This window comes from Pteronotus mesoamericanus, unplaced genomic scaffold (genome assembly GCF_021234165.1).
Source record: "Pteronotus mesoamericanus isolate MK-2021 breed Mesoamerican mustached bat unplaced genomic scaffold, CSHL_Meso_final contig_347, whole genome shotgun sequence".
In the NCBI taxonomy this organism is placed as follows: Eukaryota; Metazoa; Chordata; class Mammalia; order Chiroptera; family Mormoopidae; genus Pteronotus; species Pteronotus mesoamericanus.
Genome location: NW_026555137.1, coordinates 16,709,165 through 16,822,500, shown reverse-complemented (window position 1 = coordinate 16,822,500; position 113,336 = coordinate 16,709,165). Strand labels below are relative to the sequence as shown.

At 52.0% G+C, this 113,336-nt stretch overlaps 1 protein-coding gene across 1 annotated transcript; it reads left to right on the top strand.

The window, feature by feature from the left end:
* The first annotated feature begins 42,059 nt into the window (after nucleotides 1–42,059).
* PGBD5 (piggyBac transposable element derived 5) lies at nucleotides 42,060–112,861 on the top strand. The gene is made up of 8 exons (XM_054576475.1): nucleotides 42,060–42,396; nucleotides 88,830–89,257; nucleotides 94,196–94,330; nucleotides 105,992–106,172; nucleotides 107,738–107,935; nucleotides 109,417–109,522; nucleotides 110,817–111,030; nucleotides 111,510–112,861. The coding sequence occupies exons 1-7, from the start codon at nucleotides 42,060–42,062 to the stop codon at nucleotides 111,010–111,012; spliced, it is 1,581 nt and encodes a 526-aa protein (XP_054432450.1). The 3' UTR covers nucleotides 111,013–111,030; nucleotides 111,510–112,861.
* Nucleotides 112,862–113,336: the final 475 nt, after the last annotated feature.

The following is a 113,336-nucleotide window of genomic DNA, read 5'->3' as shown; positions in this document are numbered from 1 at the left end:
TTCTATGGCCAGAGGAAGTCGAACCCACCTGAGTTGGTAAGTCAGCCCCCCACCCCCCGACCTGAGCCTTGGGTAGTGCACACTACCTTTGAAACAACTTTCTCCACTTCCTGGGGGTCGATGCACTGGGCGACTAACATTCACCTGACTGTGCACAGCCCTTTACAAATCCGCAGACTTCTCCTCTCATCGCATCCACGGGAACGACTGGAAAACAGTCCCACAGCAACGCAAAATGGTAGTAGATTATTCTACGATAAGAGAGTTTTCCAGATGAGTTGGCAAAAAATGAGAACTAAAAAGTCTTTCAATTAGTTTTTAAATACCAGTTAATTCATAATACAAAGGTGGTTTTCCTTCTATGCACCCCAGGGCTTTCTCCTGATCAAAAGAGTAGTGGGTTCTTTGTATAATAAGGATTACTCTTCCTTTTTATTTGCATAATGATCATAGTGTACCAAGTATTCTAAATACGGTCTCTTCTTTAATTCTCACAAAACTAAGGCAAGAGTCATGCTTTATCCCCATTTTATGAATGAGCAAACTGAGGCTCAGAGAATTTAAAGTGGTTATCATTCTCAGTTGAGCATTCATTTTCAGATTAATTAAAGTAGCTACCCCATTAAAAAGTGTTGAAATGAGTCTTCACCAGGTGGCTCACTTGGTTGGAGCATCATTCCCCTGCACCAAAAGGTTGTGGGTTCGATCGATCCCCGCTCAGGACACGTGCCTAGGCGGTGGGTGTGTGATTCCGGTTGGGGCATCTATAGGAGGCAACCAATCAATGCTTCTCTCTTTCTCTCTCAAATCAATGAACATGTCCTTGGGTGAAGATAAAAAATTATAAATAAAAACCAAATAAAATAGTGTGCAAAACTGCGATTTTAAAAGAAAAAGAGCGTTGAAATGAAAAACAAGCTCACTTATGACTTCGTTACAAAGTTCCACGTGAGCTTCCTTTTTTCATTACCCTCTGACTCTGGAAAATTCTGTCCAGGACCATTGCCCCCCCCACAATGGGCCACGCACAACGTGGACATATGTCTGAGAAGATGGGGAACCACCCACGGGGAATGGGTAGGAGGAGTGGCGTGCAGAGAAACCCCAACCCCGGACCGGTGGGGATGAGGCTCCGGCAGCAGGGGTACCATCTGCAAAGTCTATAAAATGTTTGCTCACTGAAACACATACCTTTGGGGAAAACCAACAGGGTAAATACACAAAAGAAACCCCGCTTAGCGATAAAGCTGGGTGAGAAAAGAAGTGTCGTCTCACTCCGTGTGGATATTTTTAGAGTATTACCTTGTTATTCTAGGTCAAGCCTTGTATACAGAGTGACTCCACTGTTTGTTCACTTAATCATTCGCCCATTCATTTGGTGAACACAGTCTCATACTGAGGATACACAGTGAATACCTCCTCCCCGCCCAAGGTCACGGTGACCCCTGGGAGGGTAGATGCCCGCCCGGGTTGGCTGTGCCTCCTGAGCCCTGAAGGGGGTGACCCACAAGGACAGGGGCCGAGGGAAGGGGTCGGGGCTGCAGTCATTTCCTGGTGGTCCATCGCGTTTTCTTCCCAGAATTGCCTCAGGTTCAGTTTTGGGAAAGATTTTGTGTCTTAGCCTCTTTTAGCGGACAATTCCATTACATGTTGAGTCCATTTGAGAGGTAGGTGGGCATTTAGGTTTGTTCTGTCCACACCGCAGGGCAGGTCTATTTCCCTCCGCCCCTGTGGCCGCCCAGGACCCCGGGGGCAGAGAGGGACTGAGCCCAGGCTGAAGGAGCGGGTAAACATTCTCCTTTCCCCTGGGTGAAGGGGACTTTGCAGGGCTGATTTCCTGCACCGCACACAGCCTCCACCGCACCGTGCCCGTGCGCGGAGGGAGGAGCAGAGCAAGTAGCGCTGGAAGCATTTGTTCCCCCTCCCGCCCGCTCCTCCAGCGCAAGGCGGGCAGCTGAGCCTGGGGAAGAGCAACGCCCTAGATAGAGATGGAATTTCACACAAGTGCTCTGCAGATTTTCAAAGAAGGAACAATGAAGTGCTTGTGATAACAAGTAGCCTTCCTTGTATTATTTTTCAATGCCTGTTGGATTTAACTCCCCGCGGCTTCTGGGCCGCTCAAGTAAACGCAGAAACAGTAGTAACGCGACGTCAATGCCTTCAGAGGCTATTGACCGTCCTTTGCAGTAACAATGCTCCACTTACTCAAGTGGAGAACTGAAGCAATTCCCCATCCGCTTTAAATGTAAACAATCATACCGGCCGCATTAGGTCGGACAGCCACAGCGGGCCACCGCGGGCTGGGGGGCTTACACGACAGAATTTTATTGTCTCCCAATCCTGGAGGCCAGGAGTCCAAGATCAATGTGTTGGTTCCTCCCGAAGCCTTTGTCCTTGGTGTGCCGATGGCCATTTCTCCCTGAGTCCTTACATGGTTGCTCCTCTGTGTGTGTCTGTGTCTGATCTCTGTAGAGTTCTGCGTCCAACAGCCGGGACCAGCCCAAAGGGGTGGGGATGGATTCTGAAGCTTATGCTCCCTCCCCCAGGGCAGGTGAGGGGGTGTCACTGGGACGCAGCTCTGCCCTGCCTGCTCCTGGCAGTGCTGCCCAGCGGGTGCCACACCCAGGAAAAGTGTTAAAAACCACCTGGGAAAATACATTTTCCTTTATTACATGGGTGCCACATGAAATACATATTAAGAGCAAAGTAGATTTTATTATTTGATTTGAACTTTGTATTTCCTCAGTGTGTATCATACTGTCAAACCCAAGATTCTAAAATGCCATTCTGGCTGACTTTTTCTGAGATGGGAATTCCAGAAAGTTGTCCTGACGTGTTTCCTGCCTGAGACAGCACTTAGGCACTTACTGTCTGTACCGCTAACGTGACAAGTATAACAATTGTAAGTATTCTCATATGTCAGCTAGTTCTTCCGATAGGAGGTTTGGTGGGGGGGAATCAAGCACTATGACTTATATGGCTTTTCACTCCCCTTTTCCTTCTCTCTCAGTAATTCCAACTACCCTCTCCCCACACCGTTACCGTCTTATTTACAGAGATAGACGTACGTGTAGGATGCTGCTGCAGGCGTCGCCCTCCTCTCGCGGGCTGTCTCCCCGGCCACTCTGTTCCTCCTCTCCTGCCACCTGAGGCTTTCCCAGCCCTGCCTCCTCCTGCACCCCCGGGTCTCAGGACGCAAGTGCTGGCCGCCCAGTGCCAGGGCCTGGGCTCTCCCCAGCCCTGCACTCAGGCGAGGAAGTGTGTTTACATGCCGACCCAGGGCTTCCCTCGCCGCGCCGGCCACTTCTGCTTGCACAAGATAACACCGTCAAACGTCTTTTTGGCACAATCCCAACACAATCACCATAATTCCTCCAGCTCCCAATATGGATCACCATAGCTTGATTAAACATATCCATTTAAAGTAAAAGCCTCATTAATATCCGGGGTTGTAAGCCCATTTCTCATGGTTAACTGCGTGCCTTACTATTTTATTTGATTTATTCCTCTGCCCAGTTCCCATCATAAAGTCTCCTCTCCACTTAATTTAGCATCTAAACTAAATGTCTGTCTCATCAGACGCACACAGACTCGAAAAGCAGCGAGTCTGGAGGGTTCCCCAGGCTGCACTCTTTCTACCCGGGATATTTTAACCCTGGGCAAAGGAGGAAAACAACGCAGAACACAGATGAACACATAAAGGCTGGTTTTCTCTATGGGCCTTGGGGGAAAATGTCCTAAATGCGTCAAACTCAAGCTCAATGTTCAGTCCTACGCTGGGCCAGCCCTCTCCCAGGCCCTCCACCGACACCCTCCTGGGAACGTTGGGACGATCTTCCCACGCAGAGCGGCGGCAGTGACGGGGAGAGTGGCGCTGGGGGTGAGGATGGTGGCGATAAGGATTCGCATATTCTAGTCCCCTGCATACTGTTGAAATCTTCTCTACAAGGTGACAAATAACATGTGTCATCTTGGTCAGAGTACAGTGCTCTTCTACCTCCCTCTGCATGTCTAGGGGTCTTGAACTTCTTTGGAAGACAGCCCTGGCCTGGGAGCGGTCCTGCTTGATCTTCTCCACGCAATTCTAGATTTCAGTTTTCCAGATAAAGACACAGTTAAAAAAAAAGTCACCTCCGTGCGGCTCCCCTGTTTGTCCCTAGAGCAGTGACTCTCAAAATCATGGGTTGTTGGATACAGAGTGCTGTCTCTAGTTAAATGCAATGCCCTGACCCCCACCTTCCTGCTAGAAGGTTCTGGTTCTCTTCCCCTGGGGGCATCTCCATCCCCTCCGATCTAAAAAGGATGGCCGAGAGCGACACTGGTGCAGGGAGCCCTAGGGATGACCTTCAGGTGTGCTGAGAGCACTTGGGAGGGCTCTGCAGGTGGTGAGGTGGCCAGGTGCACGTGTGGGAATGGCCTGTCTTTGCCCTTGGCCTTGTACTCTCTGCGACACGTTGGGAAAAATGCATAGGAAATTAACGTCCACACGGCTCAGTGCTTCTGATGCAGATGTTGAGACGGGCACCAAGAGTCACCATTCTCCAGGAAGGGCGGGGCAAGCACTAAACCTTCTTCTCCCCACAACTCAATGCCACACAGTTGGAGGTAAACTGCGTGTCTCTCCTCCGTGTCATTGAGCTGTGGCAAGTTGACATGGCATGGCCTGGGGACAGAATAGCCAACTGGGTGACTCAAAGGAGCAGGGATAGCGAGTGGGTTTCAGGGGGGGATGGGAGCTGCTAAAAATGAACCGATTATCATTCTGGCAGCAGGATTTAGGGGTGATTGAATATTGCAAAATGAGTTAACTTGGGATTACTGCAAGATAAGTTCACATGCACTTCAAAATACTTCATGAGTGGGAGGGACGGGGCAGGGTGGCAAGGGGCGCCCTGCAACGCCCCCCCCCCATGCCCAGGTGACAGTGCCTCCCTGCGGTGGCCAAGACCATGCTGATGAATATGCATCGCTGCAGACCTTATTTCCTCACACAGTGTTTTTGCTGTTCCATCAAAATCGAAGTGCCTCCGTTGAATCCTGTCACGCGTGCGGGTTTCATCCATCATGTGTGATGTGGCAGGAAATAATGGTGAGACGCGCTGTTCTGGAGAATTTCTGAAGGCTCCCTCCTGGCCTGCGACGGGGGGGAGGGGCACTAAGCTGTGTCTCCACAGCCCTTCGCGAAGGATTTACGTCAATGGTCCATGCTGCTCAATGGAGATAGGCACTGATGGAGATTTGGGAGACTCTGGAGCCCCAAATCTACCTTTAGTTGCTCCACTAATTGAAAGTCTCCAAAGCGAGCGGGTACCCTGAAATGTCTTTCATCTGATGGACATGCACTTCAAGTTTACTGTGCCCAAGAAACGACACTAACCCGAGTGCTGAGGGGGTGAGGGACTTCGCCCAGTAGTAACGTGACTTTGATGAAGGGCGGAAATCCTCTGTTCCCCCCAGATTGCCCTCTGCCCACAGCCTCTCCGCCCCACGCCCTGGCCCCTCCAGCGGCTGCCAGTGTATCGCCGCCCCCCCCACCCCGTTCCAGCACCCGCCTGCAGTCCTGAATGGGCTTCCTGGACTGGCCTCCACCACACAACCAGCAGGAGGCCTCCATCAGTGACCCGGCACCGGCCAGCATTGTTGTTACTATGGCGACAGTCACCCATGAATACATTAAGTGAAAAATAGCCACGTTTTAGCAGGTTTACAGTCCTAGCCTCCTATACCAGTACTGGTTTATGAAGTTTTCTACTTTTCCCCAAGACTTTTAAAATTAGGAACCCATATGTAGCCGCTAAGAACACAATTTCCCTGGCAACCAGAGAATGCTATTTCCTCTGGCTGGGGAGGCTAAAAATAACACTGCATGTGCTACTGTAACCAATAGGACCTTTAAGTGATCTTCTGTAACATCTGTCTGGTTATTGCAGACGCATAACTCCCTAAATCTCATATAGAGGTAACCTTCCTAAGGCACAAAAGTAATTGCTTTCATAGAATCTTTCAGGCCTCCTTTTTGACTACAGTGGGGAGAATTCATAGCCAGCCTGGTCTATATGAGCAGGGGCAAGACTCACTTCGTACCCCTTCCCTGCACAACCCAATGTTCTAGACGTAGGCAGTTACTCCAGAGTCTCTGACCAAACCATGTGCCTGCCTGCCTCTCTCCCTTCCTCCCTCCCTCCCTTTGGATACAATAACATGCAATAAAATACAAAGACCTTAAGTAATCAGTTCAATTAGTTTTGATAATTGTATATATGCAGGCAAAATATAGAACATTTCCCCCTCTGTAGAAGGTTCTCTCATGCATCTTTGCAATCAATCTATCATCCCCCAGCTCATTTTCTGACACCTATCGATTAGTTTTGTCTCTTCTGGAACTTCATAAATGGTATCATAGAATGTATTACTTTGTGCATTTCACTGTGTGAATATGTCACAGTTTTTATGTCTTTCCGTTGACAGACATTTGAGCTGCTTTCAGTCTGAGATTATCATGAATAAGGCTCTTAAGAATACGTTTATGTTAGTCTTCTTGTGAATGATTGTTGCTTATTTCTCTTGGGAAAATATCTAGGAGTAGGATTGCTTGGCCACGGGGTAGCTGTACGTCTAACTTTACTAGATACTGTCAGACAGTTTTCCAAGCTGGGTGGTAACTTTTGGACTCTACCATCATCATATATAAGAGTTCCAGTTGCTTCAGATCCTCACTAGCATTTGGTATTGTCCTTTTCCCCCCCCCTTATTTTACTATTCTAGTGGGCATGTAATAGTATCTCATCATGGTTTTAATTTGCATTTTTTGACAACTAATAATATGAGCATATTTTCATGTACTTAATGGTCACAGGTATATCATCTTTTATGAAGTGCTTGTCAGTTTTTGTCCATTTAAAAATCGGGCTGTTGTCCTGGCCGGCGTGGCTCCATTGGTTGGAGCATCATCTTGTAAATCGAATGGTCACAGGTTCAATTCCCAGTCAAGGCATATGCTGAGGTTTCTGGTTCAGTCCTGGGTAGGCACATGTACAAAAGACAGTCCATCAATGTTGCTCTCTCACATTGATGTTTCTTTTCCTCTCTCTCAGATCAATGAGTGTATCTTTGAGTGATGATTCTAAAAAATTGGGTTATTTATCTTTTTATTAAATAATTTATTAATAATATATCCTGAATACAAGTATTTTATCAGATACATGCTCTACAAATAGTTTTTTTCTACCTTTGGTTTGTCTGTTCACTTTCTTTTTTCAATTGCCATGAAGTCCAATTTATCAGCCAAATTTTTATTTTACAGTTAGTCCTTTTGTGTCTTGTCTTAAAAATCTATATCTAACTGAGGGTTGCAAAGAATTTCTCTTATATTTTCTTCTAGAAGATTTATGGTTCTGGTTTTTTAAATGTCGACTTTTGATTCATCTCAAATTATTTTTTGTGTGTCCAGCTGAGGTATTTCTAGCATTATTTGTTAAAAAGATTTTCCTTTCACCATTGACTTATTTTGGTGCCCTTGCCAAAAATAAGCTGGCTGTAAAAGTGTGTTTCTGCACTTTTTTCTTCTGTTCCAGTGGCCTATGTGTCTAACCTTACACAATACCTCACTGTCTTGACTATTGTACTTTTTCAACATAGTTTTGGCACTTCTAAGTCTTCAGAATTTCCATAAACACTTTAGAACTAGCGCTTCTCTTTCTTCTCAAAAAGCCTGCTGGGACTCTGGTTCACACGTTACTGGAGCTATAGAGCAATTCAGAGCAAATGAACATCTTAACATATTGAGCCTTTTAATCCATGAATATGGTATATCTCTCCATTTATTTGTGTCTTCTTTAATTCCTTTCAATAATGCTTATGGCTTTCAGGGTAAAAATCTTGCATATCTCTAATTAGATTTACTCCTAAATATCTAATGATTTAAAAATGCTATCGCAGAGTACTTTTTTTTTAATGGGATACAGTTATTTATTACTGTATACTTTTGCCTGTGCAGTTCCTGACATGGGGAACGCCTTTCTCCTTGTCTGCCTACCTGCCTGCTACCCCTCCCGAGTACCGCCCTCTGTAGGAAGCCCCTCTCTGTTTTCCTAGCCTGAGTAATCTCGTCTCTGTATTGCAATGAGGATCTGCATGGGTCCATGTCAGCGCAAAGATCCTGCCACATGTAACTGTTTATTGTCTGTCTCTTAGCTAGACCTTGAGCTCTTTGAGGGCAGCGGCTACATTTCTGTTCACAGTTACTGTTAAATGAACAGGTCAACAGACGGACCCAAAGCCAAACAGGGACCTCTTGGAGTCGTAAGGAATCTCAGACGCCATCAAGTTCAATTCTCTGTGTGAAACTCCATTGTATCGTTGCATGTCCAGGACGCCATGACCCTGCCCAGTCGTGCCTATGGCCTGCCTGCTGCTGCTTGCGTCCTTCAGCCCTGACCCGGCTGAAGAGGCTTCCTGTGGAACTAAGAAACATTCTGCATTCCCTTCTCGAGTTGTAAGGATCCAGAGGCAAATCTACTTGGCTAATATTTTCTTCCTTTGCTGTTTAGTTTTAGGCACAGTTAAAACATTCTAATTCCTTAGCTATAAACCATGTCCAATGGGCACTATTTCATGCTTTAGAATATTTTATCTTCACATGTCCCTAATTCATAAGAGTTACATGGTTTTTGATATCCATACAAGCCCTAGGCAGCATTACACAGCGACAAGCTGCAGCTGTGTGAAACGTTTTGTCCCGCTGCCCAGGAGGTGTATGCTTTTGTCTCTTCATTCACAAGGAGACACACACGACCATGCTTATTGTGCAAATCCCACGTTTTCAGCAACTCACCTTTTAATATCACACACCCTACATACTCAAACTTGCAATCTTTAAGAGCATCGTAAAAAAGTGATTAGCAAAACCAGACACCGTGAGCAAGGAGTTAACACAATGGACACTCAGTCTGAGTGCCAAGGAAGAGCCAAGGTCAGGGAGCAGTTTCCTTGAAGACACAATTCTGTGAAAGACAACATGCGAATAGAGGCAATTCTGAATGGTCAAGGTTGATGCACCATTCTGGACCTGCAGTGGCTTTCACGGCCTGCCAGCAGCCTTGGGTACGCGAGAGGCTTCCATTGTCCCCTTCCCCTCCTTTCCCAAGCTGTGAGCCACCTCCTGTCATTGTTTCTGCTGCTCCTGCCTAACAGTGGTCTTTTCTTGGGCTGTCACATTCAGAAGCCCTGGGAGAGAATATAATCGGCTCAGTTAGACACCATCATCCTACGTGGATTGAGTTGTCCAAGACACCTGACCTCATAGGTCACAGGTGAACCTATATGTTACCTGGCTTTGGAAAAAGCACTTACCACAGTCCAAGTACCTGTGACCAGGTGCTGGGGTCACATGTACCATACACTGAGGCATAAAAGCTGGGGCTCCCTGACTCTCAGAGGGGGCATAGTGATTAAACAGGCTAGTTCAGGCTTTTCTTGGGCAAAGTTGGCCTGAAGTTTTCCCCAATGGCAACCTCTCCCCTTCATTATTTCTGCTAACGAATAACCCCTCTCCCCACATGCTGACATTTATCTTTTAATTCTCACCCAAGGACATGCTTATTAATTTTAGAGAGAGGGGAAGGGAGAGAGAAAAAAGGGAGAGAAACATCGATGTGAGAGAGAAACACCAGTTGATTTCCTGTGGCACAAGCTCTGACCAGGGATTGAACCTGCAACCCAGGCATGTGCCCTGATTGTTTCCCACAAAGAGATGTGGCAAGGCCACAAAACCAAATGATATTTTCCATGGATTGAAGCTAGTTTTGTACCCCTACGAATCCTTCAGAAATATTCACTAGCTTTTTCTGTCTTTTAAACAAGACTCTGCCCACAGGACAATTAACATAGCCCATCTCCACCTGTGGTCATGAGGAACTGTAATTTCCCAGGGTCTGAAGCAAGATATTTATCTAAGGGAGAAAACACTTGATGTTAGCCAAGTTTGTCCCTGGCCTGGTTTCCCCCCTTTTCTTTGTGTGTATTTGAAAACCCTTGGGACAAAATATTTTGTGGCTGTCCTAGCCCAGATCTTTCTAACCTCTACTTCTTGGCATGTGTTTCACAGAAAAAAGTCACAGGGCAATTGTAATTAGAGTGCAGCTTCATCTGCATTGCAAATGAGCCCAATCCATTTTGGTTCTCATAATATTAGGTGATGGATAAATCATGCTCTTCAAGTTGTGAATGGCTGCAACGCTGAGTCCCAAGAGAGAGGGTGACTGTAGGACTCAAATGCTCTGAGCTATTCTTGGGGGCTGAGGTGTTGCTGTATGGACTCATTATACACCTGGAATTATCATCTTTGGAACATTTTGAAATGGCCCCCAAAAGTTCACCACTGAGTTGGAAGAGTTGTGTCAGGTAATCTTAACCCTCACCCATGAGCAACCCTCCTTTCCCTTGAGAAAAGCTCTTAGAAAAATATATCCTTTACTTGCAACAAGCAACACACCAGAAATGCCACCGTTTGTAATTTATTATTAATTGGTAACGGTTGCTTTTGTTGTCACCTCAGAGGCCTGTCACGGAGGAGTGGTGGAGAGTGAGCACCTTCTTCTGAGTCATTGCAGAGTTTCCATCAAAACCAAAAGCCGAACTCCTGTGTCTGGCAGTAGGACAGAGCGGGCTCCCGGTCCCACCCTTCTGACTGATGTGACTACGTCCCTGAACAACTGTTCCCTTTGAAATGCACTGATGGAAGGCACCAAAGTAAGAACCCCACAGAGTCTCAAAACAAAGCAAAATCTTGGACCTTAGGAGTTAAGCGAGTGCAAAGCTAGCTTTCATTTTGAAGGTTTCTGTTGAAAACTGGGTGAGTACATAGGTGTGAAAGGCCGAGTTAAAATCCTAGGCCGCCCCTAGTTGAGGAATCTGATGCAAATTACCTGCATAAGACTGGGACCCCGATGGGCTATAATTTTTAGTGTGAGAGTGAACCTGAAATAAACCCTAATATGCAGAAGGTAAAGCAAGGAAACTTACCTGTCTAGACTTAGTGCTAGGGAAAAGAAAACACATTCCCCTGAGAATAGATAACTATGTGGTCACAGGTTGGTAGTACCTTCAGGCTACTGAAAAGAAAGTAGATGTAAACCCTCTTAACATCAGCCCAGGACTCAAAGAATTTCCAGACATAATAGTCCAAGAAAATAAGCTGCTCATAGCGCATGTCACAAAATCCACAAGGAAACAGGTACCATGTGTGAGAACCAGCAGAACCAACAGACAAAAGAAACGAATTCCTCCCCGCCCCCCCCACCAAAAAAAACCAACTGAAAACATGAGCTAGGAGCAACAGATCACATACAATGATTATGAAGATATTTTTTAAAGAACAATTAAAATTAAACAGCAATAAATAAAATGAAAACTCAATGGATGGATTAACTAGCAATTAAGATATAGTTGAAAAGAATTTTAGTAAACTTGGAGAGAGGTCAAAAACATTTTCCAGATTGCAGCTTAGAGAGACAAAGAGAAACAAAACGTGAAAGAGGAAATAAAGAACAGGCAGGCTACAATGACAGTGTATGACATATGCCTTAGCTAAGTAAGTATCACCATGAGACAGGGAGAATAAACCATATTTTAAAAGATTATGGATGAAAAATTTTCCACAATTGTGGAAGAACACCAACTTCAGATCCAAGGCACCTGGGGAATCCCACAATGATAGCAGATGGAAGACCTGTTATATAAGAAAGAATAGTAAGCAAAGAAGTTGATGACTATGTAGGTAAATCTAATGTACATTTGCAAAAGTGTACAAAATAATATTTGATTTATAGCTTGAAGTCTGGTGCTAAAATTTTGGACATAAAATGTCAGTTGGAAGGGTATTAGTCATTATTAAAGTTTTTGAAAGTCCTTGTATTGTACAAAAGGAGGTTAAAGATACTGTTTAATTTTAGTTTTTATAAGCTACTTACATGTATTTGAAGATCCAGAGCAGCTGTCCTAAGACTAGAAACCACTCTGAAAAATAGAAATGGTAAATGGCTATTTACTGCAATACTATGTATAAGAGCAAAAGACTGAAAACAACCATATGCTAAACAGTAAGTGACTGGTTGAATAAGCTGTGATATACCTTTGTAGTGAAGCTCTATAAAAAAGGAAGGAAATATAATTCTGAAACCGAGTTTACAGAAAAAAATGAAATGAGGGGGTAGGAAACCATTACTCAACCTAAAAGAAGGCATAAAGGAGGAGGAAAATATAAGCATGTGATAAAATTATAATAATGACTCCAAATCCAGCATAACAGTAATTATCATAAATATGAATGACAACCCTATAGTTAGGAAGAGCAAGTATAAGACTGAGCTAATGGAATCCATGGATATGCTGATTACAAGAATTACACCTAAAACATAAGACTCTTAAATGGTTGAAAGTCAGTGAATGGAAAAGTATGTACCAGGTGAATGTCAACCCCCCCAAAAGTTGACAAATAAGCTCTAAAGAAAATAAGTTTTGCTATGAATTTGCTAGAGATAAAGATAATGATGGAAGTCTTAATGGATAAGAACAAATTTATAAGAAACTATTGTAATATTTAACTTCCAAATACCTAAATCAAAAATTGACTTATCTGAAAGAGGAAATATAAACATTCATCTTATGGTGGGAGATTTAAATAGTATCTTTATTGGTAATTGCAGCTGACAAAATAGAGTTGATAAGTCAAGTAACTGAATTATTAATAAGTACGTGGATTAAAATTAGAGGGAACACATCCTTTTCTGGCACATGATGAAAGCTGTCCATCTTCTTGGTTATAAAGCTACGTGCACTAAATTTACTGGATTGCCATCCTATTGTAAATGATCACAATACAGCTATGCTAGAGAACATTAGCAACAACAGCAACGACAAAAACATGGAGAAAATTACACATTTCAACATTAAAAATAAACTTCTACCTCACTCGTTGGTCCCAGAAGAATTATAATGGAAATGGAAAAATATTTAGACATAAAAAGTAATAACAGTATTAGATAACAGACTTGCAGGTGGTGAAAACAGTAGTCTATTAGCTTAGGTATTAACCTTAGAAAAAAATGACCATCTGCAAAATAATGAGGTAAGCATCCAGTTGAACTTGAAGAACGCAGTCGCGTTAATCCAGGGACGGCCGAAGGAATGGCAAAAGCAGACAGTAACAGTAAAGTAAACAAACTTGCCTTCGAAAGGATCAAAAAAGCCAAAGGCGGTCCTTTGAAAAGGTTAACTGAAGAGAAAACCTTTGCTGAGATTTATTAAGAAAAAGAGGGAACAAAGGCCCCAGTGAATTATGTTGGGAAAGAATTGGGGAACACAGACTGCTGAGGTAAAATAGATAAAAAAGTATGATGAACACCTTTGTGCCAATATATTTCAAAAATCAATGGATTGGAAAAATTCCTTTAAAAAGTAGTTCATTGAGAAGAAATAGAAAAAGGTGAACTGGCCTCAAATGATTAAGGCGTTTGAATCAGTGGTTTAAAAATATTCTCTCAGAGAAAACACCAATCCCAGCTCGCTTCATTACCAGTTTTAGCAAACATTTAGGAAGGGATAATTACCCTGATTTTTCAAGTAAGATAAAATTTTAAAAGTCCCCAATCCCAATTCATTCCGTGAGGCTGGCATGACGCTGGTGCCAAAAACCTGATAAAAAGAATATGAGAAAGTAACATGGTAGGTCTCTGCCTCATTTGTCAGCGTAAATGAAAATCCCTCGGCAGAACTGACGTGATCCCGCGATGCACAAAACGGTGAGTGCATCATGACCAAGAAGGTCTCATCCTGGGATTAAAAAGTTTGTTTAATATTAGAAAAGTAATTAATGAAATTCCCAGAATAAAACATTAAGGGATTAAGAACCATTAAAAACCAAATCAATAGCTGCAGAAAAAATTTTTGATAAAATTTCATTTATAATTATGAAATCTCTAAGGAAGAAGCTTCCCCAACCTAATGAAGAGCATTTGAAAAACTTTACAACAAGCATCATATGTAATGGCAAAATTTCAAAAGCATTTTCTTCAACATTGAGAACAACAGTAGTTGGCTTTCAACAATTCCGTTCAACATTTACTGGATGTGCTGGAACAGTGGTCCTCAGCCTTTTTGGCACCAGGGACTGGTTTCGTGGAAGACCATTTTTCCATGGACCGGAGTCGGGGATGTCTTTATAGCCTGCCACCAGATGCAGCTTAATTGTCACTTGCCACTCACTGATAGGGTTTGATACGAGTCTGCAAGCAATTGGTTTATTATGGTCTCTGTGCAGTCAAACCTCTCTGCTAATGATAATCTGTATTTGCAGCTGCTCCCCAGCTCTAACATCACCACCTCAGCTCCGCGGGCGTTAGAGTCTCATGAGGGGCCTGCATCCCAGATCCCTCGCAGGCGCAGTTCGCAGTAGGGTTCGCACTCCTATGAGAATCTAATGCTGCCGCTGATCTAGCAGGAGGCGGAGGGTCAGGCAGTAATGCGAGCAATGGGGAGCGGCTGTAAACACAGATGAAGCTTCATTCCCCACCTGCCGCTCACCTCCTGCTGTGCCACCCCATTCCTAACAGGTGACAGATTGCTACCGTCCAGTTCCCGGCCTGGGGGAGGGGGTTGGGGACCCCAGTGTTAGAATGAGCAGCAGGCAAGAAAAACAAAAGATATAAATACATTAAAGAAGAAGTGAAAGCTGTCATTATTTGCTGATGACAAGATTGTTTAAGTAGAAAATTTTTAAAAAGCCACTGATAAGTTATTTTAATTAATAAGATAATTTAACAAGATTGCTGTATAAAAATCAATACATAAAATTCCTCAGTGGAGGGGGGTTTAACAAAACATAAAACAAATATGCACTTACCCTTTGATAATGCAATCCTGTTTCTATGGATATATCTCAAAGATAACATGAAAAGAAGTATGGACAACAGTATGCATTGAAGCACTCTTTGTAATAGCAAAAGAATGGAAATAAGCCAATTGTTCGTGAGCAAGAAGCTGGTTGAATAAAATGATTGTGTATGATATAGCTGCACAGCTGAGTACCCTGCAGTTAAAAAAGGAGTGAGGGAGGCCTCCATATCCTGTTATGGAGTATGTCTCTGTACTCGGCTGAAAGCAAGAAGGAATAAAGTGTGTGTGTATAGTATGTTAACATCGGTTATATATGAATATACCATTATGTCAGTTTATATAAAAAATAGAACAAGAAAGGATAACTTAAAAAAATTAAGTAGGATGATTGCCTCTAAGGGGAAGAAAGGAAGAGGGTAAAAAAGGAAAAGATAAAAGCGCAGTCTCTCTGAATACGAGTGGTTTTGTAGAGTTAAATTTAAAAATATGTAGATGTTTTACATAATTATGAAGCAAAATTACATATTAATCCCTAAACATCAAAAGCAAAATAAAACCAACTAACTCTATATTAAGTTGTTGGCATCACCCCATAGAGAAAATTATTCTAATTAACTTTAAAACATAGTAATTTGATGATGCATTTCTAGGGAAATATATTCTAAGAACTGTAAAATATGTAATCACATTGCTAGTAATAATGTTGCTATTGGTATCCTGAAACTAATATAGATAGGAGGGAGTGTGGAGAAGCAGCAAATAAATAATTATGTCAATGTAGTTACGAAGTAGGATTTCAATGTCAAATATAAAATCAAAGAAGTTTATAAACTCATCATGTACTTAATATTTCATATTTTCAAAATGCACATTTCTTAGCTCTGTCCCTTGAAGAGCCTTGAGCCAATGATGCTCCCACTAGTTCCAGATTAAGGACCTTAAATGCCGTTTCCTATTAACAGGAACCAGGGCTTCTTGGAGAAATGACTGAATCCAGGAGGGATACAAGATGCCACCATACCAGTCAGCAAGGAAACTGCCAGGCTGCTCGGTTGTCTAAAACGGACTCAGAAGCCTGATGGCGAGCCTCCCAGGGCCGAAGGTGGGACAGATGGAACATCACTAAAAATAATGACAGCTATGGATTTGTACACATCACATGTACGTAAGTCCAGGAATTACTGATGGTAAAAACAAGCAAACATGTTAAAAGATCTCTTCATTGGTCACCTTTCAGGGAACCAGAAAAATAACCCCATACTTTGAAAAGTGATGACTAAATGCAAAGAATCAAGAGTTGATATTGTTTTTTTTTTATATGAACTGTTCCTCAAAGCAAACAAATAATTGATGAGAAAAAAATTTCTCTTTATTACTGCTTTTAAATGAAGGAATAATCAAATTAGAAGATCGTGTCTTTTGGACCCTTAATGATCATCAGTGGTTGCTAACCTCACGCACAGACAGATGACTAGATGCTACGTGTCTCAGGATGGAAGCCTGTGCCGCCATCTGTGACGTTACCCCCACCTTCCACCCCCAACAAATCACACTTGAATCAGAGCAGGCCTTTAGAGCTTTCAGTTTATAGGTTACAGGGAGAGAGGAGCATATTGATAGCACAGATGCAATTTGCAAAATCCACACTATAGCCAGTCATAAAGGACAAATGACACAGTTTCTTCAACAAATAAAACTTCAAGAAAAAGAGAGGTAGATAAAAGAGAGAATGAGGGAGCAGCGGCCCCACAATTTAGGCAACATTCCACATTCCTTTGATCTCTCTGGTCCGCTCTCCTGAGTGTACCTGCCAAGCCTCCAGATACTGTATCCACATCCAGAGAGGAAGAGAGGGAAAGAGCCAGTCTTGAGAGCCTTTCTTAGATTCAGGAAGGGCAGCCCCGTTCAGGGTCTTCCAGCCATGACGAAGCAGAATTAGGTCTCCTGGAACCCGTAGCTACAAAAGAGTTAAGGGAGATGCCTGTGTTTAATCGAGCACTTCGTCGCAAATAAACTTGGGGTCAGGTTAGTTAGGAAGAAGAGGAGCGTGGATACTACAGGGCAGGCGGCCCTGGTCTCTGGCACAGATGGGTGTCTCATGTCCTAGAGACAAAGAGGTTGCCAGGGTCCGGATCACAGCTCACAGCTTGGACAGTGGATCACAGTTCACAGCTTGGACAGTGGGACCTTTCTGACTTGTCAGGAAATCTGAGGCCACGTCCTCCTTAGTACAATATCCAACCAAGGCAGCTAACCAGCTAGTTTACCACGTGACAGTGTACACAGTCGCAAACCAGGCTCTTCTCTTCCTCTAACCCCAACTTCTTTGCCTTGATGCCATTAAGGAATTGTCTTAAAAACTACAACTTTAACTTGCTGCCTTGTAGACATTGATATCCGCTATAGCCTAGAAATGAAAGCCTTTTCATTTTTTAGAGATGTCATATAAGAGAAGAATGAGATCCCTTATTTTATTACTTATTTTCTATTTCAACAGAAGACTTAGAATCTATACCTATGACTAGTCAAATATCTATGTCAGAAAACTAAGCCAAAGTCAAGAAAGTTATTTCTTTATGTCTCTCTTTATCTTCCTTCTATCCATGTAAGGAAAGAGGATTTTAAAAAAATGAAACATTTTTTTTTTTAGAGCATATTATGATTTGAATTTTATCTCCAAAAAAGATATGTGGAAGTCCCTGGTACCTGTGGATGCGACTGCATTTTGATAAGGTGCCTATCTTTGTAGATGATCAAGTTAAGATGAGGGCATTAGGGCGGGCCTTAATCTAACATGACTGGCGTTCCTATAAAAAGGGGAAATTTGGACTCAGACACAAATGTGCACAGATGATGATGGGAAAATGGCCGTGTGCTGACGGAGGCAGAGATGGGGCTGATGGAGCTGTAAGCCAAGAGCAGCAAAGGCTGCCGGCTACCCCAGCAGCAGAGAAGAAGCAAGGAAGAACTCTATCCAGGGTCTCAGAGGCTGGGTGGCCCTGCCTATACCTTCATTTCAAACTTCTAGCCCCCAGAACCATGAGACAGTACATTTTTGTTGTTTGAAGCTACCCAGTGTGTGGTACTTGGTGACAACAGACCTAGAAAATAATACAGAGTAATGTTAGGCTTATAGAAAAGCAGACCAGGAAGTAGAGGGTTCCCATATATTACCTCACACACTGCATACCCAGCCCCAACAGGTTCCCGTATCATTAACCTCCTGCATTAGTGTGGTATGTATGTTAAAACAGATGCGCCAATATTAATACATTATTAACTAAAGTCCATTGATGACATTAGGGTACACTCCTTGTGTAGTACATTCTATAGTTTTTGTGTGGACGTAAGTTTCCAGCTTACTGGGTAAATACCAAGGAGGCGGTTGGTGGATCACATGGTAGGGGTATGTTTAGTTTTGTAAGAAACTGTGAAACTATCTTCTAAAGCGGCTGCACCATTCCTACCAGCAATGAATGAGAGATTACGAGTTAGTCCACAGTCTCGACAGCACTTGGCATTGGAATTGTGGAGTGGTATCTCGCTGCTGTTTTTGTTTTGTTTCATTTTGTGTATTTAAAGATTGTATTTATTTATTTTTTTAGACAGAGGGGAAGGGAGGGAGAAAGAGGAGGAGGGAAACATCAATCTGTGGTTGCTTCTCCCATACCCCTACTGGGGACCTGGCCCGCAACCCAGGCATATGCCCTGACTGGGAATTGAACTAGTGACCTTTTAGTTTGCAGGCCGGTACTCAATCCACTGAGCCACACCAGCCAGGGCTCTTACTCTTGTTTTAATTTGCATTTACTAATGACTCACAATGTTGAGCATCTTTTCATAAGCTTCCTTGCCATCGGTATATCTTTTTTGATGAAATGTCTGTTCAGATCTTTTGCTTATTTTTAGGTTGAGTTGTTTGGTTTCTTATTATTGAGTGTATATATTTTAAATGCCATTCCTTTTCAGATGCGTGCTTTATAAATATTTTTTCCCACTCTGTGGCTTGTCTTCCATTTGCTTAACAGTACCTTTCACAGAGCAGGAGTTTTAATTTTGATAAAGTACAACTTACCGATTTTTTTCTTTTATGGGGCTTTCGATCTAAAAAGCTATTGCCAAACCTGAGGTCTAGTAGATTTCACCCTGTTAGCTTCTGTGAGTTTTATAGTTTTGTGTCTCACACTTAGACCTATCATCCATCTTGAGTTAATTTTGTGAGAGGTGTAATTCTGTGTCTAAATTCATTTGTTTGCACATACATGTTCAGCAGCAGCAGCAGCACCATTGGTTAAAAAGATTATCCTTTCTCCACTGAATTGACTGTGTTCCTTTGTCAAAGAGCAGTTGGCTATCATTGTATATATCTATTTCTGGGCTCTTTATTCTTTTCCATTGATCTATTCGTGTATTCTTTTTCCAGTAGCACACCATCCTGATTATTGTAGCTAATAGTAAGCCTTGAAGTCAAATAGTGTCTGTCCTCCAACTTTTTTCAAATTGTCTTGACTATCCTGGGTCTTTGCTTTTCTTATAAACTTTACACTTTTAAATCAGTTTGTCAATATCCACAAAAATGTTGGGATTTTGATTGGGATTGCATTGAATCTACAGATCAGTTTGAAAAAAAAACAACCCAAAATTGACACCTAGACATTTGAGACTTTCTATCCACATCCATGGAATCTCCCTTTATTTATTTAGTTATTTAATTTCTTTCATCAGAACTGTAGTTTTCCTCCTATATATCATGTATCTGTTTTGTTAGATTTATGCCTGTTTTGGTTTTTCTTTTTTGGTGCTAGGATTTTTAAAAGGTATTTTAAAAAATGAAATTAGCCCTGGCTGGTGTGGCTCAGTGGACTGAGTACCGGCCTGTGAACCAAAGGTCACTGGTTCGATTCCCAGTCAGGACACATGCCAGGGTTGTGGCCCAGGTCCCCACTAGGGGCGCGCGAGAGGCAACCACACATTGATGCTTCTCTCCCTCTCTTTCTCCCTCCCTCCCTGTCTAAGAATAAATAAATTTTAAAAAAAAATAAAAAATAAAGTAAAATAAAATTAGAAAGCTTGGCAATTACAGAGAAGTAAAAGAAAAACGCTTCAGCTGCAATCCAAGGCACGCTTCCAACTGCAGAACACCGAAGAACAGAACGTCCTTTGCTAAAGGCATAAAGAAAACCCCGAAGTTTTCCTTAGTGAGCTGAGCACGAGACAACAAGCTGAGATTCACCGGGAGAGCCCAAAGCACAGTTCAGGGAGGAGCCAGCTCTCTGCAGAGCTGAGTGGCCGGCAGGTGTCCCTCTGAACCCCCCACCCCCTGCGCCCCTGCCCCTGCTCAGGCCAGGCAAGGAGAGGAGGGAGGCAGAGACAGGCATCCACAGGGCTCCCCACAAACCCAAATCTCTCTTCCTCTGGTCGGAAAGCCAAGTCGAGGATCTGAAACCTCATCTCCTGTGAGAAAGCGCAGGCTCTCGGACAGACCCCGAGGAAATGCAGTACGCTGTCCAAGGCTGGACGTCTCACTCACACAGGAGGCTAGCTGGGACAAGACGTATCGCTTGCCAAATGCTGTTGATCAAGCCCTGGCACTGTGAAACCTTCTCTGGAGAGGGAAGAGTCTTTGTGGATAAGCTGACTGCTGGCCTAGGTCAGATCCTGAGAGCAGGGGTTTCAAGGAAACAAGGAAACAGATGAGACAAGCTGCTCCCGGGAGAGAGGAAGGGGAATCTGGGGGTGGGAAGAATGCTGAGAGCAGACGGAGGAGAGGGAGAGAGGAAGGCCGGAGTATGACTGAGCAGCGCGGCGTGGGGTCAGAGGACTCGTTTCTGAGGTGTTGTGCCCGATTCCATGGTGTTTGGGGGCCACTGCTGGGCCTTTTGGGTGCTAACTCAGACATCGGCCGCTTCCTCACCTTCCCAGACCACCGGTTATGTCTGCCGCACCTAACTGCTGTGTGTGACATCAAGTCTTGGCGTGGAAATCCAAGAAAGGAGCTGAACTCCACAGCAGGGTCGGCTCCTTTCCCTGCTGTGGAAAAGGTTTGCGATCCAACCTCGGATCTCAAACGGGTCCTGAAGAAGCAGCAAGCCACCAGCTGATGGGACCAGGAGAACAGAAATTTCAGGGACTGTGCAGACATCGTGGAGAAAACGTAGGCTCTGAAGGTCCAATGCTGAACTAGGTCATGTAAGAGACCAAAAGAGCCTCCTTCTTAAAAATGTTTCTTTCTTCACATCAAGCAATGTGCAAGCATCATCTCCTTTGACCCTAAAACTCCATAAGGTTAGGATCTTACCATTACTTTCATTTGCAAATAGGAAAATTAAGAACTAGAGCCGGTTAGAACTAGCCCAAGGGCACTCAGTAAGTGACCAAGCCAGGTTCTGAGGCCAGACTGCCCGGCTCCAGAGCCCAAAGCTCACCCACAGTTGTTTTCTGCTCCCCTTTTTTTTCATCCACTGGCAAGAATGACTCACAGCTAAGGAAAGAGATCTTATGCATCACTGAAACTCTTTTTGTTGAAATCACCAAACCATCTCCCCTTTGCGAAAAACAATGAGCTGACTTCTGGGTCACAAAAGAAGCAAAACCCCAATTTCTTTCTTTTTTTTTTTTTTAAACACAAGAGCTAGTGTTAATTGTGCATAAGATAGGTGTTTGCTCCCCTTCTTCGGAACTTCACTTTTCTCCACAGTACTTACCCCCTTTTGATATTTTATATGTAACTTGTTTATTTGTCCATTGCGTTGTCATCCACAGCAGAGATTCCTGTTCTATGGTATTTACCGCTCTCACTCCATTCCTCGGAACGGCATCCAGAAAATGACAGTGCAGACAATGTTTATTGAATGAGCCTTAATATTAACCAAGAGCGCAATGATTTGGAGACATGTTGATAGTTCTTTACAAAGTTAAATAGGCATGGACGACTCTATGAGCCAGCAATTCCAATTCTAGGTATTTACTTAAAAGAAATGAAAACATATGTCCAAAAACAAGGAGTCCTGTACAAGAGTGTCTGTAACAACCTTATTCCTAATAGCTCAAAACTGGAAACAACCCAAATGCTTGTCAACAGGAACATGAGTAAATAAATTACAGTATATCCCTTAAATGGAATAGTACTCAGCAATGAAAAGGAACAAAGTACCAGCTGATACAAAAAGCAGTATACATGAATCTAAAAAGCTTGAAAGAGGCCAGGCACAAAAAGAAAGGTAATAGGTGCTGTGAAATCATTTTACGTGACTTTAAAGAACAGGCAAAACGATCCTATGCTGACAGAACAGAGCAGTACTTACTGGGGGTACAGTAGCCGTGACTGGTGGCAGGTGGCCAGAGCGAGGACTTCCTGGGGTTCTGGACGTGTGCTCTCTCTCTAGTTTTGAGTGGTGGTTACAGAAATCTAAAACAAGTGCCAAAAATTATCAAATGCATCATTTAAACTATACGTATTTTGGCATGTAGATTATACCTCAATTTTAAAAAAAACAAACAAACTGTTTTTTAAATATTAGCCAAAAAGAGTTTGGAGAATTGTTCTTTTCCCTTGGGAAGCAGTGGTATCTAGTGAAACAGAATGCCATTTACTGGCTGGGAGGCCCCAAGTAGCAGGGCGAATGCTTGCCTGATAGAATTTTTGTCAGGATTTAGTAAGATAAGGAATTTGATATGCTCAGCAACTTAGTATCTGGCACAAAATAGTGTTTCAAAAAATGTTAATTCTCTGTCTTGCTATTAAAAATAAAAGACAATTCATCCTGATTGCATTGATCCAGTTAATTCAAGGCTTGGGCTATCTTTTCTGCCCATGGGCAATTTTTCTGAGCATGCCGCTATGCTTTAGAAATGGAAAAATTCAGTTGGTAAGACCATAAGAGCTTTTGACCTTGACACAAAGCAAACTGGGTCAAACTGAATCAGTTTAGATAATGGCAAGGCTAAAGGTCACTTCTGAAGTCTGTTCCCTAAACCTCAAAGGTGTCTTTTTTGTTTTTAAACAGTGAGCGATAGAACTGCTTGTTGACAAAAGCCTTTAATGATCTTCACTTTGATTCTTAAAGTAAACGTCTGCTCAGGGCTATGAATTTGGTTGGCGCTGCCATTTGAGCACCTTAGAAAATGAGGGCGGTTACTGGTTAATTTGCACTACTGACCTGCACAAAGACAAAGCTCGGAAGCTGGAGCTGAGTTTGCTCCAGGGACTGATTCTGTGGGATCATCAATCTTTGGTGCGGCTCCTTTAACCCATTTCCCTGAAGCAGCGCTGTGAGAATGAGCCCCCTCCCCCGCGGCCCCTGCAACCCCCCCAGGAACCACAAAGACAGCGGAGCCTTAGAAGCCTGGGGGTGGCAGGCACACGTCTGCCAGAGGTGGAGGGGACCAGTGACAATTCAGAATCTGATTGCCCAGGATGACCAGAGGTGGCCTAATAACGTGGCTTCGGAGGGCACACGGTGACAGACAAACCCAGCTCCGCCCTCAGAGAGTCTGACCACGGATCTCGGCAGGTCTGCTTGGCAAGTCCCTGCTCAAATCTCTGAGGGTGACCGTCCACCTGGGACAGCCCAATGTCTCCTTTACTTTAAGTAACCAGACTGGGAGCTTCTGGAAACGAGAAGTAGCTAACATTAAATTTCCCTTCCCTACCCTAGTTTTGATGGCTAGCGTCCCCTTCGACATACCTCAGTAGGCCTGGGAAATGTGGCCAGCCACATCTGCAAGATCTGCCTCTACTTTCAGGCTTGCCTGGTGGTCTGGCATCTTGGGATCTTATTGGAATTAAAGAACAGCAATGCGGGACCCTACTTTGTCTCCATCCCATCAGTGCTACACGGGGGGATAGCTTCCTCTTCTGTGTAGTGGGGGTGATAATACTGACCTCATAGGGTGTCCTGGGGATTGAAAGAAGGAACGGATATAATTCCTGGCTCATTGCCTTCAGAGTAAGTGCTTAATAAATGGTAACTATTGCTGTGTGCAACTATTTTTATAACAGCATTGCACAACCATACTCTTTCCTACTGAGGGTCCCAGTTAGTACCTTGTCCAGACTTCACTGTGTTGTTGGGTGTCTCAGTCACATTGGTCCTCCCAGGGCATGGTGCCCAGACTCTTCTGAACCCGCCATATCAGAGAATCTCACCTTTTCTTAGGTCTCATCTCCCTTCAAAAGAGAGGAAAGGAAGGGAACCAATAAGACATGACGCTTGGAGAATTCTTCGGAGATCCTGAAAAGGCCTGCTCCTCTGATTCAGTTTCCCCGGATAAGTAACAAACACAGAACCTTGCTGATCTATCAGGTGGGCAGAGATATGGCAACTTATATGTTGACGTTAGTAAAATCTTTTGAGGTCATCTCACAAAGATGTTCCAAGACATGCAAGGCGTTTCGTGGTTTTCCACTTTGGCAGGTTGGTTTATTATTCCTCGTGCAGGACAAAAGCAACAGAATGATGACCTCTTATTGCTGGAAGGGTCCACGGAGACTGCCTGGTCTCTGGCGCCCAGACTGAGGTCCAAGGAAAACATGCAAGCAGAGGCTGGGACCTTCTGAAACTGTGCTTGATTTTTTATGTACATGAGTGTTTTTTGAGAGAGGGCTACCGCTCTCATAGATTTGGTGCCCCAGTCCCCTGATTTTATACCTGAAGAGGCTAAGGCCTAAAAAGAACCAAGTATTGCTTTTCCAAACTAATTTAAACCCAGTTCTACCTAAAAGATATTGTTAAGAGGAGTTGTGGGACAACTGCTTCATTGGGTCGCTGTCCCTGTTCAGCCCCTCTTTCAAGCAGGCCCTCTCAGAATCCAGCGGGTTTACCAAGAATTTCCAAAGCCTGCCTTCCACCCATACCTAATACTCTGTCTTGGAGCCAGGGTGGCCCAATTTACAAACAACAGCAGCAGTAAACAAATCAACAAACGCCACCACCACCAACAGTATGCTTACTTACATTGAACAGAAACAACAAATAATTCTTTAGTGCATACATATGGCCCATACCTGAAGTCTATGTTTTACCAGGCAATTCTCTACGGAGATAACAAAGATGAATAGGCTATAGCTCTGGCCTGTGGAACATTTAAGGGATATTCTTGTCTAATTGCTAAGAATAGAGTCTTCTGGGAACAGAGACCGGGGCCTCCATCTTGGTCTACGAGCCATGGAGAACCCCAAGAGAAGCACATAAATCCATGGCTCAAGGGTCGAGTAATAATTTTCTAGGTTATATTGGGTGAGAGAAACCTCTCCAATCTGAAAACAACTGAAACTAGGGGTCAAAATACAGTCTCCTCTGGACGTAGAAGCAGTGAGGGCTCCCCCCGCCGACCCACCGTCCTGTGAAGGTCAGAATATCTAGGAGCTGGCAGTTGTCACACAGGCCACAAGGCTGCTGTGGGCCTGCATGACACCTCACAGGGAATTAGAAGTGACTCTCCCAAGTAAAACTCTGTAATTACTAAATTATTTGTTTCTCAATAATAATAATTACCAAAATAAAGTGGATCTGCATAGATTTTGCAAATTTAATTAGTATTGAATATAAAATTATAGAAGATGAAAAATTTACAAATAATTGGAAACTTAAGGTCGCCAGACTACAAAGTAATTACACTCAACAACTTGCTTTCATGGTGACATTGCTGATTTCATCGCTTATTTGCCCCAATATCTTGTTTTCTACAGAAATCATTGCTAGGTTTGACTACTTTTCTTGTGACATTTTAGGTCTTAAGTCTTGAAAAATAAGTACTGTTACCATGAAAGGAAGCTGGTGAGTGTAATTATTTTTTAAGTCTGGTAACCTTGACTTGCTAATTATTTTATGTTCAATAACTCTATTCATGTTTTGCCAATTGTCCCGATAGCTCGTGGTGGAAAGTATGTAGCTGTTGGCCTCTTACTCTCTTAAGTGGGGTCTGAGGAAGAAACTGTAAAATGTATCTGTGTAGATGTACTGATTTTGACGCTTAGGTTGTGCTAATGTGGGGGAATATTCTCATTTGTAAAAAATACATACTAAAGTATTCATGATCATCCAGGTTACAAATGAACTCTCAAATGGTTTAGATAAAAATTTCCTCATTAGCTGTGTTTCTGATTGTTTCAAAATAAAAATTAATATTGTACAGAAGAAGGAATGTAGAATGTCCCCTAATAGGTTTTAACTATCTTCCTTTAATCTACTGTGTTTTCTATACATGTTTACAGCATAGTTGTGTTCCCAGCTTGTTATTTTTTCACGAGATTCAGCCTTTGTGTTTTGTAGTATTTTAACTTAGAATTTGTAAAATTTTAAAACAATGTTACCAACAAAATTTCCATATCATTAATTGGTGGATCATTTTGTCATCATTTCTAACTCAGTTCTGGAGTACTTTGTGGCTTTTTAATGATAAATTAATATTAGGTATTAAAATGATTTGGGTTACAATGAAAGTACTTAGAGATTTAAATTGGCAATTCAAAATACCATTGTTTTTGGCAAACAAATTTGAGAAGATAGAAGCAACAAATCAGCTTCAAAAGACGTGAGAGAGAGACATCAACGGGTTGCCTCTAATCCGCCCCCTGACAGCCCCACAGCCCAGGCATAGGCCCTGACTTGAAATCAAACCAGTGACCTTTCGTGTTGCGGATGATGCCCAACCAGCTGAGCCACACCAGTCAGGGCTCCAAGGTGCGTTACTTTAATTTTAAGGTGCAGTCAGTATGTTAGTCAGAAAAGCAGTTTATCTTTATCTATGAGCAGTTTATTTCAGAAATTGGGCAAAAATGGTCTTTATCCACCGTGTTTTTATTTCATAATCAATGTAGAACAGTGCACAAACATCTCCCACTTAACCTGAGTCGGTTCCTTCTTGAATCTCAGATATTCTGAACAGCAGAAAGTAGTCTTTTCCCTATTATTTTCAATGGGAAAATTTATTATATATTACATGACAACAGAAAATCCCTAACCAACTTACTAAGACATTACAACACAGTGAAAAGCCTATGTGTAAGAAACTCACAAAGGGATATAAAATGCTTCAAACATCGCTTCCTGCTCACCCAGCAATTAATATGCTGTTAAGCAACACTCACTCTGTATGCTACAACACGTAGAGTTTGCACATAATACTGCATTTACAATATAACACAGCAAATAACACAGCAATAAATGGAGCTACTGGAGAAACTGCAGACAGACGTTTTCAATAAATTAAGGCAATTTCCTGCAATTATACTCACCGAAAGAGGTAGATGCATGGAGCTGACAAAACTTGAGAATCTGCTGCTGTAGACGCTTCTGGTTCCTGATAAATCTTCTGAGGAGGTGGATGAAACCCTTCGGTAAATAGGCTGCCCAGGGGTGCTCTGCTTGTGCTCTTGGGGTTTATGTGTGTCATTTTCCTTGCAGGATGCGACGGGACCATTGTTAAAAGCAAGGCCTTCTGCCCTGGCGGGGTGGTTCAGTAGGTTGCAGTGTTGTCGCATACACCAAAGGCTGCAAATTCGATCCCTGGTGAAGGCACAAACCGAGGCTGTGGGTTTGATCCCCCGTCCCCCAATTGGGGTGTGTTCAACTGATCAATGTTTCTTTCTCACATCTATGTTTCTCTTTCTCTCTCTCCCTAAAATCAATAAACATATCCTTAGGTCAGAATTTTTTTTTTTTTATTTAAGAGCAAGACTTTCTACCGGACAGTGTCATGTTAAGAACAGGATAGCACTGTTTATGTGATTTTAAACAAGGGATTTAACCTGATGCTCTCCTGTCTTCACCGTAGTCTTCCTCAAGTTCAGTGGTCCATAGTCCCGCTTGAGGGGGTTTCAGGGACTCTCCAACACTTTGTCCCTTATCTCTTCCAAGCCAGCTGCCTCCACAAGAGTCATGACTTGACCTGTAGAGCCTTAGAAACCAGCCCCAAATTGCAGGGTTAATTTAATTTCTTCCTTAACCACACATTGGTTGTAGAAAAACTCTTTGTTACGCCTTGTCAATGATAGCAAAGGTTTTGTGAGCAACCTGGTTCAGGTTTGGGAGTGGTTTCCCTCTGAACATTGGTAAAGTCTTTGTATTGGAAAATATGTATATCCTACAAACGTTGGGCTCCATTGCAAAACCAATATATAAAGTGTGCTATGGATTGACGCTGCTGAAGGAGGCACATTACTTTCATGTTTTGGAAAATTCTTATAACATGTCCTGGCTGGGTGGCTTAGTTGGTTGGAATGTCATCCCGCACACCAAGTCTGCGAGTTCAATCCCTGGTCGGAGCACGTACGGGAGGCAACTGATTGGTGTTTCCCTCTCTTCTCTCTTTCTCTCTCTCTCTTTGCCTCTCCCTTCCCTTCTCTCTAAAATAATAAACATAGCCTCAGGTGAGAATTTAAAAAAGAAAGAAAATTGTTATAGCATACTAGTCTTAATAAAAAAGACATTTTAATGATCTAAAAATAAAATTAAAAAAAAAGAAAATCCACCACCACCAACAAAGGCATTTTATGCCAACCACCAAAAATTGTCATAATAAGCAACAAATTGTCCATCCTGGGGTCAACAAATTTTATAAATATATATATTTCTAATTTTGAAAATAATAAAGATGCCTGTGCTGTTAAGGGCACCCCGCTGGCCGTGGGCGCATGTGCAGTCTGAACAGGGCAGCCGGGGGTCACATTCGTACATCAGCGCATTTGCACCCCATCAGCGGAGCGCCTCGCATGGGAGACGCCGCCGGGATGGCAGGAGGGCGACTTGGAAGCCCCGTCCCTGACTTTTCCGGGTGTGCAGACATCTGTGTAGCCTCCCTCTTTAGCTCATTGCCAGGCTTACAGGAGGATAAGGGCACTTTCTCTTCCTCTCTGTGTCGTCTGCACCCCATTCCCACGGGATCCAGGCCCCGCGCTCGCTCTCCTCTCCGCCGGGGAGTTGCTGGGTCACATTCTAGACAGTTCTGGGTCATGACATCTGTTTGTTTTTCTCTCTACCCAAAGCTCTGTGTGTGATCAACGGCTCTCAAAAACGCATCTTGTTATAAACTGGGATTCTGCTTCCTCCCAACAAAGTCACGTGGTTTCCTCGTAAGGGCTGGTTTATCGGCTTTGTTTTGTTAACCTGGAAGGAGCCTGCAAACATCTGCTTTGAATTTTTGGAGCTCTAATGGCTAAGAGCATTTTGTGAGGGTATTGATTTAAGTGAAATCTGATTTTAAAGTCCTGGGCTGGGGAGCCTGCGCCGAGAGGTCTGGTCCGGGAGCCGCAGCTTCAGGCTCGGAGGGTTACTGCGTGGAGTCCGCAGACCAGGAACTGACTGGCTCAGTCTTCTCGAATTGTCCGGGCTTTCCTTCAAGATCCATCTCCATTTCCCGCTGTGAACTTAATCCTGGGAGTTAAGGGCTGGAAATCAGAGTGCCCTATCTTTCTTTTCAAAGAAAATATTTGAGGTTTAATTTCTATTAGATTTTCCAGTCACCTTTTAAATGTCTATTTTGGATGTCATTTATGATGAACATAATACTATATTTTGCCGTAAATGATGCACACTCATGTTTTTGGCCCAAACTTTCATGAAAAAAGTCTTTCTTTCTTTTTAATTTTTTAACTCAATGTTTTATTTATTTATATTTAGATTTTTTTTGTATTATAAAGGAATATTAGCATTTATTTTTGAACATATTATGGTACAAGAAATTTTATGTAACAAATACAAAACACAAGAACAGATACAAGGTATTTCAGGTACTACCCATGTATAATATATGCATCCTTATTTTTTTCCGCAAAAATTTGGGCAAAAAGGTGCATTATACACAGCAAAATAAGGTAACTTAGTGCCGTATACAAGTCGATGTTTATAAATAAATACGTACACATAAACAAACATGCTCACATGGTGGTATATTCTCAAAACTTTTTTTTCCCTTTGGACAGAGAGGTACAAATGACGAATGTTTGGAGGTCACTCTTCAAAAGGCCCAGCTATTTCCCCAGGTCCCATTTGCTGCTGCCCATTCTGTGAGCATCGGATCCCCTGTGTCCCCCATCTGCTCTCTGAAATGCACCCTACACAGCGGACCCCGTCCCTAACCCAGGCCACGGCTGCAGGCTCCGCTGGGATTACCTTAGGGGAACGGGGGGCAAACACAGGCTCTGGAATCAAAGTGGGTGTGGACACCAGCTGGCCCCCCAGTAGCAATGTGGCCTTGGGAGAGTGGCCTTGGGAGAGTTGTGTGACTTTGCAGGAAGACTTAGTGGTCATCCGTAATATGGGGATAAAAAGAATGTCACCCTCGGTGGGCTGTGGTGTGGATCATGAGATAGCAAGGCCCAGGTGCTCAGCAGTACCTGGCACACAGTAGGTCCTCTGTGAATAAAGGTGTTCTAGTGATATTACAGTATTGTTACTCATAAAAACAAGGCTCATAATTTGAGATGGCTTTAAAGCCAAGTTGCTTTGCCTGGATATCCAAGATTAAGCTGTTACAGAATGAAATCTGCTTTACTATGAGGAGAATGACTCAGGCAGCTGCCAGTGGCTTTCTTCTGCATCCTTTCTGAAGTTCCCAGGATCCTTCCTGCAGGAAAGTTCCCAAGGAAGACAAAGTAGAGAAATACTCCTTTCCAAAGAATGTGGGGAAATGGTTAATTGTGCCAATGAGCAGTGCCTTGGACATAGAAGATGCTCAATGAAACCTGCTATAGACTGTATCCTCCCCAAATTTGTATGTTGAAACCTAATGCCTGAGCTGACACTATGAGGAGGTGGAGCCTTTGAAAGGTGATTCGATCATGAGGGTGGAGCCCTTATGCAGGGGAGTAGTGACTTTGGAAGAGACCCTGGAGAGGTCCTTTGTCCCTTCAGCCATGGAAGGATGAAGATGGCCCGTCGGGAACCAGAAGGCAGGCTGACAAACAGACATGGTATCTCCCAGGACCTTGACCTTAGATTCCCAGCTTCCAGAACTGGGAGAAATAGATGTTTGTTTTTCATGCCACACAGTCTACGGTATTTTTGACAGCAGCCTGAGCTGACTGTGATAAAGTTTGTCTCTCATAAAATAACACTAATAATAATAATAAAAATAGCAGCACATGGAGGCCCATGGCATGTAATTAACATATCTCTCCTCTATGAAGAGCTTCATTAGGTTTGGACAACTGGGTAGAGTACGATTAAAAACAAACACCAGCAAGATGTCTAAATGCTCAACTCTCCTTCCTGTTAATTTTTTTCTAGAACAAAAGAAAAGTCCTAGGCAGGTTTTTGGATGGCCAAATCCCAAATTAGGAAGCTTGGGGTTTGTTTTGATTGTGACGTGTGGAATTATATATACACAAGCTCTGCTTGTTCTTCCAAAGGATGCTTTACTGTCAGGTTGCAAATACATCTCAGTCCATCAATGAAGGTGCACAAAAATGTCATTTGAGTTTCCTTAAATGTGTCTAAACTTGTTTCAAATTTAATTTTTGCCTGTTGTTATGGGCTCTGTTGTATACACTCAAAACCCATATGTTGAGGTCCTGCCTCCAGTACTTCAGAACGTCACTGTGCTTGGAGATAAAGAGGTCAAGTAAAATGGAGTCATTAGGGTGGCCCTAATCCAACATGACTGGTGTCCTCAGAAGGAAAGGAGATCAGGACACAGACAACACAGGCTGAAGGACAACCATGGGCACACACAGGGAGAAGACGCCATCTGTGAGCCAAGGAGCAAGGCCTCAGTAGGAACCACCCCTGCTGACTCCTTGACCTTGGACGTCCAGGCTCTGGAACTGTGAGAAATAAATGCCTGCTGTCTAAGCCACCAGCCGGTGGTGCCTTGTTATGGCAGCCCAGCAGGCCTGTACGCCATGTTTCAGAAACGGCCCCTTTCAACGTGAGGATCTCCCATTTACCTAAGGTTTCAGTTTGCGGGGCTTGTGCAATGCTGCTGTGTCAAGCGGGGAGGTTCGTAACATTTGACACTGCGACACTGCACGTTTGCTCCCAGGGCCGGCAACATAATTTGCAAGGCCAGTGCAAAATGGAAATACGGGGCCCTTTGTTCAAAAAGCATGAAAAAACCATTGTTAAAGGTACCAAACTACAAAGCTCATTTCTTTTTTCTAGGGTCTCTCTCTCTTGACTTGTCAGGGGTGGTGTTTTTTATTTGCTGTTTAATGTCATCCTATGTTTTAAAAAAACCAACTTTTAAGTTTAATTATTAGCATGGATTTTACCGTTCATCTTTATATTGCACAATGCTAGTTTAAACTAATATGTATGTAGACTCACCAAAATCAGACAGTTCATATTTCACTGCTGGTATGAACATATGTATTTTGTTCTCACCAGAACAGTGGCAACCCTGCACAAAACTAGCTCATCTGTTTTTATTCTACCTTTTGATACATACACATTCTACCAGCCCTCCAACCTGCGGCTTTCTGATGAAGAAGGACTAATTCCAAGGGTGACCCTCTGTTTCCCTCTCCTCCTACATCACCGTGTTCAGCATGAGGGGCTGGCTTGCCCAGGGAGGTCACATGAGCATAGAAGGATAGGGCAAGGTTCTTGGTTGTTTGCAAAAGACCATTGCTCTCTCTTTGTGTTCAAGGCAAGTTCGGGTTTGCAGGGAAAATGGGCTCTTGTTCGCTTAGTCATAGATGTAAAATGCTTCCCTTGAGTCTCGCTGCGCCTCATGCATGGTGTGCCCACTTTAATGCTGTGCCCACCAGGCAGGGTGAACACTACATGAAAACGGAAGGCAAGGAATGGTGCACACGCATATTGGAACTGTCCCCTCTGCTCAGGCACACGCTCCACTGTCCCACCCACTTCAGTCACAAAACACAAGTTCAAAAATAAAATTGCTCAGAACTTCAAGACAGGGACAGCAGAACATTAAATTTAGCAATGGGATCTTCTGCGGGCGGGGCCTTCTGGGGGTGGAGCCTTCTGGGGTGGGTGGGACCTGTAAGCAACGGCAAGGGTTTCCCACCTTGAAGCTTACCTTGCCTGTCCCTCCGTTCCCTCTCCCAAGGACCTCATGCTCTGGGGACTAGAGTCAAAACTGAAGGAATACGTCCAATTGCTTTAGAGCAGGGGTGCAGTGGTGTTTCTTCAATATTGACTGTTTTTTCTCATTTTTTTTAAACCCCTTTCTAATCCCACGCTTTCCCTTCTACATCAGGACGAGGCTGGCTTTTTTCCACTGGGTTGGGCAGTTCGGTGAGTCTGCAAAAACTCACTGCTCTGGAGGTCGGTGCTGCCTGTTGAGATAAATACAAGTCTGCATCAACTGTATTTACATGTTATATTTACATGTATACAATCTTCTCTGTATTTACATGTAGAAATAAAAAACGTAAGCATTATTTGAAATATGATTTGCATGCAACAGGTTTTCCTCAGCTCCATGATAACAATGAAACATTCTCTTAATTAATGCTCACACCATTCACACCTTTTGGATGTTACAAATAAGGTTCGATGACGCCCAATCACTTACCCAAGGTTATACACGGGCCTGTGACCTGTTGCCTGAGGCTTGCCGCCCAAATGTAGGGATGGGCTGAGTCTCTTTGGCCAGGGAGACAAAACCAGAAGTTGAAAGAATGAGAAGCCTCGAGTGGTCTCTCTTCTTGGGCTAAACAAAGGGCTCTGGAAAGAGTCCCGTAGCTCCAAGGAGGAGACAGCCATTCGGATGTGGCGGGGCAGGGTTCTGGGAGCAGAGTCTCCAAGCCGTGGAGGGGCGTGGGCACCCCTGAGAAATCCCCGGCCTCCAGCGGACACTGGCTTCTCCTTTCTACAAACGTGCCGGCTCCCCCCCATAATAACCCCCTGCCCACTGCCACTCTTCCCCTTAGAATGACATTCTCAGGAAAGGGCCTAATAAATACATCCAAACTGAGGAATTCTAGCTCATGGGGTGATATGTTGACCTATTCTGGGAACTTCTGATTATTACAAAAGGCCAAGTAATCTTTCGAGATCCCATAGAATGACTATAAGGGTAACATAGAGCTGGTGGTCGTTATTGGTCCAGAAATATTTTGAGGAGTCCCTGTTGGCGTCCTGCTCTCTTCATTCCCTCTTGTCTCCGAGTGAATGCTCTCTGGGTTTTCTGAAAGAAATATGGATGACACAATAAACGCGTGCAACCTCCGGGGCTTAACTCCTTCACACTTAACAACACGGATGGTTTGAAGGATGGATGCTTTCCTGCGCAGGGGAAAGAGCTGAAGGAGCCAGCGCCTCCACCCTGGAAGTTCGTCATTACTGCCAGCATTCACCCCGCAGCACAGCCCTGTGGTTTGGGCGCTGCTGACTGTCCCTAAATGGGAGTGGTGTGGGCAGCCGGTGACCGTCAAAAACCTACAGGTGGCCGCCATTAAGAGTTCTGCCTGGGGCAAGGCTGCCTGAGTTCTAATTCCAAGCATCCATTTTATCACCTATATAATGAGGATAATGGGGATACTGACCTCACAGTGTTTGTTGTCAGGATTAAATTCGATGCTCCAGGTAGACCATTTAGCACAGTTCCTGGACAGAGAAGCCATCATCCATAAAAGGTGATTACCGTTTTTAGTGACCAAATGGTAGCTCTGAAAAATAGCAGCTACTTGGGATGTGATGGGGAAGCGATATCTGCACTGACCTAGTTAGGATGAAGTGGACAATCCTTTTTGTATCAGCCTTGTTGAAATTTTTCTAACCTGTTAGCTCTTCTGCTCAAAAAATTCGGAGAAATGGTAGAGGCCAGTGTTTTGCTGATTGAGCTGCTCGTTGTAACCATGGCTGTTATCAATCCCAACATTAGTGCTTATTTAAAAAAAGTACTGCAAATGACGATAGAGGAATAGTCAGGAGGTTACAGTAAATTCGATGAGAGTCTGGTAAGAGTGTTTCCTTCTGTGATCCTCCCCTCTGTCTCCCACAATGAGAGCGCAGGTTACGTTCTGCTTAGGTGGCTGTTCAGCTGTGCTGCGTGGGTCCTTCGGTGACTAGCCTTTCACACCGTCCCCGGGTCGTTCTCACTGTAAGAAACCGGAGGGACAGATGTGGTTTTTACCGTAAATCTGCAACAATGTATCAGTTCAATAATCTAGATAGAATTTGACCCAGGAACTCCAATTTGTACTTTAGGGTATGGCAGCTACAGGTCTGTAAGTTTAGCAACGCCGGAAAAGCCTCCTGTCCAGCAGAGAGCATCTCTCCCTGCTTCTTAGAATACCTGAGTTCCTACCACTGAGCACTTTGTTATTTTGTGTTAAACACCAACCTCCCCCTGCAGTTTCTCTTTTAAAGGAAAAGTGAACTTGACAGGTGGTGGTACTCACATCAGATCCTTCCTTTTTTTTTTTTTTTTTTTTTTTTTTTGGTGGTTTTTGTTTTTGTTTTTGTTTTTTTTGGTTGGAGGACAAGCGGTTGGAGGTCGGGTGTGCTTACAGGCGACAGGGAAAGGATACGCGACAGACGTACACAGTTGTGGGAAGGCCTTGGAACCAGCCCTAACTCCATCAACAGTCCCACTTTCTTAGAAAGTTAAAAGTCAAGTTCCGATATGTATTTTTTTTTCTTCTTCACTCTAAATGTCGCAAAATGTTCACTTGTTGAAAGAAAATTGATTTCACACCCTGGGAATAAAAGGCAGGTTGCAACACTAATCAGAGCTGTCAGTGCTGCTTTGCAGGGTTCTAGCTGCACCAAATTATTTCATGGAAAAATTAATGATCCAAACGACTCAGAAGGGAAAAGAAATTCTGTGATAAGAAGCCATTTACCTACCCCCTTCTAGTGTCTCTTAATCCTTTCCCCAAATTCTCGTCTGCTTCCTTAGCCGGCGCAGGCTCCTGGTCTGTCACTAGAACCACCTCATCTTCCTTCATACACACCTGGCAAAATCCCACTCGCGTAAGTCCAGCCTCTGTGGACTCCGCGTCGGCCCCCGGCGATGAACTTGACTGGAGGAAAATATAACCCTGTCTGCCGATTGCACGTTAAGTGCTTGACCATGAATCCAAGTGTTTCTTCGGTGGGCTGAGTCTCTCCCTCCTAGAGAACTGTTTTGACTATTTCACACTTTCTTTCCTCAAACCCTTAAGCCAGGGATCCTGAACTCTGGCCGCACCATTGAATTACCTGATAACCTTTAAAACACACCCATGCCCAGGCCCCACTTAAAGAGAGTCCGATTTAATTTGTGTGAAACAGGGTCTGGGTATGAGCCTCCTTCTAGGATTTGCCAGGTGAGTCTGGCCTAACAGCCGGGGCTGAGAACCTAACTTCAGATGCAGCGGACGGCCTTTCCGATGACTTCTCTGGGAAAGTCGGATGAACAGGGAGCGAAAACCCAGAGTCTCCCACGAAGTGGGGCCTCTGCTCCACCCACTTGTGAGCGAGAGCGCAACGTTCCGCTGTGCATTCCAGCTCGTCACCGTTTAGGCAGCCAAGGTCCTTGTTTTAGTAACGTTCCCTCTCCCCAGCATCTCTCCCATATTCTTTCCCCAAATCTTTCCCACAACCATGCAAACGTCTCCTGATGTTAAACATCTCTTGCCCAACCCCAAAACCAGATCAAGCATCCACTGCTCTTTTCTTTCCTCCCTTTGCCAGAAAAACTCTTCAAAATTCACCTTTACTCAACACCCTCAATTCTTCTCCATTCTCTGAAATCCACTCCAATCGGAGCTTCGTCTGCTCTTCGCCAAACCCAGCGGCTAATTCTCAGCCCTCATTTTCCCAGATCTCTCAGCAGCATTTGACACAGTTATTCCCGCTGTTAAATACTTTCTTAGCCTCTATAACTCTACTTCGTCTCCGTTCTCCAACCTGCTCAATCTCCTTGGGTGGTTTCTTCCCATTTTCCTGACCTCTTAAAAATATGAGCATGCCCCAGAACTCGTCCTCAGACCTCACCCCATCTGTACTCAATCCTTGGGTGATTTCCTCTGTTATCTACCTGCTGAGGAGTCCAACAATATTAACTCAGAACAGGCCCGTCTTTGAACCCCGGGTTCCTCTCTCTCCAGCTGCCTCCTTTCTGAATCCACTCAGATGTGTTAAACCCATGTTCAACACCAAACATTTATTCTTCCCTTCTAACCCCAAAGTGCTTGCAGTAGCCTGAGCAAAAAACTATGGAGTCATTCTTGACTCATCTCTGCCTCTCACAGCCCACATTTAATTCTTCAGTAAAATATATTCTAAATCTGCCCAGTTCTCGTCACCTCCATCACTACCACCCTGGCCCACCCACCCTCCTCTATGGCTTGGACAGTTGCAGGAGTACCCTAACTTGTCTTCCGGACTACCATCTGCGCTCGGCTCCAGTTTATTTCCCACTCAGTAGCTCAATGGAGCCACTTAAAGTATAGGGCAGATCTGGTTACTTCTCAGCTCCAAGCTGTCCAGTGACTCGCCATTTCACTCAAAATAAAGCCTGGTCTTAGAAGCTTTAACTCTCAACTCCTTGGATTTCACCTCCTACCACTTCACTCAGCTCTCTCAGCCTCAGCAACACCAGCTGGTGTTTGAGCACAGCCGGTCAGCGTGCGCCTGCCTCGGGCATGTGGCACATGCGTCCTGCTCCTGAAGGCTCTGAGCTTAGTCCAGTCCAGGATCTGCCCAAATGTCTTCTCATCAGAGGGACTTCCCCCAACTCCACACACACACACACACACACACACACACACACACACACACACACGTGCACGCACACACACACCATAGTCTCTGACCCTCTACTTTTACCCCTTATCAATAACTGACATATTACACTTACTTGATTGTTTATCTTTTCTACCCCTCTCCCGTTGAATGTAAGTGCTATAAAAACAGAATCTTTTCCCTCCCATTTATTCTCATTGCTGGAGAGAGCTTGGCACATAATAGGTACTCAATATGTATTTGTTGAATTAGTGAATAAATGAATGAATAAATCAATCAGCCAATCAATGGAAATGTCAAAGCATCTCAATCCCAACAAAAGGGATTTTTCCCCCCGCAAGAGCTTCCCATTGCTTTGCCCTATTTCTTTTCTCTCTGCCTCTCTGGGTTGGCTCCAAGATAAACTCATCATATAAAATCATTTTGAGCAAGGTGAATCCTTAGGCCCCTATGGCAGATATAACCCCAAATGCCATACCGTTCCCTGTACGTTTGTTTCCAACCTCCTTCCCCACATGTTGGCCATGAGGAAGCAGCTGTGGTGCTTTCTTCTCCCCTCCCCTTTTCATTTCCAGGAATGTCTCCTTGGCTCTCGCCCCCATCTTTCGGAAGATGGAGGCAATGTGGGGAGAATCAGCAGCTGCCTACCTCCACCTCTGCCTCCTCCATCCAAAGTCACCCATCAACATACGGACTTCCCCAGCCTGACCTGGCCCTTGCACTCCAGGACTGGCCAGGTCTACCTGTACCACATTAGGATTTTTGTTCACTGCACAGCAAAAGCAGAGATTATAAAAGTATGGACAGGAAGAAATATACCTTATTTTGTTGATTCTAAGATGCCCCTGCCTGCTCCCCGCCCCATTTTACATCTCTAACATCAGGAATTGTCTTTTGTTGGTGTTGAGCTGGTTGAAGTCCCTAAGAAGTTACTATACCCCAGGCCTGCGCCAACTTAGTTTCTTTACCATTCCTAGGGCATGCCTGGTCATCTATGTCCCTCAGCATTCCAGGCCATAGGCCTTTGAAGACCATTTGAAGATGGACATAAACCTGGCCATTGTGTAAAAATCTTGGGTAAGCTACACATAAACAAAACCCAGCAGCATCGAGCCAGGCAGAATGGAAGAGCAGCAACGTGGATGACCTCGGGGCACTTCTGTGAGAAGTGTGACGCGACAGAGGCCCTGGGTGGCTCGGAAGAGCGTATTGTGGGAAAACCTTGGCATCCAAAACTCTCAGTAAGAAAGTACATAAGGCCCTGGCCAGGTGGCTCTGTTGGTTGGAGGACCGCCTCAGACATGAAAGGTGTCACATTGGATCCCTGGAGGCAACCAATCAATGTTTCTCTCTCCCGTTGATGTTTCTCTCTCTCTCTCCCTTCCCCACCCCCTTTCTCTCTCTCTAAAATCGGTGAACATATCCTCTGGTGAGGATTTTTTTTTAAAAAGTACATAAGAATAGTACATAAAATCTTTAGCTGATTAGCATTGTGTGTGTGTGCATGTGTGTGTGTGCATGTGTGTGTAGTGGAAACCAGTGTTTTTCTCCTGTGACATCACATTCTGAATGTGATGTTCTAGGAAAACATTAATCAATTATTTCAACTTGTATTTTTATGTATGCCTAAGAGTGATACATGATAAAAATCTAAGTAATTATCAACGAACTTTTGCAAGAAATTTATATTAAAATTATTAGGGAAAAGAAAACACTATATCATAAAGTTTAAATGGCAGCATTTTTCTTTCTTAGTGACATATAAAACAGCGGAGTGCAAGAGCATGAAAGGAGGCCCAGGAGAAATGAACTATGGCTCTTAGCCCCAGCTACATAAAAGCAGGAACCCCTGGTTTAACAAACCTAAGAAATCTAACTACGCAAATGGATTGCTTATACTACCTGGAGCTCTTTGGGAAGACTATAAACAAAAAAATCTCAATGTTAACTGAAAATTATTCAATTATATTACAAAATTATATTACTTGGAAGATGTTTTCAAATGGCTCAAAATTAAAGGATGTCAGTGTAATACTGGCTCCATAATTATCTTCACAGATAATGTTACTTCTAAAAGTTAATGATGTAGACTCATACTGGTAACCTTAAGTAGGAGGTTGCCAGGCAGATGGAAAGTTTTCAGCTTTGTTTTCTCCCTTTTCCTTTTCTCCTTCCACAATGAGAAGTAGCCACCTGTCTGCTGGAATATATTTGGATGGAATATTTTTACTTTTCTTGGTTAGAAACACTTGCTTAAACAAAGTAACATGTAAAAGACTTGATTCTATGCTAACGTAATCACCTAATTTTAAGTTTTGGAGTAACCATTTGATTGATTTCCTAGTCTGTTTCTTTTGTGACCATATAATCCCTTTCTCAATGCTGCATGCAGTGTGAGCTACAAGCACTCCTGAGCTCAGGAAGCACAAAGGCCCCACTTTACACAAATGTGAATTAGGGACAAAGGAAGATTGTGTCCATTCTTGCAACTGTTATTGCTGTTTTGTGCTTCCTATGGGTAGCAAAGCAATCCCTTATTTTAAAAACACGCACTCACCCTAGCTGCTGTCTTTTCCATTGGCTACTTGGAGAAGACAAGAAGGAATTCTTTCCCTTAGATTCTATCTCTTTGGGATCACTCCACTATTTGTAATAGAAACATGAAGTATTATAAGAGTCTAATTTCTAATTGCAGAATTTGTACTTGAACTCTGCAGTCTTATTTTGCTCTTGGTACCTTCAATCTATCCTTTGTGGTTAATCCGAGGACCTCTATGTACTCTCTTTAAAATCTTTAGCTGATTAGCATTGTGTGTGTGTGTGCATGTGTGTGTAGTGGAAACCAGTTTTTTTCTCCTGTGACATAATTTTTTCAAGAAAGTTGAAGTGCTTTGCAAACAGTTTCTCATTTATCAGCCAATCTATATAGTGAGCAATGTTAAGTGAATCCCTTCCCTTTTTATCTATTGTCTTTCAGTGATTGTCATGAACTCATGTCCGCACAGAGTCCCTGGTTTGGGGTGGAGGAGACCCAGGGAGTGGGGAGGAGAGGTGAAGAGCAGAAGCTGCCTGCCTGACCACAGAATAGAATTGACTTCTGGGGCAGATTGGTCTCAACACCTTCATTCTTTATGAGCTCCTAGAAAAAGCAACATGCCTTTCTGATTTGTGGAATTATTTAGTTAGTACCCAGTAGAATTTATAAGCCCTTCAGATCTCTGTGGATTTATTTCAGAGTGAACGTGTCACTTTATGGCCCAATTTCCATCCGTGTGACATATTGAACTATTTGGCGGAGGGAGAGGGGAGCAAGAAGACAAGACAGACTGATCATATGTACTGCCACCAACAGGATGACCGCCACACACTCCTGACCAAGGAATGGGCTGAGGCGACCTTTTGGTTTTATTGCTTATCAGAACCCTGAAGCCTGGGTGATTATCATGTATTTTAATAGAAGAGTTTGTCAAATATATGAGTGAAAGAGATATTGAAATAGTGGTGTTAACAGTAATCTGTATTTTGTAAGTAATAAGTATTTTGAATTTAAAAGATGTCAAATGTCAAAGACGATGAGGAATAACCATGTGCCTGATTCCAAATGCTGCCACCCTCAAATTACAGGGGCACTAAAGCGAGACTGAGTTAAGCATCTGGCCCCAGAAATGGACCGGCCAGGCCGGGTCCTCATTAGAGCCCTGTGTTTATAGGAGCACGGTGCGCAGCCGGCCGAGACTCCCGGGAAGCAGCAGCAGCAGCCGCGGGGCCCCCGCCTACCGGGAGCGTTTCGGCAGCGCCTGTTTCAGAACCACTGGGGAGGACAGCTCCCCGGTTCCTCCCAGACGCGGGGCGCGCACTGCGGAGGGGGCCCTGAGCGCGGAGAGTCAGAGCAGGCCCGCGGGTTCGGGCGGCTGGAAGAACTCGCTGCGTCCCTTACACACCCATCCTAAGGGGCAGCACAGGGCTTGCGTCCCGGGCGACACGTCCCTGCAGGCGAAGGGACTGGCCGAAGCAGTGGCGGCCCTCCCCCTCCTGCTGGCCCTGCCGCTTGCCCCGCCCAGCCCGGGTGAGGAGGGAGGGGCGCCCCGCCGCAGGGCCCGCCCACCCCGCACGGCCTGGCTCCCCATTGGCCGGAGGGCTGGAGGTGCGAGGGGGCGGGGCCCGCCCCTGGTGTCTCGCGCCCGGGAAGGTCGGCCGGCGATCGGCGGGTGCTGCGGGGAGGGTGTTGGGACGCGGCGGGCGCCGAAGAGACGCAGCGGCCGCAGGAGCGGCGGCGCCGGGTCCCAGTCGCAAACCCAGCTTCCTGCCGCGGCCCGCAGCCGGCGGCGCCCGAGCTCTGAGAGCGCTTCCCCGGGCGCGAGGCCCGAGGCGGCCAAGACGGCGGGCCGGCCGGGCGCGGGGCGGCGGGCGCTGTGCTGCGGGCTGCGCTGGTGGGGGGCGGCGGGCCGCGGCGCGGGCCCCGGGCCCGGCGCGTGCGGCTGGGAGGCGCTGTGGGGGACGGGCGCGCGGGCGGCGGCCGGGGCCATGGCCGAGGGCGGCGGGGGCGCGCGGAGGAGGGCCCCGGCGCTGCTCGAGGCGGCCCGCGCGCGCTACGAGAGCCTGCACATCTCGGACGACGTGTTCGGCGAGTCGGGTCCCGACAGTAGCGGGAACCCCTTCTACAGCACCTCGGCCGCCTCGCGTTCCTCCTCGGCCGCCTCCTCGGACGACGAGCACGAGCGCCCCGAGCCTCCGCGGGGCCCCGGCGTCCCGCCGCCGCCCTGTGTCCCCGCCGCGCAGGAGCCGGAGGAGGACGAGACTGGCGCGGGCTGGAGCAACGCGCTGCGGGACCGCCCGCCCCCGCGCTTCGAGGACACCGGCGGTAAGGCGCGGCCGGCGGGGGGGGCGGGGGTCGTCCGGTACCCCAGCCGGGGAAGCGTGATTGCTGGGACGGGAGAATTCCAGATGTTCCTTGGGCCGGCTGGCCGAAGGCAGCTGTGCGTTTTAGGAAACAAATGAGGCTGTGGGAGCTGGGATTTAAAGTGTGAGAATCAATCTGACTGCGTGTGTGCACGCGCGGCGGAGGGGGGGGCGCTGCGACTTCCTCGTGGGTGGAGGGGCCGAGGCAGAGGCCGGGGCCAGCATTTTGCAATGGCTGTGGGTGGGGAGTGTCTCCGTGTCCTACATCAGAAGCCAGTCACACCTGTGGGCTTGCATCTCAGGGATGAGTTAGAGGTCGGCTTGCCTAGTTGAGGGGACTCTGAAAACCTGACACGGCTTGGGGAGGGGGCAGTCATTTTGTATTGATTGCTTCGGGCAAGCCCTGCCCAGGTACCAGGGGTCGGGCCGGTAGCCTTTGGAGCGAGGCCCAGCGGCACCTGAAGGAGCATCTACCCATGGTGCCTTCCCTAGGCTTTAGTTTTCTCCAGTTAATCTGAGAAACTTTCGATGTCCGTGCCATTAAGGATCTCTTGCTAAGAACACGAAAGAGTGAAAGGACCCGTTTAGCTGGGCTAAGGTATATGCTCCTACAGCAGAAGGCACTGTCACGGGTGTTCTGCCCACCACCTTGGCCGTAGACTGGTGCCTGACACCCGGAGGAGGTCGCAGGGGTGCTGGCAGATAGGTGACTTCTTGAGGGCCTTTTCACTGCCTGCTTTTGCGGGAGCTGAGCTTTTAAATATCACTACTTACCCACCAGAGGCTCAGCAGCCTCTCTCTGAGAGGTGCCCTTTCCAGCTGGCCTCCGACGCTCTGTTCCTAGCTCTGTGACCTGCTGTGGCAGGCCCTTGATTCTGCACACCCTTGTCATGGGTGGAAGTGTGTGCAACCGGTGTTGCTGAGGGCAGGGAGTGGCCGCGCGGAGCTCGATGGTGCTGATCATGATGTGGCTTTTCTATGGCTCTCCCTATTGTTCAGTCAGGCAGGAATCCAGCACATAGGACGCAGGCCCAGGGGACCCCTGGCTGGTGCTGGCCTGGGATCTGGACATCAGGCTGAAGCCTGCTGGCAGGCTGGTGGAGTTGGCTGGACTCTCTCAGCAGGGAGTGGTCTGCAAACCTCGGGCAGGCAGGCTGCACTGTCGATGTGCTGAGCTGCATTTGAGCTCATAAAGTCCAGTTTAGCTGGGCAGTGCGTGGGGGTGGCTAAATTTAAAAGCATGTTCTCATCTGGGCTTTAGCTGAGTTTTGGAATTTTCAAAGCACATCACTCTGTATACTGCTTTTACATCCCTTACAGTTTTTAGAATGTCCTTATGTCTTCCAGCCCTGGGAGGCTGTTTTTTCCGTATTGGCTCTTTAAGAATTGTACCTACCCAGAACCCTGGTTTGGCAGGCTCGGTGCTAGGAGTATCTGTGATCGTGACCCAGCTTTTGATCTTGGAACACTTGGGACACGTGTCCACCGGAGAGGGAACGCAGCAATCTCCTTACATCTCAGGGGAGAAAAGTGGGCTTGTGTGAGGTTAAGCCCATTTAGGAATAACACTTAGCGTGCTGGTGTAAGAGGATGAACACAGTGGAATACATTTTAAGCAATATTATGTTTCTTAGTACCCTATAAATGGAAGAAATTCTGCAGCAGAGCAATTTAACCCAGCCAGCACAGCACTTACATGGTCACAAAGGGCAGTATTATGTGTCATTTGGCATTAGGTTCAAATTCTGCTTCCTTCAGGGCAGTCCACAGAGTCCACACCTGAACCTGAGAATCACAGTGAGGCACTTTAACCGAAGACATTAGTGGTTATTTGATGGCATTTATCCCCAATTTTGCTTTCCTGTTGTGTGTGGGAATTTACTTTTAAAATCCACCTCTCATGAAGAATTTCCTTTCCTCCGTGTAATAACACCCTTGTCCCTACAGAAAATTTGGGGTGGAAGGATGAGGTTGATGGCTTATTAAGCAGGAATTCAGATTCTCTGAAACAATGCAATATGATTTATGGGGGGGCTGAAAATAGATGCAGAGGTCCGTGGCTGCTCAGAGAAGATCCTTGTGCCTAGTGGCATGGAGAGAGATGGATGTTTTTATTCAGAGGCTGTGAGCTGCATGCTGGCTGCTCCGAGAGCAAAGAGGTTTATCAAAGTACAGTGTCTAAGATGTGCTGAGAGAGTGTGCGCCCCCTTTCAGGGAAGGCATACTGGATCTTTCTCCCACCTTTGTTCCCCAGTTTATTAACAGATCTCACTCGGCTCGTAGAGTGGGATACGGAGCAAGAAGAGGGTGGCATTTTGATCTGTAATCAACCTGCATCCTAGAAAACGTGTATAAGAAATGATCTGGCTGATAGGATCAGAGGAGGAAAGCAAAGGATTCTGGTCTATGGAACAGGCTTCCCGCCTGCCTTCTGTTGTACATACACGTGTACATGTATGTGTGTCCCTGCGTTTTATGTGTAACTGCACTGCTTGTGCTGGTTTGGGCTGAGTAGGGTTTCTTCTATCAGGAGGAGGTTGTAACTGCTGTTTGGGAGCCTTCTGACAACCTAGAACCTTTTCCAGAGAATCCCTGGACATGAGGAGGGGGTAGGCGCTGGGTAACCATCTTGCCTTTGACCTGCATTCGGAAAGTGGGGAGGACACTTGGTGCCCAGCTGAGAGGGGAGGGGAGGGGAAGGAAGAGGTAATCATCTCTGTGGTTAAGGTTGAGACTCCTAACTGCTCTCCAGGCGGTTCCAGCCGTCCCAGACTCTTCCTTCTTTTTCTTCTTGTTTGTTTGTTTCCCAGTGTATCAGGCTCCCCAGAGGTGCAGCCAACAGTTACGGGCGGAGAGGGCTCTCTCCCTCACCCTTCTCCCTCATCCCCAGGTTTTGGCTCTGCCTGGAGGTGTGGGACCCTCGGGGATGCTTTAAATACAAAGACTGTGCCTACGGGGCTGGCAGACAGGCTTTTAACCCCTGCGTAGATGGAGGGTCAGCCAGGGAGCTGAAGCTGCCGCGTGGGAGTTCGGCCCAGATCCTCTTCCCACCAGACTTTGCAGCAGATCCCCCTCAAGTAACCCCTGCAGGCTGCCGGCTACCCTGCGCACTCTGCAAATAACCAACACGGCATGCAAGCTCAGTCTTTGAAAACTGCGTGAGATTTGGGCCTGGCTGCTTTCTGGGCTCCTGCCCTTTTGGTTTTTTACTCTGAGCAGCCTTGTGATTTGTTCTCTCAGAGGAGGCAGAGGAGCAGGCAGACGCGCCGACGCTCGGGGCTGCTGTCTGCTCTGCGTCGCCAGTGCTCAGTCGCGCTGGCTGGGATCTGAGCTGTTTGCTCCTTCTATTAGAAGTTCGACTTCACAGGGGTTTGATTTCCTATGTTCCGTGTTAGCAGCCCTCTCTAATCATTCACTGAGGGGGTATGACCTTGAGAAGCTGGAGAGGAACATATGGCTTTGAAAATTAACACTGTTAAATGTTTCATCTTCAGAGTTCTTGTTGGTTCATTTGGTTTAAAGCCTTTTTGACTAAAAAGTAAGAAGAGGAAAATCTTACAACCAGAATTTACCAAGACCCTCTACTGTATTGGGATTTCTGAGCAAAGCTACCTGGCTCCGGTGTAGGGTGTTAGGTGTATCCTGCCTTTAGCTCTGCGGCTCCAGGAACGTGAATCTTAAATCTCGATAGCTACAAGAGCAATCTTATGCAGTGCTCTGCAATAATGAAGCACGTGCCAGGCCACAGAAACCAAAGGGAGCTTCCTGGGGGAGACGTTTTGCTCTTTCCCGGGAGTCTGCTCACGTGCGAGGGGAAACCTGAGCTGAGAACCCCCGTTTGCGTCTGGACCTTGCTTTCCCAGCCCCTGCGGGAGGGAAGTTGCCTCTGCCTTACAGAGAACGACAGATGGGTCTTCTCAGGCAGAGTCCGGATGCTGATGAGACAGCTGGGGTAACAGTCACCATCCAGCTAGTCAGACTTGATCATTCAGGAGAGGTGCTCCCCCCTTGTAACACTTAGAACTTTTGCCAGTCCAAAGTAGTAATTTTCATATTTATACATGTAATTACTTTTCACTTTTTTGGGGGGTGGCGTACAGTTCTGTGAGGCTTAGCATGTGTGTGGATTTGTGTAAGTGGTCCCTCCCAGCACCCAGATGTGGAACAACAGACAAGGTGTGCTGCAGCCCCGACTCAGCCGCTGCTCCCCTGAGCTGAGACGGCAGGGTGGGAGGTCAGAGCCTCCTCCCTGCAGGGCAAGGCTGTGGATGCACTGGCATTCTGGGTGTTGCATGAAGGCTCCTACTCAGTTTTAAAGCCTAAAGCTCACCTAATTGTATATGTTTTCTCTTATTAACAAGTAACATATGTTCATTTTAGAAAACAACAGTAAGTAAAATGGTAAAATGTTAAGAATTCCCATAACCTCCTGTTACCCAGAGGTGATCGCTATTAACATACTGAGTGCATCCTACCCGTAGCTTAGATTACATATTGGTGGGTGGCCTGCTTTTTAATTCTAATTAATACATTGTAAACATTTTCCACATAAATGTTAACATCGTTTTAATGAATCCATAATACTGTACAGTTCCCTTTGGGTGGACATGGAGTTTACAGCCCTGCCCCCATCTATTTACATATATTTACTTATTTATGTTTATTTTGCCATGGTAAATGTTCTTGAAGCTTAAGGGTATGTGCACATCCTTAACATATTCCTTAGCATACAATGATCAAAACAACTGAGTGGAGGATTTTGCACATTTTAAGGTTGCTGACGTGGTTGTGAGGCAGCCTTCCGGAAACGCACCACGCACAGCGCCGCCAGCAGCGCACCGGAAGGTCCGTTAGAAACCCTGCCTATGGGGCGGCGCACCCAATGCGGGACTTCCGCTCGTGCGGTGGCTCGGAGAGGGGTGCCACCGACCAGCACGTATCGCGGCGTGATACTCCGACAGGGCCCGCCCCTCAGCGCACAGCACGCGGCCTGTAATGCCACCCAGATCCACATCAAGAGCGTGCCCAGCGCCCTGATGATCCCTTCTGGCCCCTTCCCAGTCGCTGCCTCCCGCCCCCACTGTCTGGATTTCCGGCACCTGGTCCTTTTGTTCATCATCCCATCTGTGAGATGCATTCATATTATTGCATGTCGCAGTCTTTATTTTTATTTTTTATTTATTATTGTTTTTTTAATCCTCACCCAAGAACATGGTCACTGATTTACAGAGAGAGGAAAGGGGAGAGAAAGAGGCAAAGATGGATGTGAAAGAGAAACATCCGTTGGCTGCCTCCTGTACGTACCCTGACTGGGGATGAAACCCACTACTTAGGTGTGTGCCCTGACCGGGAATGGAACCCGCAACCCTTCGGTGAACAGGACAACGCTCCAACCCACTGAGCCACCTGGCCAGGGCTATTTTTATATTGCTGTGCAAATGCTCCATTACCCTGTCATTGGGCTTTTGGATTGCTTCCAGATCAAGGCTTTTATGAATAAAGCTGCTACACACATTCTCGTGTGTTTCTGAGGGACACACACATCATTTCCCTTGGGCATACATGCCTAGCCTATGGTTGCTGGGTCAAAATGTCTGCTTCAGCCTGGGCACCCTAAGGCCCTGGATAACTCTTTGTGGCGGGCTGTCTTGCATGCGACACATCAAGGACGCTGAGGTGCGCTCCTGGCTCTGCCTGGTGAATGCCGGGAGCGCCCCTTCCTCTGGTTGTGGCGGTCACACGTATCGCCGGGCCTTGCTCCTGCCCGATAGGTACCCGCCAGCAACTAGGAGGCGCGCCCTGTGTTGTCTGCAAGCATGTTGAACCCTGCTGGGATACAACGTAAGTAAGACATGGCCCCTGGGGTCCAGCCGGAGACACCAAGTGAGGGGATGAGATAAGGCTGCCCGGTGAATGCTGTGATCAGGGAAGACAGGGATTTAGATGGGATTCCTGAGGGGCGTCGCCTAACCAGCTGTGCTGGGGAAGAGCCGCTGGCAGAGCTGGCCCCTCGACCGCATCCAAAGAACAGATAACCGGACAAAGAGGAAGGAAAAGGGCCCCTCAGACCAGGGAGCAACCTGGGTAAGGCCAGGAGCGGCGGGGCGGGGGTTGGGGTTGCCACCGTGGCCTGTGGGCAGCCCCTCTCGCCCCTGCACTGAGGGGCTCACCTGAGGCTTCCTTAATGCAAATGCAAATATCCTGAAATTTGACATTTGTCATTGTTACCATTTCAAGTAACTGTAGCTGGGACAGGAGCTCCAAGTTCAGGCATGGGATTAACCTAGCAGAGGCTCTATCCCAAGGGGGGGCGGGGGAACTGGGCAGGTTTGGTGAGAAATAAGAGCTTCCATAGGGTAGAATCCGCAGAGAAGCCCCGGGGTCTTTCCTTTAAGGAGGGAAGAGGGGAAATGACAACCTGTAAGTTAATGCGGTAAAGCCTTTTGTGGCCAAAGGAAGTACAGAGCTTTCATGCCTGTACTTGAATAATAATAGAATAGAATACCGAAAACACCCCAAAATGTAACAGGAGGCTCTGCCTGGACTGGCGCACGAATACAAAGAGCCCCTTCCCGCTCGCTTGTGAATTCTAGGGAAAGTTATTACAGGGGCATGACTATCTGGCCACATTTAGGTGTATGTTTAATAATCACTTGATTAATAAGTTTAAAACCACAGATCCTTCCACTTCTTGTAACATGCTGTTGCCACCAACTTGAGCATGCTGGCGCCACCCCTTGGCTGGCAGTTGGAACCTTCTTTGCCTTGGATTCCCAGCCTCCGGGCTTGTCGGTTCTTCGACCCCCGCCCCACCCCGACCCCGTCTCTCTAACCATTTGCTGTGGAAGAGTATCTTCTTACAAATAAAAGCTCATCCACCGACTTCTCCGCTCAGACGTTTCAATGGCTCCCAATTCAAATCAGAGGGAATTCCGGAGTCCTTCTCGAGGCCTCCAAGCCCACAGATCATCCCAGCCTTCCTCTCCGGTGTCGCCTCTGGTCACCTGTCCTACTGTCAGCACTCCTTTAGCGACAAGATCGATCTCAGAGTCTTTGCGCCTGGTTGGCCTTCACCTGGAATGTTCCTGATACCTGAATGACAGCCCTTGCTCTTTGGTCTTAGTTCACATATCACTGTCTCCAAGGACCTAAAATCACCAGCTTCCCTCTGGTCCCTTTTTACAACTGTATGCGTTAACCCACTGCTCAGGTGGGCTGAAGCCGCGGGCGTCTTGGTCACGGTTAGAACGTGGCAAGTCCCCAAGTTTTCTTGAAGGACTGGAGGAACAGAGCAATGGATGAACACAGATGGGGTGTTTGGGCTGGAATTGGCGTCCCTGGAGAAATGTGTGCGAGGAGCTGAGCATTTCTAACATCCAAAGTAATGGGAGAGTGGGTGGTGTGTCTCATATAAGGGAGTGGGTTCCGTGCCAGGAAGGCACTGGGCACTTCTGGGCACGTTTCACGGGGATTTGCGCCCTGGGTGGGAGACTGAGTCCGTTGGCTCTGGGGAACTCGCCACATCTTGGGCGTCTGTAGCCTGCCTGCTGGCTGAAAGCTGCAGACCGCAAGGCCGGGTCTGTTAGGAATTTGCAGGGGGGCCAGCTCCTTGGACCCGTTATTTAACAACAACAACAACAGTAAAATACATATCACATACTATGTGCCAGATAGTTTTCTAAGAACTTTCTAACCTGTGCAATCCTTGTAACGATCTTAAGAGGTAAGTACTAACATTATTCTTATTATAAAAAAATGTTTTTTTATCCTCATTCAAGGATACTTTTTCATTCCTTTTTTTGGGGGAGGGGGAGAGAAAGAGAGACAGACAGACAGACATCGACGTGAGAGAGAAACATTGGCTGCCTTCTCATATGCGTCCCAACCAGGGTATGCGCCCCGGTTGGGGATCAAACCTGCAACCTGTATGTGTGCCCTGACCAGAGGTCAAATGATACTCCAACCAACTGAGCCACACTGGCCAGGGCTGCTATTCCCGTTTCTAACATGAGGAAACAAAGTCATCAAGGGGTTAAGTGACATAGAGAAAAGTGGTCCCTTTGATTAGGGGACAAGGAAGCAGCCATCATACTTAGAGCATGAGTATGGGGCATGGTATATTCCGGTCAGATCAACTAATTAATAATAGGCCTTGTGCAAGGGGCTCCACTGTCATTCTCCAAATCCACTCACTGGCTGCCTGTCACCCAGGCGGTGGCTGCAGCCATGTCCTGGCGCCCTCGCAGGAGATGGGGCCGCCGCCTGGGTTCTGCGCAGTGAAGTGAACAGAAGCGTGGAGCCCTCTCCCGGGCCTGGCCCTGAGGGAGGCGGCTCTGAGCCATCGGGGTGTGGGGGGTGTTAGGGCCACCAGATGAAAGGATCTTGTGCCCGAATCCCCATTAGGAGCACAGCCACTGGTGAATCAGGCCTGTTTGCCACGGACTGAATTATGTGGGCAAGAAATGAACTTCGCTCCTGTTTGCTCCGTCGCCCGACCGCTTGGGGCCATTGTTAGGGCTGCCTGCAGCGTCCTCACCCGCGCGGGCCCTGGGGAAAAGGAGAAGCGAGGCGGGTGGGGGAGCAAACGCAAGTCAGTGGGCCATTTGCTGACTCACTGGGCGAGGAGTCGTGAGGGGAGGTGACAGAGAAGAGCGCCTAGGGACTAAGAATGCACAGTTTGCTTCCCCTCAGTGAAACTGCTCCCCTCCCTTGGGAAGTGGGCAGGTGAGATGACGCAGGTGAGCCAAGGGCAGAGGATGACGGTTCAGTTGCACACAGATGTTAGGAAGCCGTAGGTGTTTAAAGGGGTGGCGGGTAGTTTGTGGCTGGGGCGTGGGTGGGCCCAGCTGTGGGCTTGCCAGGGGCGCCTGGGCCGGTGGCTCGCGGCGCTGTCACCTGTGTGGTGAGCGCCGACCTTCCCGGAGCTGTGAGAGTCCGTGAAGACGTGTGGGGAAGCACGGTGCTAGTGCTTCGTCCCAGGGGCCCGTGGTTGTTTCCTTTACATGACTTTTTCCTATGTTGCCAAAGGGGCCATGATAGATATTGTGCTGTTTAGCAAATTTTTAAAAACTTTTCAGCAACAAGGAACGCTTGAGAGGATGAACCCAGGATACATACCCACCAACGGAAACCAGGTGGCTCTCTCTGAATCCTCGGTGGGAGGCCCCCAAACCTACCCTCTTGGTCGGCCCCCCTCACCCCACGCCCCGGCTCTTGGTTCCTGGGGCACCGCGACCCTGCCATTCTCCCATCTGCCAAGGGCCTTCAGCTGGGACCCAGGTCAGAGGGGAGAGGCTCCTGGGCAGGTGACGGAGACCTCACTGAGAAACCATCGCCGCCCTCACTTGCGTTTGGTCCCACCCTCCGAAGGTGACGAGGAAACCATGGGTGAGTGCACTTCTGATATTTCAAAGCCTCTGAAAAGCTCCCATGGTGGAAGCAATTAAAAATAGAGTTAGTGTAGAAGTAACCAGAGCCGGAGGAGACCAGCTTTCTCGAGTTCAGGAGACGGACTTACAAAGAGAATATGTGGGGCCTGGTAAAGCATGATTTTTCTCAAAAACGACGCATAGGTGCATCCTTCCGGAGAGAGGTGGCGAGCGTCTTGCCGCTTTGAGCGCCTTCTGGGTTTGGGGTGGCGGAGAGTTAGTCACATCTTCGGTGAGTTTTCCTGGGAGCCTGGGGCGCAGCTGCTGGGGGCTCTGCTCTGCGTGGGCGTGTGGGTGGCTCTGCCCGAGAGCTGACGGGCAGCCGGTGCCCTGCGTCCCGTTTCCGTGCGGGGGCACCACTCACGTCTCCAAACTTAGAGCACAGCGCCCCACCCTCAAACCCGGGCCTGGGAAAGCCAGCCATCGCTGTGTGGTTAAAAGCAAAAGGAGTCCTTTTTTCTTGGTGATTTTAGTTACAGGCGTTCATGTCATACATGGTTTTTAACTGCGCCCCTTTTTTACCCCGTCCTCGCCGCCTGCCTCGGGCTGTACAATCCACACTGACAACATGGTGCTTGTATGCAGACAGTCTGTATATACACGTACATGTATAGGGGTGTTTGGTCCTTGTTTCACAAACAGAGGCTCGTTTTTGTACCTGCCCAGCCCCTCACTCACTAATCCTTCACGTGGAACGTCCTGTTCCCATCTCACTGAATCTTATTAAGGCAGGGCTGCTGAACTCTTAGCAAATGCCTTTACTTTTATCAAAATGCTTTCATTGCTGTGGCCTTCTAGTTGTTTTCACATTTATTTTAAGGACAGAGGAAATTTTCTTGAGTTCCCGGTATTGCGCTCCCCTTCCATTCCTAGAATGAGTCCAGGTTGGTCTCCGTACCTGTGATCCATGGCTGACTTCCGTTGTTTGCTATCGTCAGTTCAGACTTTTCTGTAACTGAGCCATCGTAACCCAGATTGGTTAATAGTTTTTCCCTCATCTCATCTCTCAGGATTGGGTATGAAAATTATGCTCGGTTTCCTAAAATGAACTGGCTTATTATTTTTAAATTACCCTTTGCCATTTAACAGGGGCGTTATGGGTTAGATAGACACAGCTTAGCTGCAGACCTGGCGGGTCTTGGTTCTTTTTCTGAATGTTCCATTTCTTGACTCATTTGGATGATTTATGTTTCCTAGGAAATCATCTAGTTCTAGGTTTTCAAATTTGTTAACAGAAAATTCCATGCAGTGTTTAAGAATGATTCTTTTATTGGCTTTTTCATCTCTGCTTTCAATCCTAATCCTCTGTCCTCTGCTTCTCCCATAACACCCCCTGCCCCTCGTTTCTCCCACCTTCTCTCTCTCATCCTTAATTGGGCGTGTGAAGGGTTCTTTTATTTTATTAGTGTCTTTTGATTTATTGAGCTGTCTTACTAATTGGTTGAGAAGAATACAACGTTTCTGTTTATTTAAAAAAAAAATCTTTAATAGTGAAGGCATTTGACAGTAAAGTCTCCTTAGAGTATAACATCTGGCACATTGTACATTTTGGTATGAAATGTTCTCTTTTCCATTGCTTTCAAGATTTCCTTCAGTCCTCCTTTTGATTTCTTCTTTGATCTGAGAGTATATGTAAATTTCTAACTGGTTAAGATTTCTTTGCTTACCTGACTATTTAATTCTGATTTTATGGATTGTAATCAAAGAACTGTCTTTTAAATCTTTAATTTGAGAGGTTTGTAAAGGTTTTCATTGTTGCCAAATATGGAATTAATTTTTATAAATGTGGCATAAATAGGTGTAAGAAAAAAATGTATGTTCTTTGTGTGGGGGAGGTAAGGGTGTCTGTCTATCTTCTCTATTTTCTCTCCCTTTCTTGTAGACATTCACATGGCCCCTTTGAAGAGCCAACTTTTTACCACGTTCTTGCGTTTTTAAGAACACAGCTGCCGTGTTGGTTGGCATACGTGCTTACGCCTTTTATATCTCCCCCAAACTGGGCTTTTAGTATTGTTCCTTTTCATCTGGCTTACAGCTTCAAATAGTCGCTTGCCTGGTGCGTTATTTTACATCTGTATTTGCCATTTAGTATGTTTCTTGAAGAGCATATAGATGGATATATTTTTTTAACACATCTCCATAGGCGCTTTAGTTCAGTTGGAGAAATCAATCTGTATACATTTAAAGTGATGGCAAACAGGCATGGTTTTATTACTTCCATCTTATTATATTTGGCTTTTTTTTCTTTCTCTTTTCTCCATTTTGATGTTTTGACCTAGTCGTTCATTCTTTTTCTACTTGATAGATATGGAAGTTCTTTCCATTTCAGGGGTAACAGCTTTATTTAGACATGATTCACATGCTATACAATTCACCCATTTAATATGTACGGTTTAGTGGCTTTTAGTATGTTCACAGTTTGTGCAATCATCTGCAAAATCAATTGTAGAAATTTTCATCATCCCAAAAAGAAACCTTTAGCCATCGTCCCTAGTCCTAGGCAATTCACTCGTCCAATTTCTGCCTCTATGGATTTGCCTCTTCTGAAAATTTCATATAAATGACATATAATACGTGGTCTTTTGTGACTGGCTTCTTTCAGTTAGAATAGTTTTTTAAGGTTCATCTGTGTGGTTGTATGTGTCAAAATTTCATTCCTTTTTAAGGCTGAATATTATTCCATTAAGTGGATAGACCACTTTTTTGCTTCTGTCCGGAAGTGGGTGGCCTCTGATCCCCTCCTTATCTTTGTTCTCTTGTCTTAGGAGGTGGCCTTCGAGTCTCATTCCTTGTCCTTCAGGGTTCCCGTCTCTTCCTGCTCTGCTCTCTGCTTAGCCATTTCCTGGGCTTGATCTTCTGGGTCAGTGGCTCAGGAATCACACAGGACCACGTCACCTTCTCTTTGTCTGAAGAGTTTCGTAGTTGGGAAATCATGTATTTTAGTTACAGGGAATCTTTTTTTCCTCGTGTGTGTTGCAGTCGAGTCTCTCTGAATGCTGCTATTATTTTAATTAAAATTCAAATTGTGTCTGTACCTCGCAGCAGCTCTGTCTTCCTGGGTGTGAGTTCTGTTTCTTCTGACCCATCCTGCTGGGCTGTGAGACCCTCAGCGGGGGGGCGGGGTTTGCTTTGCGGGCTCACGGGGCCCGGGCCTGAGGGAGCACCCGAGGGGCTGGCTGGCCTGTGTGTGGAGAAGAGGCAGCTCTGACACCTCGTCTCAGGCTCAGGGGCAGCTTCTCCACCCCCGGAGCCTGGGAGCCTCGTCAGAGCTCACGGGCCGGTGCTGGGGACCCTCTCAGGGCCCTCAGGTGCCTCCCGGTCCTGGGCTCCCAGGCCCGTCCCTCCAGCCTGAGGCAGAAAAGCCCGTGGCATCTGCTGTAAGCCACCGCGTGTGCACCCAGCCCCCACCTGGGGCTCTCTGACTGGAGAGGCAGAGTGCGGACAGAAGCAGGGGGAGGGCAACACTGAGGTCGCACCCCCTTCTTTCAAAGAGAAACGTGACAGACTTTATCTCAGGGAAAAGAATAAAGTTTTAGGGAGCAGCACTTACTAAAATTATCTTATTTCACTCTTAGGTAAGTATTGTCACAGCAGTGTACAGAAGACCCAGGCTTTGGGAGATGAAGTGAGTTAGCCCATCAGAAATTGCGGTGGCACCGAGGTGGACCAGCTGTGCCCTGGTCTGCCTTCTCGGCTCCCGGGTCTCCTTCTGGGAGAAGAGGCCTGGACTTGGGCCTGGCGCGCGTTGAGCACTTGCGTGTTAGCCAGTCTTGCCCTGCGTCCTTCCCCTCACAAAGCTGTGGGTGCTTCGGGGAGAATGGTGGAGGGGCAGCTTGCTCTCCCTGTGAGACTGATGGGCCGAGAGAGCATTTTTAAACTTCCTAACAAAGACGTGGTCTGGTAATCGCCTGGATGGCGACAGGAAGCCATTAAGGGCGGACATCTCTCTGAAGAACCTCCTTCAGGAATACCAGGTTCAATGACCATGTACACAGTTGCTCGAAGCCGCCATTGGCAGGGAGTTACCTTCGCTCTGCTAGGCTAAATGTTACAAAACTGGGACATAATGGTATTAAAATGTTGCTATTGCTATCATAAGAGGCTTTTAGGTTCGGTCTTACAGGATAGCTTAAAATTGTTTTGACCTATTTTCCTCTCTTTCTACCTGGAGCTTAAAAAGCCAGGTCCTCAGAGCCAAGAGGTGGCCACAGTTTCCTGGTCTTGGCTCGGCAGGGTCCCGTGACCTCCCCCAGCCCGGGCATCAGCTTGTTAGGCACCGGATCCAAGGGAGTCTGGGCAGTTTCAGGTGTAATGTTGGGTTAAATTTGAGAGTGTGAAGACTGTGGACTTTTGAGTAAACTTCTGGAGTCTGCTTCGAGATCAGCCACATCTTCGAATTTTCAAACTTCCCAGCCTCAGCAGTTCACTTGGCAAAGAGACTTAACCGGAGCCTCGGCTTTCTAATCTGTAACGTGACATACTAGATGCCTCACAGCCTTGAGGGGAGGGATCACACGTGTGTGAAGAGTCCATAACGCCTAGCCCTTAGCAAACCCTCCGTAACTGTTAGTCCCTTTCCCTCCTCTCTGCTTTCTGTCCCCCTACTCTCCCTGGACCTTTCCTGAGGGTAAAGAGGAGAGACATCGGGCCACACGGGCTGTTTGTACAGGGCTTGTTACCGAGCGAGCGCCCCGGCTCGCTGCCTTTGGGCTGATCCCTCGTGAATGCATGTGGATGTCCGTGTCATTTGGAATCAGTCCGCGCGGAATCTGTTGCTCACAAGAAGTTTGGTTATAGAATAAGCATAATGATGTTTGGCACGATCATTTTTTTCTCCCCAGGAAAGACTGGGAAAATCTGAGAACCCAAAGGTTTGGCTGGCCCCACGCCTCCGTCGGCCGTCACTGCCGGCGGGGCTCCGGCGGCGGGAGTCCTGCCGCCTCCAGGGCAGGGGGGTCTGGGAGCCCTTGGAGCCCTGCCCCAGCCCCTCATTCATCGCGTTTCTGTCCAGGCCGCCTCTCCCGTTCTCTTTGGAGTTGGCCAGTGTCAGTGCCACTTGCTGCCTGGTCACTGTCGGGCGTGCGGGGTGGGCGGGGGGAGGAGAAGCTTTGCGCGCAGGACCAGTGCACAGATGAGCCCACACATGGGGCAGGGGTCAGATGCCACTGACCTGAGGGCAAGAGGTGTGGCCAGAGGCCAGAGGCCTCGCGTTCAGGAGGTACCAGGCAGCAGAAACCCTAGGTTAGAAGGTGAGGAAGTGGGAAACCTGGCTACTTCCTAACCACGATATGTTTTCAGTGTTGCTTTAATGCTCCGGAAGTCAGAGGGGAGCGAAAGTGTCATACAGAGTTTTCTCCTTCTGGGTCTGGCCGCCACCTCCAGCTTCAGCAGGAGGAACCCTCTGCTGGAGCCGAGGACTCATTGATCTTGACGCCCCGGGCAGCCAGCCCCCTGCTTGGCCGTGGCAGGGCCTGCCGGCAGCACCTCAGCCCCGCTGCGCCCTTCGGGCTTGGCGCGTGGCCAGGGCTTTCTCTAAGCGCTCCTCAGTGCCCTTTGCGGTCCACCTTTCTCCGTTGCCCCAAGCGATGGGCAGTTGGTCCTGAGGTCCTCCAGGTGACAGGTCGGGGGTTCCCTGGGAGAAGAGCCATTTCACTGGCTCTTAGCAAGCAGTGACGGAGCTCTCGCTGCATGTCGAGGACTGTTCTACATGTTCACATACCCGCGCCGGCTGTGCGCTTTGCCCATGTCTAGCATGCATGGTGTGTACCCTCTGTGAACCACACAGATCCTTGCCGGCATCAGGTGTCCATCCTAGAGCGGGGGACAGACAGACAGCCGGCGAGAAAGGAAGCAGAAGTAGGAAACAGCAGGCAGGATTAGGGGCCTTGGGAGTCGTGGTTGAGGGGAAAGGGATCAACCTTAGAATTAAATCGGACAGACAGGACTGGCCTTGTTGAGAAGATGAGATCTGAGCTCCGGCTTACAAGAGGGGAGGAGTTGGCCAAGTGGATATCTGGGGGGCAGATAGCCCTCCCCGCAGGTGGGGAGCGGCCAGGTGGGCCCGTGGAAGGGCCTCTGGGGAGCCCGTGCCAGCAGGAGCGAGCGAGGGGCAGGGGGAAGGCGGTCCCGGGAGAGGCAGATTGAAGAGGCCATTGTGAGGATGGGGTTTTTACTTTGAGGGCCACAGGGAGCCCTTGGGGGGGGTTTGGCCAAGGGTAACGTGGCCCAGTGGGGCTCCGAAAGAGAGGCTCTGGGCGCTGGCCTGAGCACAGACCATGGGAGGGTGTGGCCCTCGCCTTAATCTAGCAAGGGGTGGAGGGGCGGAGGCCAGGAGCTGTTCAGTTCGAGGTGTGTTTTGAAACTAGCACCAGCCATGCGCCCTGATGGACCGAAGGACGCAACCTGGGACCTGAGGGCTGGAGGGACCCCCAGCGGTGATGACAGAAGAAATATGCATCCTTTTGCCAAAAGTGTGATCTGATGTTAAGAGATGCCATCAGCAGGACCTTCCTGACATCTTACCCTCCGTCTCCCGCCTGTCATTGCCGATTATGGTTATTGCTGGCGATGGCGGCAGCCGCACTGGTAACAGCTAAATGAGGACCAGGCTAGAAGGCCTGGTGGGTGTCACCTTTTGTGGCTGAGTTCCTAGTGTCAAAGGTGGGCTTTTCGCCACAAGATGCCCACATGCCAAGCTCACCGGTCCAGCGTATGGGGTGGGGGGCTCTGGCAGAGGGGCCGGGTGAAGGGCTAACTCACTGATGGGCCGCCCCTCTCCCCGGGGGTCCCTGGGCAGGACCTGCTGCTGTCGGAGTAGTTGGCTCCCTGAGAAGGTTCCAAGTGGGCGTGAGCAATGCCGGGAGGATTGTTCTTTCCGAGGAACGTTTTTAGAATGGAGGACGGCCGTTCAGTGGGAATTTCAGATAAACAATTTTTTAGTGTAAGTTTACCCCCAACATTGCATGGGACATAACATGAAAGAATTAGTTGTCATTTGTCTGAAATTCAGTCGAATGAGGCAGCCTGGGTTTTCATTTGCTAACTCTGGCTACCCGTCATGGTGTGTTCTTGCTAACGGACGCGCGGCCCCTGAGACTGAGCCTGCACCTCAGAACCTGTCAGACTGTCTCAGGTTCAAGTCAAGTAACAGGGCTTGATTTTGAAAGAGCCATGTGATTTTGTGGCAAAGGTTTGGCCGAGCTCCTGGGCCATCGCTCTCCCATCGTTGGAGCTGAGAGTCGGGGCCTAGCTCTAACCAGAGCACCCTCTGCACCCTGCCCTTCCCCTTCTGTTTCTCCCGCGTGCGTTGCTCCACGGGACTAAAAGCTGGCTAATTGCTGGGATGTGAGTCCTGCTGGATGAGGCAGTGCGGGCCCCAGGGGCTGGTTGCTAAGAACTGAGCCTCAAGGTCTCGGAAACCCAGTGCTAGGAGCTGCGGGGTGGAGTCTCGGCAGGAGCTCTGAGGCCTGGCTGCGGCTGGCCCTGCCCTCTGAGGCCTTACGGCCGGTCCTGCTGGGGAGACCTTGCCTCTGGTCCCGTCCTGAGCATCTGCCCTGCTAGGTAATTACCTCCCACCTGCTACGGGCTAGCATTTTCCCCAAAGTGCATACGTTGAAGTCCCAGTCCCTTACGATGTGACTGTATTTGGAGAGGAGGTCTTTAAAAAGGTGAGTTAACATGAGGTTATTGTGTTGGGTCCTAATCCAACATGACTGGTGTCCTTATAACAGGTGAGGACACAGATAGATACCGAGGGATGATTGTGTGAAGACATGGAGAGAAGACAGCCCCCCACAAGGCAAGGAGACAGGCGCGGGAGAAACCACCCCTGCTGACACTTTGGGCTTGGATGTTCAGCCTCCAGAACCAAGAGAAAGTCAATTCTTGCTGCTGAAAGTCAAGTCTCCCAGGCGTGCTGCTTTGTAACCACAGCTCCGCACACTGGCAGACCGTTCTACCAGAGAAAGGCCGAGGAAAAAGCCAGGCAGGGAGGCTGCACTCCCGGGCTGAGATGAGGTGGCCCCCGCTGTGTGTGCCACCCAGCCCTTTGCCCGCTGGGATTGTGTCACGGCCTGTGGGCGTCCCTGGGACCAGACGCGCCATTTGAGATGTGCAGGTAATCGGTGGGAGGTGAAGGACCTCTTCTGGAGCGTGCGGTCCCTGGCCTGGGAGGGGCTCTTGGGCAGTGGCCGTTCCCCACTAGGGCTGCCTGGTGCCCGTGCTGGAGGCGCTGCCAGCCCTGCGCTGTCACGTGCTCCCGGCTTCAGAGCTGGATCCTTCCCAGCAGCACTAAGCTCTACAGACGGCAAGTCCCAGAGGAGAATGTCACCTGGCGCAGAAGCTGTGAGACCATTGATCTTCCTTGAGGAGGTCTGACTTCCATACGCCCATGACACACCTACAGAAGGACGCGCAGTCTTAAGTCACGGCCCAATGGGTTTTTGCACATGTGTGTGTACTCATGTGTTCCTGGAGGAGGTTTTGGAAAACTGTCTTATTCTAGAGCTATTTTTACGGCAGTGGCATCTTTGGGTAATTAAAATTATTTTTATATCATTGTTCTGAGCAACGAATTGATAAATATTCTTAAATCCCTTGTGTTGCTTGGTTTAGTTTGCCATTTAAAGATTCGTCTTCCTTCAGAACAATGTCACCTCCAAGCCCTGGCCGAGTAGCTCATTTGGTTAGAGCTTCATCCTGATACGCCAGGGTTGCGAGGGGTTTGATCCCTGGGCAGGGCACATGTAAGAAGCAGCCAATGAATGCATAAAGAGGTGGAACAACAAATCTATGTTTCTCTCTCCAAGACTGATTTAAAAAAAATCACCTCCAGTGCCACGTGGGCCCCAGGGAGACTCCCCTTTTCTGAGCTCCATGCCCCTCCCGCAGTGCACTCTGGGATTGGGCTGGAGCTGCTGGGAGCCGAGACGAGCCGTAGTGGGAATTTGCAGAAGGGTTGATTTGAGGGAGTAAGAGCAAAACTTGATTGCAGAGAATTCACTTTGTTATGCTTTAGTACTTCCAGTTATAAAGTTTTTACTTTTTCAGCCTGAATGCTACTGGGCATTTTTGCTTTAGATTCCTGGACTTAACCCAGAGAAGGCAGCTGGAGGGGCCAGCAAAGCCCCATGGCAGCCCTTCGTGTATCAGTGCAGCTCAAAGCCTGGGCTTCCGCCCTCCCGGGTTCCTGAGCCGGGGCGACGCAGGGCCAGCTCATCTGCGGTGGCCAGGCCGAAGGTTCCGTGCGAGCGTGCAGGTGTGCGTGTGCGCATGGGAGCGCCTGGTGACCTGTCCCGCAGCCTCCTCCCCTGGAAGCGCTGAGCCACCCAGCTGTCTCTCGCCCTGACCCTTGCTGCTGCCACTGCTGCAGACCCTGGCTGGGCCCTGTGGGACCTGGTGCCTGTCCCCAGCCCCCCTGTCTGCCTCGCCGTGGGGCTTGCATTATGGAGTGGACGATCAGGGCTTTGTCGGGGGTTCCCATGGATGAGAGCCCAAGCAGGGGTGTGGTCAAGGGACAGAAGCTGTCAAGGAGCCATCAGGCCCCAGGGACACGCAGGTCACCTGGGCACGTGGGCTGTACGGACCCAGGGGGAGCTGAGGGCCACGGGGGCCGTGGAGCAAAGGTTCGGTGGCAGGCAGCCCAGGCCGTTAGGCTGCCGAAGGCGGGTCCGCAAGGAGCTCCGAGGGAGGGTGGACGGGACAAAAGGGTGGAGCAGATGCAGCTCTGAAGGGGGCTGCCCCGTGCCCCTGGGCTCCTGTGAGCGAGAGAGAAGATGACAAGCCCTGGATGCTTTGTAACTGAACTTTGGAAGGGGACGAGCTGCCTGGAATTAAATATTTGAAGCTTTAGTTTAAAACGGGCTCAGATGGTGGCCGTCCTCAAAGCCTTCTGCTTCCTCAGCTGGCTCTGGGCTCCTACCTGGTGGGACAGTCCAGAGTCACCCCAGCCAGAGGGCTCAGCCCTGGGGGCGGCAGGCCACAGACACCCTGGACCCTGGGAGGGCTTCCGCCTGGGGCTGGCCCCCCAGTGACACCTGGTCCTCTCCGCCCAGCCCCGTGTGGAACGGGCCCCAGGAGGCACTGAGGCCAATGGGAACGGGTGCCCAAGACCGAACCCAAGGCTCATCTCTCCTCTCTGTCGCGACGCTTTCCACCTTGCCGCCGTCAGCAGATGCCACAGCTGCAGGCTTCTTGGGGAGGCCTTGGGCCCTTCGGCAGAGGGTCCTTGCAGGAACGTGAGGGCAACTGCCTTCTCTCTGCTCGAGCTTTCGCATTCCAAGGGCGTGTGGGGGCGGCAGGATGCAGATGCAGAAGCTGTGTTTGACGCTGACGCTGACACAGGCCCCTCTTATGCTGAAGGGCCGTCTGCTGGTTGACCGCACCTAGAGACCCCGTGCAGTGGGGAACACGCCCGATGTGGGTACCGCAGGGGGAGGGGAGCTTTCAGTTGCATGCTGGGCTTGGAAAGGAGTGTCCAGCGTTCATTGTATCAGAGAGGGAGGGGTCCACCTCGTTGTGCAGCCAAGGGAGTGGAGGCTCAGAAGGATGACACTTTCGGTGCAGAGCTGGGGCTGCGCCCGCAGCACCTGCAGGCCAGCAAAGGAGGTGGCGGAGGCGGGGCGGATCTGTTGCTTACTCTAGGCTTTCCCGGGTGTCAGCTTCCAAACCACTGCTGGTCCACAGTGATGTTACTGTTGGTCCATGGTAAAAAGAGGAAAAATAAGGACCCTGGGACGATAGCTTCTCAAAGATAAATGTGTCCTTTACTGAGATCCTGTCCTTTCTACATCTTTTTATATTAAAATGACTAAAATCGCGGTTGAGGGTTTTTTTTGGAGGGGACTGATGGCAAAATAAACTTTAGGACCCTATGAATTCCTTTTTCTTTTTAAAATTGTTATTTATGTTCCCTGGCTCATATGGGGGTTGATGAGGGTGGCTCAGATGGTTGGAGCATCGTCTGCTACACCTAAAGGCTGTGGGTTCGATCCCCGGTCAGCGCATGTAGCTAGGTTGTAGGTTCAATCCCTAGTTGGGGCACATATGGGAGGCAACTGGTCAATGTTTCTCTCTCTGTCTTTCTCTCTAAAAGATTAGTAAACGTATCCTCAGGTGAGGATTTTTTAAAAATGTTACTGATGTGTGCCATTGAAAAGACTGTGAACACGGACACCTTTAGCAGCCTCCTTCGTCCTGCCAATCGAGGAGGATCCCCACTGGCCCAAACTCCAGTACATGCTCACCCACCAGCTCCTGCTGCCCCAGCCCCTCCTGGTCCCAACCCGGGGGCGCCGCACTGCAGCCTGCGGCAGGCCAGCTGTTCTGGGATCAGCACTGTGGAGGCTCGGGAATGCACTTTGATAAAATTCAAAGGAAGGAAGATTTTCATTTGGGTTTGAGGTCTTGCTAGTGAAGCTTCACAGTCCCGGTAAGCACCCATCCGGCCTCTTCCTATAAAAAGTTCATTTCATCTTTTGCTCCTTTGTAACCACATTACTAAACGAGCAGAGGCCCAGCAGGACGCCTGCATCGGCCTGCCTCTGGCCCCCTTCCCTGGAGCAGCCTCGGCCTCTGCTGGGCAAGGAAGAAAGGCGTGCGGCTTACGGCTTCATTTATGTCTAATGGTGCAGCGGAGATGCGTTTGGGGCCTCTTAATAATTGTAAAGCCCATTTTATTTACTGACTATTAGAAATGATGAGGACGAGGTTTATTTCTGCTGGAAATAGCACATTCTCTTAATTGCACTAAAAATACTGCAGGAACTGTGTGTTATGGATGACCAAATGCCACCCTCTGTTCCCACTGCTTCCAGTCTGGTGCTGAGCTAGTACAAGAAGCAAAGCATGCTCGGCGTGGCCCCTCCGTGCTGACAGGGAGGTCAGGGGTCTGACGTTACCTTTGTGTCGTCGCGTGTTACACTCCCGCTGATACAGGGTCACACGCGAGCTGCACCCCAGTAGTATGCGCCTTTCTGTGATGTGCGAAGTTCTCTGTCTGTAAAACCTCTGTCACACTCCTGGCAAAGGAGCGAGCAAACGTTTTTCTCTAGGGGAGGAGACGAGGGGGCGGAATTGGAAAATGGCTGAGCTGCAGTACCGTTAGCAGCCTCTGAATCCTTCCCCAGTGCGTTGGTAACTGAGTCAGAGAGCGATTCAGGACCCTGTCTGGGAGCTCACTCGTTGTATGGAGCCCCTGTGTGCCCTATTCCATCGAGGTGGCCGCTGTCAGCGGCTGTGACAGGCTGGCCGCCCCGCACCGCCCCACCCCACCTCACACGCTCAGGCAAACCTTGTCCCTGGCGATGTGCCCTGGTGCTTTCCTGGAGGCTGAGACCAGCTCGTGTGAAATGGAGGTGGAGCAGGTGGCACTGGGCTCCCGCTGACACCGCACGTGCCCGTGAGCCAGCCCCCACTGACTCCAGGCAGGGGGGCGGCTGGGCTCCCAGGCTGCGCCAGTGGGGGTGGCTGGGGTTTGAACCGGCTTCCCCGCTCTGACTCGGTTTGCCCTTGCCCTTGTCCAAGCCCACCAGGGAGAGAGCCAGGGACACACCTTTGTCACATAAACGTGGGCTATTTCGTTGGCTGCGGCGAGAGAGGACGCACAGCAGGCTGGGTGGCTGGTGAGGGGGGCCGGGCCGAGCTCGGGGCAGGGTCTGGGCCTCTGCCGGCCGATTCTGAAGCAGGTGAGGAAGCCGGGGCGGCCCTGGATGGGGATGTCCAGGTGAGAGGGCGTCCCGGCCGCTTTTATCTAGAAGGCGAGGGATGGGCGTGGAGCTGGATTGGCAGTATGATGCGGCAGTGGCCACTCACGGTGCGAGGCATGAGGGATGCTTAGTTGTCATTCTCTCTGTGCGTCCCACCGCGTCATGGAGCGGCCGCGTCTGAAGACAGCTACAGTCTGGTTCATGTTCAGTTGGGATACCCCAGTCCGCTGCCAGCTGCTCACTGCATGTGAGCAGAGGTGGGCTTTATTTCCTCACTTTCCCACCTCCTCTGGACCCGTTTCCCTTGTTATAAAAGGGAGTGACGCCAGCCCTGGCCGGGTGGCTCAGCTGGTTAGAGTGACCTCCCGATACACCAAGGTTGTGGGTTCTATCCCTCAGCGGGGCACATGTAGGACTCAATCAGTAAATGTATAAATAAGTGGAACAGCGAATTGATGGGTGTCTGTCTCTCTCTCCCTGGGCTTCCTCTCTCCCTTTAGAATCAGTCAGTCAATAGTGAGGGCGTGATGCCTTCCCTGCCCTGGGCTCAGACACCCTGGGGGTGATGCTCAGCGGGAGCCCCGCCCACTCAGCCTCAGCCTCCTGCAGCTGCCGCTCGGGCCGTGTCCCCCCTGCGTTCCCGGGGGGCGGGGAGGGGGGCGGGCATAGGAGAGGAGCAGGGCTCAACCAGGGTGAGGCCGCCCCACTCCTGCCTCTTGCAGTCCCTGATCCCACAGACCCCTCTTTCCCACTTGGTGTCCTCACTCAACCAAAACCCAAGGCGGTGGCAGCTCCCTCGTGGGGTGATGGCGGTCACCCTCAGAAGTGACACAGGCAGCCCCAGCATTGTGTTTAAATGAAAGCTAGTGGTTCAGGGTGTTGAAAATCAAATGGCTTTGATGTCTAAGAACGTTTTCTTAACTGCATGTCAGAGTCCTGAAGCACCGATGGGGGGGTCCGGGGACACGCAGGGACATCATTGTACATGGCTTCACTCTGCCTGTGGCACAGTCTTCTCCCATCTCCTGGCTGTCCCCAGAGTGCCTGCCAGCCCCGGAGAAGCCCCTGCCAATTGTGCCACCTGAAGCTGGGTTCCTGGGAGTCAGTCATCTCAGTTCCCAACCTGAGTCACTCCTCTTCCGAAAAAAACTGGGAAAATATTGGGTCAATCTGTAGTCATTTTCAGGCTTCTGAGTAGAAGTGATTCATGGGGAAGAAGATCCCTGCTTCCTACCTGCTCCCGACCCTGCAGCCCGGCAAGTCCAAGTACCCCGGCCGCCGCCACGTGCATGCGCGGTTAGAAGTGTGGCCTGGCCCCCCCCACACCCCCCGCCTCCGCCCCCAGCGCTGAGCAGCAGGGCTGGGCCCGAAGCTTCCCGCGCATTTCAGGGGAGGAGCTCGTCACACATTTGTGCGTTCAGTGCAGCATGCAGGTCTGGGAAACAGGCAGCTTGGGGAAATAGGCACTCTTGGTGCCTCTTGACAGTAAGAGCGCGTACTTAGTAAACTGATGGAGAAGTCTGCCAGCCCCTCCCTCCCAGCGGGGGGCAGGCGGCCCTGTGACCTTGCAGGACAGGAAGGCTGGTGTGGGGGCCCAGGCTGCACACTGCCCAGTCGCTTCCACAAATTTCTCCTCCCTCCTCCTCCCTCCTGACCGCAGCCTCTCCTGACGTTTCGGAAAGCCCTGATGGAGTGAGCAAGCCCATTGTTCATGCTTAGGATTTGTGTCTCTTCCTGAGCATTTTGAAATACTTCAATTTTTGGTCGGACACAAGGGTCTTGACTCGAAGGAGCGAAACCTGACGATGAGATTTCTTGAGCTTCCACTGGTAGCATGCTTTCCACAGTGGCGAGAAGAGCCGTGGGTGCCAGGCCTGCAGGTGGCCGACTGTGAGGCATGACCGGGACTGAACAGCCGCCACGCTGGGGACGGCCAGGCGGGGCTCTGGCTTTTGTGGTCCAGGCATGTGCCTCTCAGGGAGTTGGTTCCTTCACTCCCTGCCTCTAGGGCGACAGGGTGACCAGCTGTCCAGGTGTTTATGAGACTGAGGGGTCTTGGGGACCCAGGACTTCCAGCGCTAGCCCTAGAACTGTCCTGGGCAAGCTGGCGCAGTTGGTCGCCCAGGGGTGAGAGGAGACGAGTCCGTTAGGAAAGCGGGAGCAAGGTGGTCGGTTCTCCTCACCACCGGCCCTCAGCTTCAACTTCCTCCAGTTGGTGCTGGGTGGGAGCCGTCTGGCCGATGGCTCTGTGCCACCTCTCTGTCTCTTGAGAGACTCAATGCCTGAGCTTAACAATAACACAGAGACAGCATCTGGCACCAGCGGGACTTTGGAGCCCGAGCTCTGTGGGGTTTCAGAGCCTCTCTGCCCAGAGCTTGGCAGCCGCAGGCATGGGCTGTCAGCTGGCTTCCCAGACCACACGTGTCCCGGGGCGGGGGGGGGGGGTGGCACGCTGTGTCCTGTGGCTGCCAGGGTGGGCGGCGAGGGAAGTGGGAGCCCAGGGGTGCGGGAAGCCAAGGTGAGGAGGGCACGCGAGGCTCAGTCCCCTGTGATGTCAGGGAGAAACGGCGCTGGTGGTGGAACTTGGCGAATGGCGGCGTCACTGTCTGTTCCAGGTGAAAACGGCCTGTGTCCAGTCAAGCAGTTGGAAGGCTTCTGGACCCAGAGCTAGTTCGCTGTAGGGCAGGAAAATTCCTGATTCCTTTGGGGAAGGCTTCGAGGGAAGAGTGTAGGGGAGTGGACATGACCATTGAGAAGTCCTGGAGCCTACATTTCAACCATTTATATTCAGTTTAAGGTTATTACTGAAGGAACATCATGTTAATAAAAGCAGGAAACCGAAGGAGTAGAAAGGTGGAATCTGTGCTGGTATTTTTAATGCTTTGACCTTGGGTAGTTTGGCGAAACGTGTTTTTGACAAATGGGAGCAGGAGGGAGAGGGCCCTTGAGAGGTGTGTGTTGGGAACGTGGCCGGGTGGATGCGGCGCAGGGCAGCGCGGTGTGTGCGGGGGCTCTGGGCGAGACGGATCCGGGTTCGAGTCCCGCCTCGGCCTGCGGGGCGGGGGTCCTCGGGCCAAGTCTGAACCCTCCTCAGAGTGCTTCCCATCTGCCGCACGCCCACCGTGTGCCGGGCGCTCTGCTAGAAAATTGCCATCTGTGCCCTCGATTCAGCTTCATGAGTCTGGGAGGTAGTTTTATTTTCCTCCTTTTACAAACAAAGACATGGAAACCGAGGATAGAAGTTGCTCACCCAAGGTCACACGGCGGGTAAGGGCAGAGCGAGGCTCGAGACTGCTGGACTCTCGGTGCTGCCTCTTCACTGCAGATTCCTCATCTGTAAAATGGGCATTCTTATGTGATTCCAGGCTATGGTGTTTTCAAGTCCTTAACACAGTTCTCTGTACCCAGAGGGACTTGGCTAATTATTAGTCCCTTCCCCGTCTCCTTTCCCCCGTAAGTGCCTGCCTGTTGTTCTAAAAGCTGCTTCCTGAGACACGGGCCTTGGCCCAGAGCCCGCGGACCCGATCGCTGTCCTGGGTGCTCACTCTTCCCTGAGCTGTGGCCAGGATTCCGGTTAAAGGACTGGGAAATCCTGGTAAATAACGTTTTTTAATCACTCAACTCAGTGTTGCTCTTTGCAAAGATGACAGTTAAAATTGCTGCCTTTTATTTTGCCTGTCAGCCTAGCATTCCGAATGAAAGAGGTGTTCTTTCTTTCTTTTTTTCTTGAAATTTCAGTCTCCTGCACGTGGTGCTTGGGACTGGGGTGTAGGTCCCCGCATCGCTCGCTCTGCCCTCTTGTTGGCTGAACCACAGTGTCTGCTGGCTGTGGGGCCTTGCCTTTGAATTGAGGGACAGATGCTTGGTAATTACAAGGCTTCCTTCCTACAGCAGGGGACGGGCAAGTAATTGCCTTGTTTTTTAAGGGAGCATTTAAGCGCCATTTTAAAGAGCTAGACCTACAGCTTTTATGTGACAGGAAATATGCAGTGAATCCTTAAAATCCCGCCCTTCCTGATGCAGAAGGGGTTTTGGAAAAGGAAGGTTGGCTGAGGCCCCGCCGAAGTGGAGGCAGGATGAGGAAGGCCAGGGCGACTATCCCCGCCATCTTAACGGGCACCGAGCGTCGCAGGTGCGCCCACCACAGCCGGTTCTGCCTCCGCCCGTTTAGAGTGCGATGGGATGACTTTATTTATTGCGGGGAATGTGAGAAAGTACAAATAAGCAGAGAGAAAAATATACAAAATCGCTACCACTGTGAGCATTTTGCTGTCTTTCCAGGTTCCTGGACGTATGCGTATCTGTGCATGTGTCTTTTATTTTTTTAAAATTTAAAGATGACCATATACTGTTTTTTATAACCTGACTTCTCCCCAGTTTCACATCACACACTAATGTGCCTGTACGTATGTATCCTCACTACTTACGGTGTGGTCCTTGGACCAGCCGCAACAGCATCACCCCGGAGCGAGGTGAGATGCAGATTCTCAGGCCCGGGGCCAGCATTTTCACAAGATACCTGGGTTTTTTGCGTACTTTAGCATTGAAGAAATACTGAACGACCTCGTATTTAATGGGTGCCTGACATTCCATTTTAGAAATGTGTTATGATTTAGATAGCCAGCCTCTTATTATCTGAATAGATAGGTTTTATACAAATTTTCACCTTTGTGATCAGGCTGTGATGAGCATCCTTATACCAAATGTCCTTGTCCCCAGGTCTGACTGTCCGGGACGTGTGTGTGGAAGGGGTCCCCCTCCATGAGACTGTTGATGAAAGTCTCCTGATTTCACTCCCACTGAGTGAAAAGCCCATTTTCCCCACCCACTCTGGCAGATACCCCTTTTCACTGTTTGATAGTTTGATAAAAACAAATGGGACCTCTTTGTTAGTGGTTAATACGTCTGATCGTTCATGTGGTTAAACATGAGTTTGTAATCTCGCTTGGCCTTTGGTTTGCTCATGTCAGTTGTTCAGGTTTTTTCTTTGCAGTGGTTGTCATTTTTCTCCTGATTTAGCCAGAACTCCTTATATGTGTAGATACCCTCCCTTTGAGATGTGTTGCAAATATAGCTCCTGTTTGCATCATGGTGTTTTGTCCCAGCATTGGTTTCCATCCCAAAGGCAGAAGGGATTTGGGGACAGGAAGTCTAAATCGGGAGGATGCGTTCCGCGCAAACTCCAGAGCCTGCCCTCATCCACCCGACGTAAAGGCCCCGCCTTCGAAGGGGGCCCGCGGCCCTGGCGCACAGCCAGCCCGGGGCCAGCGCGGGCCAACCCTGCCACGCCAGGAGAGCCTCGGCTGGCGTGGGAAGGTGCATTTCTTGTTTCCTTCTATTTCTCGATGTTGGAATTTTTAGAACATGGCCTTTGGAAGAACTTTTAACTTTTTAAATGAGCCTTGTATTCTAGCAGACAGGTAGTAATATGTATGTCCAGTGTCATTTATATACAAATTTACGATTTCTAAGTGGAAAGCAGGTAGAGACATGGACCAAAAAACTGTGCTTTCAAGGTGTTCATGTTTTGAGATGACCTTACTCACAACCTCATTTCCAGAATTCATTATGTCTGAGCCAACGATAAATTAGCCTTACTCAAAGCCCTGCTCTCTCTTGACCCTTATTCAGCTACCTATTAAGGAGCCAGTGTGGTTTAGATTCAGAATTAGAACAGAGGACAAAACAGGCAGAACGCCGGGTGGCCCCGAATGGCCCGTGGACTCCAGGGAGGAGCCTCTAACTTCCCGGAGCCTCAGGAGACGGGACTGCGCTGCTGTGTGCGCACATGGCAGCCAGCAGCCGGGCCAGGTGCTCGGCCCAGCCCCCAGGTCAGGTGGCTGAAGCAGGGGCTGGTGGGAGAAAGGCTCACCGTCTTCCTGGCAGGAAAGGAGCCCCGGGCCGGGTCTGCCCTCTGCAGCATTTTCCATCTGTTCGGGGACGCTCGCAGGCTGTGAGGAGGGATGCTTCCAGCACCTCCTTGAGTAGCCAGAGGGTGATCCTGCACTGAAACATGCAGGGCTGACGCTGAGCGTTGCCCCGGGACAGCGGAGGGCTCGCCGGGAGGAGCTGCACAGGACTGTCGCTGACCCTGTCAAAGTCAGCGGCAGCAGCTGCGGTGGAAAGCCGAAGTCTGCACCAGGAAGACACAGGGTGCCGGAGGAGTGAGAGAAAGCCAGCTTTTAAACGATAAGACAGAAAAGTTTCAGGAAAAAGCTCTCAGCTGAGCTAGGTTCACAAGCTCCACAGGGTAGGAGGGCACAACCTGGACTCGGAGGAAACGTGGGTTGTGGAGGAGAGGTGGGAAATGAGGTGGGCGGGGGCCGGTGGACTCGGGGCTCTGGAGAGTAGGGGGTGGCTGGGGGCGCTGAGCTTGAAGGGTGGCTGGGATTGAGACCAGCACAGCAGGCCGGCGGCCGGGATGCGCCAGCGCAGAGGGAGGCGTGTGTGAGGCCCGGACACCCTCTGCGCAGTGCTCCACGCAGGCTCCGTCCCAGCTGGTGGGTGGTGTGCCCGGCAGGGCTGGGCCAGCCCCGGCCGCCAGGGCTCTGGCCTCTGATCCGGTTGCGGGTATACAGCCCATTCCCTGTGGCCGAGGTCCAGCGCCTGTGCCCTGCAGAGATCCTGTGGCTGTGTGCCCAAGAAGCGCCGCTCAGTGCAGTGGCCGTCCGGGAAGGCGGCCGCGCCCTCACCAGCACCAGCGGAGGCGGCGGGCTGAGGGCCGCTGCAGGACTCAGGCCGGGCAGCGTGCCCTTTCCCGGGGTCTCCCAGAGGAGAAGCCTGTGGCGTCTGCCTGAGAGCCTGGTGTGCCGCGAGCCCTGAGCAGCAGGACCGTGCTGTGGCCGAGTGTGGTCACACCTGACGGGGCTGGGGAAGGCAGGTCGAGAAGGGGTGTGCTCTGGGCTTGGAGACGGAAAACCGGGGCTTTGTCAGCCCTGTGCGGGCGGGGGCGGTCCTGGGGCTCTCTCCGACTTTCTCACTTCCTGCGTGGGCTGCTTTGACTCAGCTCTCCCTTGGACATTTCAGAGCTTTTACCTTCATTCCACTTGAGCTCTTGCTTCCTCTTGACAGCTAACCCTTCCGCAGAGCCAAGATGGTGCCCTGGGATGTCAGGTGTAGGTGTGGGTGCTGAGCTGCCTTTCTTACAGAACTGTCCTTAGCGGCCCTGGCGCCATCCCCCACGCCCGCGTGGACAGTGCATCGCCTCTTCTTCCTCCTCTCTGCTGAGGCACAGGCTCTGGGCAGCAACAGTGAGAGATTCTTGCACGTGCTGCCTTGAAGATAGAGAGAGGAAGGGGACTTGGGCGGGACTCTGCAAAGAGGGCAGGCGATGCGTGTCCCCCACCAATGACCAGCCTTCAGGGTGGGCTCCCGGAGGGGCGCTGTGTGCCCAGCCCTTGGAGGCCCCAAGGTCCCAGCACAGGGAGGCAGAGCTCCTGGCCTCTGCCAGTGTTGCTGATTTGGCATGCGAATGCGGAACTGGCAGCCGGGTTAATTTCTCTATGTAATTAAGTGAAGGAAAATGGCATGAAAGTACTGCTTGCCTCTCCCACACGGCGGGTTCCCACTTGGGCTTTGTTTTCCATCCACGATTACGAGGGAGGGCCGTTTGGTTTAATTAACTTGGGGAGACGCACACACCCACCTGTCTGGTGCGGGCCCCCTGTCTGCCCTGGGGCCGGCGCTGGCCAGGCTCTGGGTCTGCAGCATAAATAGTGCGTGCCCTTGCCCTGCAGGACGGTCCAGTCCACGCAGCAGATGAACACGAAATCAATAATTACAATCAAGTGTAATGGGTAGTAATTAAGAACTGAGGTGAGCGAGCCAGACAGCCAGGGTTCAAATCCAGACACTGGGGCAAGTCCCTGAATCTCTTGCTTCTGCTGTGGACAATAATAAGATCTTACAGGGTAGGGGGAGGCCAATTGAGCTTCGAGAGCACCCGGCGCTATTTAGGACACGCTGTGCAACCGCCTTTTTATCACGAGAGGAGGGAGCGGATCGCAGAGGGCGGAGGAACGGAGACGTGGTGCTGAGTGGCGGCCAGGCTGGGCGTTGAAGGATGAGGAGGAGCGTGGGGAGGCTGGGAGGTGAGCTGCACAGGAGCGAGGGGTCTGACATCCGTGCCGTTCAATGTGAGCAGTTAGTGCGGTGGGCCCTTGGGATGGCAGGCCCATAGAGCGAGCGTGGGAGCCAGCAGAACAGTCCCGCGGAGGCTTCTGGGTAAAGGGTTTGACCTCCACGTCGTAGGCAGTGTGGCGCCAGGGGGCACTGGAGCTGGCCTGTGGCATGATGGAGGTCGTGCTTTTAAAAATTAACGCTGGTCACGGTGAAGGTGGAGGGGAGACTAGTTAACAGGCCGTGAACCTGGCCCTATGGTGAGGGGGGGGCTCTGGTGGGAGGGGCAGACGGGACTCAGAGGGAGCCATTTAGGATGTCAGCTGACTGGCCTGCGGACAGATCAGATGCGGAGGCTGGGGAGAAGCAGGGCTTGAAAGGAGGGCTCCGGGGTGTGGCTCGAATGGGGTGCCAGCCCCTAACAGGGAGACCAGGAAGGGTGCAGTTGAGCACCTTGGGTAGGAGGCGCGGCCCCGGAGGCGGACGTGGGGCCGGGACAGGAGTCCGAAGTTGTGGGGTGCAGGCCCGGTTGGTGGGAAGGCGCCGCGGGAGCTCCTTCAGGGCCCCGCTCGTCCTCGGGGAGGCTTTGCGGGCCTGCAGGCCGCCCTCAGGAGGCTCCATGACCTGTGCGTGAGTCACCGAGGAACCTTGGACAATAGCTTTCTATAGGGGGACTCTTTTCGGTGTCCTTACCTGCGAAGGTGGATGACATCAGCACTATCCTCAAGATCACCGAGGAGATGGAAGGGATGAGGGCCCGGGGCTGGGCTCCGCCTTTCACGTGGGCCGGGCTTCGGGGACACGTCGGCCGTGCCGAGACCCGATGGGCTGCGGGGGACGCCTCCGTGCGCGGCGTCCGTGAGCGGCGAGGAGCAGGTGGCCAAGGAGATGGAGCGCCTTCTCGTGGAGAACCCCATGCAGCAGGGGGGACCCCTGCTCTCCTAACTCCAGGCCGCCCCCCCTACCATCACCTCTCGGCGCGGGCGTGTCTGGGGGCGTGTGGGCGAGCACCTACGAATTAGCCATGAGGCTCCAGGGAGATTTTTGAATGCAGACAGAAAGGGATGGCCAGGTGACAACAAGGGGTGAGTGATGGGGTGACAGTATTTCGTCTCCTCAGCACCAGCTTGACAGCAAAGCTTGGTAATGAAAGAGCCACCACCGGCCCTTTTCTTGTGGCCCCTGCAGAGGAGCGGGTGTGACTCTCCGCTGCCGTGTCAGATCTGTCTCTACAGGGGGCAATGGGAGAGGGAGCAAAAGCCTCACACGCTGCGTCCCGCGTGGTGGTCTGAAGTTGCAACCAGAGCCGGAGGCGTGTGAACGTGTCCCCAGAATAACTGCTGGGGCCACTCTGGACTCCCACACCGGAAGTGAGTTGGGTGTTTGTCTGTAAACCCGCGATGTGCTCTCTTGCTGAGTATCCTCTGCTGCCTGAACCTGGGCTCGGGAGGAGGAGCCAGAAAGCAATCTCAGTGAGGAGTCTGCATGGTGAGCTTCAGTCTATACACGCGTCTTCTCGCCTCTGCAGATTCGGAGTCGAGGCCGGGGCGGGGGGGCGTCCTGACTTGTCCTCGCTGGGCTTTAGGAAGGAGCCCTAAGTCTGAGGACCGCACCTGCGTGGAGAGGCCGGGCCCAGGGGCTGCCTTGCGGATGGCGCTGAGCGTGCTGGCTGGTGCTGTCTCCGAGTTCGGTGGGTACCCACGCCACGCCGTGCCGCCTGCGCAGCGTTTCCTGCCGTTCTCGTGACTGCTCCCCGAGGTCGGCGCGCTCCTCGTCCCATTTTGCAGATGGGGACACTGGGCTTCAGGGGTCCTGTACCTTGTCCACGCAGCTGTCTGACGGGCCAGGTCTGCCCGAAGAGGCGCCTGTGCCCCTCGGGCCAGTGCCCCGGGAGACGGTGCGGCCGAGCGGGCCGCCCCTGCTCGCGTCTCTGGTGGCGGCATCGCCCCTGCAGCTGCTCCTCCGCCTGGGCCTGGCACTGTCGGCATCGGCTTTCACACGGGTTGCCATGTCTCCTTCGTGTCACCACACCATTGCCGTCACTACTCGCCTCTGATGTGCAAACCCAGTGGCACACGGCACTGGAACCCAGACCGAGTCGTCTGCAGGATGTTGAGACAAATGACCGTTCCCCCATCTCCAGGAGTCTGCTTCCAGGGGACCAGGCTTCAGCACCTGCGTGGCGCATGCAGGGTCTCGGCCCCGCGCGTCCTTCCGGTGAGGCAGGGCCGCCGCCTGGCCCGCGGGCCTGACCGCACAGCAGGGCGGGGCAGCTCTTCGCCTCGCTGCTCGCGCACGACCCCTCCTCCAGGAGCCAGGCCTCCCCTGCAGGCTGGTTGTAGCGTAGCTGCAGTTTACCAAGCACCTGCTCTGTGCCAGGTGCCTGCGAATGTCTGGTGAGCGGGAGAGGTTGTCCCCTTCTTACAGGAGGAGGGCAGTGAACCCTGGACCTGCTTCTCGGCTGTAGGCAGCCACTGTGTTTTCTAAAGAGCCAGAAAGAGCCTTGGACGGTCTGTGTCCAGCCACTTCATTCTGCAGTGTGCCCACCTGCCCATGGTGGAGCGGGCTGGAGCCCATCCTCTCCACGTGGCGCCCCCTCCTCTCTGCCCTGCCCCTGGAGCTGAGCACCCACCTCCGGTGCCCACCTGGCCAGCAGGCATAGTACCAGACCCTGGCTCTGCAGTGCAGGTTTAAAGTGACCCTGGGGTTTAAATCAGCGTTCCGCGCAAGGGTAACATGAACAGACTATTAAATGATGGAAGTGGCAGCCCCAGGCGCAGCTCTGCAGAGGGCAAAGGCCACCCGAGGGGACCGCAGGGATCGGGGCCTTGGTGTGCCACTTGCAAATGGGGCTGCAGGTGAAGGTGGTCATCGCGGACCTCACAGTGTGAGACTCCTAGACAGCCCTTGAGCCGGGGAGGCAGGCTGCGTCCGGACGCGCACCAGGTGTGGCCGGAGGCGGGTAGGGGGCGCCCCCGGAGGGTGGGCAGTCCCTGCTGAGTGAAGTGTGCCAGTCGGATCCCAGAGGCTCTCCTCGCCGAAGCGCTCCTTTGGAGCTGTGCCTACAGAGAAGGCAGGGAGTCTGCGCGTTCCAGCTTGGCTGTCCGTGGCGTTCTGCCCACGCTCTGCTCTCTGTTGATGCCGCGTCAGAAAAAGAGGCCGTAGGATGGCAATGAGAACAATGGTAGCAGCAACCACAGTAGGGCGAGCCCATGGTTCTGGTGCATCCTGATAGTCCTGGCTCATGTGGTCCTCATGGCAGCTCCGAGGGGCAGGTGGCCTGAGGCACGGTGAGGAAGCCTGTGGCCGAGGGTCCCATAGCTAACAAGGGGCAGATCCCCACCCAAGCCAAGTGGTGCCAGAATCAGCTTTCACCCACTAGCTGTCGTGGGAAGATACATATTTTTTTAATCTCATGCAGAAGTGCCCACGACAGCTCCTGGGAGAGGGAAGAGGGAAGTTCCTTGCTGTCTGCCCACGCCCTCCTGGATGTTTTGCTGTTTCATTCTTAGGCTCTTCCATGTATTAAAGAAGAGAGAGAGACAGGAAGGGCAAGCTCGGATGGGCTGTGCCTTTGAAGACTCAGTCCGGCCTGCCGTCTATTTTCTACGTGTAGGAAACTGGGAAAATGCACAGTTACTTTCCTTGGTGCACCAAGGTGTCCAGTGTGGACACTTCAAGCCGCTAGCCTGATTTCTGGGTTTAGGACCAGCTCACCCCTAATCAGAAGGGGGGCTCCCCGCATCCTTGACATTTAGCTGTACCCCCCAGACTCATGAGTGCACGCGCCCCTCCCGTCGGGCACTTGCTTGCATTTCGGCAGCATCTGCTCATCTGCTTTTCCTTCCCCAAGTCTTGACAAACAATACCCAGGGTTACAAAGAGAAATATTTATAACCCATGGAAAGTACAAATACGTATTTGATTACCATATTAACATTTATGGGACTCTTATTTTTCTCCAGTTGCATTAAAAATTCATCCTCTGAGGTCTGGGCTGCTCTCAGTGTCCTAAGTTTGGGTGTTCGGGCTCCTCTGTTCTTGCTCCTCCTCAGAAACGTGGGTCGGGGGAGGGGCAAGTCCTGAAGAAGAAAGCAAGGCTTGCAGCCTTTGGAAACTTCTCCAGGTTGCTGCTCCTCAGTACCCCCCACGGCGGGGCGGCCAGCCCCCCCCTTGCCCCCTGGGGGGGAGGGGCGGGCAGCTCCCGGGGCAGCGGCCGGGCTGCAGGCCCCAGGAGGAGGCTCTAGACGCAGGTGCGCTCCTGCCCTGCGCCCCTCCGTGGGCCCTGTGGTTCCTGCTTCGGGGGAGCGGTGGGTGCCGAGGCAGACGGGCCACGGTGCGCAGACCACCAAGGCTGGAGAGGGGAGCCTCAGCGCACCGGGCTCTCACCCCACTCAGGGTTTTGCAAATGTAAGTGGCGCTTGACCTTCCAGGAGGTTAGGAGAACATCAGGAGCTCAAGTTTCCCGTTCTTTAAAACACCATTTGCTGTCCTTTTCCCGCTTCTAAGGCCTATATATTTAATTATATCCATTATGTCCAGAAATCATATTCAGAAAAGTATAAAGAAAATGGTGGAAATCACTTACAATCCTACCACTTAAAGATAATCATTGCTAAACCTTTGCCTTCTGTTTTCTCAGTCATTTTGAGTTCACAGGCTCACTTTGAAAATATTAAGTTATGTTTGGATCATACTATTCATATTGCTTTTGTAATCTTTAAAAATGTTCTTATGACAGTTTTCTTACACTCTTAAATATTCCTCAAGAACATTCCTTTTTAGTGTATGGGGAGTTCCATGTCATGGACGTTTCCTATTTGGGGACATTTAATTTATTTGCACTGTTTTTCTATTACAAAACACATGCATCTCTGAGTATTTCCTTAGAATAACTTTAGAGCCTACAAACACTTTTTTTTTAATCCTCACCCCCTTGAGGATATATTTATTGATTTTAGAGAGAGAAGAAGGGGGAGAAAGAGAGAGAAAGAGAAACATCAATGTGAGAGAGAAACATCAATTGGTTGCCTCCCGTATGCTCTCTGACCAGGGATTGTACCCTGACTGGGAATTGAACCCGCAGCCTTCTGGTGTACAGATGACACTCCAACCAGCTGAGCCGCCTGGCCAGGGCCTACAACCACTTTGTAAGGACACGTAGTTTGGGGAGAAATGGTATATTCCTGCTTTCCCTTCCCCGCCCAGCATGGAAAATACATGGCATCTTGCACGCTCACAGCGAGCCCTGCTCGGCAGGCACAGCCCCGCCTCCTCCTGGCCTCAGGCCGCGCTTCAGACTCCTCCTCAGCCTGTGTACTGACAGCCACTACCTACTGGAATTGATGCAAGAGCCAGAGCCTGTTTACCATCTCTGGATCAGCAATTGGCACCCACTCCGCAGTGGTGTTCTAGGTCCTGTGTTATTCATTCTTGGAAAAGTGAGCGCGCTGTGTATGGGCTGGGCGTGAGGCGGCACCGGCGCAGATTGGGTTTTGGAAACACTCTGAGTGATATTTCTGTAGGCATCTGGACAAGACCCAAACCTACAAATCTCAGCCCCGCTCACGGTCATCGTCCATGCCTGGCGGCCCCTCTGTCCCCACTCTGCCGCTGGAGTCATTTCGGAAGCTGAAGCCTTTGATGTTCATTAAAGCCATCGTTGAAGTGAAAACTCCCCTGGGAAGGGTCCTGCTGGAGGCGGCAGCTCCTGGTACTTCCGTTCTCCATCCAGATCCTGCCTCTGCGGCAGAGTTTGAGTAACAGCCGGCAGATGGCGGATGGACCGCAGAGAAAGGCTGGGCCAGCAGGAGGACCAGGGCCACCTGCTCCAGGGCCCTGAAACATCCTTGCCCGGCCCCGTGATTGACCACGGAGCTCTGGAAGGGGCGTGTGTACCATGTCAGGTGATAAGCTCTCATCCAGCAAAGGAGTCCCCCAGCTACAGTGGGGGTGAGCGGAGAGTAACCCCATTTCTGTCACCGTTTAGCCGGCGGAGGCTACAGCAGAGAAGATGTGAAACAATTAGGGTTTCTATGGAAGCATAATAGCCTTTCCTTCGGCATCCACCGATTGGAAGGGCTTTGGTCGAAGAGGTGCGTTCTGTGTCCTCAGCATTGCGTGGGGACACAGGAGCAAGCTCCTTATCAGGTAAGGGAGCGCTTAGCCAAGACGAAGGTGGGGAAGACGCTGCTTTGCACTTGCTAGCAAATTACAAAGGAATTACAGAAAGAACAATCTGACTTGTTCAGCTTGAACAGACCCACTGGACACCGAACAACTCGCTCTGGTTCTCTGCTCGGTTCTTTGAAGCTATGGCCAGGGACAAGGTGGCGGTCACCTTCGTGTCTTCAGTTCTTTGAGAGTAGGTGTTGCTCACACATTCCTGATTAGTTAAGAGTCCAGGTCCCAGTTGGTTGTCTCCACTGGCCGGAAGCTGGCTCCCGGGACGGACTCCAGGGCCTGCCTGCGGCTCCTGGAGCTGGTCTCGCCCGTGGGGGGGTCTCGTCCTGGGATTCCAGCATCTTTGTGAGAAACCCACCCTGCAGCTGCAAAACTCGTCGAACTTAGCAAAAAGTAGCTTTGCCACGAGGTGGGCCATTAGAATGGCCTTTGTGTCACCACGAACTGCAGGTGAGAGGCGTGCGGACCGCAGCGGCAGCGGGTGCTGGGGCAGACAGCCGCCGGGCCGGTGATTGGAGGGCTGGGCAGCTGAAACCCAGCCTCCCCTTCAGAGTGAGCGGGGGCTCTGACCCGGACAGGCCCTGTGAGCGCCGCCCCATCCGACTCAGGAGGCTCCCAGGGACACCCCGGGAGATGCTCCTCCGCCAGCCGGCATGGATGGGCACCTGCTCTGTGTAACATAAATGGAAGAAGCCCCCGCGCCAGGGGGCTTACCTTCTGGCTGATGCAGGGGCCCAGCGCACAGAGGGGCAGCTTTGTGAGGCGTCCGTGCGCCCAGGGCTCCTGGCTCGCTCTGACGCGTTCCGGCAGGGCCTCCGTCAGTGTGCGCCGCGTGTGCTGGAGCTGCGAGGCCACCCTGCCCACAGCATTTGAACTGGGAGGATCTTCCAATAGGAGGCACCAGTGTGGTGGGAGTGGGGGGCGGCCGGGACTTGCACTGGGCCCCTGGGGGTGAATTCTGGTTCCACCCCTTACTAGCTGTGTGATGTCAGTCAAGTCCCATTACCTCTCTGTGACTCAGTTTCCTCACTGGATCAGTGGGGCAAATAATAGAACAGATCTGAGTGTTCATCAAACAAGTGAATTGAGTTGTCATTTATAAAGCGCACAGTACACATGTGTACATGTAAAAACATGAGTGCTACCTATGTGCATGTGAATAAAATCAGGAAACATGATTCATTTCTGTTTACTGGTAGATGAAACACTCCCCTCGGCAGCGCCTTGTACAGCTGGGCTCTGGCCGCGTGACCCTGAGAAAGGAAAGGCCACCCAGAAAAACAGGCGGCAGGAGCGCAGAGGCCGGAGCCGCCCCCGGTCACCAACTGGAACCTTCTCTGGTCCTCGTTTCCTCTTTGGAAAAAAAAGCTGATGATGCCATTTGTCCTGGAGGCCACAGAGTGACAATGAGACAGGGTCTCTGCCCGCGGTGCCCTAAATGCAGGCGCCGGCAGGGCTCTTGCCACCAGCGTGACTCGCGAGGGCGCCTCCCGCCCCCCCTGCAGCTCCGTCCCAACTTTGCCCACTGCCTCTGCAGAGGCTCCTGGCTGACGTCACCTCCCCTTCCATTTTAAGATGAGGAAGCCTCCCATTTGTTTTTCTGTGGGCAAGCAGGGGCCGTGGTGCTTTGTCCTCTCTCCTTGTCACGCTGGCCTCTGATCCTCTACCCCAGCTCCCCCATCTTCTGTCCTTCCCCGGCCCTCCCTCTCCCGTCGCCTGTGGGAGGGCACACGGGGGGCGAGCAGGATGGCATTGGTCTCCGGGCATGAGCGTCTCCAGCTGCCGTCGGTTCTCCTGAACTAGCTGAGCCGAGACAGGGCCGGGTGTCTTCTGTCTGCCTGCCTGCGGGCTGCCACGGGCATCACAGAGAGAGAGAGAAGGGGGACAAGGACCCCACCAGACCCCCCACTTCGGTGCTTGTCCTACTCGCTCCTGCCCCGGACGCTGCAGTGCACGCCCCGCCCCCAGTGCCCAGACACTCAGAGCACACACGGAGGGCCTGGTGGGGGGCGGGGAGGAGCGCGGCGTGGGGGTCACGGCCCGGGCTGTGTCACTTCAGCAGGTGGCTGGCAGGCCTGCCGAAGGGTGTGGTGGACGGCACCAGGGATTCTCAGCCAGGCGAGTGTGTGTGTGTAGGGGTGGGGTGTCTGCCTGAGACATCAGCTGGGGAGGGCCACTGCGATGTCCCAACAGGTCCATCCAGGGAGGGAGTCAGGGACCGTTAGCCCCCTTCCCCGCAACACACACACATGGATGAGACAGAGCCAGCAGCCACGCCGGGACTGTGGGGGCAACAGAGGACAATGTCACAGTCTCCTTTGACGTCGTTTTCATCCTGGGCCTAATGAGGTCATGTGGACCTGCGTCTACTTCTCGGGTAGGGCCGCAGCCTGGGCAGAGGGCCAAGCCTGCCCGCTGCTGGCCACCACCGCGGCCCGTGTGGCGGTGTGACCTTTGCCTTCTCTGGGGGTCGGAAAGAACCAGACCCTTTCCCTTTGGGGCCGCAAATGGCCCTCTGGCTTCTCCTTGGGCTCTCATTCTCTCAGGCCAGTGGCCAAGGCAGCTCACAGGTCAGGAGGCTTTTGTTAGTTTGCGTCCCTGGGCTCCCAGCATGCCTTGTATGCTAAGACAGGATTGCAAAAACGGCATAGCTCCCATGCCCAGCCGGGCCTGTGCCTATACAGCTGTGCATTTGCTCTTGTTCGTGGATGAGTGCAGAGGCCTAAATCCAGCCTCGTGGGGAGTGGGAGGCCTGGGCAGAGGGTCCCCACCAAGCCTCGCCGCCTCAGGCACACGTGTGCATGCACTGCACTGGCGCGGTCCTGCCTGGACCCGGGCCCGGGGACAGGGGGGCCGAGCTCCAGACCCAGCCCAGGCACAGCCGACCTGTCGTCTGTCTTCTCCTCTCCGTCTCACCATTTTCCTTTGAGCACCTCAGTGCTTTTGGCCCTCTTTGTGAGCTGGTGGGATACCGCCATTACCCTCAAATCTGCAAGTCATTTCCTTTCCTTCCTTCCTTCCTTTCCTCCCTCCCTTCCTTCTTTTCTCTTTCCTTTTTTCTCTCTCTTTCTTTTCTCTTCTTTTCTTTCTTCTCTCATTCACTCAATCGACAAGTTCTGTTGAACAGCTCCTACAAATGAGGCTCTATTCTAGGCAGTGAAGATAGAACAATGAGCAAAAGAAACAAAATCGCAGCCCTTGCAGGCCTTCCTGCACCCTCTGGTAACCTGTCCTCAGGGAACCCCAGAAATGGCAGAGTCCCCACAGACCCCCTCAGAAGTGACCCAAGACTGCTCGTGCGCCCTTCGGGAGCCGGGAGCCTTGGGCCTGCTCCGCCGGGCCCCGCCGTCCTCACCAGCTCTCTGAGCTGGGTCCTTCTGCCTCGGCACATGTTTCCTAAGTATTTAGTCAAGACGAAAACAATTCTCAAGCCCACGTATATTTAAATAGTTAGCTTTCAGTTTTTTCCTGTCTCCCCAAAGCCTTTTCCCCTTCCTGTGCCCCTACCCCCCAGCTCCTGCTCACACCGCCCTCGGGGTCAGAGCTCCGTCTCAGGAGGGTCAGAAGCGGCCGTGTGGCCAAGTGGTCCGGGTGTCCGGGGGGTCTTGGCGCCCAGGTGTGGGTGCCGCCTGGCTGAGGGCAGACGCTGTCCGGCTTCTTGGACCAGTTCTGTGGCCTGGGGCTCGTTCTCCACGAGCCTGCGCGTCCACGGCTGCAAAGTGAGCATCCCGGTACCTCTTCCGCCGGCCATGGCGAGAGTGAGATCTAGTTACGTAAATGCTCGTGGTCACGCTGGGTGCAGAGAAGACCTTTCACCCCTGGGCACGTCAGTTTTCTTTTCTGTCAAGCACATCCTTGGAACACACTTCCGGAGGCCTAGGGTGACCACACACCCTCTTTATTGCTCAGATTCCCCAGCAGCAGTCCCTTTCTCTGTTGCCTTTCTGGGAGGAAGCACTAGGGTGTCCCTGGGGACTCGCCAGGGCTGGCAGCAAGTTGGGGACATCCCAAGGAGCTGGAGGGAGAAACAGCATCCCAGGAAGTCGGGCTTGGACCTGGTGTGATCGGGGGAGAACTACAGTGGGTGTGGCTGAGCAGTGACATCATAGAAGAAATAAGCAAATTCCCCCGGTGGCCCAGGCACACTGGTCATTGCGCCCGCAGTGCTCCTGCTGGGGGGGGCGGGCCTCGGACAGCGGCCCAGGGCTCCTCGCCACGCTCCCCTTCCCCATCGTGTTCCAGCAAAGTCGGGAAACAGGTCTGCTGTCCTTCCCCTGCCCATGCGGAGGCTGGAGCAACACAGCTTCGTGTGAAAAACAGGCACGGTGTCGGAAGGAAGCATGAACGGCGGCCGCGAGGGCTGCTGTTTCGTAACAGCCATCTGGTAAGCCAGCTCCGGGAAGAGGGACAGAGCCTGGGCGGAGGGATTAACGGACGCTGTGGCGCATGTGATTAGATCATCATTGGGGCCCCCACCCGAGCTCAGTCTCTGGGAATCGGCCCACTTGGTCTTCACCCCAACTCTGTAAGTTCCATACTATTATCCTCCTTGACCAACATGGACGCTGCGATTCAAAGGGTGCTATAGACCGAACGTTTTTATCCCCCTCGCCCCAAATCATATACTGAAACCTAAGCCCCAAGAGACAGAGTTCGCAGGTGGGACCTTTGGGGGGTTCTTAGGTCAGGAGGGTGGCACCCTTGTGACTGGGTTGGTGTCTTATAAAGAAGACCCCAGAGTCCCCCCGACCCCTGCAATGTGGGAACACAGTGAGAAGACGGCCATCTATGAGCGAGGAAGCAGCCCTCACCCCCACCACTTCTGCCTGTACGTTCATCCGGGACCTCCGGGCCCCGGCACTGTGAGAAATGAACGTCTGCCGTCTAAGCCGCCAGCCTGCGGTGTTCCGTTACGGCAGGGCGCATGGGCTACGTAAGACAGAGGTTTAGCGCCTTGCCCCAGGTCACCACTGCATGACTCATGGAGCCGGAACCCGTCCAGGTCCTCAACTTGGCTGGACAGCAACTATTTCAGAATCATAACATGAGATTCTGAGTGTCCTATAATTATTTACATTCTGAAAATGCTTACACCATTGTCTAATGGCTGCATTAGTCTTGGAAGGGAGATGAGGCAAGTTACCAGGGAAAAGCTGAGATCCAGAAAAACCGCAGCTTTGCAGAGGTTCCGTTAGACAATAAAGGGACCAGGAATGGAACCAGCTCTCGCCCACCCCCAACCCAGCTGCAGGAACCCTCGTCCGTCTGTTCCCCCCCCGCCCCCGCCGCCCTGTATCCGCTGGGGATACGTCCTGAGACCCCTAGTGGGTGCCTGAAACCACGGGTGGCACTGCATCCTGTGTGTACTGGTTTTTTCCCCCTATTCTTGATGGCTTCTCTTTGGTGTTACACGTTGGGGCCATGGTGAAGCAGAGGAACAGTGACTTGAATGCAAGCAGAACGATGCCGCCGTCCACCTGAAACCGAGGTGGCCGCCGAGTGGTGATCGGACGGGGAGCGTCTGCACTGCGGACGCGACGGACAAAGGGGGCGCTCACATCCTGGGCGGGACGCGGCGGGACGGCGGGAGACGCCACCACGGCACTCAGAACCGCACCATTTGAAGCTCATAAATTGTTTATTTCCGGCATTTTCCATGTACTCTCTCAGACCACAGAAAGCGAAACTGCGTAAGGGGGAGGCACTAGAGCTGTACGCCCACCTCTCAGGCTGAACGCTCTGCCCTCCTGCTGCGTTTGCTGTAGCTCCGGGCTGGGGAAGAGTGGAGCATCTGGTTTTGGTGGAGTGTCTTAGTGGGCGCGCCTGGTCCGGGCGGAGGGGACGGGACAAGAGTTTTTAAAGGTGACTCTCTTCAGAAGTTTTGATGTGTCCCGCTGGTGGGCAGGTGATCCCTTCTCTGCACCAGCTCTTTGTCATATGACATCTAGTCAGGATTATAGATTTCATGTCTTCATTAGCCAACAAGTTACTCTATGGTCTGTGTTTCCTATGAACGACATCAACTCAGGTGGCTGATCCACAGTTACTTCATTGCCAACAACTGCGTTGCATTAGCTGGAGGAAGACCACACACATGCGCGCGCACACACACACACACAGAGGTTACCGTGATGCATTCCTAAGAAGGAGGCCCTGCAGCTGCGACATCATGGAGCTGAGGCTGTGCTTGGGGCTCCCTGGCCAGGTTTCTGTGTATTTCCTAAGAGCTCTGGGCAATGGCTCTGTTGGAAGGCACCATTTAGAGCAGCGGCCCCCAACCTTTTTGGCATCAGGGACCAGTTTCATGGAAGACAATTTTTCGACGGGACGAGGGAGGGGGTGGGCAGGAGGCGGAGCTCAGAGGGTGATACCAGCAAAGCCTGCTCCTCACCTGCTGCTGTGCGGCTCCGTTCCTAACGGGCTGCTGACCTGCACCAGCCTGGGGTTGGGACCCCTGATTTAGAGGACGAAGCCTGATCTGAACCTAATTTTGGTGCACCACCTAGAGGGCGGCCTTGACGCCGCTCGCAGCTGCCGGGTGAGGTGGCGTGAGCTGCCCCAGATGGCCACACAGGTGACGGGCAGGGCCCCGCGGGTGTCAGGACCATGATCCGGACGCAGGCCTGTGGCTCCCTGGCTGGCTGCAAGTCGAGTGCGTTGCCAGCCCCGCTGCTTGGAGGGAAGAGGCTAAACAGGGAAAGAGCTTTCAGAGCTTTGGCTAAGGGGCTGAATTCTACACCTGAGACTGGGACCTCGGGTTTTTGTCACACAGATGTGCTTTTTCTGCAGATCAGCCCCTGGAAGGAGGAAAGAAAGAATGCGAGAGAAATGATTAGTTTAGTGAGAGGCAAAGACTAGCCGCAGCTGGCGCAGAGAAGAATGGTTCGGCCATTTTCCTTATTGCCCTTTTATGGAATGTAATTTCCGATGCTTCAGATAAGAGGAATATTTTTGTGGTGGTGCAGGACATTCCTGTTATATTTTTATACCTATTCAATTTAGTCTGAAGATAAATTATTTCATAATTTTAAACCTGTAATTCAAAATATTAAATGGTCCACATCTATGTCACAAAACTGCTGATGATGTGGAACAAAACATGCCAGTGTAGCCTCAAAATGCCGTTTTCATCTCAAAATGAATGTTTCCATCTCTGAAAGATGCGCTTTGGGAAGCACACAAAGCCACCCTGTTCTTCCAGGAGGGGGGTGGGGGTGGGGGTCCCCAGCACACATGGGTGGCCCCCGTCTCCAGGCCTGTGGTCGCAAAGTGGGTGGAGTGGAAGGAGCGGCTCCCTCAGGAGCTGACGCCCGAGTGGGCCACCGGACAGGCCGTCGCCAGTGTGATGTCACCTGTGTGCGAGCTCCTGCGACATGCACCCCCTCTGTGGAGATCCTTCTGTTTGGGAGGGGAGGGCACCGTGGAGCACAGAGGCCACATGGCCCGGCCAGGCCCACACAACCAGCCACCTGCACAGGGCGGAAACGGAAGTATCAGACGATGAGAAAGGGCCAAGAGTCGTCCTTAAGTGGTCGCCCCCAGTTCAGAAAGGGAAGGATGGAGGAACCAGGACAGAACTAGATCTGGACCCAGCTCATCCAAGCCTGGGCCCGGTGGTCTGGGATGTGCCCCCACCCCCAGCCCACGGCCCGCCCATCCTTTGAGTGGTCTGAATTCGCAGGCAGTCCCCACCCCAGACTCAGCACGCCCACCCTGCTTGGCTTTGCAGACGCCCTTCCCTCCTATAACCCCGCTTCTAAACAACTTCTGCATTTCTGGTCACCACTGGAAAGAGGGGGTCGGTTTCCTAGCTTGGGGTGGGGGAATCTTTTGGGGAGAGCTGCGCACGGTCGCACCGCGCTCAGCGCCGCCCTGGGCCTGAGGGAGCGGGCGATCCCTGCCTCCCCTTCCACGAGCAGCCACGGTCGATGCTTATAAATCAGAACGGAACGGATAACAGGAGCCAGGTCCGTCCGCTTGCTTCATTAAGCAGTTGGCCAGGCCAGACTTTGATGGGGGAATTCATTTTGAAATGGCCTGGGAGGCAAAATTACTTTGAAAATAATTTTTGGAAGAGAAAATTGCATTCTGCTTACTCAGCACAATGTAGCGATTAAAATGCTGGTTTTCCTCCTCTTTGCGAGCTACCTGGGAATAACTGATGGCTTCGCCCACCTGAGGCTGCAGGGCTTTGCTGAAAGAAAATGACTTTCAGGAAGGGTGGGTGTGGCGCTTCGGGCTGTCCTTGCTCACGGGGCCCCTCTCTCTCCGACCTCACTGTCCTACCACCTGGGGCCCCCTCCTCCGAGACCACGGGGGCCCCAGTGGAAAAAAATGACCCATGAAAGCAAACAGGATGGTGACGTTGCTCGCTGGACCTCAGTTTCTTCTTCTGCAAAATGAGAGCAATCGGAGCATTCTGATGCCCACAGCCCAGCCGTCTGTCGGCTTTTCCAATGTCCCAGTGAAAGTTCCCAGGCTCCGGTACCTGCTGGGGACAGGCGCTCTGCTGGGTGGGCCCACGCGTCCCCCACTCCTTCCGCCCCGCACGCCGCCTTGCGAAGCGGGTCTTACGGTGCCCGTTTACAGTGGGGAGGCCAGGAACTTTGTCTAAGACTGTGTGGTTAGCTAGAAGCAAATGGGGGGTTTCAACTCTCCAAATCCATATCTGAATCTAAAACCTGGGTGTCTTGTGTGCGTTGTCAGTCTTTTAAATTCTAAAAAAAATTTTCAGTCGTAGTTGGCACTCAACATTATACTAGTTTCAGGTGTACAGCGTAGCGGTTAGACGTTTATGTACCTCTGTGAGCTTCCCCGGAAGTCTAGTTCCCGCCGGGCACCGGACGTAGGGATTCCAGCGTTACTGACTGCTGTGCCTTACGTCCCCGTTTGTCAGTCTTCGTTTTGGTGAGGGAAGCTTGGTTTTCAGAGGCTGCCTCCGTCAGTAGCAGAGAGAGGTTGTGGGAAAGGGAGCGAAATTCTGAAGAGCACGCCCAGCGTTTAGCGGGCACCACTGCGTGGGTGCAGCAGAGGCAAAGCGTGTCTCCCGCAGATCCCTGCACACTGCCAGCCAGCATAAAGTCGCTCCGTGGCGTCGAAAGCTGTAGCTCTTTAAGCTATACTTACGGCCCTGGCCAGGTGGCTCAGCTGGTTGGAGCGTCGTCCCACTGCACCAAGGTTGCGGGTTTAATTCCCAGTTGGTGCACGTGCCAGAATCAGTGAATGCATGAATAGGCAGAACAACAATGATGGTTGTCTCTCTTCTTCCTCCGTCCCTGCATCTCTCTCTCTCAAATTAGTTTTTTAAAAAGGACTGTGTAGATGAACGTGAATATATCCACACGAACGATGTTAAGCATTACGCGTGTGTGTATACACACGTATATCTGTGTATACTTCAAAAGACCGTCCCTGCATCAATTGAAAATGGTGAGGCTTTGATTGCATTGGTGAAATGATCTAGACTAGCCCCTTCGGATTTCTTCACTAATAAATTCAAAGTCAGCATGTACAGACTGCCTCATAAAAACCGCCGTCCCACCTCGATGGCATTTTTTGGGCCTCGAGTGGTGGGAAGGTTCTCAATTACAGAGCCGCCTTCACTCACAAGAAAACAAATGCGGGGCCACGGCCAAGCTCCTGTGTTAAGAATTCCGTAGGCTTGGCGTCTCTAACTCCCTCCCCCACACTGTCCCTCGCTCCTTGGGTATTTCTGCATTGGCCAGAGTTGGGAGAAAGGGGTGTGTGCACAGTAAAGAGGGGCCCCAGATGGTGTGAGGACCCAGGGGACTGGGAACCCGGGGAGCAGGGGAGCTTTGGGGCGGGACGTCCGAGTCCCCTGCCCCCACCAAGGGTGTCGGGAGGGGCGGCACGTGCGCAGAGGCACAGCCACGGGAGCATGTCCCCATCCTGGCCGGGGTGTGACATTGTAGCAATAAGCGCTTGGCCTGTCTCTGTTTTAGGTCCCACCCGAAAGATGCCCCCCAGCGCCAGCGCCATGGACTTCTTCCAGCTCTTTGTCCCCGACAACGTCCTCAAGAACATGGTGGTGCAGACGAACATGTATGCCAAGAAGTTCCAGGAGCGCTTCGGCAGCGACGGCGCCTGGGCGGAGGTGACGCTGGCGGAGATGAAGGCGTTCCTGGGCTACATGATCTCCACCAGCATCTCCCACTGTGAGTCGGTCCTCAGCATCTGGAGCGGCGGCTTCTACAGCAACAGGAGCCTCGCGCTCGTCATGAGCCAGGCCCGCTTCGAGAAGATCCTCAAGTACTTCCACGTGGTGGCCTTCCGCTCCAGCCAGACCACGCACGGCCTCTACAAGGTCCAGCCCTTCCTCGACTCCCTGCAGAGCGGCTTTGACTCCGCCTTCAGGCCTTCCCAAACCCAGGTGAGGCTGGTGCCAGGAGAGGGCTCCAGGGGTCCCCTCCGGCATCCTGGGCCCGGCCCGGTGGCCCGGAAGCTGGGGAGCAGGGGTGACTTCGGGCGTCCTCCCCTTCCTGCCTTGACTCTGAGGTCGTTTCAAGGTTGTCCCTGCTTTCCTCCCATCCCGCTGACCCCTGTAACGCGAGGGAAATTGTGAAGTGAGAGCCCCAGACCACAGACAAGTCTGGATTCAAAAGAGATGCCCTTTCCGCCCCCGCTTGCTCTCAGCTGAGTCCTTGGTGTCAACCTGTGACGTGCATTTGGCTGTGGGGACAGTTTCAGAATTGTCCCCTTCATCACTCTACAAGTTTAGTGCACTGAGGAGGTGGCTCATTCCTGGAAAATCTGCAGCTAAAACTTCAGGAAGTTCTTGGCACATGGGGCCCCAATTCCCTGTTCTGTGTGGAGACGAAAATTTATTTCAGTTTTATGTGCACATTCCACAGACCATCAGCCTACCTCCTCTTCTGTGCTTATTCTTTAAGGGCCTTCTTAACAAACCTCAAGTCCTCTCTGATTATCTCTCTGAGACCCTTCCCCTAACTCCGTACCTCCCCGGCAGGTGAGAACCGCAGGGGTGTGTGGGGGGCGATCCGCCCAGACCAGGTCTGCGGGAGCCTTGAATGGTCTCAGCGTGCTCCCCTGCTGTCCTGTGAACCCGCTGGGCCCACCCTCCTTTCCAGGTGTTTGCGACGCTCTGACTGCCGGGAAGCTTCCCTCCTCTCTCTGCCTCTACAAACGCGTCCGGTCTCGGCCACTGTAAGGTCCAGCCCACGCTGGTTCCTGTTCTGCTGCACCCACCACCGCCCCCTTCATTTACAGGGCAGCCGAACGTCATTTTGTCCTGTCTCCCAATGATGTCACTTACTTTCCCACCGGGAGGTGGGGGCTTTTGGGGTCGCAAGCTCATCCTTGTCACAGGCCCTGCAGGGCTGAGTACAGATTGGCACGTTATTGTGTGTTTCCCTGAATATTCGTTTGATGGAAAATGAACCAAACCAGAGACCTGTTGGCTGGATGAAGGGAAAACCGGGACTCCGGCCATGCTGGGGACAGACACCCTGGGCTGGTGACGAGCTGCTGCAGAAGGCCGTAGGCTGTTGCATCGCGGCGCCTCCGCGTCTCTTGAGAATCGCACAACCAGCCGTGTGGACGGCGGTGTCTCAGCCTGGAGCTCAGGCCGCTCGGCTCCTGGGTGAGGGAGGCCTCATCCCTCATGGGCTCGTGTTTGCCGTGCCCGCCTGTGCCGGCCGCCTGTGGCCTGTGCCTTCGGATACCTAAATCCCGGGCCACCACTGCACTTGTGTGTCCCCAGCACTCTGGGGCAGCCCTCAGGGACCCAGCTGTGCCCACGAGCCAAAGCCTGAGAGGTGTGGACTTGCCCCCTCTCAGCCCCAGGCCTGGGTGCCCCGAGGGGCCCAGCAGCCGCCCTGAGCCCTGAGCGGGGGTCCTGCCCTGTTGGGGGGCAGGCGTCTTAGGAGGCAGCGTGTCCCCTCCATGGTACACTCAAACGGGCGGTGTGGCGGGGGCGGGGGGTGGAGGTTGACAGGGAGACCCCGGTCGCTATATTCTGGCTGCAAACATCTGCTTTGCCTCCAGCTGCCGAGGCTGAGAGGGGAGGGGCCTGGGACGGAGCTCTGTGTGGGGCAGGCCTCTCTGGCCATGTGGGTAGGCCTTTTTTTCTCCTTGTGTTTTTTTCCCCCCACTTTGTACTCAGTTTTCACCTTTGTATCTGTGAGGTTCTGTTTTCTTCTTGCTGCCATTTTCCACCTAGTGCCCTGTTGCTGGTCAGGGTCCCAGCAGGAAACAAGGGCTCTAGAAAGGAGGGGGAAGGGGGCCGGACGCGGCGATGGGGGGCGGGGGGCGGCGAGGGTGCCGGGTGTGGCCAGGGTGGTGAAAGAGCCCTGGAGAGGGGGCGGGGCCGGGGGGCGCCGTGGAGGCCGCAGCCTGGGGCCCGGCCCAGAGGATGTGCGCAGGGTCGGGGTGGCTCTCCCGTCTTCGCTCCTGCCTCCCATGTGGCCTCGCAGACGCCGGGCGCCGTTTGTAAGAGGTTGGCTTCCGGGCCACAGCACAGGGTAGGAAGGGACAGAAGTGAGTCTGGGGGCAAATAAACGCCCAGGGCACCCCGCCCGACAGGTGGGGACGTGAGGCAGAGGGAGAGTCAAGGTGTCTGGAGCCGCTCCTGTTGGCTGGTAATCAATCAGATGGGATTTCCTCTTCGCTCCCGGCCTTGTGTCAGCAGACAGGGCTGCCAGGGGCTTTTCCCTGGGCCTCTGGCATAGGCCACATCACGCTCGGTTCCTGCCTTCATTCTCCTCTAAGACAGGGAGGAGGGGTCCTTTTCTCATCCTGGAGAAGCTGGGTGCCCCAAAGCTTCCAGGTTCCCCAGCTTTCCCCCGGCTGGGCTCTGGAACATTCCCTTCAAGGAGAAGGGGACCCAGGAGTGAGTTTGGTTGCAGGTTTGCGCCCGCCGCGCGCAGCCTTGGGGCTCTCTGGCAGGGCCGTCCTGCTGCCTGGTGAGGGCCTCAGGTTCACCTGCTCTCCTCCATCCCTCGTCAGCTGGGGGGTAGACTTGCTCTGCATCCTCTGCCCGGCACTCACATGACCGCGGTGCACACAGCACTCACCTCGCAGATGCCACGCACCCTCCGCCCTGTAATCCCTGAGGCCTTCGACTCCCGCAAATGTGACCCTTTGGGATTAGTGATAACTTTTACAGAGTCTTCAGAAACCTAACAGCTCCCAGAATCCATCAGTAACCCAAGCAGCTGTGTGTGCATGTGCATGCCTACGCGCATGCGCCTACACACACACACACAGGCAAAATGGGGAGGCACCGCATTTCCTCACAATCGGGGCCAGGTTAATTAGACTTCATTCAGGAGGCATTGTGCAAATGCATAAAGGGGCGCTTCATCTCTCCCCTACTCTGCCCACTGCTGCACCCCAGAATGAGCTTGTCCGACACGGAGATGCTCGGGAAGTACAGCTGCTGATGGAAATGCTGACGGCAGCCTGCAGTCTGGTGGCAGCAGTGGAGGAGGAGGAGGAAGGGCACGAGGTTTCCTGGCGGAGTCTGGAGCTGGGATGGGCGCACTGCTCTGGGCTGCGTTCAGTGATGACCCGCTCAGAATTCATTTACTGCCGATAGAAAAGAGGGAGACGGCAGCGAGGCCCAGGAACCCTTGCTGGCCCTTCTGCGCTGCTGAGGCATGTGATTTGCAACTGATTACACGTTCAATGCAAGTGGGGTGGAGGCACGCCGGCTTCCAGAGGGCGAGAGGGGCCGCGAAGCGCACCTCTGCGTCTTCCCTTGCCCTTCGCTCCCCCGCGCCAGGCGCTTGCCTGTTTTGCTAGAGTGGTTCCCAGTGGGGCTCTGATGGTTTGCGAGCCACACGCAGCCGGGGAGTTCAGGAAGCAGGCGCGAGGGCCTGGGCGGCACCTCACCAGGCAGCCCCCCATGAGCGGGAGACAGGGAGGCCGGGCCTGTACCCCTTCCAGCAACAGAAAGGCCGAGGAGACCAGTGCACACAACCAAAAATGGATGCTACCAGCGGTTATGGTTTTTTCATGGGCTCCAGGTAGCATTAATGAAAGAATGGAAGGCTATGGTAAGTATTAACCTCCATTCTGCCCTTGGGCCAGCAAGTTCTGACACCACCTGCGAGCAGGTTGGAAAGGCAGACATTTGAGCCCTGCCCCAAACTTACTGAATCAGACTCTGCATTTTAGTAAGTTCCTGGGTGACTAGTTCGTTTGTTCCAAAGTCGGAAAGGTGCTGGTGGAGAGCCAGGGTGGGTGACTTTATCTGTCAGTGGCCAAAGAGTAAAATTTTGGACTCTGTGAGCCATAAGGTCTGTTTCAATGTGTCAGTTCTGCCATTGCAGGCCGAAAGCACCCATCCACAGTGCATAAGTGAACGAGCGTGGCAGGTGCCAATAAAACTTTATGAACAATAGGCAGAGAGAGAGGGCCAGACCCCAACTGGCCCCTGACCCAGAGCACCTTGCTGAGTTCTTGGAATCCTGTGATTCCTACACTCTTCATTTCAGCGGACTACATGCGTGCACACCGATTCATAATTAAGCTTGAGTTAGGATTGGGAAGTGGAGCAGGGTCCTAAAATTCACCTGAAAATCTCCCCAAGAAGCTTAGCTTGAAGAGACAGAATTTTGGCCACCCTATGGAGCCTAATTTTTAAATGCAATTTCTTTTTACTTTAGTGTCTTGTCACTGAAAACTTCTTATCACTGTGTTATCAAGAAGCTAAAATATAAAAGTGATTTTTACAGTCGCCTTAGGATCCCATGTCAAAAGGACGTGGCGACCGGCACCGAGCCCAAGGCCGGGTCGTGGCAGCAGGGAAGCTGGGTCATCCCAGGAACCCAGGGAAAGAGGTCGTAGGCCCACGTGAGAGCCCCGTTGAATCTTGAACACCTAAACGAATTCACAGGGCAGAAGTCAGAACGATAGGTTTAAGTTAAACGAAAGCAAACTTTGAGTCAGTGAGGGAGAGAACTTTTTGGCACTTGAAGCCATCATCCGTGAGTGGAAAGGTCTTTCATGAGAAGAAGTGGGTGTCGGCCACCAGCTGTGCCCAGCGAGAGGCCAGGATCCCTGTGGGGGATCCCTCTACCAAGTGAGTTTTCTGTTTACTGAGTACCTGTTATGTCAGGGCTGGGCTAAATTCATTACATCCAGTGTCTTACTTCTCCCCCAAACACTGGTGCAGATACTGATATTACCCTTTGGTAGAAGAGGAGAGTCAGGATCAGAGAGGTAAAGTAACTTAGCCAGGGTCACACAGCTGGTCAAAGGCAGAGACAGGCCTGAGCCCGCGTCTGACGAGCCCCTGAGCTCACCCCGCTTTCCCTGCGAACCACAGCTTTCCCTCTGCCGGCAGGTGCTACATGAACCCCTGATTGACGAAGACCCCGTATTCATTGCCACGTGCACGGAGCGGGAACTGCGAAAGAGGAAAAAGCGGAAATTCAGCCTGTGGGTCAGGCAGTGTTCTTCCACTGGCTTCATCATCCAGGTGAGCCCTGGGCGGGGCCCCGGGGGCCGAGGGCCGAGGGAGAGTCGGGGCCCTGGGCCCACTGGGTGACCCAGGAACCGCTCCCCTACTCGTTGTGCGTCACCCGGATGACCCAGCTGAGGCTGGGGCTGCGCCGCTCCCCTGAACCCTGGGGCAGTGGGGCAGCCCCCTGCCCGTTCTTCCTACCCGGTACAGCCCCTCTGATTAAATAGCCGCAGTAAACACTGATCAAGACCCAGGCCCTCTCCGGGTCAGCCGTGTTCACCAAAACAATGGGGCATAAGAGGCGACCACCTTGTCTCTGGAGAGCGCCCTGGCGGTGGATCCAGAAGGCCCCACGCCTGCGAGGTCCCCGTCCTGCCTTCTGGTCCTGAGGACGCCCCCGCCCCCACCCCTGCCCGCTGGTAAAATCAGCCCCGCCAGGAGCGTGGCCCTCTGAGCCCCTGCTCCGATCGCTCCCGGTCGACGCAGGCACGTGTTTGCTAAGAAGTGGCCGAGCTCTGCTCCAGGAAACGTGGTAGGGTCTGAGCTGCCAGGAGCAGCTGGGGTACAGGGCTCAGAAGGAGAAGGCGGGGGATGGTGACAGCCGGCGGGGGCGCGAAGGGACGGCTTCCGGCCTGGGCTAGTCTCTCCTGTCCTGCTACCCGCACCTTCCCCATCGGCCACGGCCTTGGTGCCCTTGCCTGGCTGCAGCCCCAGATCCCTAGGAAGACTCAGCCAAGCCGCTCCGCACTGCGTTCGCTCAGAGTCACGGCACGCAAAGTGTGCGTGTTCTCGGTAGACATCTCCGCTCAGAGGCACCGTCCTGCTTGCTGCCTGCGGGCCTGGTGGCCTTCCGTTAGGGCTGGGCCGGGGTCCCCAGCTGGGCCCCCACCTGAGGCAGCCTGTGGGCAGGCGTCAGGCAGCTGCCGGAGCAGACCAGTCCCAGAGCTGACTCACTCTGAGCTTCCAGTAACCCCTGCCACCTGTGTAGTGTCCTTTGCAGGGCCACTGCATGGGGACAGGGGAGTCAGGTTCACTTCGTATGACCCCTCCTGAGGAACAGGCATTCCGCGAATGAGCGCTTGGAGTGCCTGTCACCCGCAGCGCTGTGCCAGGCAATGCTGCGTGGCTTTTGAGTCGTGTTTGAGCGTGTGTCTGTCTGCGCCCAGCACCATCTCCTTGGCCGTGAACTTGGCGAGTAGCTAGAACTCATGCCCACCGGCAGGGGGTGAAGCTCAGCCCCCTGAGCTTCAACTACACCAACTATGAAGGCCTGTCCACTACCCAGCCAGGCCCCACATCCCTCTCTCAGTGTGGGCTCTTCCCGGGGTCTTCAAAATCTATAAAATCCTACCTATAAAATAAAAAGATTGGGTTGGCACTGCCAAGTTTCCTTTTATTTCTAAAACTCTGGGATTCTAGGAGGCTTTGCAGCAGTGTGAGAGTTTGTATTGAGGACCCAGAACTGAAGCTGGCAGACCCCAGTCAGCAGCAGCCTGGCTCTCCGCTGTTGCCAGGGGCAACCTCCAAACACCTGTGCACAGTGCTGGGGAGGGAGCGGCCACCCAGCAGCTGCAGGCTGTCCCACGGCTGGGCTGGAGCAGGCGCCTCCCGCCTCCGTTGGCCCCTTTGTTCCTGGGTCCAGCTGAAGGTGCCACTGGGGCAGCAGAGCAGGGAGGGACACCTGTGCCACTGAGGAGGCAGGAGACACCAAGAAGGAGGAATGTGGCCTGGGGACAATTGTCTTTCCAGTGTCACGTCCCTCTCAGCTCTCCAGGTCCTAATCCCGGTTTGACAGCTTGCAGGCAGCCCGCAAGCAGCCTGGGCAAGGACATGGGGTGCAAGACACAGGACAGAGCAGGAGCTGTCACGCCTGCCCCTCCTGGAGCCCGTCAGCCTGCGAGGGACGGTTTCCTGGATGACGTGGCTCAGGCTTGCCGAGGTGGTGCTGCCTCTGTCCTGTGGCCCCAGGCAGCCCCTTCACTCCTCGGTCCTGAGGGGCAGCAACAGCCCCCACCCTTGCCACTTCCTGTGCGAACTTAGCCAGTCCCCAAAATTGCCCTGGACCTTTGTCCTTACCTGCAGCATGAAGGGGTGGGGCAAAATCTTCAGTGAGGTTCCTTCGACTGCAAGAGCTACCCTTCCCCTCTTTGTGAACGTCACATATGGGCTGTGTACACATGAATACCTTCTCCATTTTAGTTTGTCAAATCCATTCTTCTTCTAAACGACTTCTTCATTGGAGAAGCCTGGTTGCTAAGCCATAAAGAGACTGCGGCCAGCTCTCCCTGTTCTGCGCCTGCCTTCGCTCGCCACCGACCTGGACCTTCTGGCTCCCCCCAACCTCAGGCCTCAGAGGGTGTGACAGCTCCTTGCAGGGGTCCGTTTGGCTGGGCCACGGTGCCTAGATATTTGCTCAACCACTATTTTGCATGTTTCTGTGAAGATATTTTTCAGATGAGATTTACGTTTAAATCAGTGGACTTCGAGTAAAGCAGAGACCCGCCATAATGTGGGTGGGCCGCTCCCAATCAGTTGAAGCCTCAGCAGCAGGAGACTGAAGTCCCCTGAGGAAGAGGGACTCCTGCCAGCAGGCGGCCTTTGGAAGTGACTCTCCACTGGGCCTCCGGCCTGCTGGCCAGCCCTGCAGATTCTGGATTTACCAAGCCTCCTTAATCATGTGAGCCAGTTCCTCAAAATAAACGTCTCACCATAGATAGAAAGGTCGATCGATCGATCTCAGTGTATCTCCATCCTGTTGGTTCTACTGCAGAGGGATTTCCCGGTGTCCACCTGGCTTGTGTGGCCTGTTTGTTTCTCAGGCTCGCTGCCACTGATGGCCCTGGATTCCGAGCTAGAGGTTCGGCCAGTAGCTTCTTCAGCTTCGCCTTTCAGAGCCCAGAGGGCCTTCTGTTTTCATGGGGTGGGGAGGGAGGGTTCTTTTTTTGGTAAGAATTGAGGTCTAAGACAGGTTCCTGTTATTGCAGAGTTTACAAAATAGATGGAAAGGTAAGATCCCTACAAATGAAACCCTAAGTACAGGTTGATTTTCTGTACTTCTGGGGTTCAGGGAAGGGTAATTTACATGGATGGGGTACCTGCTACCCTCCAGGCTCCGCAGGATCCTGAGGTGCACAGGACAGGGCATGCAGGGCGCCAGCGGAAAGGGTGACCTGTGGCTGCAGAGGCTGGAGGGACGGAAGGGGAGCCAGTGTCACCAGCTGCCGGCCAGACACTGGGGCACACCCACTGGGCACGACATAGCCTTCGAGAGGTGTCCTTCCTTCACACATGGGGAGACGGGAGCTCCCAGGGTTTACGTCATCTACCCCAAATCTCAAGGCTGACAGGCCGTCGAGCAGAAGTGGGAGCGAAAGGGCTGCTGGTTCCCGCTCCGCCGGCTCTGCTCCCCGGGGCCCCTCTGGGGGGTGCAGCGGGGAGACACAGAGCCACCGTCTCGGGCGCGGGCACGTCGGAGTGCACTATCTCCTTGCGCGCACGGATGTCTGTGTGGAAAGTATTCCGTGAGCCACCCAGGAGAGCCCGCTCCCGGAGAACCGCGCGATCCATGGGGTGTTCAATCCGCAGTGGAAATCACCAGGGCTAACAGGCGCCGTTTCCCTCCCACGGGCCCCACCGGGGCGTGCGCTTCAGCGACCTGGTGGCGGGCCTTCAGGCTCCTTGAGCCGGGTGTCGCAGCTGTGGAGTGCGCAGGCTGGGTGTCACTCCCGGAGCGAGGCTGGGACGCTCCCGAGGTGTCCTTGCTCCTTGGGCGCAGACACGTTGGGCTGCCTGAGGCTGCAGCTGGTGCCTTCTCGTCTTGGCGTGGCCACTGCCATTTCCAGATTAGAGCGCACGGTGCACTCGAGGGCTGCTGCTCCATGTCGCAGGCCTGCCAGGAGCTGTCCCCGACCCTGGCGCACACTCCAGCCAGGTTTGCAGAGGGTGTCTGAGGAGGACCGGCCAGGGTCCCCGCCTGTCCCCCTGCTGCCTCCCTTGTGAGCTGTGGGAGAGCGGAAGGAGAGACTCACGGAGAAGGTGAAACTTGCGGTCGGCGGGGTGAGCGTGTAGTGGAGCGGTGAGCTCCTCACCTGAGGTACTGCGGCTGCGCACCTCGGAAACCCGGGGGCCTTTCTGTGGGGGCAAAAGGAGGCCGTTTCTGCAGAGACTGTTGTTCCATCTGCACAGTACCACCGGGATTGAGAACCCAGTGCGAATGAATTGGCCAACAGTTCAGTTTATGTTGTATCAATGCCTGGTGATTACATGGAGCCCTGAGAGTCTTTGGGAGAAAAGAAAAGGGTCCATTAATTTAAAAAACAACAAAATTGGTGCAGTCAAAAAGGGCAGGTTTCCCCTGCTTGAATGTGCTGAACGGGCCGCCAGCCTGCTGGGCTCCCAGCGAGGATGCTGGCAGATGGCCCTGCCTCGGAGGGGCCGAGGAGCTGGGGCTGAGGACCCGGTGCCATGTGGGAGCTGTCAGGGACCTGCGGATGCTCTGCCGAAAAAAGACAGACAGGGTCCAGAGGGTTGAGTAGCTATCGTGTTGAGCAGGGCAGAACCATGGTGAATGGCAGCCGCCGCTTCTTGCCCAGTGAAGCGACGCACTCTGGAGGGGGCTGGGCTCCAGCAGCCAGAATTCAAATGGAAACTCCCAAGTCCTTGCCGCCCCTGTGCGCACACTCAGCGCGTCCCTGCAGAGCCCAGGTGGCCTTCTGCGAGGGCGCTCCGAGTGAGGCCCCTATCCCCGGGGTTGCGGGACCAGCCGATCTGGACGCTTCTCTCCTCCCTTGAGTCTTATCTGTGAATCTTCGGCAGATTCTGGGGTTCAGGGAAGGGCAATTTACATGGATGGGGTACCTGCTACCCTCCAGGCTCCGCAGGCTCAAGCACTTCGCGTGCATTATCCATTTTCTCAGCACTCTTAGGAGGTAGCCGTGTTCCGCTTCCACGTCGCGGCGAGGAAACTGAGGCACAGAGACATCAGCTACTTTGCCTGAAGTTTCAGCCATAGAGGGATAGAAGGTTTGACCCAGCCTTTCTGACCCCAGAGCCTTAACCAATAGGCTGTGTTCTCTCCCAAGGAGAGAATTTTTCTGACTTTATACAAGATCCAGAGTGTTTCTCTTCCAAGTTGACTGTTGTTTGGTTGATGGTCTTGCGTCGGCTGTCATTGATTGATCTCCCTCACTGTGAGACACACTTTTTATGTTGAAAGAACTCAAGAAATATGCTCTGAAGTTTTTTTTTTTAATTTGACTTTGAGGCTTTTTTGTACACCATGTGAATGAAATCTTTTGCTCCTGATCTATAACTGGATTAGCTTGAAAAGTAAGGATCAGCATGGAATTCATTAACTAGAGTGGATTTTGCTTGTGGAGTCAGACGTCAGGCCGGGCAGGCATGAGTTTGTCCGTCTGTTGGGCTGTGCCGTGGCCCGGACGCCAGCTCGAATCCTGTCCAGGGTGGACATGGTTATGTCGCAGGGTGGAACCGGCCGGGGTACAAGACATCTGTCACAGGTTTCCCTGAGTGTCCTTGAGGAGGTAGCTGAGAACTGACCTCTTCCTCAGTCTTTTGAATGGGGTCATTTGCCCATTATTTACCACAAAGGGATTCAGGGGTGACAGTCAAGTTTATTGTCAAGCACCCACAGCAGTGAACCAGGCAGTGACTGGATCAGATCGCACCCTGGCCCTCTCCCCAGGGACCTGGAATCCGCGACCGCCCTGACGTGGGTGGGGCGCAGAGTCCACAGGAAGCTGGCCCCCCCGCGCCCCGCCAGCCTGCCATTTTGAAAGGCAGCCTCGCGGGGACTTGAGCTTTGGGATGACGCGAAGGCAGAGTCCTTGCACGGTCATTGGTGCTGAAGGAACAGCTGGGAGCGAGAGGGCAGGGACAGTCCCCGCACACGAGCCCGCCTGGCCACGGTCACGGTAGGAGGCAACGGGAGGGAAACCAGCGGTGGAGGTCGCTGTAAGGCGGTGGCTTGGAGACCTGGCCGGGAAGCCAGGCTGATGGGCCGGGCTGCGCAAGCAGCGCCGCCCAGCAGAGCTGAAGGGAAGCTCTGTATCCGCACCCTCCACCGGGGTGGCTGCCGGCCACCGGCGACTGTCGAGTGCTTGAAATGCGACGAGTGTGACTGAGGAATTGAATTTTTCAGTTTACTTAATGTTAGTTAATTTACATTGAACTGGCCGCATGTGTCTAGTGCCAGTCTAGAGCTTCACTATTAAAAAACCATTTCTCTGCACACAGCTTCCACTTACAGTCAGCGTCCTTGCCAGACACGTGGTGTTATTATCCTTGCAAATGAGAAAACGGAGGCTCAAAGCAATTGCATAACTTGCCCCAAGTCGCTCAGGCCGGTGAGTGACAGCGCCGTGCCCGCCGGGTCCAGTGCTCACCGCCCCACCCCCACCCCCACGCTCTCCTTGTGGGGGACTCAGCTCCTCTCGCGGTCAGGGGACATCGTTTGAATTTCACAGCCCTCGCGAGCGGCCCCCAGATGTCCCAGGCCACAGCCTCTCCCGTCTCCGCGAGCTGCTTCTGCACCATCCCAGCGAGGCTGCCCCTCTCGCGCTGTCTCTCCTGGCTGGGCATGCCCCCTGCACCTGCTCCTTGCACAGCGAGCAAGCCAAAGGTTCAGGCCAAGGATGACAGTCCCCAGTGAATGACTTGCCTGTCCCCAGATGTGCCCGCAGCCTGATTCTCTTCTGTTCTGAAAGAACAGGGTTTTCCCCGGGACAGGAGGGCACCAGAGGCCCAGGGACAGCCTAGCGGAGGTGTCGGCTGGCACATCTCAAGGCCCTCTGAGCCCCTCAGTGTAGCAGCGGTCGCTGTCTCCTTTGGACAAACTGGGGTGGGGTGAGGGAGACCGAGCCAGGCCCTGCTCTCACGGCCTTGGGGCGCTTCCACAGTGAGGCTGGGACAGGGGCCGTGCGTGACCTGCGTCCCCTGGGCGTTGCCACGGTAGCCGCCGTTCCCCAAGGTTCTGTCCGTTAAGATGTCGATGTGAGATACACGACATTGGTAATCACAGCCTGGTGCCAACTGTGATGTCACATCGATGAGTTTTCTCTCCTAAATGTCTACATCTAAGTGTCTAAAAGTTAATAAGTCATAGCCCGTAAAGCTGTTTTCAGGAAAAGTGAAATGCTTGGCAACTGAAAGATACAATTTGCTGCCCTAAAGACGCTGGTGAAACCAGCTGGCGGCTCAGATGGTGAAAGTATCCCCAGCAAACCCGCGAACCCGGGGTCGGCGACCACGGGTTGTGTGAGGAGAGGACAGCTGTGTGCCTTAGTGTAGAAATTATTTGTTACGCTGGATTTTAAGTAGTATGCTCGTTAGAAACAGGATTTCTGTTTCAAGTCTGCCTCGAGGCACATGACCTTGACTAAATTACCAGGTCACCGTTTTTCTTCCAGGTTGTTGGAGCTGCTTGACTGTTTCCCCCATTTTGACAGTTTTACCCCTTTCCTTCTCTGTTCTGGCTCCTCCTCCCTCCCTGGCATTTCTCTGAGCCGCTCCTCTGGGGCCCACGCCCGGCCAGGGCTGGCCCGGCCGCTCCCAGGATTTCTCGGCACCTGCACACGGTGACCCTTACCTCCCTACCTCCATCTCGACCTTCTCCGACTTGTCTGTCTCTGCCCCTGGCTTCTCTGTGGATGCCTCCTACTCAGCGTGATCCCCCGGACTCGTGCGTTCCTCTCTCCAAGTCAGAGCGGGGCCCTCAGCCCTGCGCTGCCGGCTGGCTCCCTGTCAAAATGTTTCCTTCTCTCTTAAAAGCAGAAGGGAAAGGAACAAGCTGAAGTTGAAGAAAGTGCCTTACTATACACAACGGTAATACGTCTTTATGCCAATGCAGTTGTAAAATATAATTTTAAACATTTTTCTTTAGTGGAGGAAGAGGCTGGTGGCAGCGGAAGGGCCCACGCAGTCACAGTGCAATGCAGACACCAGCCTGTCTCCAGAGCAGTGGCGTTCCTACTGAGGGGGGCACCTGCAGCCTTACCTGCGGTCGAGAGCGGGGCAGGGACTTGGGACGTGACCTTAGGGACTCCTCCCGGCTCTGGCTGCTGGGAAGGGTGGCGAGTGGCTGGCGGTCCGAGCTGCTGCGCGGCTGCCCTCGGCCCTAGCGGGAGGTCGGGAGGCCCCCTTGCATCAGATACATGCGTGCACAGTCTGTCACATTGTCGTGTGAAGGCTTCCCTGTTCCCTGGTTGGGCGACCCGTTTCCACTTTGAGCGTCACCCCAACAGGGACAGTAGCAGGTCCACGCCGCCCCTGCGTGCCGTCCCCACCCCCGCTCTGGGAGCATCCACGCTTCCCAAGTGAGCAGAGTGGGAGGGAGGGGACACGGGGCTGGGCAGCTGCGTCTGGTCTGGAAACCCCTTGGAAGGTGCGCCAAGCTTTGAAGCTCAGGAACCTGGGTAACCTGCCCTCTCACAGGTCGTCCAGGATTCACCGCTGAAAGGAGCTTCTAGGTCCGGCTCGCCCTGGGTCGCGGCTGGGAAGTCCGCGGCGGGGAGCCATTAGGAAGACGGGCTTCTCTCTCAGTTACAAGGTGCACAGAGAATCGCAGAAGTTAGACGCCGGGACCCTTTGCTGTCGGGAAGTGAGCAGGGCCGTGGTCCTGCTGAGGCAGGCCACTCTGGATCGGCACGTTGGGACTGCGCTCTCCCGCCCTTACCCCCTGGTGACTCAGGGTTTCATGTTTATCAGGGATGGGGCGTTGTCCCCTGTGCGCCTTTGTTGGTGCATCTGAGGGTGACGTGTGGTTCCCTACTACCCTGTGGCGTGGACACTCCCCCCCTGCATCTGAAGCTCGTACCCAGATAAACACCAAAGGGTGTGGGAAACCTCAAAACCTCAGAGTTGGGAGGGACCTCAGCCACTGTCCATGCAGCCCGCAGTTGGTGTCCTGACCTCCCACGGTGGCCACCTGGCTTGTCCCGGAGCCTCTGAGGCCACCTGTGCAGTGTCTGGGGAGCGCAGAGCATCCGTAGGGGCTCTGGGGCCGAGCAGACCTGCCTCCTTAGCATTTGTATGTCCGTCCTGGCTCTGCCTTAGAAAGATGCTCATTGTCACGCCACTGCACAGCCCCCAGCTGACAGTCCTCAGCCCCCTCCTGCGCCCCTCCTGCCCCGGTGCAGCGCCCCCCATCAGTCACGGCCGAAGCGGGCCTCCACATTGGTGGGTTGAAGCCCTAACCAACCCCCAGTACTTCAGAACATTACTGTATTTGCAGATAACGTCTTTAAAGAGACAGTTCAGTTAAAATGAGGTCATTAGTGCGGGCCCTAATTCAGTCTGAGTGGTGTCCTTATAAGGAGACGAGATAAGGACACAGACAAGCCCAGAGGAAGGGCTGTGTGAGGATGCAGGGAGGAGACGGCCATCAGCAAGCCAAGGAGAGAGGCTTGGAAGGAGCCAACCTTGCTAACGCCTTGATCTTGGGCTTTTAACCTCCAGAGCTGTGAGAAAATTAGTTTCTGCTGTTTCAGCCAACCGGTCTGCAGCACTTTGTCATGGCAGCCCCCGCAGACTCACCGGCGACCCCCCACCCTTCTCTCTACGCCGTGTGAAGTGTGGCATCCAGAGACCCACTTGTGAATAGGCCAGGGCAGAAGAGGTCGGTCACCACCCTTGTTGGCAGTGCAGGCCAGGGTCCCGGGCACTTCCAGCAACTTCCAGTCCTCCACCTCCAAGGTTCTTGTTTCAGTTGTTTTCTAAAGGATTCTTGCATCCTGGCTGGGTGGCTTGGTTGGAGCGTCATCCTGTGCAGCAAAAGGTTGCAGGTTTGATTCCCAGTCAGGGCACATACCCAGGCTGCAGGTTCAATCCCCAGTCAGGTCGCTTACAGGAGGCAGCATATTGATGGTTCCTTCACATTGCTGTTTTTCTCTCTCTGTCTCTCTTTTTCCCTCCCTAAAATCAATAAACACATCCTTTGGTGGGAATATAAAAATAAATAAAAAGTAAAAATAGAATTAAGTGTTCTTGCTAGTCACTTTTTTTTTTTTTTTTTTGCATCCTGTACTAGATGCAGTTAAGTTTTTGAACTTGGTTGCAGCATTTGGCCTTTAACCCTGTTCAGTTTTGCCTGCCTTGGCTGCATGGCCAGTGACTGTCCCCAACCACATGGGGTAGCATTCGGGTTGAGCCCGAGAGGTTCCAACAGCACACCTCCCATCCCCTGCGGAGAATTCTGGGTTTGGAAGGAGGATCTCCTTTTGAGTGACACATGGGACAAAACTCAGGTGAATTTGGGGACAGGCAGTGTGCAGTGCGGTTACGGTGACAGTTCCGGTGGGATCGTTGGGGGAGGACGCGCGGGTCAGAGCAGCCTCAGGTGCAGAGATGCGCGGTGGTGGCCACAGGAGCGGGGCTTCGCTGAAGGAGAGAGTGCGCGTTCTGAGGAAACGTCCTGCTCAGCCAGAGTCACATGGGACACGTGGCAGAGAGATGTTCTAATCTCTGTCCAGAAAATTCCTTCTGGGACTGGAGGCGGTAAAGGCATAGAGACCCCAGAATGAAACGTGTGCCGAGGCAGCTACAGAAAGCGATCTGCGTCACCAAGCCGTCACCCGCCGGGCTCCACGGGCGTTGCGGCTGAGTCTCTGGGGCAGGCTTAGCCCGGAAGGAGGGGCTGCGTTTAGAAGTAGACCCATGGTCACCTGCCCTTCACCTGCCTTGACAACGTCAGGAGCTGTATTTTTCCGAGCGATCGTCCCTGAGTCCTTTGACCGGGGGCAGGCGCCGTGGACGTGCCCGGGCCCTCCCTGTGACCATCCCCGTGTCTGCTCAGTGGGGCAGCGTTGGCGGATTCCATGGACAGTCCCGCCCTGGGCAGCTCCGCGCCCCAAGGGCCAGGCGTGGGCCCCGGGCGCTGGGGCAGGCACAGGTGAGCCCCATTCGCTTGCAAAGGCACCCAGAACATTCTATGAGAAGAACTGTCTCCCACATGAGTAACTTCTCATGGCTCAGTCACCTCTAGGAAGGGCCACACTCTTTGAATCCATTTCCATTTCTGCGTGCACCCGTTTGATGATGTTCATGGGACAGAGTTTAAAAACTGCGTCCTCGGTACAGTGTGTCCTGTTGGTGGTCCTAGGACCTCAGGTGAGTTTTTAATCCCGATCCTGTCTCTCTATGATGTGAGGTGACGGCTACCTCTTCCACCTGCGAGGTGGTTGTCCTGAAGAATAGGGGACACAATGACTGTGGACCCAATTTGTGAATTAAAAGGCTGTATTCAAATGGAAAGCGCAGGGATAAGTTGATCCCCGCAGATGACATAGCCTTTACTTTCATTTATTGTAAACTCAGGTCACTTCTGTGCGTCAGAACTGGGGGACCTGTTCGCATTGGTCTCAGCTGCCAAGTTCATGGTTTGTAACTGTGTCCTCCTTCTCCACCCGACCTTCCCAAACTGAAGAGCCTGGTGCCGAGCTGGGCAAGCTGCCAGTTGGCGGGGCTGCAGGGTGGCCTTGGGGGTGACCTGGGGCCTCTGTGGCTGGGGACATGGGTGGGAGGGGCTGTGGAACCGGTGGCCCAGGGAGCGGGTGGCGTCCCCCTCGTTCCAGCCCAAGGATGGGAGCCCGTGCCCTCTGCGATGCTGGGCCTGGCCTGCCGTGCCAGGGGCTTGCTGACCCCTGTGTGTTTCTGTTAAAGATTTACGTCCACCTGAAGGAAGGCGGGGGCCCCGATGGGCTGGATGCGCTGAAGAACAAGCCCCAGCTCCACAGCATGGTGGCCAGGAGCCTGTGCCGGGACGCGGCCGGCAAGAACTACATCATCTTCACGGGGCCCAGCATCACCAGCCTGACCCTGTTTGAGGAGTTCGAAAAGCAAGGTGCGTCGGGCGGCGAGCCTGGCCCGCTGCCCTGAAGGTGCTGGGAGGGGCCTGGGGTGGCCAGAGTGTGGTGGCCAGCATGGCCCACAGCGAGGAGGCCTTCCCCAAGGGAATGGGCCCCACCCCTGGGGACGCTGGCCTCCTTGGCCTGCGGTTTCCCCAGGAGAACTAACCCCAAGTCCACACTGAAGAGGGAGCTCTACTGGAGCATCCTATGGAGGCCCCTCGTTGGGTGCACGTAGTTTATAGCCAGTGACAATGTCTATAAAATAATTGCTGTTTCCATAAAGGGACAGATTCAGGGGAACTCTGCTGCTGCTTGTGTTTTCTTCTTCCCGCCATGGGAAGAGGCAGCCGGTGCGCCCCAAGCCGAGCAGGTGACACAGGACACCCTCGTCCTGGTGCAGCCAGCCTCCCTCCCTGTTGTGGAAACGGGTTCTTCTTTCTCACTCTCTGGAGTGGAGCAGTTGGGGTAGCTCTGTCTGTAGAGAGTCAAGCGGCAGGGCGCCCTCTCCTTTTGGAACCCCGACCGCTAGGGGTTCGCCGCCGCCCCCTGCGCTGCCGTTCAGGAAGGAAAGGAGTCCCCCAGTCCTCAGCCTGGGACAGGGATCAATGACAGGTGCTGCTGGGAATGATGCTGTGTCAGCCTCCAGTGGGCTGAGAGGAGAATCAAGGATGAGACTGTCCCCAGGTCTTCAGCTGGAGCGTCACCTCCAGGCATCCAGACTGAGGACACGGGCTTCGGGGAGGAGGGGCTTCCCCGTGGCTGTCTGTGGCTGCCTGGCCCACCGAGGCCCTGAGCAGGGGGACCCAGAAGGGCCCGGAGTCCAAGGCGGAACTTAGAGGCCGCCTGTTCCTACTGGTCTCCACTCACAGTCCTGCCCCCATGGAACCTTCTGGGGTGCAGGGGCCACGCTCAGGCCCTTCTCCCTCGGGAAGCTCTTCCCACTCACTCTGCACTTCAGGCTCAAAGGCGGGTGCTGGCCTAGAGCACGGTGTTTGAGGACTCTCTCTTCCGCCGGGTTTAACTTCTCTCCCACGGGGATGGGCCCCGTCCTGCACAGCCGCCCCTGGGTGCCGTGAAGACTGGGCAGGCCTGAGCCCTTGGCCGGTCACGTCTTGGTGACAGTGTTAGGGTGACTTAACTGTGGTCAGGTTTGGAACTCATCTTTGCCCTTCCAGCCATGGAGGTGCAGTTCCTCTCCTATAATGTGGGATGATAATGGGGGCACCGAAGTTTCTAGAAGCGGAAGGGATAACAGGTGCACCTGTTTCATTAGCGCTCTAACAGTGAGAACCCCGGTTGGCACTGTCGCTCCCCTGCTTATGGTATAGCTCCGCGCGCACTCTCGCGTATACCATGCGGTTGGGGAGAGACATCACATCTGGGGAAAAAGCCCCAGGCTTCAGCAGCCTCTTCTAGAGGAATTCCAGAGGGCCCGCCTCCCACGCACCGGCCTTAGGCCGGCAGTCCCGACCTGTCCCCCGGAGCATGCCCGCGGCCCGGGGAACTGCCGGGGCCTCCGATGATGACATCCATGCGGTTTCGCGTCCCCGCCCCCCAGGGATTTACTGCTGCGGCCTGCTCAGCGCCAGGAAGAGCGACTGCACCGGCCTGCCCCTGTCCATGCTGACCAACCCGGCCACGCCCCCCGCCCGGGGCCAGCACCGCATCAAGATGAAGGGCAACATGTCTCTCATCTGCTGGTACAACAAGGGGCACTTCCGCTTCCTGACCAACGCTTACTCGCCGGTGCAGCAAGGTGGGGGCACCGCTGCGTGAGCGGGGGGCGGGCGGCACAGGGCACTTGGGTGAGCTTGGGGTCCTGTCTACCTTACCCCCAGGAACTGTGGGGACTCAGAGCAAACAGTGGGGGTTGTTTCTTTACAGGGGCAGTGTGACCTGCTCACACCCCCGTGGACTCCGGGGGCTCTAAAGCAGCGCCGCAGCCCCAGAAGATGCCAAAATTGAAATCAGGCAAATTAAAACGGAGCTGGTGATGGGGAACCTGCCAGGCCTGGGCCTTGGGGGATGTGGGGGCCGTGGCTGAGATGGGGGACTTGGAGCGGGGATCCTCAGGGAGAGTGTTAGAGAGAGACAGCGCTCCTTGGAGGCTGCAGGACGGCCCTCCCCCACCCCCCTGGGGAGCTGTCGAGCTCAGCCCCCGGAATGCCCTGGAGGCCAGATCACCCGATACGGGCACCTTTGAGCGGAGAGGGGACCCGCAAGCAGCGGGGTCCAGAAAGGACCCTGTGGCCAGGAGGAGGCCTGTGGTCTGGGCAGGCTGACCCTCAGAGCCATAGGACTGCCCCAGGCCTCTGAGGCCACACCCCCAGGGGCGGGGCCCAGGAGGCTCAGTCCCTGGTCTTCAGTGTGAAAAGCCAGTTTTGCTTGCAGGGGGCACAAAAAAAAAAAAGAAAAGGAAAGGAAACTCCCATCCCAGGACTCAGTCTGGGCAGGTGGACCTGTTCAACCCTTGTGTCCCGCATGTCTCTCAGGGTGGGGAGGGGCACCCCTACAAAGCCCCTTCCCTTGTGCTGCAAGGGGCGTGCCGTGTTTACTTCAGCTGTGTCCATTTCAGCCGTGCTAAAATTTCCCAGTCCTTTGAACTAATCCCTTTATAAAAAACCCAGCAGAAGGCGCTGTTCTCACAGTCCCAACAGGCCCCGGGGAGGCCGGGCAGAGGGGGGGCTTGGGAGTCTCAGCCACATGCGCCCTGGGCCGCTGGAAGGAAGCGCTGGCCCGGCCAGGCTGCGGGGGAGGGGAGGCTGAGGAGGCCCTCGGCCTCTCACGCCTGAGCCTGGCGGTGGGACCCAGGGCTTTGGCGTTGCCCCTGGGATCCTGTCCCCTTTTTCCGTGGTGGCGGGAAAGGCGCGGATGGCATGTGTGTGGGCGGAGTTTCAGGGGCTGCTGAGTGCAAAGGTGCTTTCCATCCCGTAGACCACAGGGGCCCCAGAAGTCCCGAGAGGCATGACAGGGCCAGCCTGGGGCCCGAGGGCACCTCCTTGTTCTTCTGAGCCTCAGATTTCACCTGCTTTGACAGAGGCAGGCAGAGCAGGCGGAAGTGACTTCCAGAGCGCCCTGACCTCGGCCTCTGCTGCCTCCTCCTCCCCTTCCCCTCCTCTGTTTTCTGCTTCATACCTGGTCACCCAGGCAGGGTGGACACAGGTACTTCTGTAAGCCACAGGTCGGGCACGCTTGGGGGAGGCGGGTCTGAGGGGCACTGACCCTCTGTCCCCACAGGGGTGATCATCAAGAGGAAGAGAGGGGAGATCCCCTGCCCCTTGGCTGTGGAGGCCTTTGCTGCTCACCTCAGCTACATCTGCAAATACGACGACAAGTACAGCAAGTAGGTGACTCCGCGACTCCCAGCCCAGGGGCGGGGGGAGGGGCCTGCAGCGTCCCCGCCACAGAATACAGTCAGCGGGCGGTCAGTAGTTGCCCCAACTTCAAAATTTAAAAAACGTAGACCCACGGAGATAAACGCTGAGCCGTCATCCTGGCCTCCTGGCTGGGCCCAGGCAGCCCGCGCCCCCCTGGGCACCGGGCCCCTTCTCCTGCCCTCCCGGCCCATGACGCCTTTCCTTCCACCTTCTCAGGTCTCTCAGCAGTTGGCCCAGACCCACGACCCTCTGTCCCGCTGGCCTGACTCCCCTCCCCCAGTCCAGACCCTTGGCACGGTCACACTGAGCTGTGTGTCTGCCAGCAGGGGTGCCTTGCTTGTTCCAGCTCTGAGTACCTGCCCTGGGTGTCGTCTCGTCCGAAGTGTCCACACAGTGTGGGCGGTACGCAAGGCTCCCTGCATGTGCACGCCCCGTGCCGTCCCCTGGCCGAGAGGCCTGTTTGTAACAGGAATTGAGAAACGGTTGCTGTTGAACCCCGGCATGCCTCTAAGTTCTTAGTATTGGGCCTCACCCCCAGAAGAGGGTTGGACCAACCCAAAAGGCAGTCTGGCACCGACTCGGCCCTCTTAGAGGGCAGGCGGCATCTTCTGGGCTTTTTCACGGTGGGGAAGGAAAGTCAAGGACCCCATGCCCCCCGGAAGCTCACTGAGGTGTGGGAGGGAGCATACTCCTTGGGGCGTCACCGAGCGAGTGTCTGCTGCGTCCTTCTCTGCGTCCAGCCCCTCGCTGAGGTCCACGGGGGTGAGGCCGAGAAATTGGCGCTGCTGAGCAGCCATGCGCTGGGTGCCTGCTCCGTGTGGGTGTTTGGTGCTGAGGACCTGACCCTCAGACACTGTGCGGTCGCGGAGCAGACAGACGTGTGGGCGGAGGAGCCCACGCAGGGAGGTCACCGAGGGCGATCTTGACCTTTGGGAAGCAGTTCAGCTGCACAGAACACAGCCTTGGAGAAGGCCTGAGCAGGCAGAGTGCCTGGGGCCCCATTCTCAGGGCCCCAGAAGGCCTGGCTCCCCGTTTCAGTATCCACCGCCCCCCACCTTGTGATGGAGACTCTTCTTCTTTGTCTGAAGGAGAGTTCTCTGTGACAGAGCCTCAGCAAGTGCTGACCAGCGCCACCCCCGACCTGGCTCCTACCCCCAGCTGCCCTGCTGACCGGGAGGAGGCCTCTGGGGACTCTCAGTCCTGAACTGGGCGCCCAGCAGCCGTCCGGCTCAGCCTTCCTTAGTCCCTCTGTCCTTGCAGGTATTTCATTTCTCACAAACCAAACAAGACCTGGCAGCAGGTGTTCTGGTTTGCCGTCAGCATCGCTGTCAACAACGCCTACATCCTGTACAAGATGTCGGACGCCTACCACGTGAAGAGGTACAGCCGGGCGCAGTTTGGCGAGAGGCTGGTGAGGGAGCTGCTGGGCCTGGAGGACGCCTCTCCGACCCACTGATGCCAGGGCCGGGCTTAGGTAAGGACCGCGGAGGGAGGGGAAGAGGAGGGAGAGAGCCCGCCGTCCCGCCCTTCCCGCCCAGAGCTGCCGGTGTGGCCACAGCCTGGGAGGGGTACCCGCGGCCTCCGCAGGGACCCGACGGACCTGGACCGCGATGGCGGCCGTCCCGGTTTCCATTCCAGGAAGAGCGTGGCCTCCCCCAGGGGTGGGGGCCGCCCACCTCGTGGAGATGCTGTGCAAGGACAGGGCGCCACCCCTAGACCCTGTGTGCCACGTGCCTCCGGGGCCGCTGCTGGCCCTGTCCGTTCCGCGGGCTCCACCCTCGTGACACCCGGGGGGCCTGAGCACAGCTCAGCTCAGCGCTGGGGACCCGGGAGGGCTGTCACGACCAAAGGTGCCAGGAGCAGGATCGGCCGTAGCATGTTCTGCTAGAAAGGCCGCTTTGTAAAGATGTGAAGACGTTTGTGACAGGGTTCGCTTTTATGCCGTCTCTACAGGTGACCGGAAGCAAGCAGAGATTGGCTCCGTACCGCTGAGATTGTTCAGGTGTGTACAGGAGACCGGAGGGGTTTCCAGCAGTTGCCTCGTGCGAGCAGCTTAGAGCAGGGCTCGTGGAAGACGAAACCAATCGGGCGCCATTAAAACGTGGCGACGGGTGGGGGAGGGGTTCCAGCTCTGCTGAATGGATGAGGCCTTCTGGTCATGTCACCTGTTTGGCTGGTGGACAGAGAAAAAGGGAAAACGCCAACCATCGCAGTGCAGTGTGATGCTATTTTTTATTTTTAAATATATCTTCAGGTTATTTTCTTACTGTTTGCTTAAGATCTTCTGTGAAAGGAAAATGTCTCCCTTCTCTCCCGCCCCATTTCCCCTTGTGCCCCTCCCCCGCCCCATCCCGGCTCCTTGCATGATCTTGGTTCTGTGTGCTGAGCCTCGTGCCTGTGCCAGGGCCAGAAAGGGCAGCTCGCTGCGAGCACAGACGTGGTCGCATCCTCCAAGGACCACAGGGGACCTGCGGGCCTTCAGCTTTGTCACAGACCTTGTCACTGGCAGAATGACTTCTTTTGGAAAATATGTAGCATCTCTGAAACAAACAGCAAAATGTTTCTAGGGATGGCCGCTTGCTGAATCTCTTCCCCCGTGTGCAGTGAGCAACCTGGCACTGTTTGCCTGTCTCAGGTCGCACCTGGGGGCTGCGTGGCTGACACTGCAAACCCCGCGGGGGACGGGCCGCGAGCCGGCAGCGTGGCTTCCCACGGGGCCCGGGGCTGCTCACCGCGGGACGGAAAGGATTGTGTGACTGCAGCTGGCAGCCAGGGTCCCCAGAACATCTGGGGCTCTTTCTGAACTCAGGTTCCCTTGTCTCCATGGGAGCCGCAGCCAGAGTGGCCGACTGCCTGGCCGTTCCCACAGACGAGCGACGAGTCATTCCTGGAGCTCCATGACCCCCTTCAGCCCCCTTATGCTGCCCCCCCCATTTTTACAAGTGCAAAATCTGTCCTCCTCAGGCTTTGGGACTTGCTCCCGCGTTCTCACTCAGGGGCGAGCAGCGCAGCGGGCAGCATGCCCCAGCTCCGCGTCAGCCCGCCCTCGGCCCACGACGACCGCCCGCCCCGGTGTTCATCCAGCGCCACGGGCCGCGGGCCAGACTCTAAATCGCGTTTCCAAACACCGTCGCCACGTCCTTTAATTGGATTGAAAGCACTTTTACCACGTGGAGAAATATATTTTTAATTTGTGATGCTTTTCTACAAGGTCCACGATTTCTGAGTTTAACGTGTTTCCAACACTTTAGGGAGACCAATGGAAGCGGATGAATTTTCTTTTCTGTCCAAATAAGTAAAAGAAAGAATAAAAGTCTATTTAGATGTTGATTCTGTGTTAATGTGTGTGACCTGGTTAAAAGGCCACACGTCGTGTGCGGCCCTGCCCCCACCCGTCTCAGCATCGAGCTGTGAGGGGTCTCCGAGCTGAGCTGGGGCGTCTGCGAGGGGGGGCGTTGGGCAGACACGCCATCGTTGGTGAGTGGCATGAGGAACCGCCAGCTCCGTCCCTTCGCCTCTGGTCGGTGTTTAATGGCACAACAACTTCCCCCAGGCCCGGAAGCTGGGGTGAGAGCGACTCAGTGATGCGCTGGTGGCAGGGAGATGGGAGGCTCTGGGTGCCGGCCACCCGCATGGACCCCGCACTGTCCCAGCGGCAGCGGTTCGAAAGCCGCGATGACAAAGGTGGACAGACGAGGCCACTCTTGCGGGACGCAGAGTGTTGCCCGGCACCAGCCCTTTCCCCAGAGACCGCGTGAGGCAGGCGTGGCCCGTCGCTGC

Coding starts and splice junctions, on each gene's coding strand:
- PGBD5 (XM_054576475.1), top strand. CDS start 42,060: ATGGCCGAGGGCGGCGGGGGCGCGCGGAGGAGGGCCCCGGCGCTGCTC. Junction 89,258..94,195: donor TCAGGCCTTCCCAAACCCAG/GTGAGGCTGGTG, acceptor CTCTGCCGGCAG/GTGCTACATGAACCCCTGAT. Junction 106,173..107,737: donor TGAGGAGTTCGAAAAGCAAG/GTGCGTCGGGCG, acceptor CCCGCCCCCCAG/GGATTTACTGCTGCGGCCTG.